General features: G+C 50.4%; 1 protein-coding gene and 2 long non-coding RNA genes across 6 annotated transcripts; 2 read left to right on the plus strand and 1 right to left on the minus strand.

The window, feature by feature from the left end:
* Nucleotides 1-2,460: 2,460 nt before the first annotated feature.
* On the minus strand, nt 2,461-44,911 carry LOC107966816 (uncharacterized). The gene is made up of 3 exons (XR_001706795.3): nt 44,503-44,911; nt 40,709-40,847; nt 2,461-3,865 (listed from the first exon to the last, which is right to left on the minus strand). It is a non-coding gene; the product is annotated as an uncharacterized LOC107966816 (long non-coding RNA).
* Nucleotides 44,912-44,992: 81 nt separating this feature from the next.
* TLX1 (T cell leukemia homeobox 1) lies at nt 44,993-51,514 on the plus strand. Its single transcript, XM_001169592.7, has 3 exons — nt 44,993-45,855; nt 47,918-48,119; nt 50,416-51,514. Exons 1-3 carry the CDS (start codon nt 45,288-45,290, stop codon nt 50,636-50,638), a joined length of 993 nt encoding a protein of 330 aa, XP_001169592.3. The 5' UTR covers nt 44,993-45,287; the 3' UTR covers nt 50,639-51,514.
* Nucleotides 51,515-90,115: 38,601 nt separating this feature from the next.
* LOC107966817 (uncharacterized) lies at nt 90,116-110,365 on the plus strand. 4 transcript variants are annotated; one of them, XR_008537605.2, is made up of 6 exons: nt 90,440-90,519; nt 93,055-93,129; nt 95,515-95,570; nt 107,281-107,422; nt 107,520-107,720; nt 109,916-110,365. It is a non-coding gene; the product is annotated as an uncharacterized LOC107966817 (long non-coding RNA). The 4 variants fall into 4 exon arrangements; XR_001706796.3 differs by lacking the exon at nt 93,055-93,129 and having other exon boundaries at nt 90,116-90,519; nt 107,631-107,720; XR_008537604.2 differs by lacking the exon at nt 93,055-93,129 and having other exon boundaries at nt 90,128-90,519; nt 109,634-110,365.
* The last annotated feature ends 31,568 nt before the right edge of the window (nt 110,366-141,933 follow it).

Here is a 141,933-nt window from a genome sequence, read left to right on the forward strand (position 1 = left end):
CAGGGTCCCAGAAGGAGGCATGAAGGGATGGGGTGTGTCTGGGTTAGCTTGCCCAGTGTCAGGACCTCCAGTCCCGAAGGAGAAAGCCCAGAGCTGGGTGGTGTCTGCCAGGTCCGCTCTCCCCGAAGTCTACTCCTCGCCTTCCTTGGCGTTGCTTCCCATTGGCTGCCTGGGGGCAGTGGTCGGAGGTAACTGAGGCAATGTGGTTTTCACCTCTATCTACTTAGAGAGTATGGGAAGTCCCTGGCCCTGGAGCTGGGGATTCTAGTGTTAGAGGCAGCCTTGCTGCTTGGTGGGTTGCCCATTCCTCTGGGCTGGTGGGCCCAGGTCTTTGTGCACTGCTCCCAATAAGGAAGGGCAGAAGAATGGGGCCCGCTTCCCTTGTTCTCCACTCCCTTCATCCTGAAGGTGTCTCAGGCAGGTCAAGTGGGCACTGGTTATTCTGTGGTTATCTTCCTTCCTCCTTTTCCCCAGGTGACTATGGAACCCCTCGCATGTGCAGGTCCAGAGCCAGGCCACCACACAGCCCCACTGCCCCATCCCAACTGATGTCAGCTCCCAGCCCCTGACCCCTTGGAATTTCCCTCCAAAGCCTAGAGCTGAGTCCCTGCCGCCACCCTTCCAGCTTGGCCTTGGACCCTTCCCAGGTGGGATCCTGTAGATGCTTCTAATGAAGTTCTCTCTGACTCTGTTTGGGGCACCCACCACCCGTGGAAAGGAGCGGCGGCCGCCCCGGCCCAGGCTGCTGACAGCAGCAATCCATCTCCATCACAGTAATGGCGTCCCCATTAATCGGCCATAAACTAATAAAGCAAGCACTTTCCACCCCTCACCCCCCCGCCCCAACTTCATTAAGTCTTTAGTACATTAATATGTCTTACTTAGTGTCAGCCAAGCCTCTTTCTCTGTTTGGGGTGGAGCATGCTGGGGTGGGCACCTCGCCCGGTGGGTGGGGGCACATGACCCCTCTCCTGGCCTGGGTAGGGGGCTACTGACTCAGGGCAACCCGCTCCCCCTCTCCCTCCTTCCTCTCCACCCACTGTCCCCTTGAGGGCCTTGAAAGGCTGCAGAGAAGAGGAAGAGCGAGAGGAACAGGAAACTGTGGAGCAGGAGAGAGGAGGAAACGGGAAAGGAAAAGGAAGGAGGAAGACGGGATGAGCTGGGGAGGAAGGGGGGAAGCTGGGAGGAAGGGGGAGACGGAATGGGGGAGGAGCTGTGCACCTCCAAATTAAATTTGTGATTCAGGCATCAGATGGGCCGACAGCCAGAGATTAATTCAACTGATCGAGTTATAAAGAGCGGGAGGCCTGGGTAATCAATCTTGCAGCTGTCAGGCCGACAGGCAGGAGTATTAACCTGGCGAGACGGCACGTACCCAGGACTTTTTCATTTCATTCACCCCAACCATGTCCCTGACCACCTCTGGTCTGTCTCTCCAAGTAATAATAATTACGGCTGTTAACGATGACAGAGACAGGATGAGGGGACGGGCTCCTGCGGCAGGGCTTCCTCTCCCGGAGCTCCCACCCACTGCTCCGTCTGACCACTCCCAGAAGGTAGAGCAAGGACCAGCTCATGGCACTCTTTGAGAGGTGGGGAAATCAAGGCAGGAATTCCAAAAAGACCTTCAGACAGGCCAGAGGTGGGGCTGGAAAGGTACTTTGGGATAAAGGATAGTGTCCTAGATCCCTCTCAACTCTCGGGAAAAGAATTGTCCTTAAGTCAGCCAGCTTGGCCCCAACACGTTCAGCTGTGGCCAGGGAAGCTGGAATCAGGAAGGTGAGACAGATCCCCTCCTCCGGGCTATTTTGCCTCAGCCACAAACCTGAGCTCTGTGTGGCTTGGGTGGAGGTCCCATCCTGGGCACAGACTCCTGGGCTGGGGCTGCTGTTCTTCCTGGGCAGCCTTCTCTCCTCCTTCTCTCTCCTCCCACCTGACAGTGTCAGTCCACACCTAGGGGGTGGGGGTCTCCCTGCAGAGACTTGTGGAAACACCACCCTTTGAGTAGAGAAGGGGTGGGGATGGGGGTGCCGCCTTGAAGTTGACACCTCTCTCAGCTCTGGCTAATTTTCACATCCTTCAAATTCTGATATCTCTTTTTCCCTCCTTGCTCCAGGGAAAGGAAGGGAGAAGACAAGAGAGGGAGAGAGAAGTAAATAGGTAAGAAGATGTGCTGGGCACCTTTAGGGACTGCTGGGAGTGAGCCAGGGCCTTGTCAGTCCTCTGAAATTGTTATGCCAGGGTGAGCTGCTAGTAGTGGGGGCCTTGGAGGGCTGATGTGAACTGTGAGTTCTTTCTTCCATGCTCAGTGAGAACCAGGCACAGGGTTCGTGGAAGGGGCTATGGCCCCTGTGATGCCCTCACAGTATTCCCTATTATCATTGTCATTATTACCAATCAGGGACCACCCCGTCGCTACAGACAGCAATGCTGTAACAGTGACTAGTGCCAGAAACTGGCTAAAGGTTTTCTATACATTACTACTTTAATGTTCGCAAAGAGCCCTATGAAGCAAGTTCTGTGATCAGCCCCATTTTACAGATGAAAACCTGAGGTTCAAAGAGGTTGGAAGACTCACTCAAGCTCTCACAGCCAGGAAATAGCAAAGCCAATACTGGGCCCCTAGCCAGAGCCTCAGCTCAGCATAGGCTAACTTTCCCCCAAGGCCCTCAAATCTCACTGTCCCCTCTGACCCCTGCCTCCACCAAGGTTCCTCAGTGTTCTCCGTAGGCGGATTCTGGATTTCTCCAGCTGAGGTGACCTGGGCACCAGATCCTTCTGGGTTTGAGAAGGGTGGGGAGGGTGATGCTTCTGTTTGTTTGGAGGGTGGGGCGGGGGACCTGGTGTCAGAGAACACTCATCCAGGGCAAAGGGAAGAGTGGGGGCCCCACTCGGGGAGGCTCCCCAGTGCTCTGCCCTCAAGTAACCCCAGGGAGTAGGCTCTGCCCCCTCCCCAGGCCCCATGGCCTCTTGGGAAAGGAGAGAGTGCTGACTTGCCTATGCCCCCCGCCTTCCCCAAGGATGGAGCAATTGGAGGGGTGCCATGCTGGGTGTGTGTTGGGGTGGGAGTGGATCCTGACTTAGAAGGGCCTAGAGGAAAACTCTCCCTGTCACCTCCTGACCCTAGCTGGGGCTAGGCTGGAGGGGGACTGGGGACATGGGCCTGTCTGAGGCGCCAGGCGCTGGAGGCTGGAACTAGGCCAGCCCCTCTCCCAGGCTCCCTAGGACCCATTTCAAGTGGTTGCTTCCAGGATGACGCAGCCCTGGGGAGGGGGAGCAGGAACAAGGAGCCTGTTTCCAAGCAAAGGTTCAAGGGTTTCCTTTCCTGGGCTCCCGCCCCCTTGCTCAGGGCAGCCACCCATTCTGCCCTGTCAGTCATAATGTTTCTTCCTTATCTGAGACCAAAGCCGATGGAGGGACCCAAGTCCCTGGAGGTTTGGTGTGTGCCCCTCCTGTCCCATCTTGAGGTGGTTCTTGTGCTTGAGTGGGGATAGATGGAGACCCCTAGCACAAGGAACCAGAATCCTCAAGTCTTAAGGTTTTGATCAGTGGGGTGACTGGGAGAGTTAACTATCATGGCTCCTCTCTGCTCCTGCCTCGTCCCGTTCCATGGAGCCTTCTTATTCCTGCAAGATCCTGCATCAGGGGCCTCTTGCGGCATTAGAGATGGGGGTGTTCTCTGGTTTCTAGTCCTCTCAACCCATCAAGGTGGATGTGGATTCAGATCCCGAGGGCTGTCTTGTCATGATCACCACAATTGTCCCTCGCACCTTCTCTGTGCTTTAATTCTCCATCTGTAGGTAATGGAGAGAATGCTGTCTGTGATCTCTGCCTCCTCTGCCTTAGGATGGGGCAAGGTGGGTTGCTGGGGAAAAAGAGAGGAGAGATCTTTTCAGGTAAATCACATAGAACACCTGTTTCTAAACCTGTTGATCCTTCCGTGCCACAGTTTCTGTGTCTGTAAATTGGGAGAAATCACACCTACTTCCTTGGGTTGTTGTGATGCCCAAGTGAGATGGCAGAGGGGGCCTAGCTCTGTGTCTGGCACATTGTGGTGCTGAATAAATATTTGAAACAATCAGCCAGAGCGGGGAAATGCCTGGGGTGTGGTGAGGGTGTGGGCTTCAGGGAAGAGGCTCTCCTTCCTCGCCCTCAGTCTTCTTACCCTCAGTCTTCTCGCCTCCCAGCTCTCTGATCTCTCACTGTGACAAGTCCAGGCAGAGGCCCTCAACATGAGCACCCCAGCTCTGAAGATTGTTTGGACGAGGCTGGAGAACGCTGGCGCGCTAGATAGGGTTGCGTTTGAGGGATGTGTATCTCCACATCCTTGATTTGAGACAGGGGCTATTTGGACATCAGCCAGGCTTTGTGTATATGTGAGTGTGTGTGTCTGTGTGTGCACATGTGTGCATGTGTGTGGATGTGTGTGTGGGTGAGTGGGCTCAATGGCTGGCACCAAAATACTTGCTGATTAATCTTTGTCTTCCGAGCACCCAGCCCTAGTCCCCGGGAAGCTCCAGGGCCTGAGCTGGTGTCCAGTGGGCCTGAGGGGGCAGAATCAGGCCCAGGAAGATGGATTTCCCTGTCCCCTCAGGCCCCACCCAGCAGGGAAGCAGGGAAGACTGCTTCATTTTGTTTAATGGGATACTGGGGGGGACAGTAGTCATGGGGCATTAACTGCTAATTGGGTCCATAATAAAGTTAATAAAGCTCTTATGGTCTTTGCCATTAAGTGTAATTAAGGGGGTGCTCTGTGGCGAGGAGGGGGTTGTTCGCGGGGAACGGGTAGTGGGCTCTCACTGGCAGGAGCAGGTGATGGGGAAGCTGGCAACCATGCCAAGGCCAGGAGCTGCACTGGCTTCTGGAACCACCCACCCCTGGCTGGGCTCCCGCGCAGCTCCTCTTGGGATTGGAGGTGGTGAGGTGGACAGGAAGGGAAAGGGTTTACTCTGTGCTGTTCATAGAAGTCCAGGGGGAAAATCATTAACTTCAGCCCCAATGCCCACACCCTTGAAGAGGCTCAGAACATGGAAGAAATGTCATCTTCAAGGAGAGATGGCACGGACAATCTCTGAGCTTTAGGGCATGGCTTGACTTGTGTGTGCTGAATGACTGGGGATGTTGCATAACCACTCTCAGCCTCGGTTTCACCTTCTGTAACATGAGGATAAAAACAGCATGGTTAGGAGGGTTCCAGAGCTATGTAGTGGGAGACAGCTAGATGAGTGACTGTCGTGCTGTTATTCTTTTTGTGAGCTCTTGTTTGTTTTGTAATAACACAAGAATGTTTGATGAAGCCTTCTTGTATATACAGAAGCACAGAGTGACCCTCTCATCCCTCTGTCATCGATGTGGTTGTTATTTTTCCAGAGTTTTGGGGATATATTTATATAATATATGTGTACATGCAGAAACACATAGTTTTCTTTCTTTTTTTTTCTTTTTTCTTTTTCTTTCTTTCTTTCTTTTTTCTTTCTTTCTTTCTTTCTTTTTTTTTTTTTTTTTTTGAGACAGGGTATCACTCCATCACCTAGGGTGGAGTGCGGTGGCGTGATTATGGCTTACAGCAGTCTCAAATTCCAGGGCTCAGGCAATCCTCCCACCTTAGCCTCCCGAGTAGATGGGACCACACGTGTGTACCACCAAAACCAGCTAACTTTTACATTTTTTGTAGAGATGGGGGTCTCCCTATGTTGCCCAGGATGGTGTCAAACTCCCAGGCTCAAGCAAGCCTTCTGCCTCGGGCTCCCAAAGTGCTGGGATTACAGGTGTGAGCCACTGCGCCCAGCCTACATTGTTTTCTTGGATGGCTGTATGATATTCCATCATATGGCTAAGTTTTAATCATGTTGCTTGTGCCCCAGATGGAAACCTAGACTGTTTCTAGTCTTTAGCTCTTACAGTACTGCAAAAATACCTTGATGTATTTCTCTGAGCACAAGTGCAGGACATATATAGACAAATTCCTCGAAGCGGAATTGTTGGGTCAACTGACATGTTCATTGAACATTTTTGATAGATATTGCCAGACTGCACATGAAGATGATTGCACTGTCTACCCCCAGTGTCAAACCGGCAGAGGGGGTGCCTCCCAGGTGCTCAGCTCAGCCACCTCAGTTGCACTCAGACACACTCCTGGACAGCTCCCGGGATGGGGGAGTCCCAAGGAGAGCACGCAGGACAGGGAGCGCAGCTTCCCCGGGGAGGGGTGGGACAGGAGGGACAGGAGCCAGCCCTCCCCTCTAAGCCTGAGAAAGCCACTAGGTAAACTCGGTTGTCAGAAGGGAGGGAGAGTTTCAGTCAGGGTCAGGGGTTAATGCGATGGAGCTACTGGGACACGCTGTGCAAACAAAACAAGTTAGGGGAGGGGAGGGGCCGGCCCTCTGGCCACAGGGAGGGAGATGGGCCAGTCAGCCTGCACTTGGCTCTTCCCTGGGTAGCTGCCATCGTGGGCACAGGTTCTGGGCTGTTGAGGACCTTGTGGCCAGGCTGCTGGGCTCTAAGGCCGAGGGCAGCATTCTCCTTCTGAAGGCCGCCCCCCAGAGCTGGCACGGTAGGCCTGCTGAGCTGCCCTGCCCACCTTCAGGGCCCCTCCACAGGTAATCCCCCTGGAGCCCTGTCTGGGAGGCTTTGGGCGGTATTAGAGGTGAGCCGGGTGGCGGGCCCTGGAGCCAGGCCCAGCTTTTAGAGCATTCCTGAGCATTAGGCTCCCTGTCCCAGCCCAGCCTTGCCCTCACCCCATGGAGCCCCTGGGGCTTCTCTGCTTCAGCTGCTGCTGGCCTAATTACAGGTGTCCATGTCAGGGTCAGCAGTGGAGTTAATTCGGGGCTTGTCTTGGGGTGGCCGGGGCTCATTAATGGAGTCCCAAAGAGCCTAGGGATGAGCCAGGCAAACAGGGGATTAGGGGCTGAGGAAGACTGCTGTGGGGGAAGGCTGGCTAGGCAGGGCTGTGAGCTGGGCCCCGGGGAGGGGGTCAGCTTCAAGCCTGTGTGTTCACCCACCCACCCACACAGGCGCTCATGAGACCCAGCAGTGCTCAGACACGCAGACACACACAGCCACGGGCCAGACACTCTTCAGAGACACATATGGACTCTCATACACAGGCTCACACACACAGACACACACCATTGGACTTAGAACTGCTCCCTGAGAAGCCTTGAGGTGTGCAGGAGGGGTGGGGGAGATGAACCAGAGATTTCCCTCTTCAGCCAGAAACTCTGGCCTGCCCCTGCCAGCCCCCTCCTGTGCCCTCTCCCACCCTGGCCAGGGCATTGAGCTTCCCTTCTCCCTTTCCTTCAGCATCTCCTCCCACCATGGACTGGAATTCCGAAGCACTGCTCTGTGGGTAGAATGACAGAGCCGGCTCCCAGCCAGGATGCAGGGAGGCGGGGGTGGTTTCTCCACACCCCTCAATCCAGCCTGGCCTAGAGGGTCCCTGAGCCCAGCTGTCAGTCCACCTCCCCCACGCCAATTCTGTGCCTCATGACAGCCCTCGGGTTCTGTGGGGAGGCAGAGCCACACTGCACAGAGGTCACCAAAGAGAAGGAGGAGGAGGAAGACAAGAAAGGAGCTGACAGGAGCCAGGGTTGGGGCGGGGGCTGGGCAGGGGGAAATCGCTTAACCCCGAAGCCGCCACTAGTCTTTGGAGCCCCTGCACTGATGGGGGCCAGCTGGAGCTGGCTGAGGACAAGGGGCCCAAGTGTGGGAATCCAGGGAGGAGGCCTCCCTGGGCTTCCTGGGTCAGCTGGGAGGAGAGACCCCGGAGCCTTCTTCTCCAGCCCGCCCTCCTGCCGCCATCCCTCCCTAGAGTGTGGAGACAGGCCCCGGCTCCCTGGCTCTGTTGCCAGTGGGGGAATTTTTCCAGCATTGACCTCACCCCCACCCCACCCCAGGCTGGCTGGCTGATGTTCCTGCACTCCTAACAGCGTGGCCATGGCAGCACAGGGCAGGCAGGGGATTCAGAAACCCAACCCTTGACTCTGGAAGAGTCAGGTTTTCCCAAGGATACCTCCTTCCACCTGTGCCCACTTACCAAGGCACCTCCTTGACTAGTATTTAGAAGTGACCCCAGGGATAAAGTGACTCCCATTACAGAAACAGCCACTGCTCCATCCCACTAACTTCACCTGCTCATCAGTAAAGGTGCCCAGGGGTCAGACTGCCACCTGTCATCACCTCACTCTTGGTCCTAGGCATCAAGCCTCCCCTTCTGGGCCCCCAGTGTCCCCCATGCCATCCCAGGACCCCACACACACTCCAGGCCCATAATTGAATATAAAGGCCCAGAAGCTAGTGCAAACAGTGGCATTAATCACCAGCAACCTGGCAGCCTCCTGCCATAGATCTTTTCCACACGTAGAATAGCTCATGTTAATCACTGCCGCTGATTTATTGTCTTCTCCGCCTTGTACATAAATTATTCACTGTGGCTGGGCTGCGAAGGAATCCTGTAATGAGGCCTTCCATCCTCCCATCTCCAAGGTGAATCCTCAGACCTCCGGGTCCACCTAGTTGTGTTCACTGGTGGGTCAAGGCATGGAGCCACAGGCATGGGATTGAGGGGATGATAGGGAGTGGGGACCCCCATGCAAGAATATCTGTCCCCCCAGGAGCACATATAGGAGCTCTTCAGCTCCAGGAAACAGGGCTGCGGCCTCGCCTCTCCAGCTCTGGACAGGAGAGACAGGGCAGAATGGGGCGGAGGAGGCTGTTGGGTGGCCCCAGGGCTTCCTAACGCTCCGGGAGAGTAAAGCCTTCCAGCCTTTACCTGGAAGTTCCTGCTCACCACCTGAGAGACTCTCCCGCCAATCAAGGCCAACTCTTGGGAGTTCCCCATCACCGGAAGCAGGATGTGGGCGTGTCCACGGGGGCAGAAGACCTGCCTCTCCCAGCTCCCTGTCCTACCCTGGGGTCTGTGCTGCTCTCTGGCCACACCTCTGAAATGGCCTCAGCCTCAGGAAAAGGTGGTGGCAGTAGTTACGGCAATGGCCACCAGATGGCAGCCCTGATACCCAGGACAGTAGCTCAGGGAGGTGGGAGGCTGCATTTGGGTAAGGAAATGCCTTTGGGAAGGTGGGAATCCGCCAGTGGAGGGTGATGGGGAGTGGGTGGAGAGGGGGTCTTGCTGACAGGGAGAGCTCTTAGCCTCAGGGGACCAAAGTACAGGACCCACTTCACACATCAAACCACTCATGGTGACATCCTCAAATGGGATGGTCTCAGGAGAGGAAATTGGGGCCCAGGTGTATGTGGGCAAGTGGGACCCCAGAGGGTGTGGGTGCCACCAGATGGACTTCCCTGGCCCTGGCCCAACACCCCTGCAGCCTGACTTTCAGGCTGTCCTTCCCAGGCTCTGATCCATCGCATCCCAACCCCTCTCTCTTGGCTGGGGCACTCTCGGAAGCAGCCAAGACAGGAGCTACTGTGTACTGTGGTCAGCTGGGGGCCAGCAAGCCCCGCCCTCAGGATCTGTTTCACTGCACACATGCAGCACTGTGAGTTGCTTAGACCCAGTCCATCAAGAACACCTGTCCCCGCACAGGCCCACTATCTCCTCCCACTCCTGTATGTAGAGTGGAGAGCTGCTCAGAGATACAAATGGGTCCTAAGATTCAGGAGGCTTGTGGCTGCAACACTGGGCTTGCCAGAGGGCCCCTCCAGCCCTTCACCCCTCCACAACCCCCTCCCCACACACCTTACATCACCTACTGAGGCAGGGCAGAGCCTGCACTGGGATGGTGTAGAGGATGCAGAGTACTGCCTTGTTACCCAGCCAGTGAGCTGCTTTCCAGCAAAGATGCGGGCTCCGGTCCTTTAAATACCTTGAGCCTAGAGGGCAAAGCTGGCAGAACAAGGCTCTGAAGGCCTCCTTTTGCCCCAGCTGCCTAGATGGGAGTCCTAGGAAAACATCTGGAACTCTGTGTCTCCTTGGCAGTTCTTGCCTAGGTGTCCTTGCTGTACATCCCACCGCTAAGCTCTCTGGAGATATCCGCTGGGATTCTGGAGTGCCCCTCCCGGACCCCAACAGGCCCTCTGGGTTCTGATGGGAACTCCCAACCCCAGGCAGGGCCCTATCTCCTGAAGGCAAGGTCAAGACATTCCCATCAATGAAGACCAGTGTTCCCCCAAGTGCAAGTCCTGTGCCTACTTCAGACCTACTGAGCTGGAATCTGTGGGGAAGAGGTCCAGATAACTGAATTGTTACCAAGCTTCCTAAAGCCTGAGAACCTCTGTACGAGACACTTCCTTAGAGCCAGGCTCATGCCCTCGTTAGATCAGCTTCCTGAGGGCAGCCCCAGACCAGGATGGGTGAGTTGTGAGGTTTTTCTAGTTGGCCTCCGAGTACTGACTTCCCTGCCACCACCGCCCTGGAAGTGGGCACACCTTTGGCCTCCTCACTGTCCTCCTGCCTGGTCCCCTTCCCTTCCCGCCAGCCCTCTGGCCCTTCCCAGCCAGCTTGCCTGGCTTCCTGGACCTGCTGTCTTCATGTCTGTCTTCACATCTGTTCCAAGGCTGCCCCAGCCCCGCTTGTTTATCCTTCAGGGGGTCCAAGTGGGTGTTTCAACTTCAATTATGCTCTGACCACAGCCACCACAGATACCAAAACAAACGTCCTGGGCGTCAGAGGTGGTGGAGGCTCAGACAGGCTGGTGCCAGGGGGCCTGATAAAGGGGGGCCTGCTTGGGCTTGGAGGTGATGAGAGCTGCTCCTAGTGATAGGGCCCTGGGGAGCAGGGGCTCGTGGGTAACTGGCCTCCTCAGGTAGGCCCAGGCCACAGAGGGGACAGTGTCTTGGTCTTAGTACCTCTCTCTCCGTCTCCCAGCTTCTCTCCAGTCTCATGTAACAGAAGCCTTTTTTTTTTTTTTTTTCAGTGGGGACGTGACTTGTAAAAGCCTTGCTTCTTCCCAGCTGCTGGCTAAGTCTGGCCTCACCTCCAGAGGACAAAGATCTTGACTCCTCAACCCAGGCCGGCCTATTGAGATCTTTTTAAATCCCCTCTCAGACCTTGTGGTCAGTGTCTGAGGATGGTAGCAGAAGTCAGGGATCCTGGACCCAGCTCTGTTGGATTGTCCCTGTGACTTGGAGTGTGGTCTTTGCACAAGCTGTGCTTTGGTTTCCCCTCTCTAGGTCAATTAGCAGAACACATTTCCCAGTCTGATTGCCCACAAGGGAGAAAAATTCAAACCTTCCAGGCTCCCTGGAGTCCCTGGAGAATACAACGAGGTGTCTCAGGGAGCAATGGGAAGCAGGACGTGGTGCCTGCTAATGAGTGGGCCCTGATTTCCGTCTGGAGCATCAGAGGATGGAATGCCAGGCATCCATGACTAGAGAGAGGCCCCAGCTCCCATTGATCTCTGTGGCAGGAACCAGGAGACCCAGCAGAGGCCATGCTCAGCAGCCCCTCCAGCTGCGCTTCTCCTTAGTGGGAAGGAGCCCTCTTACTCACTGCACCCTCTCTGAATTCTCCCCCAGTACCTGCTTTTGCCCCTACCCTTGCCTTCTGCTTTTCCCAAATGGCCACCTCAGCTTATCTGCCGATTGGCTGATCTCTGCAATGATCACATCCGGGAACACCTTTAATAACAATGATAACAGGGCCAGGCACGATGGCTCACACCTATAACCCCAGCACTTTGGGAAGCCGAGGCGGGTGGATCACTTGAGTCCAGGAGTTCGAGACCAGCTTGGTCAACATGGTGAAACCCCATCTCTATTAAAAATACAAACATTAGCCAGGCATGGTGGCAGGCACCTGTAATCCCAGCTACTCGGGAGGCTGAAGCGGGAGAATCGCTTGAAACTGAGAGGCAGAGGTTGCAGTGAGCTGAGATGGTGCCACTGCATTCTAGCCTGAGTGACAGAGCAAGACTCCATCTCAAAAAATAAAATAAAATAAAAATAATGACAATAGGGCCAGGGGCGGTGACTCACACCTGTAATCCCAGCACTTCAGGAGGCTGAGTGGGGAGGATCACTTGAGCCCAGGCGGTTGAAGCTACAGTGAGCTATGACTGTGCCATGGCACTCCAGCCTGGAAATCAGAATGAGAACTTGTCTCTAATTATATATATATATATATATATATATATATATATATATATATATATATATATATATATAATGATAATGCAAGGAAAACAAAAAACAGCTCCTATTTATCGAACACTTCCCATGTGATGTGCCAGATGCTTTTGTGATTTGATCTTTCTGTCCTACAAGGCAGATGGATATAACAGCCCCACTTTATAGATGAGGGAGCTGAGAGGTTAAGTAAATGTTCCAAGGCTGCACTAGCTCCACTAGCAAGTGGCAGAACTGGATTCAAACCCAATTAGTTCTGACTTCTGAGCCCAAGGTTTTTGCTCCAGGCTTCGGATGTGCTGTAGAGAGCGGGGTTTACTTTGTGTTGGCTCCATCAGCCCCTTGAAAGCTCAGGGTCATGGCTTCTGTAGGGGGCTCCTCTCTCTCTTTAGTACTCAGGGTTGAAGAGACCCTTGGGCCACTCAGGGGGCCCCAGAGTCCTGCTGGAGACCCAGGGAAGCCGTCTCAGTCCCAAATGAACCTGGTCATGTGTCAGCTCCCTGTCCACACGGCTGAGGGCAAACTTTCTCAGAGCTCAGCTCTGGCTCTGCTGCAGGATGTGAGTTTGGGGGTTCTGTTTCTCTGAGCTCTCGAGGAGGGTCTGGATGAGGGTGGGGTTTCTATTCTGATCTCTGTTCTGGTTCCTCTTACTCATTCAACCCTGGCTGCTGCCCAAACACAGGCAGCCTCTGCCCTGGGGCTGGAGCCACAATGTGGCAGGTGGAGGGATGGGAGGTGGACTATTGGAGCCAGACAGCTGCTTCCTATCCCTGCCATGCACATGCACACACACAGTGAGGAAGGGGCAGGGCATGTGAGCTCTGGAAGGAGGGAGGGCCACCAGGGGCTCATTAGGGTGAGTATGGGCACATTTGTGTCTTTGTGAGTGTGCACGCTGGAGATTGGGAGTGTGCTCGTCTGTGGCTGTGTGTGGGTGTGTGCCTGTGAGGTGGGGTCCAGGCTGAGTATGAGAGTGTGAACATGTGGGTCTTTGAAAGAATGAGTATGACAGAGCAGTGCACTAGTGTGACCATGTGGGGTGTGACTGCTTACAAGTGTATGATTGTGTGAGCGCACAAACATGCATGGGAAAGACAGTTGCTGTCTCTTAGAGGAAAAATCCCAGAACTCCAACAGCCAACGTCTGCTCTGCTGTTGACCAGCTCTGTGGCTTTGAGCACATGACTTCTCTGAGTCTACATGTCGCTACCTGCAAATGGGGAGGAAACTGTCTCACAGGGTAATCATGAGGACGAGGTGCAGGTGTGGGTGGAGCACTTTGTCATCTGTCAAATGTAGGTCCCTGGGAAGGTCAATAAGCAATCTCCATCCTCTGCCTCTCTCCCCCACTTGCACCCCCACAACATGCTCAGGCCCCAGCCAAGTGCCAAGCTGGGGTGGGTGGTGTCCCAGAGCTGCAGGCTACATGGCCAGAGGTCCAGGCTCAGGAGGACTGGTTAGGGATGGTGAGAGTGAGCAGGTGTGGTCCCATACCTGTCTACTCCAGCTTCACATGTTTGACCCAAGGCTGCCCTGCCCCACCGGCACCAGCCCATCAGCACTCATTATTCTCCTCTGGATCTGAGGGGATTCTCCTCTATCTCACCCCAGCCCAGCATGCTGTGGCTTCTGCTGCCTCCTCCCTCTGGGGAGGTGAAGGCCCCCCCAGTAGGAGGCTCTCACTTCAGGTTCCCCTTCTGACCTTCTGAAGGCCATTCCCCACTAAGATCCCAGGGTCTTCAGCCCTGTTTCACTTCCATTCCCAGCCTCCCCTGAGCTTCTCAAATGATTCTGGGGCACCTAGTCCATGCACCTACATTTGGAAATCATCTACTTAGCACAGTGGTTCTCAACCATGGCTGCACATCAGACAGGAATCACCCAGGGAAGACTTGAAAGATCCTGATGCTGAGGCTGCCCCCAGACCAGAATTTCTGGGTTGGTACTCAGGCATTATTATAGGTTTAGGCACGGAATGGTGGGTCATGCCTGTAATCCCAACACTTTGGGAGGCCAAAGCAGGAGGACTACTTGAGGCCAGGAGTTCAAGACCAGCCTGGGCAACATGGCGAGACCGCCTCTCTACCTAAAAAAGAAAAAAAGGAAAAAAAAATTGTTGGGCATGGTGGTGCACACAAGCAGTCCTAGCTACTTGGGAGGCTGAGGCAGGAGATTACTTGAGCCCAAGAGTTTGAGGCTACCGTTAGCTGTAATCACACCACTGCACTCCAGATAGTCTCTAAAAAAGCAAATAAAATGACAAAATAAAATAAATATAGGTTTAAAGCTCTCCCAGGTGATTCTAATGTGCAGCCAAGCTTGAGAACCACTGCTGATGTTTCCCAAGCCTCCTTGCTGAGAAGAATCACTTGGGACGCTTCAAGTATTGAAGTGTATTCAGGTATTGAAATGTATTGTGTTAAATACACAGCTTCCCAGGCTCCCTCCCCTGGAAATTGTCATTGGGTGAGTCTAAGATAGGGCCCTGTAATTTGCATTTTTAATAAATACCACAGATGATTCTAATTATTAGGGAATTTTGGAGCTACTAGCCTAGAGCTGTGTTTCTCAAACTTTAATGCGCATCCAAATCACGAGGGGATCTTGTTAAAATGCAGATTCCGGTTGACTAGTTCTGGGGTGAGAGCCTGAGGAGTTATAGAAGTTCTGGCCAATCGGAGCATAAATTAAGAGATGGTGAATAATAAGACAAGACCAGAGAAGAAGGCAGGGACCTTATAAACTGTGACAAGGAGCTCAAACTTGATCCCATGGCAATGAGGAGCCACCAGAGGGTTTTAAACAGAGGGAAAGCTTGTTCAGATACATATTTTAGAAAGATGTATTATTGTGGCCATGTGGGAGATGATGGATCATGCATCAGAGGATCAGACATCAGCCAGGAGGCTGTTGCCACATTCCAGGTGAAAGGTGGTGGCCTGGGCTAATGAGGTGGGTGCAGAGGGAGAGAAGTTAGTAGTCTTGTGGAAGACTCAGTGATCAGTTGGGTGGAGGCTGAGGGGGAAGATGAGGGAGGCTCCAGAGTAACCCCTGAGCTGGCTACTGACTTGGCAACTGGTGAAGAGGCGTGCCCATCTTGGTTGGCTCTGAAGCTTCCTTCCACATCTACTGACTCTATGGTCTGATCATTGTTTGGCTTAGCTTCTTGTGGGACCAGGGTGGGAGAGAGGCTACAGGAAGCTGCCTGAAATGCGTTATGGAACTGGTGCCTTGGAGAGCCCTTCTCCTTGACTTTGAGTGACTCTGGAGGCTCCCTGTCAGCAGTTGCCAAGGCTTAGAGGCTGCTTTGGGGATTCGGTCTTCTGCATACCTTGGCTCTCCATTTTTTTCCTCTCTGGCTCCCTTCCAGAGAAGGAAGCCCAGATGAAGAGAAATCTGCATCCAAATGGCACCCTTGCTCTTGGATCCCATCTGGTGACTCTCCTTGTGAACCCTAAGTGCCCCCTAAAGACCTCCCCCAGGCCATTTCTCCTGACATCTCTGCTTGGCACACCAGTCCCATCCTGACCTTGACCACAGACCCATCCCCACATTGAGCACTGTCTACCCACTCCAAGGACACTTGGCCTGTTCTCCTGTTTGGGGACCTTATTTTTCCCTTTTGGCAGCTAAATGTTGGCTCAGCATCCCCTAACCAAGTAACTGCTTTGCAGTTCCCAGGCTGCTCTGTCACATCTCTCTCTGGTATAGCTCTTTCTATGGTGCAAGTGTGCAGTAAGACTGAGATTCAAGTCACACTCACTAGGCTGGGAGGGCCATTCTGTAATCAGTTGCCATCATCTTGAGCGTCTGGTGAGAGCTAATAGTATGTTGGGCACCAAACTAAGGACTTTATATGTATTATCTCAGTGTATGTTCACATCTCCAAGAGATAGATTGTGCAGTGGTGCGATCTCGGCTCACCCGCAACCTCCGCCTCCCAGGCTCAAGCCATTCTCCTGCTCAGCCTCCTGAGAAGCTGGGATTACAGGCACACTCCACTACTGCCTGGCTAATTTTTGTATTTTTAATAGAGATGGGGTTTCGCTATGTTGGCCAGGATGATCTCAAACTCCTGACCTCAAATGATCCACCTGCCCCAGCCTCCCAAAGTGCTGGGATTACAGGCGTGAGCCACTGTGACTGGCCAGGTTCTCCTATTCTTATTTTACAGATGAAGAAATAGGCAAAGATGTTAAATAACTTGCCCAAGGTCACTCAGCTAGGAATTGGGACTGGAGCCTCGTGCATCTTCACCACCGAACCGCACTGCCTGTCATAGTCCTCATCAGCAACCAAGGCTCAGTTAAGTCCTCTGCCTAGGATCAGCCTCACTGGATTTTTCCCAGAGAAAATGTCAGGCCAGGGCTAAGGCTCATACCCAGAAAGCTGAGGGAGGGAGCAGATGGTAACCCCAAGGGGATTTTGCCACAGTGGAGTTAGGGATAGGAGGTCAAAAGGACTGCAGTTGAGTCTTGCTCTGCCTCTTGTTATCTGAGTGAACGTGGCCAAGTCTGACCTCTCTGAACTTCAGTTTCCTCATCTGTGACACGGGGATGGCAGTAGAAGCTACCTCTCAGAGGTTATGAGGAACAAATGAGGAAATGTGCAAGGCAGGATTGTATCAACTGCAAAGAGCTGCCTGATGTAAGTGGCTGTTAGTGCCAGCAGTCACTCAATATTTATCATGAATTACTAGGACCGAATCCAGGTGCTGTGAGTACAGCCATGAGCCCCTGGGCCTGGACTTGTCCCTAAGATGACAAATTGCAAGTCAAACAAGAATACAGTCACCTTGCCACTCTCCGCCTTCCATGGGCCTTTTGTGATCTTTCTGAAGCTATGACTTGGGCCCTGGCCATCTTTCCTTACCTGTGTAAACTGAAGGTCTCTAGCCCTCTAACAGTCTAGACAGCCCCCAATTTTAACATTCCAGGGGTGGAATGGGAGGCAGGTCCTTGTGACATTTGCTAAAGCAGAATTGCTGCCAAAAAGGGGCCTCTTTCTTCATGCAATGAATAAAAATCTTAGTGCCTCGTGTTTGTGTATGTCAAGACTCACTGCTGAAACTTTTGTTAATTCATTTATTCAAATGAACCACATTTATTTAAATTTACTTTAAATTTCAAAAGTAAACTAAAAATGCATTCTTGTTGTAAGAAATACAGATGAAATAATCCTTCCAATTCCAGAATCATCTGCAGAGGTCACTGCTGTGGTCAATTCACTGTGTATCCTTCTAGATCATTTCCTATGCATTTACCTACATGTATATATTATTCAAAGAGAAACATACGATTTTTTTGTTGGGTTTTTACCTTTGTACCTGAGTATTTTTGTTTTTCTGCAATTTGCTTTTCCAGTGAGCGGTGGCTCACGCTTGTAATCCCAGCACTTTGGGAGGCCGACGCAGGCGGATCATGGGGTCTGGAGTTTGAGACCAGCCTGGCCAACACAGTGAAACACCGTCTCTACTAAAAATACAAAAATTAGCTAGGTATGGTAGTGGGTGCCTGTAATCCTAGCTACTCGGGAGGCTGAGGCAGGAGAATCACTTGAACTTGGGAGGTGGAGTTTGCAGTGAGCTGAGATCGTGCCACTGTGCTCCAGCCTGGGTGACAGAGCTAGACTCCATCTCAAAAAAAATGTATCTATCTATCTATATATATGGCTTGGAATGAAAATATGGCATGCACATTTTCCCATATCAGAACATGGAGGTCTACCTCATTATTTTTAATTGCTTCACCTTAAGTATTCCATAGATGGGGGTGCCACTGTTTATTCACCCATTCCCACTGGTGGACTGTTAGGTTGCTTCTGATTTTTCATTGTTGTAAATTTGCTTAGTGAACTCTCTGGTATGTGGTTCTGTGGGCAGACATGGCTATTTTGTTAGGATAATGGATATCTAGAAATAGAGTTGGTCAAATGAAGATGGGTATTGTTAATTTTAATAGAAACTGCCAAAATACCTATCAAGAAGACTGAACCAATTCAGGGCACTTCCAAGAGAGGATGAGAAGACCAACTTACGTACACACTCTCTCCCATGCTGGATACTGTCAGTACATTGAATTTTTGCTAATCTAATGGATGAAGCTAAAACAAATCTTATGTCTACTTTAATTTGTAGTTCTCAAATTATGATTGCATTTCTCTCATGTTGAGCATATTTTCCTAAGTTCATTGGACATTGTATTTTTATTTCTGTAAGTCACCTCTTCATATACTTTGCCCATTTTATTTTTATTTTTATCTTTGGAGACAAAGTCTCACTCTGTCACGCATGCTAGAATGCAGTGGGCGATCCAGGCTCACTGCAACCCCCGCCTCCCAAGTTCAAGAGCTTCTCCTGCCTCAGCCTCCCGAGTAGCTTGGGTTAAAGGTGCCTGCCACCACGCCTGGCTAATTTTTGTATTTTTAGTAGAGACAGGGTTTCGCCATATTGGCCAGGCTGGTCTTGAACTCCTGACTTTAGGTGATCCACCTGCCTCAGCTTCCCAAAGGGCTGGGATTTCAGGGGTGAGCCACCGTGCCCAGTTGCCTATTTTAAAAACTGGGGTTTCAAAAATATTTTTCTTATTAATGTGTTGGAAATTCTTAATTCTAGTTATTAATATGTGTTGTATTTTGGCTGAGTGCAGTGTCTCATGCTTGTAATCCTAGTACTTTGGCAGGCTGAGGAAGGAGGATTGCTTGAGGCCAGGAGTTTGAGACCAGCCTGGGCAACATGCAAGACTCCCATCTTTACAAAATATAAAATAAACAATTTAGCCAAGCATGGTGGCATGTGTGCCTGTAGTCCCAGCTACTCTGGAGACTGAGGTGGGAGGATCGCTTGAGCCCAGGAGTTCGAGGCTGCAGTGAGCTATGATCTTGCCACTGCCCTCCAGCCTGGGTGACAGACCAAACACACACACACACAATTTTATTTTAATTTAATTTCTTTTTCTTTAGAGATAGTGTCTCCTCCTCTTGCCCATGCTGGAGTACAGTGGCATCATCAGGGTTCACTGCAGCCTTGACCTCCTGGGCTAAAGCAATCCTCCCACGTCACCCTTCGAGTAGCGGGGACTACAGTCACGCCACAATGCCCAGCTTACTTGTTGTATTTTAGTTGCTTGTCTTTCAATGTCCTTTACCATCTTCTATTATACAGCAGTTTCCAATTTAGATGTAAATATTTTGTCAATATTTTCCTTTATGGCTTTTGTAGTTACTCTCTTATTTAAAATTGCTGTCTCTAGCCTGAAATTATTTAATTTTAACCCACATTTTATCTTAACATTTTTAGAGTCAACTCTTAATTTCCTCTCCAATCTACATTGTGAATAGTGTGAGATAGAAATAACCCTTTCGTGAAGTTTGGAGGGCCTCCCCGCCACTGTGGGTATCTGGACTATGAGTCTGATTTACTAATATCAAAGCACACCATTAGTGTTTTCATAATTTAGAAGCAAGAGGATGTGAAGCAACAGTGGGCATCAGGTGAGGTGAAGGAAGTGTGCAGTGGAGTGGGAGTGATGGGAGGGGACCCCTCACAGGGCTCAGCTGACTGGAGATACAAAAATGGCTCCCTGCAAAGAGAATAGCAGGTGGCCCCCAGGGATCCTGGGGGGCCATCTACCCGTGCCCTGGTGTACAAAACATCTTTCCAGTACACCCTGTGTCATCATATAAATGATCCGTTTCCTTAGCAAGCAACCTCTTCCCAACTACAATGTCAGTTGGAGGGCCAGGCACGGTGGCTCACGCCTGTAATCCCAGCACTTTGGGAGGCTGAGGTGGGCAGATCACCTGAGGCCGGGAGTTCGAGACCAGCCTAGCCAATATGGTGAAAGTCCATCTCTACTAAAAACACAAAAAAATTAGATGGGTGTGGTGGCACACACCTGTAGTCCCAGCTACTCAAGAGGCTGAGGCAGGAGAATCACTTGAACCCAGGAAGTGGAGGTTGCAGTGAGCCGAGATCATGCCATTGCACTCCAGCCTGCACAACAAGAGTGAAACTCCATCTCAAAAATAAAACAAAATAAATATAAAATAAAATAAAATAAAATAAAATAAAATAAAATAAAATAAAATGTCAGCTGGGGGACAGGGACTGTGTCCTCCTCATTTTTGTCTCCCTTGCACCAACACAGAGCCAGCACCCCTGGTGAATGCGCATACACCTTCCCGTGCCAGGCACATGCCCACACTTCCCTATGCTCAGGCTGGTGTGTGGGGTGGGTGTCTCTGGGTAAGCACGTGCATGACAAGTGTTGAGACTGCACATCGACATAGCCCACATGCTTGCGTCTCAGTGTGGCCATATGCATGCAGCTAGCACACCTGTGCTTGTGGGCATGGGAATACACATGTGTCTGCCTTTCTTCCCTTGACAGTTTTCTGCCCTCTACTTCCTTGGGTCAGAAAAAGCAGGAACTTTTTCTCTTGGCAGGAGGAATATTTATTAACAGGGATAAAGTGAGGATACTGCAATCCTTGTAGTTTCTCCTGGGGAAGCCTCATTCTTTCTGAGGCCTCTGCCCGCCTTCTTTGCTCTCTTCTCCCCTCCTTTTTCTATTTCACATCTTTTTCCTTCCCCACTTCGGGAGGAAGCTCATCTAAGCTCAGCCTTTGCTGACAAGGCCATTTGGGCCCATTAGTTGCCTCCTAATGAGTGACTGCCTTCTCAGCCCCTTCCCCCACAGCAACTGGGAGGCAGGGATCAATTAGCTGCTGCCGTAAACACACACACACACAAACACACACACACACCCTTACATGTGTATTTATGCTTCCACATGTATATGTACACGTCACATACTATATATGATCATAAATACACTCATAGCAAATACACATACATCTTCTCTTCTTGACCAGTAATATCTCCTAGGGGTCTCTACTCTGCTCCTTGCTCTGTTCACCAAGAAGAACACCCATGGCCAAACCCACACTCCCCAGCTCAAACCCAGATTCCCATGATTCGAAATGAAGTTCAACTCTCATGTTTTACAGGTGGCCAAATTGAAGCTCAGAGTAGGGAGGTGACTTGTCCAAAATCCCTCAGTCAGTTAGAAGCCAAGCTGAGCTTATGCTCAGTCCTATGCCCTCTGATGCCCAGTGCAGTGCTACTGCATCCGAGAGAGAAGCGGGGTGTCCCATGCAGGCCCACCTTGATCACGACAGAGCTGTGGGGCTTCAAAGGTAGCATGTCTAGGTTAGGGTGTGCAGGCATGATCCTTAAGGTGATAGGGACTGGGGAGGCTCTGCCATGAACCAAGGTGGGAGAGGGTGGGCTTTCAGGGAGGCCTGCCTTGTCCCCTGGGTTGGCCTGGCCTGGAAATTGTGGAGAGAGGGGTCCAATCTCAGTCTCCCTCTGGCTTCTGCAAGTCTCACCATGGCTGTCTCTCCCTCCACCGAGTACTGACCTCAGGAATCCCTGATTCCTGGCAAGCTCCCTCTTGGCCAGATAGGAAGGGGGCACCTCACTGAGTACCCTGTTCCAAAGTGTCCTCTGGGGGAAGACAGGTTCCATCCTGGCCTTGGCCCTGGCCTGTTCTCCACATTCCACACTAGGATGGGGGGTGTGAGGACTGGGTCCAGGCCTGAGGCACGCAAGACCCAGCAAAGTCCTGCATGACCAGCCTAGGCCACCTGGGTCAGAATGCCGTGGCACCACTGTGGCCAGCCACTTGGAGACATTCGTAACAAATACACATACATCCTCAGCAGCTGGGTTTATGGCTGAGTCTTAGCAATTTTGTCTCCTAAGGTCCCAGCCCTGCCAGGGACCCAGGCCCTGAATGGAAGAGCTGAAGACGGGTCTGAGCGGCCCTTGGGGAAACTTACCCAGGAGGGGTCACAGCAGGGGCAGGGGCTTCCAGAGCCCCCTTTCACCCCAGAAGCTGGAAATGATACTCTTCTTGCCCCCGCTCAGTCCCTCTCCCAGAGGCGGATGTTGTGGGGGGGCTGCAGTTCTCATCTACAGGCCCCTCTTCTCCCTGGGAGCCCCAGACCCCGCCTCCTCTCCCAATCCTGAGTCCCTGGCTGGAGGTACTGTGCAGACGGAGGCCTGTTACCTGCCACTCTCCATAGCCCTCAAGGCCGCAGTGAAGCCTGCCGGGGGCTCGAGGGGGCATCCTGGTAGCCCATCCCTTGGCTGATCTGGGTCTCAGTCAAGTCCCCAGGCCTGCTCCCTGGCCTCCCCCTCAGCAGGGCTTAGCTCAGCAAGTCCTCCCTTAGATTAAGTTTCCAAAGGGAATGTCCTTTTCCAGCGCGGCCCTCGCCCTACCCTGAAAGGCTCAGAGCAGCAGAGTCTTGGCTCTAGGGGTGTTGAGCCAGCAGGTGCCAACAGGGGATGGAGGAGGCAATGGGCCCTGGGGCAAGGGCAGTGGGGGACACGGGCTCCAGGTCGGGAAGACTTGGGCTGAAATCCTAACTTCCATTTAGTACCTGAGTGGCCTTGGAGAGCTATGCCACTTTTTTCCTAGAGAGCTTGTTAAAATACAGTACCGGGCCGGCGCGGTGGCTCACGCCTGTAATCCCAGCACTTTGGGGGCCGAGGCAGGCGGATCACCTGATGTCAGGAGTTCAAGACCAGCCTGGCCAACATGGCGAAACCCCATCTCTACTAAAAGTACAAAAATTAGCCGGGTGTGGTGGCACATGCCTGTAATCCCAGCTACTCGGGAGGCTGAGGCAGGAGAATGGCTTGAACCCTGGAGGCGGAGGTTGCAGTGAGCCAAGATCACACCACTGCACTCCAGCCTGTGGATGGAGCGAGACTCCATCTCAAAAAAAAAATAAAAATAAAACGCAGTACCCCACTCTTAAGAGTTTTTTTTTTTTTTTTTTTTTTTGAGATGGAGTCTTGCTCTTCGCCCAGGCTGGAATGCAGTGGCACGATCTCGGCTCACTGCAACCTCTGCCTCCTGAGTTCAAGCAAGTCTCTGCCTCAGCCTCCCGAGTGAGTAGCTGGGATTACAGGTGCCTGCCACCATGCCCGGCTGATTTTTGTATTTTTTAGTAGAGATGGGGTTTCACCATCTTGGCCAGGCTGGTCTTGAACTCCTGACCTCGTGATCCACCTGCCTTAGGCTCCCAAAGTGCTGGAATTACAGGCATGAGCCACCGTGCCCGGCCAGAGATTTCTTAATGTGTAAAATGAGGAGAACAAGGGGTTCTCCACAAAGACTTCCTCGCAAGAATGAGAAGCCATGTATAATCTCTATTACTGTTTACTTACGTGTGCACTGACAATTTTTGGAAGGGCATACCTCCAGAAATGGGAATAACAGGAGGAAGGAGGGAGCCTTTTACTTTTCACTTTATTCTCTTTTGTCCTGTTTTAATTTTACTATGAAGCATGCTTTATTTTCATTTAAAGAAAGGAAGGGAAAGAAAAGAAAAGAAAAGATGAACCGCTCCCAGCCAAATAGCTGAGCCCCAGTTGAGTCAGTAAACGTAGTCTTAATTGTTATCTGTTAAATAGTTAACAACCCATCCTTCACTGGGCATTGTTGGGTGTGAAAGTGATTTGTAAATAAATTGCTGTATAAATGTTAGTTATGATAAACAACTAGGTAATGATGTATTTCTATGCACAATTATGTATGTGAGGTGGCCTGTCCTAAATATGAGTGGCTGTGTATATCCTTCAGGGGAATTATGCAAATGTTGTAAAGCGGTGGTGAAGAGCACGCTGCCAGTAGCCATGCTGCCTGGGTTTGAATCCTGAATTCAGTATCTACTGGAGATATGATCTTGGGCAAGTTACTTAGCCTCTTTGTGTCTCAGTCATTCTGTCTTTAATATGGGGACAATTAGGCCAGGTGTCTCACACCTGTAATCCTAGCACTTTGGGAGGCTGAGGCAGGAGGACAGCTTGAGCCCAGGAGTTTGAGACCAGCCTGGACAAGATAGTGAGACCCATCTCCACAGAACAAAAATAAATAAATAAATAAAAACAATGGGGATAATTAGCCAGGCATGGTGGGGCACCACTGCACTCCAGTCTGGGTGACAGAGCAAGCTGCCCGCCTCTCTAAAATAAAAAAATAAAAAATAAAAAAATAAAATGGGGATAATACCTACTCCATAGGATTGCTGTGAAGGTTAAAGTGAACTAAGTCATGTAAAACTCTTAGAACATCCCCCAGCACATGGTAAGTGTTCAACAAATGTTTTTTATTTTGTGTATCTATGTGAGCATGTTAATGTTTCTCATCCCTTTAACAGGAGGAGCAGGTGGCCAGACACAGTGGCTCACGCCTGTAACCCCAGTACTTTGGGAGTCCAAGTGGGGAGGATCACTTGAAGCCAGGAGTTAAAAATAATACTAATACTAATACTAATAATAATAATAATAATAATAAAAAGAGGAACATTGTCTGACCCTTCCCTCATTAGAGGGGCTTTGTGGCTCTGTCCATCCTTTCAGTCTGTTTGTAGACACTTAACTTTGGTAACTGCGAGCATCTGGAGTGCTTGAGGAAGCTGGGCTTGCTCAGAGCTCCCATCCTAACAGGAAGCCCTGGGAGCGGAGGAGAGACACACATCTAGCTTGCATCCCACCATCGATGCTTCCAGGACACTTCTGGGGGTGGCAATATACCCATTGTGCCCCTGGGTCACTCAGATAAAATATCAGCTGAGCCAGGAGGGAACCACTGAGGGTGGGGGTGGAGAAAAGTAGGTCACTCTCAGAGGCCATCCAAGAGCCAGGGGCAGGGAGGGGCAAGGCGGGGGCGGGAGCAGTTTATAAGGGAGGCTCTGCAAGCTCAGGTCAGAGAGAGGTGTCATTCCAGCAGCAGTGGCAAGCTTAATTCCCCATCCTCTTCTGCAGGGTCAGCCTGCCCTCCCACCCACCCCACTCCCAGCTCTTGCTGCTTCTGATGCTGCTGGGAGGGCTGTTCCAGTGCATCCCACCTCTGGAGGCACCTCTGGGAGATGCTGGGCTGCCAGGCAGGTTGAGCAGGTTTGAGAGAAGGTGGGAGGGACCCTGACTTGGAGGAGGCACCTCGGCCTGGAATGGAGCCGGGTTCCTCAGGCGCCCAGACAGGTGGCAGCCTGAGGAGGGGTGCAAATGTGCTCAGAGCCAGAGCCCAGCCTGGAGGGAGATGGGAGAGCTAAGACAGGCTGACCTCCACCCCTGGGCTGCACAGCCCCGTTCCCAGTGTAGGCCCTATGTCCCAGAGACCTGCAGAAGTCAGAGATTCTGAATGCAAAACTGGGACATAGGGTCAGGCAAGGGCTTGTGAGACACATGGGATAACGTAATTTAAAATGGGACCTACCGCTCTACCCCCTCCATGGGGCATGAGCACACGCACTGGGAAATCATCACCTGTAGGCTTGTGTGTATTCATCACACAAGCACACACTGTCAAACACATCACCCACAGGCACGAGTACACAATCATGAACACATAGATACTCGCAGGCACAGACACCACACGGGGATGGTGCTGGAGCCCAGAGTGCTCTCTCTCGCTTTCCAGGTTCAGAAATCAGATCCTGGGAGTTTAAATAGTGTGACCAAGGGCCACCTTTGGAGGGTCCCCAAAGAGAGGCCCTCTTCAGGCTTTTCTCTCCTAAGAAGCCACTCCTTTTTTTTTTTTTTTTTTTTTTTTAAATTTTAGAGCAAACATCAGCCAGAAGCCACTCTTGCCTAATACCCCGCAGCCACGACCTCCCTCCATAAGTCTTTTGTCCCTCTGTGGAGTGGCTGGCCTTCCAATACTGCCACATTTGTGTGCACACCTGAGGTCTGACCCCTTCCAGGACTCCAACTTGGGGGCTCCTGGAGGGCTAACTCCTCCCTGATCAGGGTTTTTCCCTCAGGGACACTGCTTTATTATTATTATTTTTATTTTATTTATTTACTTATTTTGAGACAGAGTCTCGTTCTGTCGCCCAGGCTGGAGTGCAGTGGTGCGATCTCGGCTCACTGCAAGCTCCGCCTCCCGGGTTCACGCCATTCTCCCCCCTCAGCCTCCCGAGTAGCTGGGACTACAGGCGCCCACCACCACACCTGGCTAATTTTTTTGTATTTTTAGTAGAGACAGGGTTTCACCATGTTAGCCATGATGGTCTCGATTTCCTGACCTCGTGATCCGCCCGCCTCGGCCTCCCAAAGTGCTGGGATTACAGGCGTGAGCCACCGCGCCCAGCCGGGACACTGCTTTAGAAGGGGGTCAATGAGTTCCAGTGAGAAGGCCAAGAAAGCCGAGATGGAGGTGGGCAGGAGGGCTGTGGCAGTGAGGAGAGCCTTGGTTTGGACAGGCGTCTCACATTCAGGCTGGCCACCCAGATCCACGTGCCTCCTGCACAGAGGCACCTCACCTGGAGGGGTGAGGAGCAGACAGGAGGAAGAGCACGGGGCAAGTTGGCGAGATGAGCCATATGGGCACATGTAGGGGAAAGTGCAGGCAACAGTATTCCTATTCTATTTTGGGGGTAAATGGATATATGTAATACTTGTCCCCAGATACTCATGCTTATACACACACAGGTTCTCACACACATGAAAACATTCTTAAAGCAGACACACCATATGGACCTGGGATTTCACCCACAGATGCCCACTCTCACCCTTCACCCTCAGCCCCCACGCCGCCCTGCTTCTCACACACGTCCTCACTCTCACATGCCGGCCAGCTCCCAGCTTCTCTGGCTCAGGCTCTGAACAGAATGTGAATGTGATAAAATCGACAGCTGAAAACTGTCCTGAGAGCAAAGCTGTACTTTGTTGAGAAACCTGAGCCCTTATTGGAGGAATACAAGTGTCTGTGTCTGGGGGCTCGGGGAGAGGGGAGGTCGTGGGGTGGTCCCCCAGGGCGCCCGTGGCCACTGGGCTGTTTCCATCACAAAAAAAATGATGAAAGGAGCCGGGCAGTGAGAGCATGGCTGTGAGTAAATAAAGCTGCCACCTTTGACCCTGGGAGGCCAGAGCTCATCCCAGAACGAATGCTCATTAGGGAGGGGGTGCTCAGGCCCAGCCCAAGTTCTCCAGCACCGGAGGCCCAAGGCCAGATTCCCAAGGGGGAGGGGATATGAGAACCCCTGTGTGAGGCTAGGGGACATGTAGAGGGAGTAGGGGGTGGAGAAAGGAACAGGGGATGTGGGAGGGGGTTGGGGACATTAGGGAGAGGATGATGGTCATGGCGGAGGGATGAGGACAGGTAGGAGAGCTCTGACTTCTGGCTCCCCCTCCCTGGACTCTTCTCTCTGCAGCCTCTCCAGGTCTCTTCCGCTCTTGGGCTCTGAAACAAGCATACATCTCCCTTCTCCTGCTGTAGGCTCGGTTTGCTTATTTTTCTGATCACCAGGAACTATAGGCAAACAGGGGTTAGCAAAAAAAACAAACACAGGGCAAACTACAAAGTCACCAGGAATCCCAGAAAGGTTGAGAAGTGGTTGATTCTGGCTTTGATTCAGAAATAAAAGAATTGGCCAGGCATGGTGGCTCATGCCTATAATCCTAGCACTTTGAGAGGCCGAGGCAGTTGGCCTGCTTGAGCTCAGGAGTTCGAGACCAGCCTGGGCAATGTGGCAAATTGAAGAAAGAAAAAGGAAGGAAGGAAAGAAGGAGGGAAGGAAAGAAGGAAGGAAGGAAGGAAGGGAGGGAGGGAGGGAGGGAGGGAAAGAAGGAAGGAAGGAAGGGGAGGGAGGGAAGGAAGGAAAGAAAGAGAGGGAGGGAAGGAAGGAGAGAGAAAGAGAGAAGGAGAAAAAGAAAGAAAGAAGAAAGAAAGAAAAGAAGGAAGAAAGAAAGGAAAGAAAAGAAAAGAAAAGAAAGAATTGCCAAACCCACATCCTATGGGTCTGTCCCAAACTCCTTTCCTACAGATCTGTTCAGCTCAGCACCAGACAGTCCTGGCCTGGAGCAAAGCTCAATAAAGTTGGCTGCATAGATAAATAAGTGGGTACATAGATAAATGCATGGGTGGATGAATGAAAGAAGGGTCTTGGTCATCAACCCTGACTCTGTCTGAGTTCAAACTTCAAGCTCTTATGTGGGGCTGGCCTCTCGGTGGGGCCAGGCAGGATCCTCTTCCCCTTCTCTGCAGCTGACCTCTGGGCCCCCCTCCCCCCAGGGCTGACATTCACTTTATTCTGTAGTCACCTTGGCTCTTACAGGCTCACCTGGTCCAGTCTCAAGAGAAGAAAGCACTTTGCGATGTGGCTCTGAAAGACCCCTGCCCCGCATGTCTCTTCATCCTCTGTGGACCCAGCAGCCACTCCCTTTGTTCCTCCCAGAGGCTACTATGTGGCCACTAAGTAGGTCCTGGAAAGTCCTATTTTGGCTAATTTTAATGAGTGATATAATAATAAAATGTAGCAATAAACTGAGTTTTCACCAAAAAGACAAGACTCCCAGGTTTTTATATCAGGACATAGAGGCAACAGTGACAAGAAACAGATCAGTATACTTCCCACCCCTGCCACCCCATCTGTCCCTGACTTAGAAGGAGGAATAGAAAGAGGAAGTTCAAGAAAAGCATCCCTATTTTTCTGTAAGGGTGAGGTTGCTGGAGGAAGTCCAGCACAAGGACACTCCAGGCAGAACAGAGTTATCAGGAGGCCAGTCCTCGGCTGGGGGGGCTGTCTCTGTCCCGTAAGACATGCCTGCAGCCACATGCCCAGAACTTGGCCTTTCTTTATGCCCCAGACACAATGCTTATTTTCCCTGAATCCCTGAGAGTGACCTGGCTGGGTCTTTGTCCCTGGGGGAAATAGGAAAGCTGAACCCCCAAGTGGGGAGGAGGAATCCAAGGTAGCTGACCCCTGTGTGTTCCCACTGGATGCTTGGTCTGCACCAACGGCCCCCTCCTGGCCAAATTTCTCTTGCTGCATCAGATAAAGGAGAAAACCAGGTGGGTTCAGCTTCAAAAACCAGCCAAAGACCTAGGAGACAGAGGCATCACAGAAGTCAATCACCATTTTCTGCCTCCCCTGTTAGAGTTCCCTCAACTCAACTCCAGCCTGAATCATCGCCAACTTTTCCGAAGTTACTCTGGGACAGACACTATTCTGTGGGCTTTACATGAATTTAACCCTCACAGGAGGTCTATGAAGAGATGCTGTAATTATCCCCAATTCCAGATGAGAAAACTGAGGTCTAGAAAGTCAAGTTACTGGTCCAAGGTCACCCAGTTGTTATTATTATTATTATTATCATTATTATTATTATTATTGAGATGGAGTCTCGCTCTGTCACGAGGCTGGAGTGCAGTGGCGCGATCTCAGCTCCCCGCAACCTCCGCCTCCCGGGTTCAAGCAATTCTCCTGCCTCAGCCTCCCGAGTAGCTAGGACTACAGGCACCTGCCATCATGCCCAGCTAATTTTTTTTATTTTTAGTAGAGATGGGGTTTCATCATGTTGGCCAGGATGGTCTCAATCTCTTGACCTCGTGATCCTCCTGCCTCAGCCTCCCAAAGTGCTAGGATTACAGGTGTCAGCCATGGTGCCCAGCCCAGTTTTTATTTTTTTATTTTTATTTTATTTTATTTTTTGAGACAGAGCCTCGCTCTGTCGCCCAGGCTGGAGTGCAGTGGCGCAATCTCGGCTCACTGCAACCTCTGCCTCCTGGGTTCAAGCAATTCTCCTGCCTTAGCCTCTGGAGTAGCTGGGATTACAGGCACACACCACCACACCTGGCTAATTTTTGTGTTTTTAGTAGAGACTTGTTGGCCAGGCTGGTCTCAAACTCCTGACCTCAGGTGATCTGCCTGCTTCAGCCTCCCAAAGTTCTAGGATTACAGGTGTGAGCTACCGCTCCCGGCCTTGCCCGGTTTTTAAGTGGAGGATTGGAATTGGCACCCCAGCCATCTGGCTTCTAGGTGGCTGGCAGGTATCTGAGTCTGGTTTGGGGACAGGAAAGCACAGGCTCAGGATCAGATTGGAAGATGAGTGAGTATCCCCAGCTAGCTGCCCTGGAGCTCTGCTGCCAGGACCCCCATTGGACCCACAGCAGGTAGAGGCGCAGCCCTTTCACAAGCAGCACCAAGGTCTCCTCTGTGCTGACAGAAAGGTGCAAACACATACCTCTCCCTTCCCCATTTTACTGAACTCTTACCTTCTCAGCAACAAAAAACTTCATCAACATTAAACACCACCATGATGTATGTTTATATCACTCATAATGCTTCATCTCTTGATCTTATTAAGGTTAAAACCAGCGGTGGCTCACACCTGTAATCCCAGTACTTTGGGAGGCTGAGGCAGGAGGATTGCTTGAGCTCAGGAGTTCACGATCAGCCTGTGCAACATGGTGAAACCCTGTCTCTACAAAAAATACAAAAATTAGCCAGGCATGATGGTATGCATCTGTAGTCCCAGTTGCTCGAGAGGCTGAGGTGGGAGAATCGCCTGAGCCTGGAAGTTTGAGGCTGACGTGAGCTGTGATCACACTACTCCACTCCAGCCTGAGCAACAGAGTGAGACACACACACAAAAGCTAACATCTGTGCTTTTTCTGAGTTTAGCCCATAAAAATATATCATCTTCTTCAATTTTTTAAAAATTTAACTTTGCATTGTTTTTTGTTGTTTTGTTGTTGTTTTGAGATAAGTTCTGGCTCTATCGCCCAGGCTGGAGGGCAGTGACGCCACCTCGGCTCATTGCAACCTCCACCTCCCAGGCTCAAGCCATCCTCCCACCTCGGCCTCCTGAGTAACTGAGACTACAGGCATGGCACCACCACACACAGCTAATTTTTGTATTTTTTGTAGAGACGAGGTTTCACCATGTTGCCCAGGCTGGTCTCAAACTCGTGAGCTCAAGCAATCTGCCCAGCTCAGCCTCCCAAAGTGCTGGGATTACAGGTGTGAGCCACTGCACCCAGCATGCATTGTTGGTTTTTAAATTTTTTTTTAAAATTAAGACAGGGTCTCGTTCTGTCACCCAGGCTGGAGTGCAACGGCACAATCACAACTCCTGGGCTCAAGCAATCTTCCCACCTGAGCCTCCTGAGTAGCTGGGACTACAGGCATGCGACACCATGCCTGTTTGCCTATTGTTTTGTTTTTGTTTTTGTTTTTTGTTTTTCTGTACAGAGACAGGGTTTCGCCATGTTGCCCAGGCTGGTCTTGAACTCCTGGGCTCAAGTGATCTGCCCACCTTGGCCTCTCAAAGTGCTGGGATTACAGGTGTGAGAATTCCCCAATTCCCTGCCTAGCCTATTTTTATTTTTATATGATATAAAATAACTTAAATTCATTTTTAAATGGTAAGGCTTTTCTCAACACAATTTATTGGTAATGTTCTTTTCCCCATTTTCTAACACCTATATTAAATTCTTAGGTGTGATTATGTTTATTTCTAGGCTCTATTCTGTCCCATTGATTTAAGTGCCAATTTTGATGCCTACGCTACATTGTTTCCATTTAATTATCCTATAACAAAATGTTTTAACATCTGGTCAAACTTGCTCTTCTTTAGAAAATTATTTGACAGGTTCACCTATTTACTCTTTCATGTGAAATGTAGAATCTTTTTATTTTTCTGAGTTTCAAGAAAATGAGTTTTTGTTTAGTAGGGCATCAAGTCTATGAATTGCCTTGGGGAATACTGATATTTTATAATGCATGGAGTCTTCACCTAGAATGTGGCACATCACACCATTTTCCTGTGTTGTGTTTAGCAGTTTGATGGGCTGTGTGCTATTCCTTTGTGCTGATGTCCCCTAGCTGACTTAACCACTTCCCCAGTGTTGGGTATTTGGATTGTTTCCAAGGTGGAACTATTATGAATAGCGCTGCTATAAACATCTTTGTACAAATTGCTTTTTCATTTCCTTGGGATATGGTCCCAAAAGAGGGATTATCTGATCAAAGAATATGAACAGTACTGTATTTTTTGTTACATAACCCAGGGAGGATGGAACCAATTAGCAGCAACATATGAAGAAATAGCTACTTTTCCCTTACAAACCCTCAAGCAGCATGAAGACTTAAAAGGGTAACTTGTTCCTAAGAGAAAAAAACCACAGCTACCTGAGGACAAAAGGGGGAGTTTGAGAGCACAGGGTTCTTTTTTTTTTTTTTTTTTTTTTTCTGAGACAAGAGTCTCTCTGTTGCCCAGGCTAGAGTGCAGTGGCACGATCTCTGCTCACTGCAACCTCTGCCTCCCAGATTCAAGGGATTCTTGTGCCTCAGCCTCCCATGTAGCTGGGATTACAGGCATGTGCCACCACACCTGGCTAATTTTTGTATTTTTAGCAGAGATGGGATTCGCCTTGTTGGCCAGGCTGGTCTTGAACTCCTGGCCTCAAGTGATCCGCCCGCCTCAGCCTCCCAAAGTGCTGGGATTACAGGCATAAGCCACTGTTTCTTGCCTTCCTTTCTTTTTTCAAAGTCCACACCCCACTGGAGCCTGCCCACTAGGTTCCTACTTCCCATTTTAAGCTCTTCAATTGGCTTACAGAGTGCAGATGATGGGCAGGTTCTGATTCCAATGAATAGGCCACGCCCCTCAGCACAGATTTTTTGCTCTTCGTACTTCTCCAGGTCCTCCGGGATGACTCATAGCCCAGGTACCTTCTGGGGAGTGGTTTTTACCAATACTGTCGTACAATTGCACAAGGCCCAGATAGGTTGAACACATTATAATATGTACACAGAATTCCCATCAAGGATAAGAGAAGCCACTTTTCTCAACCCTGGCAAACTCCGGGATATTCCATGGCAGCATCACCTTTGGAAACAATGCTTGGCATATGGATTGGTTGTGTATTTATGTGTGCGTGTTCTTTTGTGTGGACATGCACACCTGTGTGGTTGTATGCATCTCTGAGTGCATGCTTTTCAGTGGGGGATAGTACAGATGCATGTCTGCATAGCTGGACCCATGACTTCAATGATGGTCAATGTGTTATGCTTACGAGTTTGCATACACATTTTTGAGAGTGAGGAGTCTGTATGTACCTCTGAGTGTGTGTGTGTGTGTGTGTGTGTTTGTCTATACATCATGTACAAGTCATGTGAAAGGCCTGGTTAGGAAGGTTTCCCATACCCAGAGCACTTAGAAAAGACTCGGGAGGGACACTGGCTAGGAGAGGTGGGGTAAAGAGAAGGTCTAATCCTTCATAAATAAGCAGAGGGATGTTGTGGTCAGTCAGAAATGTCTCCAGGCAGATTCAGGCAGGTTTTCAGTATTTAGCAAAGTCACTTGTAGCCCAGAGCAAGGATGGTGGGTGGGAGTTGGGGGTAAGTGTGTGCTGGCCAGATTAGGTCTAGCCCCAGTTTTAAGGGGCAAGGGATAGAAGAATATAGTAAAGCATTCGCTGTCCCCCCATCCAACAGGCTCTGGGCCCCATCCTGTCCCCTATGGCCTTCCAAAGGCTGGACAATTCTACCTTGATGGAGAGGTGGTGGCTGCTGGAAAGGGCCTCCAGGAGGCCTACAAAGAGGCCTTGCTCGTGCCCCTCACTCTTCTGCTTGCTCCAAAATCAGAGAGGCCTCCTTCTTCCAGAAGCTGCTTAAAGGTTTCGCTGACTTCAGAAGCAAGGAGGAGGAGGGAAGAAGGAGAGGAGGCCTCTGAGGTGGGGAAACTTTTGCTGAGATTGCAGGCTCCCCAGCCCCTCCCTGGTTCCTCATTACTGAGTCCTTGGGCATGAAATGTCTTTTTATTTGAAGGCCGAGAAGAACCAGGGGTTGTGTTAATGACCAGCAAGCAGCAGGGCAAGAAGTAGGCAGGGGGCTGGCTCTCTTGACCTTGAAATCCTGTCTGCACTTTTCTGCTGTGCAGATCCCCTATTTTCCCAGATCTCTGTCACCTTAGCCCTGCCCTCTTAATGGGACCCTAAAGAAGACTCAAGAAGAGGGGTTAGGGAGGCAAGAAAGGCACACAGTGTCTGAGGATCTCATCAACTGAGTCTGGAAAATTGAGCAGGGCTGAACCAGAAGGGATGATATACATCTTACATAAATTTCAGTGCAGTCACAAGAAAGAAAGAAAAACAGAGATAGCCCAATAAATTAGGAAACCTTTACACTGTTTCGGCTTGATGAATGAGAAGACAGAATCCACTATACCTCTCATAAGCAAGAAAAGCAAGAGTTAGAGCAGTTAATTGATCTGTTTACAAACATACTATAAAAGCAGTGTGACTACAACTCTGTGTCCTGTGACTAGACCCATGTCTCTGTGACTCTGAATCTATGATCCAAAAAAGGATTGTTTTGTTGTGTTGTGTTTTTTGAGACAGAGTCTCTATCTGTCACCCAGGTTGCAGTGCAGTGGCACAATCATGGCTCACTGCAGCCTAGAGCTCCTGGGCTCAAGGGTCCTCCCACCTCAGCCTCTGGAGTAGCTGGGACTATAGGCATGCGCCATCATGCCTAGCTACTTTTCTATTTTTATAAAGATGGGGTCTTGCTATGTTGCCCAGGCTACTCTTAAATTCCTAAGTTCAAGCGATCCTCCTATCTTGGCCTCCCAAAGTGCTGAGATTACAGATGTGTACCACTGTGCCTGGCCAAACACAGTAGTTCTTAAAAATTGTGTGCTCTTGGCCACTTGAGGAGGGACTCATGAACTGTGCTCTGAGAATGTGCAGGGAGGCAGAACTTTGATTTCGTTTTTGAAGTAGGAGTAGAAATTTTCTTTCCTTTTGGCGGGGCTGGGCATAGGGAAAGGGGTTTTCAGGGCTTTGCACCCAAGGGATGACTGGGGAAGGTGTGAGCGTTTCTATCAGTTGGTACAACAGGGCAAAGGGCAGCCAGCGACTGGGGCAAGGTACTACAGATGAAACGAAAGTAAGTGCAGTGCCTTGAATGGAGGGGGAAGGGATTTGGATCCCCACCGCCAAGGCAATGCGAAGCCTTGAGCAATTTCTGAGTGGGGGAAGAACACGGCCTGTATGCCCTTTAGGGGAGAAAACTTGGGCCCCTCCCAGCAGTGTGGATTAAAAGAGAGGGGCTTAGCACCAGCCGGGACTAAACTGCTGCAGAAATAGACGATAAATGGAGGTGAGGGTGCCGATGAGGCTCCCGGCTTCGGTGAGGCTGCCTCTGGAGAAGGGGCGCAGGGGGAACTCCTGGCCAAGAGGCCTGGAAAGGCTGGGAACCCAGCACCCCTGAGAAAGGGCGCAGGCCGCGGCCCCCAGCGTGAGGCGGCCACGCTTCGCTTCGGCCGTTCTTGGAGAGCGCGCGTCCGGGAAGCGCGGGCTCTGCGTTCTGAGCCTCGCACCTCATTGAGAGGTTATTAATAGGGAGTTTGTCTGGTGTCAGAGCGCAGACATAAACTGCATTAGCATTACCCCATAATCTTATTTTGTAAACGCTCATGCCGTTCCATCTCCTGTAATTGCATTGGGAAGATGCAATATTTATGAAAGGGGAGAGGGGAATGTCACTGTTCATTTCGGTGCTGCAGTAAAAGTCCCAGGCAAGACGGTGCTGGCCGCCCAGGCCTGGCGGTGGGCCTGCGAGAATACCCAGCGTTGGTGCCGCGCGCCCTCTCGGTGTCCCGCTGGCTGCCCCCAGCCCAGAGCTCCCTCCTCAACCTACCTCACTGAGCCTTGGGCAGCAGTGGAGGATGTGCCGGCAGGAGCAGCAACCACGTCTCCCCAGTGGTGTTATCCCTCCCAGGTGGTGGTCCCTGGCGAATGGGGCACAAAGATATGAGATGCACTGAGTCTTTCTGGTGGGTGGGAGGCTCAGGCTTCGCCTAGCTCCCACCCTTAGTCGGGGTTTTCTTTTGCCAGGAGGCAAACCTACTCCAGAGCTGAGTGGAGTGGGGCTAAGGGTGGCAGTGGAGGTGAGGAAGTGGGTGATTTGGTCAAGTAGGGGCAGGGGGGCAGTAGAGGGCAGCAGCAGGTGGGAGGCACCCCACCAGGTGTCCTGGCTGGGGCTGTGTTGGCCACTGAGATGATCCTGAAAACCCAGTGCAGCCAGGGATTCCTAGGATGGTTTCCCTCTTCCACGGCCCTAAGAGCCCCGAACTGGATCCCTAGGGCACCTCATATGTACACTCAGTCCAGAACCAGGTCTCCGGCTTCACAGTGGAGAAGGCAAAGTTGCCCGTGGGACTCAGGGGCATGCCCCGTGCCCACCCCGCCTGAACATTCTGGTCTGCACCAATCTTGGGTGGAGCTCAACAGCCAGGGAAGTCTCACTGGTGTCCAGAACACCTCTGAGTGGGTATCTGCTGGTGACAAGCTGAGACTCTGGTCTGCCCCCAGGCACTTGCAGTTCAGGGACAGACACACAAAGTCTCTGCCCTAGGAGCCGCAGGCGACCTAAGTCAGAGGAGTTATTTCCCAGCCACATATCAGAGGCTTCCTGTGTGTTGTGGAGAGGGTGGGGGGATCTGTGAGCTTAACCTCAAAAGGGCTACAAGTATTGGAACAGTCCGGATATCAAGGATGTCAGGAGTGGAAGAGCTGAACAGAAACTGCTGGTGCTTCATCCCAGGAAGGCAGAGCCCATGGCGGGTAGGGGAGAATGGGAAAAGTGAGGTGCCAGGAGCCCCACTGTAAATTGCCGGTGGTCGGGTCGAGGGGTGAGGTGGCTGCAGAAATCTGGGCCGACAGGAGGGCAGATGCCAGGCAGCGACTTTATGTGGGCCCCAGGGCAGTGCCGGGACTCAGGCCCAGCTCCCTGGTTTTGGGGCTATTGTGGCCCCCAGGGATGGGAGCTTGGTCTCCTTACAAATCCCATTCATGCGTCACTACAAACAGCTCTAATAATTCCTGCCCTGCAGTACCTGTGCACTTTACCATATCCACACCCCCCCAGCATCCCACCCCACTGGCAGGGGCTGACAGCTCTGGTGCTCTTGCACTCTCGGGCACATGGCCGCACACCCAGACCCACTCGCTCATCTCAGGCTCATACCACACTCAGGAAGGCCCCTAACTGGTCTAATTCCCAGCAGTGGCCTTCCCCGCACCCGCCCCTCGCCCCTCCCCGCTCTAGCTTCCCGACTTTGGTGGGGAAGGGGCACCGGAACGCAGGGCAGCTGAGAAGGACCGGGCGGAGGAGAGCGACGGCCCCTCCCGGTGTCAGCTTCCTCGCCGCAGTCCCATTAATCACAGTGCCGCAGTCCAATTGGGGATCCCGGGCGCCCAGGGCCGCCCGCAGCCCCAGGGACAATGGGATTATTTCCGGGGGGAGAGGCCGCCTCGGGCCGGGGCTCAGGCGGAGACGCCTCCTTCCCTCAATCCGTCCCTCGGCACCCAAGGAGCGCCTGCGGCGGCCGGAGACGAGTGGCAGAGCGGACGCGGGTGGCGCGCGGGTGGCAGGGCCTGGCCGACCTAATTCAATTAGCTGGGCCGCCGCCGCCTCCGTGCGACTCTGGGCCCGCCGGGACTCCAGCTCTGGGCAGCTGCTCTTTGTGCACGAAGACCATGCATATGGATGCGGTTCCTCCCCCTTCGGCGCTCACCCCACCCACACCCACTTCTGGCACCTGCGGCTTGCCCCGCCCCCCCACTCCTTCCCCGCGAGGGAAGGCGACCGTGGCCTCCCCAGGAAAGTTGGGAAACGGTGGTTGCTTTTGAGCTCCCTGTGGCCGTCTTCAGAGTATGTGTGAGAGGGGAGGGGGTGGTTTTGTTTTTTTGTTTTGTGTTATCTGAGCAGGAAGGTCTGTGTGGAAGTGAGCGTGCCTGTAAGTCTGTAGGAGTGTGGTTAGGTGTGTCTGTGTGTACCTGTGCACCAGCAACCATAGGGCTGTGTGCACAGAGGGAGAGGGTTTCGTTTGGTTCTGGATCTGTGCTGCAGAGACTGAGTGGGATGGATGTGTTTGTGGGCATCTGCACATGAGTGCATGAAGGAGGCTTTGTGAGCACGTGTGGGGACTGCACACCGAGGAGTGTCTGCGTGTTCGTGTGCAAGGTGAGTGGGCGTCTGTGCATCTGCGTGTGAGAGTGTTGCCTCTGTGCCAAGCCTGTGTCTGGAAGTCTTCGGGAGTTGGGTATTTCTGTGTGTCACCATTGGTGTATATGCTGTGCTTCAGTGTGTAGTCAGGACACCATGGGGAACATGTTAACCTCCCCGCCCCAACTACCACCGGCCAGCAGATGGGTCTCCCCAGCTGAGGCCATTTTCTCCACCGCTCCCCACCCCGCCTTGCTTTTCTGGTGGAGGAGGAGCTTGGCAAGTTAGTATCAAACCTGAACTCCATCCACCAGGCTCGGGTGGAGGCAGAGTCCTGGGTAGCCAGGCTCTCTCATCTTAAGGAGGTGTCCCAGTCAGTTTTCCACTCCCAGCACAGTCCAGCCCCGGCTCAGCAGGAGCCTGCAGCTTCCAATGTGCAAACAGTCCTAAGCACCCCCTGAAATAACTAGACCTGCCTGTGTCAAGGTGACCCTAGCACGTAGGAGGGACTGCATGACCCCCACCTCCACCTCTTCAGCCACAGTTCAGGATTGGGTCCCCTGGGAGGCTGGGTTTCCTGTGCTTGGGCATCTCCACCCACCCTTACTCTGAGGCCAAATCTGCACCCCCAGCAGAGGCGAGGAATTGAGATGAGAAATCTGGGTAGAGCTGGCCACTGCAGGGCCGTCACCCACCCAGCTGGAAAGCTTGCCTCATTCCTCTGTTTTACTGTGCACAGGCAAAGTGAGGGATCCGCACACCTGTAGAGGTCCTTTCTGCAGACCGCAAAGGGAGCTGGCCAACCCCAGGAAGGAATAGGATGGTTCTTAGAAAGCAGCGGGGCCCTCAGAGGCCTGGTCCCACAGCAGGCTGGTGCTCTCTTGGCTTCTTCTCCGTCCCCCACACCTTAGTGCAGGGCTTGGCTTCTGGACCCAGCACAGACCCACCTGGCCAGCAGAGTGGAGCCAAGGGAGACACGAAGGATGAGAGAGGTTGGGGCTGGTCCACAGCCCTGGGTCCTAGGCTCAGCTGCCCTACTGATGGGACCCACTGATGGGACTCTGAACTCCGTGCCCAGGGAGCCCTTTGAGAGCTGTCTGGGGGAGCAGGGCCCTGGGGGTCTGTCCTTCCCTGAGCCTTCTCTTAGCCTACTCCCTACCTGCCCCTTTCCAGGTTTCTGGCATCCTTGGAGGTGACTCAGGATGGGAGATTCCCTAATCAAGGCCACCATGGTCAATACAGTGCTGGATGGATGGTGGAATCTGAGGATCTCTGGGCCTCTCTTGGGAGGGAATTAGTCAGAGAGAGGCCTGAAGCCGTAGCTCAATGCCCAGGGGTAATGAGGCCAACAGCTTCCTTTAGGGTCAGAAGCCGAGCAGGGAGGGGAGACAGTGAAGGGAAGGGATCCCTACAGAAGCACCCTATTTCTGAAGCATCCACCTGCTGGGCTCTGATTGAGAGGAATGGGCAGGGGAGGAGAAGAAAATTCCCTACCCCTACACAAGGTGACAGCTAAGTGTGGCCTACAGCAGGGACATGTCTGTCTCCTGTCTGTCTGTCCTTTATCCATTCAGGGTCTCTCCACTGATGGGAAAATGTGTGCCTGTCCATTGGTGTTGGAGAGGTCCTCCATATCTTATGTAAGAATTGGGTAGGGGGACAGGGGGCTGGCCTTGGAACAACCCCCCCAACCCCAAGGACTCATTGAGCTGAGTCACTTGGCCTACTCACTCCCCCCACCTCCTCAGTCTAGGCTCCTAGAGACCCTCCTCCCCAACCCAGGGCTCCTGGAGTTACAGTGCCCTTTACTGGGTCTCTAAGTCCCTAAGTCACCAGGTGATCCTGCCTCTCCCACAGCAGGGAAAGTTTTCTGCCCCTTTTCTGAGACAAATGGGAAGGTAGAGGGAACACTTTTGGTACTAGGAATGCAGACCCCATTGGCCCCGCCATGGATCGCATCATGTCACACATCCCCTTACATATTTCTCAGCCCCCTTTCCCTACTATATATCCATTGGGTATACCCTGTGTCCCCCTCCCCACGACCACAGGCCCATACACAGCCACTTCTCTGACAATTCCATCGGAATAAAAGACACTCCTCCCATGGTACACGCCATCTGCAGCACGCAGTCGTAGCAGAGGGATGCCCTCATCCCATCACAGGCACTCACTACAGAGGAACAGTTGTAAACACATACTCATCCTGTTGCAGAAAACACATTCACTTGCATTCTCACTGACACATACATCCTCACATGACAAAATCCAGTTGTATAAAATACCCAGACTCCCTTCTTTTCCTCCAACACTCTTACCAACATGCATTTTGCTTGCAGTTGTATCCCAACAGCCTAACACAGTGCCTGATACATACTAGACGCTCTATAATTATTCATTGAATACATTGTTAAAATTATTTCTTAAAGACATGCCCAGGACATCTGCACAGCCCTCTCAATCCTGACTGTCACACAGGCTTTCCCATCCAGCTTTCCCCTCGTGGATGCACGGCCCCACAAACACAAAGTAATTAAGTTTCCACACATACCCGTAAGCTAAAGGACAACCCCTGGCCCGGGGGTCTCTTTCAGAGCGGGGAAGAGGAGGAGATTGTGTGGGATCCAAAGGGGCCTCCCCCTGGGCTGAGCCCGTCCTTTCCTCCTCCCCCAGCCCGGGCCCTGGCCCCAGCTGCTCTTCTTTTAATTGGAGGCACTTTTGTTATTCTGCAGGCCAGGGGGAGCCGGTGCTTGGGGGGAGGGGTGTTACCAGGTGGCCTCAGAACCAGAGAGAAGGATCTGCAACTCACCTAGGTTCCTGCAAGATAGTCCTGTGAGGCAAGAGCCAAGTTTAGGCTTAAGGAAGCAGCTTGTAGTGAGTGGAGTCAAGAAAGCAGTGTTTGCGTCTGGTCTGCCCCTTTCCAGCTTTCAGTGCCTTGGTTTTCTCATCTGTAAAATGGGGATAACAAAAACCACATCACAGGATTAAAGATGAGTGGAGAGATCATTCTGGTGGCTCACACATGGCAGTTGCTCTGTGAGTCCTGCTTTCTTCCCCTCCCTCCTCATTCCTATCAGGCCTGTTTTGCAAGGCATGCAAAAGCACGGTGGAAACACAGAAGCTGCAGCGAATATAAACTTGTGTGAGTCTCCTCTCCTGTTTCAGAAAACTTCCCAACCTTGCAACACCGTGCTCAGGTAACACTGCTCTCAGGAGAAGGGGTGGGCGCCAGAGCCCAGCAAATCCTGACCCTCCGGTCTCATCTTTCTAGGTAAGGAAGGGACAGAGAGGGTAGTCTTGGCCCTCAGTAAATACCCTATTGGAAGACAAAGGCTGGGATTAAGCTGACTCACAGAATCCCAGCACCTCATTGAGGGTAAAAGTTGGGAGTATCCCCAGTTGGGATAAAAGTTGACTCTGATAAACAAAAAAGGTAGGAGGGGAAAAAGGAAGAAATCCGTCAAGGAAGCGGCTGTGATAGCAGGGGAAAGTCAGTATATCCCTGGGCTGCTGGATTTTAATGAGAAGAACTTGACAGTCTTAGTGGGCCATGTACAAGGGAGTGGTGACTCTGCCAACCTTAAGCTGGGCCAGGAATGGTAAAGTCTCCTCCCAGGTACCCTGGACAACTGGTACCAGATCTGAGGAGTTCAAGAGGTAGATCAGGCAAATGCCAAAAGGGTTGGAAGGCCATCTGAGCTGGAGATGTGCACCTGGAAAGATAGGTGGTTTATTTTATTTTATTTTATTTAGTTTTGTAAATTTTACCTTCAACCAACCCACACCAAAAGATGGGGTTTTAACTGCAGCAAGTAAAACTGTGGTGAGACTAAAAGGAGTGAGGCCACTAGGACCCAGCCTCAAAAAAAGCTGCAGTACCCTTCCCCATAGTTTTCAGCCTCAAAGAAGGAAAATAGCTCAGATTTTGAGATTCCAGATCAATCTTCTCTGTCTATGGAACTTGGAGCAAGTTTGTTCTCTTTACTGAGTCTCAGTTTTCATTTTCTTTTTAGAGATGGGGCATTGCTATGTTGCCCAGGCTAGAGGTGCAATTATAGCACATCTCAGGCTCAAATTCCTGGCCCCAAGTGATCCTCTAGCCTCACCCTGCAGAGCTGCTAGAACTACAGGCACGGGCCACTGCACCCAGCCATTTTTTTCTTTTTAAAAATGAGATATAATTCATATGCTATAATATTCAGCCCCTTTAAAATGTATAATTCGGTGGGTTTTAATATTTTTAAAAGTTATGTAACCATCACCACTATCTCATTCCAGAATGTTTTCATCATTCCAAAAGGAATTCTGTATCCATTAGCAGTCAATTTCCATTCCCTGCTGCCCCCAGTCCCTGGAAACCACTAATCTACTCTCTGCCTCTGTGGATTTGCCTATTTTGGACATTTCATAAAAGTGGAATCATACAATATGTGGCCTTTGTGCTTGGCTTCTTTCACTTAGCAGAATAGTCTCCTAGGTTCATCCATGTTATAGCATGAACCAGCATTTCCCTTCTTTTCCTTTTTATGGCTAAATAATATTCCATGTGTGGATATACCAAATTTTGTTTATCTATTCATCAGTTGGTGGACATCTGAGTTGTTTCCCCTTTTGGGCTATCATGAATAATACTGCCATGAACATTCATTCAATTCTCTCAATTATAAAAAATTGGGACATTTCTATTAACTTACCTGGGTTGTTATAAGTCTTAAATGAGATAAGCATGATGTGGTACCTGGCACAAAACTGTCTTTCAATAAATAATTTATTTCTGCTTTAGTTCCCTCAAGATAAGAGGCAGGAAGAGATTCATTCGGGGTCAGACAACTTCCAAAGTAAGTTATGGAACTCCCTGGGAAGGGGTAGAGTACCTGGATTGGGTAAGTGGGAAGAAGAGAACTGGCGAGGGAGTGGAGCCCTCTCATGTTTCTGCTTAGTGTTTTTTTGTTTGTTTGTTTGTTTTTTGAGATGGAGTCTTGCACTGTTGCCCAGGCTGGAGTGCAGTGGCGCGATCTTAGCTCACTGCAAGCTCTGCCTCCTGGGTTCACGCCATTCTCCTGCCTCAGCTTCCTGAGTAGCTGGGACTACAGGTGCCCACCACCACGCCTGGCTAATTTTTTGTACTTTTGGTAGAGACGGGGTTTCACCGTGTTAGCCAGGATGGTCTCGATCTCCTGACCTCGTGATCTGCCCGCCTCAGCCTCCCAAAGTGCTGGGATTACAGGTGTGAGCCACCATGCCCAGCCTTCTGCTTAGTGTTTACAAACAACTACCAATTTCACATTTGGCTTTGTCTTGAGTGGGCCTTTGTCCACCTGGCTAGAGCTCAGACAAGGTTTTCCCCACAGATACAAACTTCCAACCAGCACGTAGGTTTCCAGGCTAACCCACAAAAGCAAGTTGAGTCTAGCTCCTCCATATTGATCCACACCAATCATAGCTATTCTGAAATGTACTTTCCTCACATCTGTAAAATAGGGAGAATACTCATCTCGAAGGATTGGTGTAGAGTTTATATTGTTCTCCATAATACTTACTAACATCTGTCTTGTTGTATTTGCTTCTTTGCTTATTGTCTGACCTCCTCTATAGAATGTAAGCTTCATGAGGTCAGGACCTTTGTTTTGTTCACTGCTATGTCCCCCATGCCTAGAACAGTGCCTGACACATAGTGAGTACAGTACTCAATAAATATTATTGAATAAAGAGATACATTCATTTGTTATTCACCCAAGATGACCATATTTTGTTGTTTGGGGCTGTATTCTTCAGGAGAGAACAGAAATGAATAAGCCACTCTCTGCCTCCATGAAGATCTCTTCAAGTGGAGGTGACAGACATGCCCAAAGCAAATAGATTGCAATAAGACTTGATGGGAGAGAATGTGAGTCTTCACATCCTAGCATCTTTCCAGATAGAGACAGGGCCTACCCAAAAGTCTAATCTGAAACTGAACTGAAATAGAACAGAAATAGATCCCAAGTGATGGAACCTGTGCCTTTCCCAAAGCTTGGCTTCTAAAAGGTAGCAAACATTTTCTACTGGAGAGGGGAAAGACAGGAAGAAGAAAAAGGGAGTTTCCTCCTTTTCTCTTGGGCTCTCAGCCAGACAGCCACTGGCAAAACGTTGGAAAGGCCTAAATTTGTCCTGGATGCACTTCCCTGATCCTAGTCCCACCAATCCCAGCCCCCACGGCCTTAAGCCCCTATGGCTCCCTCCCAAGATTCCAAAAGTAAGAAAAGAACACACACCACAGTCCAAAGGCTTCTTGTCTGGAATAGCCAACCCTGGGGTAATTGTTAGGTGGAATGCAATCTGGTTGAATTCATTCAAACACTGTAGGAATTGCCTCTTTCGAACCCTGTAGGATTTTACTTCTTGACACATCTGTTTATTTAAAACCAAAGGGGTATGTTGAGGCATGGGCACCCTGGCAGCAGACCCCAAACCAACCCTCTTGACTTGTGCCTGCCTTTCAGGAAATGTTCCCTTCCTGAATTTGTCTAAGAAGGCTGAGTTGGGGGGTGGTTGCTGATTTTTATAACATATAGCCAGTTGTTCATAGGCCTGTGTTTTAAAGAAGGGCAAGCCTGAACTCACCGTCCTGCCTCAGGGCCTGGGCTCCATACCTGGGGAGTAGACAGTCTTCTACTTTCTAAAAAGCTGGACTTGAAATTTGGAGTAAATCTCCTGGTTGAGTGACAGGTGTTTCCCAGCTGAGCCCTTGGGGAGATTCTCCAGTTGGGCAGAGACATCCCTTCCTCAGACGCCTTGTGGGCTGGACTCCTTTGGCCCAGTTCAAAGTGAGGGGAGGGCTCCCAACAGGCCGGGAAGACAGTTGACTTCACCCTCCTTGGGTTTGTCTGTCTGTCCGTCTCTGGGAATGGTCGCTTCCTGTTTTCCCTTTTCCTTTTAAGCCTCTCCTTGTTCCCCTCTTCTCTCTCTTCATGAACTGCTCCGAGTCTTGGTCTCCGTCCCTCTATCTCTGGCTCCTGCATCTGTCTCGGCTTCTGGCCTTCCTCTCCCCCTCCCCTCCCCTCCCTCGCGCTGTCATTCACCCCGCTCCTCTCCGCGCACAGCCAATGGAGAGACCCGGTCGAAACCGCGAAGCTCTCTTGCACCGGGCTTTTTCGCCTGGTGATTGATGTCCCAGAGTCAACAGCGAGCGAGCAGCCGGAGCGGGGAAGCAGAAGCCAGAGAAGGGAAGAATACGGCGCCCCCTCTCTCCCTCCCCTCCCCCTTCTACTTTAGCCTTTCTGCGCACTTCGCTTCCAAGTCTCCGCGCAGCCAGGAGCCGCTGTTGCCTCCCAGCCCCTGCTAGCTGCCCCCCGAGCCGAGCGCAGCGAGCGCCGCCGCCCGGGCCCCCCCGTGGGGCCAGGGCCAGCATGGAGCACCTGGGTCCGCACCACCTCCACCCGGGCCACGCAGAGCCCATTAGCTTCGGCATCGACCAGATCCTCAACAGCCCGGACCAGGGTGGCTGCATGGGGCCCGCCTCGCGCCTCCAGGACGGAGAATACGGCCTTGGCTGCTTGGTCGGAGGCGCCTACACTTACGGCGGCGGGGGCTCCGCGGCCGGGGCGGGGGCTGGAGGCGCGGGGGCCTATGGTACTGGAGGTCCCGGCGGCCCCGGAGGCCCGGCAGGCGGCGGCGGCGCCTGCAGCATGGGTCCTCTGACCGGCTCCTACAACGTGAACATGGCCTTGGCGGGCGGCCCCGGTCCTGGCGGCGGCGGCGGCAGCAGCGGCGGTGCCGGGGCACTCAGCGCTGCGGGGGTGATCCGGGTGCCGGCACACAGGCCGCTCGCCGGAGCCGTGGCCCACCCCCAGCCCCTGGCCACCGGCTTGCCCACCGTGCCCTCTGTGCCTGCCATGCCGGGCGTCAACAACCTCACTGGCCTCACCTTCCCCTGGATGGAGAGTAACCGCAGATACACAAAGGACAGGTTCACAGGTGAGTCCGGCCCGCGCGCTCCCCGCCTGGCCGCGGCCCGGGCTCCGTGCTACCCCTGCCCCGCCGGGTGGCTCCCCAAAGCCCGTTCTGCGAGCCAGGTCGCCCAGCTCTTCTTGGTGCTTCCCCCAAGTTGAGCCGCCCGCCCGATTCTATAACGCAGACTCGCCATGCTTGAAGAGTTCTCTCAGCCTGGACCCTTCTCTGTCTCCCGAAGGACCCCTGCTCGGAGGAGCTCTCCCTGGTCCCCTCTCGGGATCCACTAGCCGGGTCAGGCAGAGAGAAGGAGGCCATAGATTCAGGACCACCTTCTGCAGCTACTCTGGGCCTGGGAATCTTAGAGAAAGGGGTGCAACGTGAACAGTTTCTTCCGTCCTGGCTGCTGTTCTAGGACCCAGGAAGCGAGCCCCAGGATCAGACACAAAAAAAGAACAGGTTCCCCCACCTCCAGTCCCCTACACACATGCACTTCGCGCTCCTAGCTCCGGTGCCCGTGGTGCTGCGGGGCCAGTGGGGGCTCTGAGCCCCGGTAAATCAGCAGAACCAGTGGCCTTTTTTTTTTCCGGAGAGCAGGCTTCATCTGGGAGGATGGCAGCGGGGCATAGCCGCCCAGGACAGCTAGCTTTTCATTTTCGTTCTCTCCCGGCTGGGTGTCCTACCCCGGGCCCAGCCCTGTTATCTTGGGCACGAACAATGCACCGGTAGGCTGGTGATCGGTGGCGGGAAGACTACTCCCGGGACATTGGGTACTAAGTGGTGGCCGCTGCCGCCTTCTCTGCTGCTCGCTCCCGCCTTCCTCTGCTGGCCCTGGCTCCCTCTGCTCCCGTTTCCACTCCGGGCACTCAACTCTCCCTCTGGCGTGGATCCCTTCCCCCGTTCTCACTTTCTGCTCCCCTTAGGGTTCCCTGGATCCTAGACCACGATCCTTCCGTCCGGGCTGGGAAGCAGCCACAAATTGAGCCCAGGTTAGCCAGCCGATCTTAGAGAGAGGAGGCAGGAGGTACTGGCTGCTGCTGGCAGAGATGGGGCCTCCTGGGGGTCCCCCGGTTCAAGGGCCCAACAGTGAAAGGGGGGTTTACATAACTACTTGGGAGAAGCTGCAGAGAGCTAGATACTGGGCCAGGAGATTCCAAAGCACCCCTGGCTTCCTGCTTCTGTTCCAGGCAGCAGCACAGCCAGGGAAACTGCTTCTGCAGCTTCTTACCAGACTCTGGGGCCAGGGCAGAAGTGGTGTGGAGGCTGGTGTCCAGAGGAAGAACAGTTGCTTGGGTCTAGGCCTCAGGAAGGGCCCTCCCTAGAGGGGTCCCAGTGCCCCCAACCTAAGTTTTCTCTGGCCTGGGGCAGCAGGGCCTGGTACCCATCCCATTCCCCACCCAGGCCAGGCCAGTCTTGAAGGGCCCTGCTGGAAACCCAGCCGGGAGTCCACTAATCCTGGGCCTCTGGTGAAAGGTACTCGGTTTAGGGCCTACCGCGGGGCCCTAATACTGTGTCAGGCATGAAGGCGGTTTCAGCGAGTGTATGGCTGTGGCCTTGTGTTGCTCTGTGTCCTGTGTGCTTGTCCCGTGCCTGTGCTTGTCTGGTCCTGTTTGGGTGTATAGATCTGTGAGTTTGCCCCCGTTGTACGTTGTGTTGGTGTGTGCTGCTGTGGATGGAGGCTCAGGTCGGCTTCCAGAGTCAGGCTCGGCCTCTTACTCTGAGCCTGAAGGCCTGGGGCTGACTGAGGGGACGGGAGCGTGACCATTAGCTCGCCTTAGACTGCCCCTGGAGGAGAGGCGGCAGGGAGGTGGTTGGGCTCGCGGGAGCCCGGGGCTAGGGAGGCCTCCGTGGTAGCCGCGACGGCGGCGTCGGACTGGCGGGCAGGAGGAGGCCGTTTCCCGCCGTGGGCTTGTCGCTGAGGGCTAACGGGAGGATCTCGGCCCTGCTCGTGGGGGTTCAGCTGCTGCGCTCGCTGACTCGCGGGGTGTTGGGCCTGGGACGCTTCCTGACGCTCTGCTGCTTGCCTCTGCCGTCTGTCTGTCTCCCGCTCCAGTGGCCCTCTCACCCTTCACTGTAACACGCCGTATAGGTCACCCCTATCAGAACCGGACGCCCCCCAAGAAGAAGAAGCCGCGCACGTCCTTCACACGCCTGCAGATCTGCGAGCTGGAGAAGCGCTTCCACCGCCAGAAGTACCTGGCCTCGGCCGAGCGCGCCGCCCTGGCCAAGGCGCTCAAAATGACCGATGCGCAGGTCAAAACCTGGTTCCAGAACCGGCGGACAAAGTGGAGGTGAGCAAGCGGGGCGGGCCGGCCGCCCGCGAGCGGCGTGGTCTCAGGCAGCTCTCGGTTCATTGGCCTCTCGTGGGGCGCACACACTTTTTCCGCTCGCGGTTTCTGATCCTTTCAGAGGAGCGAGCTCCCGCTAGGCTTGCGGGGAGCTGGGAGCAACCGAGGCCGATAGCTGGGATGGGGCTGAAGAGCCCTGGCTCTGTTTTACCGGAGGCTTCAGGGCTTTCTGGTTGGCACGCTCTCTGCCGGTGTAGACGCGGCAGGTCTATTCCGCCGCTTGGGCAAACAGGCGGGTTAGTGCACTCCACGCAGTCCAGGCTCCAGGGATCTGTGAGTCCTGGGGAGCTTTTTGTTTGCGCAAACTCTTGCTTATGGAATCCTGCTCTGTCCTGGAGACTGGATGCAGAACAGCCCGCACCTTGTTGCAGCGCTCCAGCCGGGCTCCCGGCAGACGGTCTGTGGCCCCAGACCGCGGCCCTCCTGACGGTCTCTTCCCCCAGACACCCGGCCTTTGCGCAGCGGGTCCCTACCCTGGAAGGAGAAAATCAATCCGCGCCGGCTGCGGCGGGGTTTCGCGGGTCCCACTGAAAGGGGAATCAATTAGGAGCAGATGGGTGTGTGTGAGAAAGAGAATTTTCCTTCTCCCATAGCCACAACTCTAGTTACTACGCAATGGGCTTTTTGTTTTGTTTTGTTTTTTCACATTTACGCTCACGGACGTGAAGCGTCCCCAACACTCTCGAGCAGCCTCCCTCTCCGCGCGCACTGACGCTTTCTCCGGCTGCACCCTCTGGCACGCTGCACCCTCCCGCACATCTGGCCCTTGCCCGCCGGAGTTTCTCCCCTAGCTCAGGCCCTGTGGGGTAGCGCGGGAGAGTCTGGGCGAAGTCGGCGGCGCCGAGACGGGCGGGCCTTGGGGCAGGAGGAAGGAATTGGAGTTTCCTCTTTTTCTGAACGAAGGCGAGGAATCTGCCTGGGATTCCGCCTACGGGGCCACAAAGGAAGCCATGGCCCCACGATTCTACCACAACATTTCTGACGCTGGGAAAGGAGTGGGGGATGCGGCCTTAGACCTTGGAACGCTAAAGAGGGAGCCAGGGCTAGCTCGGGGGTTGGGGGGACTCCGGTTTCCAAGGCCTACTGAGGGCTGCTGGCCTAGGGGAGGAGAGGCAGCCTGGCAGGCCTCCCAGAGAGAGGGGCACAGAGAAAGAAAGAGGCAGGCAAAGAGAGAAACTGAAACACAACCAGTTTCAGAGGTGGAGAGGGATAGGGACCCCGCTCAAGGAAAAAAAAGGAGAAAAACAGGCAGCCTGCAGAAGTCTTATTTATGTATAATAAAGAAAAAGCAATGGATGACTGAAACCACCATTTTCTTTTCAAACAAATTCCTTTAATTCAGAGAGAACCAAGTGGGTGGGGAGGAGAGAAAACGAGAGATAAGACACAAAGCATAAAAGAGAAATATTCAGGCCGTTTGAAATGCAGGGGATAAGGGAAAGACGAAGACGGAAAGATACACAGAGTCAAGAAAAGGCGGCCCAGAGCAGGTCAGCAGCCGCTGCTGGAAGAGGCCCTTGCAGGCTTCGCATGGCTTCATCGATCGCCTACAAATTGCTTCTGAAGGCCCCAGGGACTCCCATTAGGTCTGTCCACCTTAGAGACAGACGTTTGATCTCGGTTGACAGGGTGGAGGGGCAGCAGTAAATGGAATAAGTGAGTCATCGCCTCCCTGAACTGCCTCAGAGGAAGCCAGTGGGTCCAGCAGGAGCCCCCGTAGGGCACAGGGCTCCACACAGAAGGCCCAAGGCCTAGAAGACATTCGCAGAGAGAGGGAGGAAAGAGACGTCCCGCAGAGCAGATCGTAGCCGCTGGTCCTTGCCTCTCTGCCCTGGACTTGTGGGTAGGGTGAGGGCCCTCTGGCTTGGAATGGCACCTGGTCTCCCTCAGGGCCGGGGAGGGGGAGGCGAGATGCCATCCTACCCCGGCTGCCCCTCGTGAGGCCTCCGGGGTGTGGGCGCTGCGCGTGGATGCGAGTCCCAGCTGTTTGGGCCTCGCAGACTTTCCCACTGCTCCTCCTCTGGGATACCTTGGCTCCATCCGCTTTGGGGTTTCCAGTCTTTGTTGGAGTCAGGACTCTCAAAAGAAGGGAATGCGTTATAGGGGCCCAAACTGGATTTGGGGACTGCAAAGGCGAGCAGCGCTCGTTCAGTTTATCTCCTGGGAACTCACCAGGAGTTGGGCACACGCGGGAGCTGGGTTGGTGCTCCTGGCAGGTAACGGCTTGTTCCCGGTGCAGACGGCAGACTGCGGAGGAACGGGAGGCCGAGAGGCAGCAAGCGAACCGCATCCTCCTGCAGTTGCAGCAGGAGGCCTTCCAGAAGAGCCTGGCACAGCCGCTGCCCGCTGACCCTCTGTGCGTGCACAACTCGTCGCTCTTCGCCCTGCAGAATCTGCAGCCGTGGTCTGACGACTCGACCAAAATCACTAGCGTCACGTCGGTGGCGTCGGCCTGCGAGTGAGCCTGCCCATTCTGCCCTGTGGGACCCCAGGCCCACTCAGGGGTCACTGAGGCCTGAGACCCAGGACTCCTCCCCACCCTCCTGGCCTCAGACTGCACCCAAGAGGGGAACACTGCCCTCACACGGCCCCGAAGGGCCCCCACATTTGTGCCGACACTGTTCTCCCTTCGGTGGAAGAGCTCAAGGGACAAGGACACGCGCCCCCCTCCCAGAGGCGTCCCGCACCTGTCTGAACTGTTAAGAAATCTGTTTTTGTTTATTTCATTTTATTTTAATTTTTAACGTGGGATTCAGAGAGAGGCAAGGGAGGTAAGGGAGGAGGAGCTTCTGGGGTCCCCAGGGCTGTCATCTGAATTTGCCCTGGGAAACCCCTTCTCTGTGACCCACTTCTCATCACACACATGGAAACCCATAGGCCCACACACAGGTGGTGTCACTGTCCCTCCTGGTGTCACCCCAGAGCCACACATGGGCATCTATGGGAGAGTGTCATCCAGACACAGGGTCACAGTGTTTACACTTTGGACCTTACGATCAGGCACAGGTCAGGGGTGACACAGACTCATCCTGAACAGCATGGCACTCCCTCCAGCACAAACACAAGGTCATGGCCACACTGTGACACACTACACCATACACAACAGCCAACAGCTACAACAGCCTCACTTGGTCTGCCAGGCCCCCACCACACATCCCAGCCCAATCCAGGTACGCACAGACAGGTTTTCACATAAATGCAGCCCATTTCTCCAGAACCCATTTGAGGGGTGGGGGGGTGTTAATTTATGCACTTATAAGGTGTTTTCTGTGTAACCATTTTATAAAGTGCTTGTGTAATTTATGTGAAAAAAATAAATAAAAGCCTCCGGATCCGGAGTCAGGGCTGCCTGCTCCTTGCGGACCCTAGCGTCCTTCAGCTACTTGGGTTTGGTGTGTGAGCTGATGCTTCGGGGGCAGCCCTTGGTACCTGAACTTGAGAGACATGTTGCAGGGCAGGACCCTAAGGCTCTGGAGAGAGGAAAGGAGGAGGACAGATGGAGAGAAGGCAGAGTTGAGGAGAGCAGGGAGAGCCAGGCTCTCCTGGGATTACCAGTGCCTGAGAGGATGTGGATTTCTTTGGATGTGAGAGTCGTGTGTGTGTGTGTGTGTGTGTGTGTGTGTGGTGTGAGTTTGTGATAATGTGAGCAATCAGCAATGCGAGCAAATAGTGAATATTTATAATGGTATTTAAGTGTATAATTGTGTTTGCAATTCTTGCGTGTAAATGCTTATTTCTGCTTAAGTTGCAAATCGAAACTATCATTGTATGCACAGGCTTGTAGTGGTGTGTGTGTAACCGTATGTGAATGTGACTGTTTCTTTTTGGGTAATTGTGTAATCAACCATTGTTTGTGATTATGTATGAATCGTGTTGATGTTTGGGAGAATATGTATTAGTTTCTCTTTGTAAATCTATTTTTCTGTGAAATGTGTGACTGCTTCTGAAGTGGATCATCTTGAATTTTATGGGTGTAATTGTGTGTGAGATGTAATCATGTGTGAGCTGTGCATTTTCCCTGTATTTACTTGTGTGTGACAGAATGTAATTGGGGGAGTAAAGGTAGTGGGGAGTGTGGATCACTGTGGGAGACCATCACTGCAAGTGGGTGGGTATGGTTCTGTATGAGTGTGTGTAATTGTGTGCTGATGGTGTATGTGTTGGTAGGAGTCTGTTGTGTGATACGCAGACACATTGTGGCGGGACCAACATCTGCTGAAGTTCTGGGGCTCTAGACGCTTACCCAGCAAGCTGCAGAGACTGAGGCACATTGAATCAGAAATTAGGGCCAGAATCCTCTCAGGTGCTGTAAGTGGGACCTACCAGTTCCCAGCACTAGCCTGGCCTAGGAGAGATCTAAAGAATTGACTTTCTGGGAACTTCCAGGAGCCCTCCAGACCACCCTTGCCAGACCTGCAGCCACAGTACACATGCACACAGGCATAACAGCCAGTCCCCAGCCTATTCGAATTATCCTAGACAAGACTGACTTGGGTCTGCTTTTCTGGAAGAAGCTGTGTGGTGGAGGATCTACAGAACTCATCACCCTAGGGGTGAGTTGAAATGGAGGGTAAGAGGCTTTTTCTCTGGGATGGGAGAGTGAGAGAACTTTCCAGCTGGAAAGTGGAAGTTCGTGGTGTGGGGGTCACTGGAAGCTCTGCAGAAGTGTTTGCGGGATACTGAGGGTGGGGAGCCACCCTAACTGTCAGAACCACTGTCCCCCAACCCTGCCCCTGCCCGGCAGCCATGGGGGCTGTGACACAGGTCGTGAGCACAGCAACTTCCCACCCCAGCAAGCCCATGGGGGAAGTTCGGCTGAGTGGAGGGTGGGCTTGGTCATCCACCCCCTCATCTGGGGTCCCCTGGGATATCCGCATGAGAGGGGGCTTCTGTCACTCACTTTGTGTAGACATGAAGAAAAGAGAAAAAGAGGGGAGGGTTCAGGGTCCGAAGACAGCAGCCAGCCTTTCCGCCCCATCCCCACAGGCCCGCGGAGTGCTCAGGTTGGGCCCTGAGGAGCTGTGTGGAGCGTAGTGAGCAGGTTCTGGCGGCAGCGCCGGGTCTGCTGCAGGTCTCCCGCATTCACCGGCTGTGGCACCCAGCGCCAGGCCGCGCAAAATCCAGAAATAGCCTCCAGCACCTCAGAAGTCGTCTCCCTCTACCTGGGCAGGTCTGCTGTCCCCTCTGCTCCCGCAGGACTGGAGCCACCGAGCTCGCGCCTTCTTCTCGGGGTGCGATTTCTCTCCTCTTTTGGACTCAAGATCAATGCTTCCCGGCCGGCGCAGATCACACAGCAGGACCCCAGGGGAGACTGTGGCCTTCTTCCCGCCTCCCAATTCCCCAAGACCGCCTCTAGAGGCTGCTGTGTCCGGAGAACTCCGAGCATTTTCTGGACACAGATTGCCTAACAGAGGAACAGGGGTTAGGTGGGGGAGCGGCTGGCCGGCCCAAACACAGCAGCCCCAAGCTGGCTCCCAAGCCTGGGCTCTCCACCCCCGCTCCCATCCTCTCTTGAGCAAAGTTAGGCCCAACACCCCTGTCCCCCAAAACACCTCCTACCCTCCCTCCCCCCCAGCCCCCATCTTCAGGAACATCACAGGGCTCACACTCACTAACCGCGGAGAGCACATGCAGGCCGGAGCCCTCAGCCCGGCAGCTCTCGGACCCTGCCCAGCTCGACGCGGACTCATGCAGAAGAGGACATTCCGCAGGTCGGTACAATCCCAGCGCTGGGGCCTGGGACGTCCGGGGGGCGGCCTTTGAGCTTCCCGGATACCGCTCGCCTGCTCCCGGAGCTGTTCGGCCGCCGGCTGCCCGGGTCGTGCACTTTCAGTAGGGCCCCGCTGACGCTCCTGCCCTTGGGCTAGGCCTCCCGGGGGTGCCAGACTCCTGGGGACGCTGGGACCCGCGGCGCGGCGGGACACGCAGGACTCCCGCCTCTCCGCCCGGAATTCGTTGAGACGGAATTTCAGCGGATCCCGCGTCCGCCGAGCGCCGCGGCCAGGGAGAAAGGCCGGTGTGGCGGCTGGACCCGCAAACTCCGTCCCAAGTGGGGCGGAGGCTGGAGGGGAGGGGGGCTGCGAGGGTCACAGTCAAGGCCAACTACTCACAACAGAAAGCTCGAAACTCTCCCTCTACCTCCCCTGCCGGAAATGACCCGTCTCTGTTCAAAAATAGAAAAAGAACGATCGGAATAATTGTGTGCAGAGGTGCCGGGAGAGAAGGGGAATTAACAAACCTGCCTGCGCAGAAAGGTCTGCTTCCTTCTTTGGCTTGAGAACCGACAGCAGTCACCAAATTCCTGCGGCCAGCGAGGCCTGCCCCTCAGATCTGGCCCTCTGGCTGAGTGGGTGGCGGCCTGAGGGGCCCCAGGAACCCAGGCAGGGATGGGGTCCTAGAGGCCCTGTGCAGTGCGGTGGGTGGCACACAGAGAATCTGGCTCAACCTGTTAACTATAATAGCGGCTTTGTGTGGCCGCATCTGTGCTTGGGGGCTGTGTGGCACCTCCTGAGCACTGACTGCCCTGTCGTGGCTCCACTACCAGGCAGTTGTGGGGTTTGCCCTGGGCACAGGACTCAGATGGGTGCCCTGCTTGTGGGGCGAGTGACTCGCAGGTGGGCAAGGTAGGTTTCAGGTGCTTGAGACAACTAAGTAAGGACCTCTAGCCAGCTGAAGCAGCTGGGACTCAGCAGCCAGGCTGCAGGGCAACCGGGAGGCTGCGGCCTTGGGGCTGCCCTGAGGGCCCTTCAGCTCAGGTGCCAGAGGAGACCTCCTCCCTCATGCTTTACTCCTTCTGCTGCCCTCATGCCCACTTTCACACGTATGTGTCACTCCCACACAGCCCCCCAGTCCTGCTCCCTACCAGGGCCCCCAGACCCTCCAGATCAGCTCAGAGTTTGAAGTCCCACAGCCAGGGTGTTGCCAAGCAACTGGCAGGAGCTGCCACCACGTTCCCTGCGTGGCTCAAAAGGGCCCATCCAATGCCTTCTGCCCCCATTCAGCTCTGGCCTGGTTGGCCCAGGGAGGCCCCTCCCACCCCGGAACCCTCACCTGGATTTCTTATCCTGGAGAATCTGATAGGAACAGGCTGAGCAGAGGCTGGAGTCAGGTCAGGTTTTCCAAGGAGCTCAGAGCAGACTCCAAAGACTGTGCATGATAGGGGTGAGGGGTGGCAGGTTGGGGTGTGAGGAAGGGCTGGGTGAGTTCCAGGGAGTGATGGGGTACCTACATTTTGTTGAGGGGTGGGTACAATTCACATGCCCCCACCCACAGCCTGCATTGCTGGGTACAACCTCACATACCTCCTTCAACTATGCAACAATCAGGGTGTGCAGTGTTACACGAGGGGAGCTACAGGTGTGCTGTGCCAGGCACGCACAGAGCCTGCACTGCTGGTGCAAGCTCACACCCGACCAGGCCACCTCCTGTAAGTGGTTACCCCTGGACACCCCTCCTCTCCTTCCCTCCTCCCCCAGCCCCTACAGAGGAGGATCTAACTCCATTCCCAGCTGGCCTGGGGATGGGGGTTGTCTTAGGAGCTGGCTTCAGGTTCCAGCCCTGCAGCTCGGGTGGTAAGGGAACCCCATGTGCCTAAGGCTGAGCTTGGGGATAGCAGCGGCCACCTTAGATACTGGCTGAGGACCCTAGCAAGGCCCAGAAGGTCCAGCGGCCGCCACTGCCTGCCCAAAGCCTGGGGAAATCTGGCCTTCTTGTGTGCGAGAAGATTGTGAGGGGTGCGGGGGGGCCCCCTGCCACTGTGTGCCTCCTTGGGGAAAGGCTTTGGTGGGAGCTGCTCCTGCCCCTCCTGTTTTATGCCCTACGGACCCAGAACCCACATTTCTTTGGTTGCTGCGAGAAGAGCCAAAAGACCCAAAAGCTGGAGGCCGCGGCCGTGATTCAGCAGCCACCCAGAAGTGGGAGCTGGACCTGGGACTTGGTCACAGAAACCCAGAACGAGTGAGTTCCGGGCGCCCTCTAGGGGCCGCGCGTGGCAAGGCACTTCGAGCCGAGGCTCTGGGAGCTTGTATTCTCCGTGGCACCCTCGGAAATGCAGGGGTGGCTGTTACTGACTACGTTGGAATGATAATCACACTAGCGAGCAATGTTATGGAGCATATGCTGGTGCCAGGCACTGTACTATGCTTTAAGAGTACTAATTCATGCCTAACGACTACCTTATGAGGTAGTGGTATTTTTATCCCTGCTTTATACATAACGAAAATTGAAGTTTAAAGAGACTAAGCAGGGGCCAGGCGCGGTGGCTCACGCCTGTAATCTCAGCAGTTTGGGAGGCCGAGGCGGGCGGATCACTTGAGGTCAGGAGTTCGTGATCAGCCTGGCCAACATGGTGAAACCCCGTTTCTACTAAAAATACAAAAATTAGCCGGACGTGGCGGCGGGCGCCTGTAATCCCAGGTACTCCAGAGGCTGAGGCAGGAGAATCGCCTGAACCAGGGAGGCGGAGGTTGAGCAGCTTGCCTGAGAGCCCGCGGCTGGTAAACAGTGAGGCCAGCATTCCAACCATGAGGTCTAACTCTAGAGCCACGGTCTTTGAGAGGGATGGCCGAGTCCTGGAGTATCATGGAATTAGTGAGAATTGGAGATGAGACCCTACCAGACTCCTGTCAGATTTGGCTTTATGGAGGGAGCTCTTAGTCTAGAGGGGGGCTGGGTGTTTGTCCTCTAGAGCTCTGGGAAAATCGCCTTCAGTCCCATCCAGTCTACTGGAACCTTCCTCCCCGTGAGGCGCCTGGCTTCCAGGCCCCACTCTGCCAGGCCTCTGTGGCCGCCCCCTCTTCCCCCGCACTGACTGCAAGCGCACACTCTACGTCTTCCCAGCAGGGCTTGAAGCCTTGTGGGATTGGAAGGGGGTTCCGTGCACTTTCACCTCTTCCCCTCCCTTCTCTGGGTCAAGAAAATGGAAGGACTCAAACTGACAGAAAGTTAAAAATAGAAGCCAATGAATCACACTTTATTAGACAAAGGAACAGAGAACCAGAAAGGAAAATCCTTCCTCTCCTTGTCCATCTGCTCTGTGGATTGGAGGATCGGGGAGTGAGCTGAGGTGGGTAGGAGAGTGAGACTTGAAGGTCAGGGAGTTACCAGAGGTTTTCTTGGTGACCTCTTAGTAAGATTCAATCAAACTATAAAAAGAAAGAGCATGGCAGGCCAGGCGTGGTGGCTCACACTTAGAGTCCCAGCACTTTGGGAGGCCAAGGTGGGAGGATCGCTTGAGCCCAGGAGTTCGAGACCAGCCTGGGCAACATGATGAGACCCCCCCAGCTATATATTTAGGCCGGGCATGGTGGCACACGGCTGTAGTCCTAGCTACTCCGAAGGCTGAGGTGGGAGGATTGCCTGAGCCTGGGAGGTCAAGGCTGCAATGAACTGTGATAGTGACAGTACACTCCAGCCTGGGTGACAGAGTGAGACCTTGTCAGAAAGAAAGAAGAAAGAAAGAAAGAAAGAAAGAAAGAAAGAAAGAAAGAAAGAAAGAAAAAAGAAAGAAAGAAAGAAAAAAGAAAGAAAGAAAGAAAGAACCGAGCGGGCGAGCTTGGCCTTGCCTCCTTCCCTCACCTTCTACACGATATGGGAGGTGGGGGTAGGGGAACATCCCTGGAAGGCTCTTTTGTATACTATATAAGGTGTATTCATTTATATACAAATAGCCCCTGCCAGTGTCTTAAACTTTTGTGTGTACAAAAATCATCCAAGGATCTTGTTAAAATGTGGATTCTCATTCATTAGATCTTGATGGGGCCTGATGAGATGAATCTTGATGAGATTGCACATTTAGAATAATCTTTTGGTAATGTTGACACTGCTTCAGGCATCAAGGTCTTAAACTACTTCCCCACATCTAAGATCTAATCCTAGGGTTTTAAAGTTGCCTGCCAAACATGACTTGTAATCTTGTTTTATTTGCTTAAGAGCATTTTTCCATTTTATTTAAAGAAATGAAAAATAGGGACACAAATAATATCCCCTTCTGATAGGCTGTTTTGGCTTTTCTTTTTCCCAGAGCATTGATAAGACATTTTAGAATGCACTGTCCACATGCCACAGGCCTCACCAATCCCAGTGTTTTATGTCCTGCTATTTTCCGTGTTCCTGGCATTGCTCCTCTGATGCCAGGTCCCCTCTCCTTCTGCACCTGCCCTCTTCCAAAAACCCTCTTTCAGTCCCAAGCAGCTGTTGAAGTGTCTTTGAAGATCAGCCTAAATGTTAAGCCTGGCTTCTCTGCTGTCCAGCCTCGAGTAAGTTCATTAAGTTTTAGGATCTTGCAATTTCCTTGCCCATATTACAGGACCAACCTGTAATTAACCTGGATTAAGGGGATTAAGGAGATAACTCAGGTAAAAGCACTTGGCTCTTCACAGATGCTCCAGGAATGGCATAGAGCACCCCAAGGTGTTGTGGCCTGGGTTTTCCACACTCAGGACTTCCTGGGGCCCTCAGGGTGAGTCCTACAAATCTCAGGGGCTCTACCCTCCGCACCTCATTCCCAGACCCTCAATTTCTGGAGGGAAGTTGAGGGGCAGCTTTCCCTTACCTTTGGCCTAGGGAATCTCAGGATCACATGCAATCACCTTGTTCCGAGGTGGCCACACCTGATTGCACAGACTGGGGAGGCCTGTCCAACAGGTTCATAGGAAAATGCATAGGGGTTTCATGGTCCCTCACCATTCACTTGCTGTCAGAGAAAATCAGCCCCCGCACATTGGCACACCTGTTCGCAAGCCCAGCCATGAAAGCTCACAGACACACAGTTGTATTCTTGTACCCATTTTGGGAATCAGAGGCTTCACATCTGCAGGCTTTGACTTCTCTCCCTTTCCCATCTCAGGCCAGAAATTGGGTGCAGCGCAGCGGTGGTATGGTTATTGTGATTATTGCCCTGGGGCGAATTCTGCAGAGGAGTGGGCAAAAGAATATGGAGGAACCAATTTATTAACCCCATAGAAGCCCCAAGGTTTTCAGTGCCTGTGGGACTCCATTCAGCCTGGACTCTGCAAGACTGGCTTCTCTCCCTCCATGTAAAGTCGAGCAGGGGGATGGGAATGTCTGGGTGGGGGATGGGCTGAAGAAACAGATCTTTGGAAGGCCTGGAGTCTTTGCTTGCACTAAATGAGCAGAACCTTCAGTTCCAGGGAGGCGCCCCTAGCCATCCCTGAGCCTTCCGCCCTGGGGTGGGTTGTACTGTCCCCTCCACACAGCAGCCTGATGTCCTGGCTTGTCTTGGGGTGTCACCTCCAGAAGAAGCCAAGCACAAACGTTCACAGAGATCCACTGAGCTCCTGAGCTGCCAAGGGACACCTGCATGGAGGTGCCAGGCCATGCGCTGGAGACAGCCCGTAAGTGAGAAAAACTTGCTTCCCTCCAGCCTCACTGTGCCCAGGCCGCTCTGTGCCCTGCGGCAAGCTGGTGGGGGGTGGGGGGAGGGCTTGTTAGTAAATGACCCAGAAGCGCCCCACCCCACACCCCACCACAAGGACTTGTCCGGGCCGGGCTAGATGCCGAGATGTAATTCACCAATTTGTGAAAAGACGAGAAATCTGCTCTCATTTTGAAGCGCAGCCCCACCGGCATCCAGGAGGCCGAATATAAACCTCTTCCGGAGGGCAGGGACATCTTGCACCGTCGCCCTCCAAATGTGGCCCTCTAGGGTGTGGAAGAGCGCGGCAGGGGTGCAGGGAAAAACACACAGCCTGTAGCCATCTGTTTGGCTCTGACGAGTCCCCAGACTCGAGCCTCCAGTCAGCTCGGACTCCAGACCAGGGCTCCGCGAGGGGTGGTGCGACTCTAACCCCACGGTCGCCACAGCAGCTGGAGAATTCGGCCAAACCTGACTCTTTCTCCAGGGGCGAGGGCTCCGCCAGACGGCGTGGACAAGGAACCTGCCCCGCCGCGCTTTCCTGGACTGCGGAGGCGGCCTGAGAGGTGGTGTCCCCATCCCTGGCAGAGAGGGGCTGTCTCTTGATTCCTGAGCTTCAGGGCCACATGTCTCAGGCGGGTTGAGCCTCGATGATGTCTGCTGTTGGGTTCGCTTGTGGACGATCCCTTCCTGGGACCCCAGACCCGGGCCACGGCCTCCAGGACGCCTGGGTCTTGCACCCCTTGCTTTTCCCGACGGGCTCCCGGAGTCTCATTTCTAGAATGAGGTGGGAGACCTCGTGACTGCGCGGAGGCCGCCCCAGGGCTCCGAGGGCACCGCACAGGGCACCAGGCCCTTCCCAGCTCAACCCGGGCCCGTCGCGGTAGTGAATTGGCGCCTGACGATTGCGCGGCAGAGGCTGGCGAGCAGCGCTGGGCTGAAGCCGACCCGGCACCGCGCGGCGCCCGGATCCGGACCTGCCAGCAGCAGAAGGGCAGGCGCTAGCAAAAGCGTGAAAAGGGCTGGGTCCTTTGGGTCAGGATTTGCCCTGCGACCGGAGGATGGGGCGCACGATTCCAAGGCGCGGACTTCGAAGGCGAGAACCTGGAAGGAGAAACACACACTCCCCCTGCCATCCCCCTGGAGTTCTCTTGCCCAGCTCGCAGCCTCCCTGAAGGATCGGGGCAAGGGCAAGGCCACGAGAGCTCAGGTGCTGTTAATTTCCGTTGAGGAGAAGCACCCTGGGGTCCCTGTCACTTGGAAATTCCCTGTGGCAGTGCTGTAAGCTTCATCACAGTCGGCCCTGCAACTCCCTCTGCACATCTTTGGAATCTCCAGGAGTTAGGGGGCGGGGCGAGGAGCTAACCCAGCCCTGGCTCCTCCTCCCCAGGGAGCCGAAACTTCTATACTTCTCTGACTTTATGGTCCTTGGAGGCAGGGTAGGGGTTCAGGGGACTGATTCCTTTGGATTTCTGGGCGACTGGTCTGGCAAGTCAATAACCACCCCAGTTGTCCTGACAAACGGGTCTTCTTTGTGATCAGAGTCCATAAAATGGGCCTGTAGGAAACAGTGTCCCCTCCAACCAATACGGAGCCAGAAGCCCTCTCCTCTGTATAAGGTTTAGAGAGTGCTTCTCCACCCTGGACTGCAGAGAATACTCTCCTCCCTTGAGTCTTTGATTTTCTGCAGTCCCTTGGTGTGTGGAGTCTGAGTCCAGCTAACCCGAGAAGAAAAATGCACTGATTCCAGGGATATTCGGTAGTTTACAGGATCAATAGGAAGGCTGAGGAATTAAGGAACATCAGTTTCAGGAAACACAGGAATGCTTGGTTAAGGCACTGCTGCTAGCACCACAGTGGCTAGACTCCGGCATGAACATCACTGAGAGTAATTTCCCAACTTTTCCTCCATCTTCACTTCACTCCCTCAAGATTCAAAACTCATGGAGTATCATTTAACGATACAAAGAGTAGGACATGTGTCCAGGCACTAGTTGTCAGAGATGGGAGGGAAGAGCATAGTCCCTTAGACTTCCATATTAAAAGCTAAAACTGTTCCACCAATATTTACCCTGTTTGAGGACAGTCTCCCTATCAGGAAGTGTTCAGATGCTAGGTTAAAAAAGGGTGGGGGGACCCACTCAAGGGGACCCACCCCTTTGGCTGCCCAATATCCACATATGCCTTTCTTCCTAAATTTACAGGCTTTTCCTCCACAAAATGCTCCCACCTAACATGTTACTGTCACTCATGACAGAAAATATATTCAACTTTCCTGACAATCCAAAGCCTCATAGCTCTAAGTTCAATACCTTTGTTCTCTTCCTTCTCTAGTTCTGTTGGAATCTGGTCTCAATATTGTGCAACTTGTGGATTAGACTAAATTGTAAAGCTAATAATCATCACACATAATAATATAGTAGTGGCCAGGCATGGTGGCTCATGCTTGTAATCCCAGCACTTTGGGAGGCTGAGGCGGGCGGATCATTTGAGGACAGGAGTTCGAGACCAGCCTGGTGAACATGGTGAAATCCTGTCTCTACTTAAAATACAAAAAAAAAAATTAACCGAATGTGGTGGCAGTTGCCTGTAATCCCAGCTACTCGGGAGGCTGAGGCAGGAGAATTGCTTGAACCCAGGAGGCGGAGGTTGCAGTGAGCTGGGATCATGCCATTGCAATCCAGCCTGGGCAACAAGAGTGAAACTCCATCTCAAAAAAAAAAATAGTAATAATAATAATAATAATAATAATAACACAATTACAAGGGAATAAGAACGGAAGAAAATGCATGAAGTTAAAATATAGACTGTCTAATATGACAACAGGTCAGGACGTAAAAACCATTGTCTTTTTTTTTGCATATTTCGTATTCATGACGTAAAAACCATTGTCTTTTTTTTTTGCGTATTTCGTATTCATGACATCCCTCCTCCCTTTTCCATTCTGTTTCTTTTGCCTTCAGGCAGCACCTGGGCTGGTTTGGGTTCTTTGTCCTGGAGAGAGCCAAGCCTTTGTTCCTGAGGGATCTGAGCCCTTGATGGTCCTGCCTAGAAAGGGCTGTCGTGGTCTTCCATTAACTTTTACCCCTGGACATAACAGCACTACAAGGGACCCCAAGGGAGCCCTGTGATTCCATGAATACTCCTTTTTGCCCCATTGTATAGGAAAAAATTCTACTTGAACTTGCTACCGCTCTAGCCAATTCCATAGTCTCCTTTAACCTTGCTCATCCATTGACAGGAGCAACCAGAAGTGACCAGGTAAGAATTTATGCTCCCATTTCAGTGAAAACATTGTTTCTCTTGGTGGGAACTTTCTTCTCTTGGGGACTCTAACTCTAATATAGTAGAAACAAGAGTCACAGAAAGTGAGGGTGTCACTGGGGACTTGTAGAAGGTATTGCCCTCTCTTTTTGGGGTCATACAATCAGGCTATGGGGGAAATAGCAGCAAATATTAAGTACCAGCTCATAGCATATGTTTCATCCTGAAGTACTGCACCACACTACCGTAAAGGACAAACCAGGCTGTTCTAATAACACAGAATACAGTGGCTCAAACAAGATATAAATTATTTTTTCTCTTGCATCCAGGAAAGACAGATAGCTCTGCTCTGTGAAGGCATCGGGAGGCCCAGGCTAGTGAGGAAGCTTTGCCATTCTCCGCAGCCACCTTCCAAACTTGTGTCAATCCTTGACAGAGGAAGGAAAGGGGGCAGCAACTCCAAGGCAAGCTCTTTAAGAAGATGACTGCAAAGTTGTGCATATTTCACTTACATTCCTTTGAGAAGAGCTAGCTGCAAGGGAGGCTGGGAAATGTAGGCTCTAGGTGAATCTAGTGGATATTAGCCCATTGTTAAAACTGCAAAATGTATTCTTGTCAACAGCAATGTTGTGTGGAAAACTAGACAATTATAAGGCCTTGAATGAATGTATTAGCTGAAGCTTGACGCTCAGAAAAGGCATATACAAGCCTACCACCAGATACCTCATTAGTGCCGCTGGCGTTATGGTATAGAGGCACCAGTGAGGTATCTTGTGGTAAGTTTCTACACAGTAGGGGCCTTGAAGCTGATCCCAGTTGCTGGCAAATTGGTTAATTTTGCAGTAAGCTTAGACTTGGGAGATGTTGAGGTTATTCACAGCTTTCTTTCTTCTTGATCTTGGGCCCATTTATTTAACAGCACATTGAGCAGGACTTGCAGTGCCTGGGAATGAGACTGACTGAGATCCAGAGTAGGTTATCTTGTCCACTTGATTTTGAAAAACCATTTATTTATTTATTTTTTGAGATGAGGTCTCACTCTTCACCTAGGCTGGAGTGCAGTGGCAGGATCATGGCTCACTGCAGCCTCAACCTCCTGGGCTTAAGCAATCCTCCCACCTCAGCCTCCCAAGTAGCTGGGACTACAGTTGCACACCACCAAACCCGCCTTTTTTTTTTGGTAGAGATAAAGTTTGCCATGTTGCCCCAACTCCTGGGCTCAAGTGATCTGCCCACCTTGGCCTCCCAAAGTGCTAGGATTACAAGCCTGAGCCACTGTGCCTGGCTGAAAAACCTTTTAAATCAGGTATTTTTGGTGATCATTTTCATAAAACAGAAATATTTTTACACTCTATGTCCATCCCAAAAGATTATTCTTTATACTTTTTCCCACCATGTCCTTTACCCAGACCTGTGGCCTGCAGTGAACAGTCTACTAAAGCACTTTTTAGGGGTTTTGTTATTGCCTTGACCAAAGTATTTTTCAAGTTTTTTGAGAAGGAGACATCTTCTGGGATCCTTTCCAGAGACATTGTGGCTGGGTGAAGTGGCCCATGATAAATCCTCTCCAGTGTTCCTGTCTTCAGAAATTTTCAGCCAGGCATGGTGGCTCATGCCTGTAATCCCAGCACTTTGGGAAGTCGAGGTAGGTGGATCACAAGGTCAGGAGTTCAAGACCAGCCTGGCCAACATGGTGAAACCCCATCTCTACTAAAAATACAAAAATCTGCCTGGCATGGTGGTGCATATCTCTAATCCAATCTACTCAGGAGGCTGAGGCAGGAGAATTGCTTGAACCCAGGAGGCGGAGGTTGCAGTGAGCTGAGATCGCGCCACTGCACTCCAGCCTGGGGGACAAGACTCCGTTTCTGAAAAAAATAAAAAACAACAAACAAACAAACAAACAAAAACTTTTCAGGTTCCTTTCAGGGTATACTGTTTCTGACATTGTAACTTTAGATCAGGCTGATTTTAATGATGTAAGGGCACTTATCAAAGACTCTGAAGTTGGTGTTTCAGTTTGAGCACCTGGGAGTCCAGGTTTCTTTCATTTATCTGCTCCTTCAAACAGAACCACCTCCAGATGCTAGAACCAACCTTAGACTCTTTGGCAGGTGCTCCTACATATGAAATTCAGTGAAAATTAAAATTTGTCGCCTTCCCCGTTCCTGTTTTAAAGACCTGAATTGTTTTGATATGGGGGACTTTTCTTCTCAGGCTTGCTTTTCCAGTTGGCATGCTGGGATTTGGTAAGTTTGAAGAACATGTTGGGTTGGAGGGTGGGGCATGAGGATAAATGATGTCCCCTTGCAAGGGCACTCCAGAAAAAGTCACAGCCTTATCAGACAAGCGAAGAGCATTGTCCAACATGGGGAGAAGTTGCATAAGCTTGTAAGGGAAGCTCAGTGACAGGGGGGCCTGAGTTAGTCTGAATCTTCTGGACATCCCTTATATATCCCCAGCCCAATTCTCGAGGTCCTGCTTTTTTCTAATCCATGTTCTAATTTGATAGGACTGTGATTTGTCTAACATTTAGTCCAAGAGCCATTAGGGTCAGATTTCAAGATTGGTTTTCATTTACGTCAGCCCTGATGCTACAAGAGATAAGGTCTAGTTTCAGCCATGATTGAAAGTCCATGGGTTTAATTCATTACTTTGAGCTAATGTAGAGTTTGAGCTTGTTATCCAATTTCTATAAGCTGTCCTATAGCATTAGAAGCAGCACTCTAATCCAAGATGGTCTCCCAAAGCGTGGTCCTCAGTGGACATGTCGTTTTATTTTACCTATTTATTTATTTAGAGACAAAGTCTAGCTCTCTCAACCAGGCTGGGGTGCAGTGGAGTGCAGTAGCATGATTACAGCTCAGTAAATCCTTGAACTCCTGGGCTCAAGGGATCCTCCTGCCTCAGCCTCGTGTCTGTAGCCTGGGACTACAGGCATGCGCCACTACACCCAGCTAATTTTTTAGAAAATTTTATTTGTAGAAACAGAGTCTCACCATCTTGCCCAGGCTGGTCTCAGACTCCTGGGCTCAGACTCCTGCCTCAGCCTCCCGGGATGCTGGGATTAAAGGCACCCAGCCAGGTTTTCATCCTATGGAATAAGCTACCAAATTCCCATTCTTGAATCCCAGTAGACCTACAGCCCTAACTAAGCCAAATAACCAATTCCAATTTCCCCCATTTCTCTGATAATCTTTCACCTGGTATCGTTTTTCTGGTATAATTTTTATGCTAGTTAGAATTCTTGGCAGTAAGCACAAAAAGTATTAATCTTGGCTTACCTAAAGATAAAAGAGAAAGGGAGTTTTGGGGAAAGATTTTAAGTAGCTCATAGAATCTAAATGCCAAAGAATCGCTGTGCAGAACTGGGAAGGCAGCAACTACAGCCAAGGTCAAATCACAAGAACATCCTGGCTAGGAGTCTCCACTGGTGTCTCTGCCACTGAGCACTCAGTGTTGCTGGCACTGTGATCCCAACCCCATTGCCCCCATGTTGAATAATATTTTTGGCTGTCCCAGTGTTTTTGAGTCATCCTGGGCAGGATCACGCATTGGCTCAACTTGGGTCATGTGTCCATAAGCTGCTGCTGATGGGGTGGAGAGAGGAAACCCTGGGCCTTTTCCTTCTGTGGTGGCCGATAAGATTCTGCCTCCCTCCAAGACACACACGCGGGAGATTCTTCCTGGATGGTAAGGGTGTTTAGATGTGGAGCGGCCACAGACACACACACACACACACACAGCTGTTCACTACAGTTGGGGACTTCCTAGCTTTCCTTTCTTTCTCCATACAGCCTAGAACCCCTCACTTGTCCTTTCATCCAACTCATGCCCCAATAGACCCCGGTGGAGCCACATCACCACCTCACGTTTTCTCTTGGTCAAGTCACAGAGCACTGCTGGAGAAATTCACACAGGGGCAGGACAGGTAAACCCATGGGGTCCAGCTTTTGTTGAACCTCACCAGGGCTTAGAAACCCTTTTAAGTCAAATATCATAATATTAACTCTAAAAACCAAGAACCTTTTTGTACATGGCTAAAATTCAGAATAGTAACTTAATAGCATCTAGTATCCAGCCCACATTCAAACCTGTTCCCCAAATCTTGTGAAAGAGATCTTTCTGTAAGGCAAATATAATTATATCACTTCATTCATTAAAGTATTATAATATATAAATATTGCCGGACTCAGTGGCTCACACCTATAATTCCATCTCTTTGGGAGGCCAAGGCAGGCGGATCACTTGAGGTCAAGGGTTCAAGATCAGCCTGGCCAACATGGTGAAACCCTGTATCTACTAAAAAAAAAAAAAAAAAAAAAAAGAAAAACACAAAAATATAGCTGGGCCTGGTGGTGGGTGCCTGTAATTCCAGCTACTTGGGAGGCTGAGGCAGGAGAATCACTTGGGAGGCTGAGGCAGGAGAATCGCTTTACCAGGAGATGAAGTTTGCAGTGAACGGAGATTGTGCCACTGCACTCCAGCATGGGCAACAGAGCAAGACTCCATCTCAAAAAAATTATTATAATATATAAATACTGTAAAATATGCAAATGCAAACAGTACAAAGTGGTTTGGAGTCAAAACAGGGATCACCCTTTTTCCGCTCTCCCTTTTATTCTCCCCTCTTCTTTCTGGTTCAGGCTGCCTCCCAAGAAGTGCCAATTGTTTTTTTGTTTGTTTGTTTGTGGTTTTTTTGACATGGGGTCTGGCTCTGTCGCCCAGGCTGGAGTGCAGTGGTGCGATCTTGGCTCACTGCCGCCTCTGCCTCCTGGATTCTAAGCGATTCTCCTGCCTTAGCCTCCTGCACAGCTGGGGTTACAGATGCCCACTACCATGCCCAGCTAATTTTGTATTTTTAGTAGAGACGGGGTTTCACCATGTTGACCAGGCTGGTCTCAAACTCCTGACCTCAGGTGAGCCACCCTCCTCAGCCTCCCAAATTGTTGGGATTACAGGTGTGAGCCACCGTACCCGTCCCCAGTTGTTAATTTCATGCATTTTTCTCCCAGTCATCTCCCAGACATTCACATGCATGTACATATGCAGGTATAACCTTAACACAGAGTACAAAGGGATCACCCTATACACAGTCTCATGTGACTTGTGCCTTTCATTTGATGACCTATCTTGCATGTCTTTCCATGTGAGTAAAGATAAAAATCCTTTGGTGGCCCCTGTCTTCCTCTCTCACCTCGAGTTCTGTGTCTACCCAAGTGCACTGTACCCTCTCATAACTCCTTGGCCATGTACATGTCATTTCCTCTGTCTGGAATAGCTTCTCTTTTATGGGACCCATGAATTCTTACTCATCTGCTGTAAAAGCTTTCCTGTGCTTGGGGCCAAATTAGGCTTTCTTCCCAGCTCCCAAAATGCCCATTCCTCTCATCATACTTATCATGGAGTTGTTAGTTAGTTTCAAGAGACAGGGTCTCATTTTATTGCCCAGGCTGAAGTGCAGTGATGCGATCATAGCTTACTGTAGCCTTGAACTCCTGGGCTCAAGCGATCCTCCCGCCTCAGCCTCCTGAGTAGCTGGGCCTACAGGCACACACCACCACACCCAGCTAATTAAAAAAAAATTTTTTTGTAGAGACAGGATCTTGCAATGTTGCCCAGGCTGGTTTTGAATTCCTGGCCTCAAGTGATCCTTCTGCCTCAGCCTCTCAAAGTGGGAAGGATTACAGGTGTGAGCCATCACACCTGGCCTCTTCATGGAGGTTTTTTTGTTTTGTTTTTTTTGTTTTTTTTTTGTTGAGGTGGAGTCTCACTCTGTCCCCCAGGCTGGAGTGTAGTGGTGCGATCATGGCTCACTGCAAGTTCCGCCTCCCGGGTTCACGCCATTCTCCTGCCTCAGCCTCCCGAGTAGCTGGGGCTACAGGCACCCGCCACCACGCCCGGCTAATTCGTCATGGAGTTTTATGAGTGCTTTTTTTTTTTTTTCCTGTTTGCCATTGAAATATGAATGCTTATTTACTTGTCTTCTTCTCCCACTAAACTTCAAGCTTCTGGAGGCCACCCACCGAGTTATAACCAGCTTTGTCCCAGCGTCTACCTCAGGGCAAAGTCAGAGTGGTTCTTAATCAACGATTTTTGTGGTGGCTCACGCCTGTAATCTCATCACTTCAGGAGGCTGAGGTGGGAGGATCACTTGAGCTCAGGAGTTCGAGACCAGCCTGGGCCATGTAGCGAGATCCCATCTCTACAAAAAAAATTTTTTTAAATAGCCAAGCATGGTGGCACATGCCTGTAGTCCCAACTACTTGGGAGGCTGAGGTGGGAGGATCACTTGAGCTCAGGAGGTCAAGGCTGCAATGAGCTGTGACTACACCACTGCACTCCAGCCTGGGTGACAGAGTAAGATCCTGTCTCTCAAATAATAATAAATAAATAAATAAATAAATAGTTGTTACTGGGCTCCTTCTATCATCCACAGAGATCAAGGCCATCTTGGGGGGTTAGAAATGTAGGGACATAGCCCTCCTCACATTATTCGGTCATCAGGACACCAGGAGACAAGACTTGCTAAAAACCTGAAGTCTGAGATTCTCCAAAGCTGATTGACATTAAGGGAGATCCTCTGAGCTAAAATGAGCCAAGACTCTCTCCACTGGGACCTGTTGGATGAGGAAAGGAATGTTGACAAGTACAGTGAGGGACAAGGATAATAATGACCCCAAGCCCACCAGCCTGGCCTTGGCATTTCAGGGGCAGACAGTGAGAATTACTGAACACTAGTTTTACCTGGAAAACAAGGTCACATTAAAAAAATTATAGAGAGAGAAATTTTTTGTTTTCCAACTGCTCCCTGCAGAGCAAGGCTACCCTATAGGCAGCGTGCCCAGAGTTGCCACACGGTCATATTTGGGCCAAAACAGGTAAGACACCTCTATAGTAGATGGGGTAGGGAAGCTCCTTCCTCTTGAGACAGTCAGGCTGGGGCTGGGGAAGATGGGGGTGGTGGTGGGTGTGGCTAGCTGGGCTGAGTTGATGGAATTCTGGAAAGGAGGATAGATAGAATCTCCACTATTGCTTGAAATGTGCAGGAAATACCGTGAATTGGTCCACTCAGCATTCATCCAACCTTCTTCTAGTATGCATTCCTGTACTGCACGGGCTAGAAAGCTAAAAATTACATTCCCCAGTCTTCCTTGCAGCTAGAGTGCCAGATGTGACTTTTAGGTTGCACTCATAAGACATATTTGTGCAAGGCTTAGATTCAGGGCTCAGTTAACTGGAGAGAGGAGTACAGCACGAAACATCATTTAATACATGGTAACATACCCCTTCCTGTCTAGCTACATGGTCTCTGCTGCCTTCACTGAAACCCTCACTGATACATGGGGTAGCTCCTTAGCCACCTCCTCCTCCTTTCATGGGGTATTTTCCAGGTTTGTCTGCAGTGGCTTCTTTTTGCTGCTCTTGAGTGTGGAAGTTCCCTCCTCTATGGGGAGAGCTCTGGGAAGCCTCAATTTGGTTTTTGTCTGGCTCAGCCACCCTCACGACTCCCACATCTGTGTTCACCTTCATTCCTGCCATGTTCCATCCAAGCTGTGGACATATGGTCACAGAGACTTCCTTGACTGAGGGATGCCCTGTCCTTGCAAGTCTGGGTCCACGTGGGGAGTTGTGACGGAAGTACTGTATTTTTGCTAAGTTCTTTATTTTGGTACAGATGGGGTCTTGCTACATTGCCCAGGCTGCTCTTCAACACCTGGCCTCAAGGGATCCTCTTACCTTGGCCTCCCAAAGTGATGGGATTACAGGCATGAGCCACCACACTCAGTCCTATTTTTGCTAAGTTCTGAGAGTCAGTAAGGTGGGTGGAAGTCAGGCCGACTTCACTCAGCTGGCCTGGGTCCACTCCTAACTCTTCTGCCTAGTGACTGTCTGGCCTTGGACAAGTGACTTGTCTTTCTGTGCCTCAGTTTCCTCATCAGTAAAATAGTGACCATAAATAAGAATAACATAACGATAGAATTATATAAATATGTAATAATAATAATAAAACGGTGCAGATTGTTGTAAAAGTTGGTATTGCATGTAGGTTCTTGCTATTAGGGTAGCCACAGACTTCGATGGGTCTGGTGAGGGAATGTCTCAGGATTTTCCCCCGTTTCTGTTCCTGGGGTCTGACCGGAGGATCCCCAGGCCTCCCAAGTAGTGAATTATCCTCCTTACCCCCTCATTTCTACACTCTCAGATTTTCCTTGTCTGGAACATTTTAAGCAAACTGATGCTTTGACAAATACTTCCTGAATGCCTACTATGTGCCAGGCATTGTACTGAGTACCAAGGATGCAATTCAAATTAATAAAATCAAGCTTTTGTCCACCTGCCAGCCACCATATTACACGAAGATGCTGGAAGGGTTTCATGGATTTGGACGGTATGATGGTGTAACCGAAAACAGTTATATGACATGAATAAAACTCATTTTGGGGGATCCCTGGGGAGATACCTTAAAGAGATGGGAAGTCATCCTCCAGAGTGACCCAAACTGACATACGACAGGTCTATATGTCCACCCATGGGGCATGTTATGTCTCACCTACAGAGGGGCAGTAGATAGAGAAAGCAACAGTGGCTTAAAATGCAAACCCCAAACCAAAAGTTGTAAGCAAAGCTGCTCTGCTTTGCAAGTGCTGATTTGCTATCTAGCAGCTTTTCAAGGGTACTTCTATGTGTGGAGCTCCGGGGTGACTGACACCAGGATTAGGGTTCTGGTGAAGGCCACTAGTGATGAATAAGATTTGGTTTTCCAAGAATTCGGGAAAGGAACACCCTTCCATTATCTCCTGCTGCATAGCAAATCACTCTGAAAGTTAGCAGCTTAAAACAACAAACATTTATTTTCTCACAGTGTCTGTGAGTCAGGAATCTTGGGGCCGCCTAGCTGGGTGTCTCTGCCTCCAGATCTCTCAAGGATATGATCAAGGTTTCAACTGGGACTGCAGTTTCATCTAAGGCTTGACTAAGGAAGCATCTACTTCCAAGTTCATTTACATGGTTGCTAGCAGGATTCAGTTTCTCAGTTTCTCACTGGCCATGAGCTGGTGGCCTCACCCAGTTCCTTGCCATGTGAATCTCCCCATAGGGCAGCTCACAACATGGCAAATGCTTCAGAGCATGTACTCAAGAGAGGCTGAGAAAACAAGCAAGATAGAAGTCCTGTCTTTAAGTCACCTAATCTCCAAAGTCACATCTTATCACTTCTGCCATTCATTCTCAGCAAGTCTGTGGGTACAGCCCACGCTCGAGTGGAGGAGATTTCACAAGGGCTTGGGAATTCCACAGCAACTAGGGGTCACGGGGGGTCATCTCAGAGACTGCCTACCACACCCCTCACCTATGGGAGCCCCAGCAGCAGGGGTAACTCCTTCCTTTCCCCATCTCCACCCCAACTTTCTCCCCTAGGACTCTGCCCAGGCAAGCCACAGCTTGGCTGCCTTTCCCGAGTGAGGATCCAGGACAGCCTCAGAAGCACATTAGTCTCAGAAGACAGAGACCCAGAACTCAGGAGCCCCGCCTCATGGAATGCATAGATGTACTGGGTCTGGCCATTGTCCTTGGCTAACAGACATGCTAGGTATGGAGGAGAACCTGGGGCCAGACTAGAGCTTGGGGACATTGTCTGTCTTAGTGAGGAAGGAGACAGGACTCAACTCTGGAGGCAGGGCTTGGACACTGGACCAAATTGAGGACTAGCTAAAACAGGATCAGGGCAGAAGCACCTTTCCATAAGACACACCCACCAGTGTTGCCATGGCAACACCCAGAAGTTACCACCTCTTTCTGTAGCAACCACCCAGTGACCCAGAAGTTAACATTCTTTTTCTAGAAATTTCTGCAGAACTCACCACTTAATTTGCATATAGTTAAAAGCGGGGACAAATATGACTGCAGAGCTGCCTCTGAGCTGCCACTCTGGGCACACTGCCTATGGGGTAGCCATGGTCTGCAAGCGGCAGTACCTCTCCTGCTGCTGTACATTGCCATCTCAATAACAGTTGCTGTCTAATGCTATCTAACACTACTGGCTCACCCTTGAATTCTTTGCTCTGCAAAGCCAAGAACCCTCCTAGGCTAAGCCCCAAGTTTGGGGTTCACATGCCTTGCATCACTAGGGCTGGTCAGTGGAACAAGGCCACACCAGACCATAAATCCAACTCATGGTCTTTCCCAAATGGGCAGAGGCTGCAGGGTTGGCCCTCCTGAAGGGCTGGCCCTGCCCCACTTGGCTGGGTTTAAGACCCCCTTGCCTTGGTGCTGGTAAGAGCATCACTGTCTTAGTTGCAAAGAGGAGGGTGTCTGGGAACTTCCAGAGGCCTGTGGAGCTGGAAAATACTAACAGAATGGTCTTGGTAATTTTCTCTGGAGGTAGCCTTGTCACATTTTGGTGGACCCATTTCTCCATCTGTATTCCTCCCTTCATTTTTGTTTTTGTTTTTCAGATTCTCATTTCTCTGACTCCTCTTGATTTTACACTCTAAATCTGAGGGCACAGGGTACCCCCCAAATTGGGCCTCCACTCTCTAGTCAGGGATGGTGGGATTTGGGTGGACTTTTCACCTCTGCTTTTAGGATCTTAGGTAAAGGGGGGGTCTTGAGGCCAGCAGAGGCAGGCAACCTGGGCCTTCCCACACTGCACCCACAGAGATCCACAGAATGCACCCCCCCATGCTGCACCTGTTGCTAGCATCTCTGAACGGGCCTTCCAGAAGCTACCCAAGAGGACGCTGACAGGACAGAAGATGGCTGCACAGAGCAAGAGACGGGGAGGGCACAGGGCAGTATGAAGAAGAGCGTGGTCTATGTGAGTCCCAGCACCCAAGGTCAGAGCCCTTCCCTGGGCCCACTCTCCATCTCTGCCAAGTGCACACTCCTGCAGGGAGGGGCTGTGCTATTCATCTCTGTGTCCTCAGAGCCTGCATCTACGAATGGGCAAAAAAATGAGCAAACCAACAAGGTTTAGCACATACGAGGCTTTGGTCCAGATATACATGCATGTGTGTCAAAGGACCTGTGTAAAAACATATTCATTTGGAGCATTAGTTGTAAAGATTAGAAACAAGTTAATATTTATAAAGATATTTGCCAAGATTGGAAACAATTTAAATGTCTATGAGTAGAGGACTGGGAAAATTCATGAAGATAAATCCATCAGTGTGATCGTGTGCAGCCATGAAAAGGATGAGTCCACACTGATGTGAACAAACTCTGAGATACTGTTGATGTGCTGGCAATGTGGCTCATACCTGTGTTGATGCTCCCAACACTTTGGGAGGCTGAGGCGGGAGGATAGCTTGAGCCCAGGGGTTCAAGACCAGCCTGGGCAACTTGGTAAACCACTGTCTCTACAAAAAATACAAAAACTAGATGGGCATGGTGGTACACACCTGTAATCCCAGCTACTCGGGAGGTTGAGGTGGGAGGATCACCTGAGCCCGGGAGTTGTCGAGGCTGAAGTGAGCTGTGATTGTGCCTCTGCACTCCTGCCTGGGCAACAGAGTGAGGCTCTGTCTCGAAAAAAAAAAAAAAAAAAAAAAAAAAGAATGAGATGCAGAACAGGGTGTGTTGGTATGTTGGTGGGGGGAGAATATGTATGTCTGTTTGTATAGAATATCTCTGCAGGGACACCCAAGAAAATGACGGCATTTTCTGGGAGGAAAATAGGGTGCCTAAGAGAGGGGGTGGAAGGAAGGCTTACTCATTACTGTTTTGAATGGCTTGAATTTTGAATTGCATGAATATATTATTTATTCAAAAAAGCTTAAGAGCACACATTTGGAACTGCAGACTTGGACTGCCATCCCAGCCCTGCCACATCCATCTTCCTCTGTAACGATGACTGCTGGACGTCTTCCCAGCGCCCTGAGAGGATGCAGAAGGTGCTTCTGTAGCACTTGGGGAGCTGGAGTTTTGCTGGTACTGCTGCCATCTCCACCAGATGATGAATGGGGAGAAACCTCTGGCTGGGAGAGGCCAAGGTCACTCATTAAAACCTCACAGAAGGTAACACACTGAGAGACAGACAGTGTGACCCCTGACCCCACTGATGTTGGCCCCAAGTCAGCCAGCAGGTTCACACACCCTCTCAGGGTTCACTTGCTGGGTGATGTTATCCAATGGACCCTCTTTCCTGACTTCAGTGACCACACCCAAGACCTGCAGGGACTCCAGACAGTTATGTCATAAAATTCACCACACAGGGCACAGAATTTCCCCGTGTTTCCACTCTCTCTATATCTTACCAGTAAGGGAAGGGCAGAAATATGAAGGAATATAACCTGTAGTCATTTGGTATTTTCCAAGGGAAACTGCTTGTGATTGTGAGGTTAATGGTCTTTGCAGACATTCTCTCTAAAGTGAGTGTAGCCTTGGGCAATGCATGCTCTGGGCTATTCATTTAGGTGCCCCTGTAACCAAGCTCTGCATGCAGGAATGCTCTCTCATTCATCATTTATTCATTTGACAAACATTCATTCAGCCCCTTCTCTCTGCTAGGTATGTAAAGGAGAGCCAAGCTGCCTGAAGAAACGAGGGTCCATAGGTGAAGACAATTAAATAAACTCATCAGACTAAAGTGCAACACGTGCTGGAGAGACAGCCAACCTTTGTAGAAGTGCAAAGCACTTGACCCAGGGGCTGGGGTCAGCGGGACGTCTGGGAGGAAGTAAGCTAGCTTCAGCTAGCACCTGACGGTGGAGAGTGGAAGGCAAGCGCCGGTGAAAAGGAGCTGTTGTGAAGGTGGGATGTAAATGGCTTAGCCAGGGCCCAACACATTGTATGTGCTCCATCGGTTCCCAGTGTTCAGAGGAAGGAATTCCCCCAGATGCCTGAGTTCAGGGCTGCTATCACCCTGAATGGCCACAAGGAGGAGCTCGTGCCCTGTAATTGTGTGTTTCAGCGCCTGTGCCGTGTGCCGCAAGGTACCAGTTGTTTCCACTAAAGATCGGTTACTTGCATCTTACAAAGTTGTTAGGAAGCGTCTCCCGGACATTTGCAGCCCCTGCTAAGCGTAGTGTGTTCCAGAGCCTAAGTGGCTCTGATAGCCTTGTCCTAGTGTTTTCTCGTAAAGCCGAGGATTCTTTCCTCTAAATTCTCGGGAATAGAGCCAATTACCCAAGTAGCCACCGATCATGTCCTTTTGATCCTTCCTGGTTCTTCCCATTCCTTCTGGGCATCCACAGGGCCCATCCCCTAGAGCAGCACCAATGGGGATGGAGCACTGGCTACTGACACGTCTGGACCCTCCAGGCCAGAAAGGCTTCATTTCTCTGCACTTGCTAACCCCCAGCCAAGCCCCTAGTCCTTTCCAAGATGGGATAAAGGGGCATTCTCCCTCAAATGTCTTTCCCGAGTTAGGAATGTGCTCTTGTCATTTTGAACCCCATGATCTCTGCCCCAGTGGCTTCCAGAAAGGATTTGATGGCCACATGCTTTGGAGTGAGACAGACCTTTTGTCCCGTCCTCACTCTGTTGTTGACCTTGGGTAAGCCACATAACCTCCATGGCTGTCATCCATGAAATATAAAGATTAAAAGATCTACAATCTTACTTGATGGGATGGTTGAAAGGACCAGTGTCCCAGGGGAAAAAAAAAAAAAAAAAAACTCACAAACGACCTTATTCCTTTCCTCCCCTCACCCATGGAAGATCTTAAGTGCATACTGAGGCTGACATACAGGTAACTCCGAAAAGGAGAGGGATCTGTTTCCTGACAGATGGCTTCAAGCCAAAGAGATAAACCTGGGTTCAGGCAGGGCTGGCAGGAAGTCAGGCACTCCCTTTCTAACTCTCTCCCTAGAGGAGTCTGGCTGAGGTTGAGAACTGACAAGGTCAGAAAAGGGACAGGGGAGGGATTTCCAGTGGGGAAGCACAGACATTGGAGGGCTTCTCCAGTCATTTACTGGGTCACCATCTGCCCCCTCAAGGAAGCAGGATCAAGACCTCCCGTGTGCCCAGCTCCGTACATGGCAGATAGAGGGCAGCCTCCTGGGCCAAGAGTGACCAGGGCCTTCATCGTCTTGGCATGGGTTCCATCAGGAACATGTTACAACCAACTGATGATTTATCCACCTTTAGAAGGGGACTGAGGCCATCCCAAAGGTGCCCTATATGAACTGCAGTTTGCCCCTCAGTAAAAATTATTTCACTGAGTTGCAAGCAGTGCATGGTGGCACACACCTGTAGTCTCGGCTACTAGGGAGGCTGAGGCGGGACGGTCTCTTGAGCCCAGAAGATCAAGTCCAGCATGGGCAACATGGTAAGATCCCTTCTCAAAAATAAAAAATAAATTAAAATTTTTAAAAAATGAATATTTTCATTATCAGACAGATCAAGAAACAGAACATCAAAGTTGTAGTGAGCTATGATAATGCTACTGCACCGCAGCCTGGGTGACAGAGTGAGACCCTGTTTAGAAAGAGAGCGAGAGGAAGGAAGGAAGGGAGGGAGGAAGGGAGGGAGGAAGGAAGGGAGGGAGGGAGAGAGGAAGGAAGGAAGGGAGGGAGGAAGGGAGGGAGGAAGGAAGGGAGGGAGGGAGGGAGGAAGGAAGGGAGGGAGGGAGTGAGGGAAGGAAAACATTATCTGCACCCCAGGATCTCTCTGTATATCCCTTCCCCATCAGCCCCTCCTTTCTCCCTACATACAATTATGATCTTCACTTATGGTGAAGTTTTCCTTGTTTTTCTTTATAGTTTTACTCTTTGCGGAAGCATTCTTTTTGAATATAGTGTGTTTGTATGTTTTCAAAATTCCTATAAGAGGAATTATACTACATATATTCTTTTATGACTTCCTCCTTTCCTTTGACATTGTGGGATGATTTTATTTTTTTTATTGTGGAAAATTAGACACCACATAAGCTTACCATATGAACCTTTTTTCTCCCAGCTTTACTGAGGAATAATTGACAAATAAAAATTGTATATATTTAAGGTGTACAACTTGAAGTTTTGATATATGTATATGTCAACTGAAGAATGAAGAGGTTCAGACATTTGGAAAGGAGTGCTTTATTTCTCATAGAGCATTGCAGCCTGCCAGCCGTTCTGACAGGCTGGGAAGTGTAGCCTCTGGCCAGAAGCCAGAAACAGGCACTTCAAGGGTCAAGGATGGGAAGAATAAGACAAGAATTTATGCTGAGTAGGGTGGCCAAATATACATATTCAATAAGCTCTGGGAGGAGTCATGAATATTTACGAAAAGAGAAACATGTGCATGTGCAATTGAGCTTCATGGATCCCATGTTCAAAAAAACCGGCATGATCCCAGGGTGGAGTTTCAGCTCTCTGATGTCAAAAGATGAAGCAGAGGACATGAAAACCCTCACTGTGTTTCCTCCGCAGACTGGCCAGAACCACTCTGTGGTCAGTGGTCTCTGATCAGGGAGGGATATTGGTTGGTTATTGTGTCAGACCACAGAAAGTGAGGGGCAGCGTCAGGCAGTTAGTTGATATCAGCTGGCGGAGTCTTCCAAACAGGCTGGTTTCTGTTTAACCCTTAAGGAAGAAAACCTAATGCTGATTAGTGAGGGAAGGGGTGTAACAAAATGTATCTGACCTCCCCTCCTTTCATGAAAAGGAACTCAGTTTTTAAGCTTTCTCTGGGGTCCCCTTGGCCAACAGGGGGTTGGCCAAGAGGAAGTCTGCAGGATTTCATTTCTATTTCTCATATACATTGTAAAATAATCACCACAATCAAGTTTACTAACATATCTATCACCTGGCATAGTTACCATGTGTGAGTGATGAGGATACTTAAGATCTAGCCTCTTAGCACATTTCAAGTATACAATACAGTATTGTTAAGAATAGTCATGTTGCTGTCATTAGATCTCCAGAACTTATTCATCTTGCAAAACTCAAAGTTTGTATCCCTTGACCAACATTTTCCCATTTCCCCCACCCCCAGCCCCTTGTAACCACCCTTCTACTCTACTGCCATGAATTTGACTATTTTAAATTCCACATGTAGGTGAGATCATAGCATATTTTTATTTCTGTGCTTGAATTATTTCATTAGTATAATGTCCCCCAGGTTCATCCATGTTGTCACAAATGATAGGCTCTCCTTCTGGTTTAAAGTTAAATAACATTCATATATATATGTATATTATATTATATATGTATATATAACATTTTTTAAAATCCCATTTGAACCATTTTTAGTTGTACAATTTGGTAGCATTAAGTATATTCACAATGTTGTACAATTTAGTGGCATTAAGTATATTCACAATGTTGTACAATCATCACTATCCATTTCCAGAACTTTTCCATTATCCCAAACAGAAACTCTGTACCCATTAAACAATAATTCCCCATTCTCCCCTCCCCCACCTCCTAGTAAGTTCCATTCTACTTTCTGTCATTATGAATTTTCCTATTCTAGGTACCTCATAAAAGTGGAACCATGCAATGTTTGTCTTTTTGTGTCTTTGGGAAGTGTTTATTTCACTTAATACAATGTTGTCAAGGTTCATCCATGGTGTAGCATGTGTCAGAATTTCCTTCCTTTTTTTGGGGGGGGGACGGAGTCTCACTTTGTCACCAAGGTTGGAGTGCAGTGGCACTATCTTGGCTCACTGCAACCTCCACCTCCGGAGTTCAAGCTATTCTCCTGCCTCAGCCTCCTGAGTAGCTGGAATTACAGGTGCCCATCACCACGCTCGGCTAATTTTTGTATTTTTAGTAGAGATGGGGTTTCACCATGTTAGCCAGGCTGGTCTTGAACTCCTGACCCCAAGTGATCTGCCTGCCTTGGCATCCAAAAGTGCTGGGATTACAGGCATGAGCCGCCATGCCCAGTCATAATTTCCTTCCTTTTTCAGGCTGAATATATTCCATTGTATGTGTATAACATTTTGTTTGTCCATTCATCTGTTGATGGACATTTGAGCTGTTTCCACCCTTCGGCTATTGTGAATAATGCTGCTATGAACATTGGAGTACACACATCTATTCGAGTCACTGCTTTCAGTTCTTTTGGATATTTATCTAGAAGTGAAATTGCTGGATCTAATGGTAATTCTATGTTTAACTTTTTGAGGAACTGCCTAACTTTTCAAAGTAGCTGCACCATTTTACATTCCCACCAGCAATGCTTTCTCTACATCCTTGCCAATACTTATTTTCTGTTTTGTTTTGTTTTGTTTTAAATATAGTAGCCATCTTAGTTGGTCCAAGGGTTATGGGTTATTATTAAGCTGATTAACATTGTTTCCCCCAATAACCAAGCTTGTCTAGCTTTAAAAAAAAAGTAAATATAGTAGTCATCCTAATAGGTGTAAAGTTGTCAACATTGTGTTTTAATATTCTCCTATGTTGTGTGTAGTTGCCATTCATTTCTTTTCATTAATTGTATAATATTCCATTGAATATACTACGTTTATTCATTTTATTGTTGATGAACATTTCCAGTTTGGGGTTCAGAGTCCTAATACACACAAGCACATGCTTCTCTACGATACGTAATGAGGGGAAGAATCACAGGTCATGGAGTGAATATCTTCAGATCCTTTAGCTGATGCCAAATTATTTTCCTAAGCAATAAATGAGAGTTCCCATTGCTTCATATCCTTGCCAACACTTGATGTTGTCATACTTTTTATTGCATGAGTATAATATTAATCATGTTGGGTTTTCTTAGTACTAGCCTAATTGGTGGGTGTGTCATGACATCTCATTATAGCTTTATTTTGCACTTTCCAGGTTATTTTTTGAGATCGAGTAGCTTTTCATTGCTTAATTGGACCTGGAATTCCTGAGGCTAGCTCTATGTCTGGCCTTTGAAATCACATGAGCCAATCAGTTCTCACTTTCATTTAAGCCAGTTTGAGTTGGATTTCTGTCTCTTGCAACAGAAAGAATTCTGAATATACAAAGATTCTGGATTGGGTGCACCGGAAGATGAAGCCAGAAGTTGTTTCAGCCTTGAAGCTGGTAATCCTCTCTGGGAAGAACGGGGATGTTTTCAATGGACCGGAAGGTTGAGTGCTGCTAGGTCAGGCTCAGGCTCTAAGAGTGGCCTCTACCCAAGAACGTGCTGCTGTTGGGGATGCTGCCCTCACACTGCAGAAGGTGACACCCAGATACCCCCTTGCCAGGATCCCTGCAGCCAGATCCTTCTCCTGATGCCACCAGGACTGGATGGGTCCTCAGTCCTGAACTGAACTGTGGGTGAGTGGGTAGAGATGGGGAAGATGTGAGACACCTCGTCTTCCTCTTGCTACACACATCTTATTGGCTGCAAGTGTGAAATGGCTTTTGATACATTTATTTGTTCGTTTGTTTGCTTTTTGGAGACAGGGTCTTTCAGTGTTGCCCAGGCTTGGAGTGCAATGGCAATTATAGCTCATTGCAACCTTGAACTCCTGGGCTCAAACGATCCTCCAGCCTCAGTCTCCCAAGTAGCGGGAACTAAATGTGCATGCCAACGCACTGGGCTAATTGTTTTATTTTTTTTGTAGAGATGGGGTCTTGCTTTGTTGACCAGGCTGGTCTCGAACTCCTGAGCTCAAATGATCCTCCTGCCTCAGCCTCCCAAGGGGAGATTACAGACATGAGCCACCACACCCAGCCAGGTGTGAGTCTTTTCCTGCTAGCTGCCTTGGAACCCAATAGGTCTGGTAGAAGATGCAGCTTTTGTGTGTGGTGTCTGTTTTGGCTGGGCTCATATAAAACCTTCCTTACTATGTGACCCAGCAATCCCATTACTGGGTATATAACCAAAGGAATATAAATCATTCTATTATAAAGATACATGCACACGTATGCTTATTGCAGCACTATTCACAATAGCAAAGACATGGAATCAACCCAAATAGCCACCAATGATAGACTGGATAAAGAAAATGTGGTACATATACACCATGGAATACTATGCAGCCATAAAGAGGAATGAGATCATGTCTCTTCAAGGGTCATGGATGAAGCTGGAAGCCATCATCCTCAGCAAACTAACACAGGATCAGAAAACCAAATGCTGCATGTTCTCACTCATAAGTGGGAGCTGAACAATGAAAACACATGGACGGGGGAGAGGAACAACACATACTGGGGCTTGTTGGGGGTGGGAGGAGGGAGAGCATAAGGATAAATAGCTAATGCATGCAGGGCTTAATACCTAGGTGATGGGTTGACAGGTGCAGCAAACCATCATGGAACACGTTTACCTATGTAACAAACCTGCACGTTCTGCACATGTATCCCAGTACTTAAAATAAAATAAAACTTAAAAAAACCCTTCCCTTGCTTTCTGGCATGTGTATTATCCTTCCCTGTACCTCCATCATCGCTCATATTCCCCCTTTCCTCCATAGACACCTACTATCTTGTATTCGGCATATGTCCTTGGGTGTGCAGTTGTGTTCCACATCATGATGGTTCAGTCAACAACAGATCACATATACAGTGGAAGTCTCATAAGATTATTATGTTTAGATATAATTAGATACATAAATAGTAACCACTGTGTTACCATTGCCTACAGTATTTGGCACAGTCACACACTGTACATGTTCGTAGCCTAGTTGCCATAGGATATACCATATAGTCTAGGTGTGTAGGAGGCTATGCCCTCTGGGTTTCTGTGGGTATACTCTATGATGCTTGCACAATGACAAAATCACCTAATGATGCATTTCTCAAAATGTATCCCTGTCACTAAGTGATGCAGGATTGTATATGAATCTTTGAAAAATATAATGTGTATTGTATATGGAGGCATTTCAGATCTCTTTCTATTCCTTACTTTTTCAATACTTTTTAAGATTTACCCATATTAATATGGATACCTCAAATCCATTGTTTCTAAACTGCTGCCTATTTACTCCACAGAATAAATCTATCAAGTTTTGCTTACCTATTCTGATGATGAATACTTATGATGCCTCTAATTCTCTGCTGTGGCTAACAGCACTGCAGTGAAGGAACATCATACATGTCCCCTCATGGACCTCAGTTTGTGTTGCTCTGAGCTTTATAACTAGGAGGAGCCATGGGTATCCACGTATTTAATGTCACACTTGGGATACTCCGCAATCTACACTCCTACCAGCATGTATGAAGTCTCCCATTTCCCACACCCTTGCCAACACTTATTATTACCCAACCTTAGAACCTGTGCCAATCTTATGAATTCAGAATGCTATTGTACAGCTTAAATTTGACATTTTTTCTTTCTTTACTTTTCTTTTTTTTTTTGAGATGGAGCTTCACTCTTGTTGCCCAGGCTGGAGTGCAGTGGCACAATCTCGGCTCATTGCAACCTCCGCCTCCCAGCTCCAAGCAATTCTCCTGCCTCAGCCTCCTGAATAGCTGGGATTATAGGTGCCTGCCACCACACCCAGTCAAATTCAACACTTTCTGATTATAAGTGAGCTTGAGCATCACTTCATGTGTTAGTCTTTTGTTCTCTTCAGTAAATTGTTGGTTCATTTCCTTTCCACATTTTTCTCTTAAGTTCTCTGTCTTTTTGTTGTTGATTTGCAGGAGTGTCCTGTATATTCTAGCTATCAGTCCCTTGTCAGTTTTGGACACTGCAAAAATCTTCTCCCTGTCTGTATCTATTATCTGTTAAATATATATAGTTTCCTTCAGGAACAAAATCCTGAAATTTGATGCAGTCAAATCCATCAATTTTTAAAAATCTTATATTCGTACTTTTTTTTTTTTTTTTTTTTTTTTGAGACAGAGTCGTGCTCTGCCACCCAGGCTGGAGTGTAGTGGCAAGATCATAGCTCACTGCAACCTCCACCTCCTGGGTTCAAGTGATTCTAGTGCCTCAGCCTCCAGAATAGCTGGGATTACAGGTATGCGTCACCACGCCCAGCTGAGTTTTTTTGGGTTTTTTTTCTGTATTTTTTGTAGAGACGGGACCTCGCTATATTGCCCAGGTTGATCTTGAATTCCTGGGCTCAAGCAATCCTCCTGCCTCAGCCTCCCGAGTCACTGGGAGTACAGACGTGAGTCACTGCACCAGGTCCTATCACTATGGTAACTTTACATTTATCTGGATTCCTCTTTTTTTTTTTTTTTTAGACGGAGTCTCGCTCTGTCATCCAGCCTGGAGTGCAGTGGCAAGATCGTGGCTTGCTGCAACCTCCACCTCCTGGGTTCAAATGATTCTCCTGCCTCAGCCTCCCAAGTAGCTGGGATTACAGGCGTGCACCACCACTCCCAGCTAATTTTTTTGTATCTTTAGTAGAGACAGGGTTTCACCATGTTGACCAGGCTGGTCTCGAACTCCTGACCTCAGGTGATCCACCCGCCTTGGCCTCCCAAAGTGCTGGGATTACAGGCGTGAGCCACTGAGCCTGGACTATATTATTTTTTATTACTTTTTTTAGTATATCCTTATCTCTGGAAGGGTATGTCCTCTCTCTTATACTTCCTTATCTTTTTAAAACTTATTTATTTATGAACACTTTTTCTTCAATTTACATTTTAGAATAAGTTTGCTGAATTCCTAAAAAAAATCTTCTGCAATTTGGTTGAAATTGAATCAAATTTACTTATTTAGGAAGAACTGTTAACTTTACAATGTTAAGTTATCCCATCCGTGTCTGTTTGTTGAAGTCTTCCTTGAAGTCATTAAGAGATTACAATTTTTTTCTGCATAAAGGATCTATGCATTCTTTTCTAAATCAGCCCCTAGATACTTTACATTTTCTGTTGTTTTCATGGAAGTATACTTTTTAAAAAATTAATTTATTTTTATTATTATTATTATTACTTTTTTTTTTTTTGAGGCAGGGTCCAGACTGGAGTGCAGTGGCGGGATCACGGCTCACCACAACCTCCTCCTCCCAGCGCAGGCTCAAGTGATCCTCCCGCCTCAACCTCCTGAGTAGCTAGGACTACAGGCATACACCACCACGCAGGCTAATTTTTTGTATTTTTGGTAGAGGTCGGGTTTTGCCATGTTGGTCAGGCTGGTCTCGAACTCCTGAGCCCAAGTGATCCTCCTTCCTTGGCCTCCCAAAGTGCTGAGATTACATGTGTGATCCCCCAGGCCCGCCTCATGGAGGTATATTATTTATAGCTGATGAACACTGTGGTAAGAATTGTCAAATTTGTAAGTTGACAACCTCGCTGAATTTGCTTCTTAGTTTTAATTTTCCCCCAGATATTTATTTTGAAAACCTTCAGAAAAATTGAAAGAATAATACAATAAACACCTGTTTCGCTTCCACCTATATTCAACACTTTAACATTTTGCCACATTCTCCCTCCTGTCTATATACCCACATTCATATATAAAGTAAGTTTAGGTCGTGCACAGTGGCTCATGCCTGTAATCCCAGCACTTTGGGAGGCGGAGGCGGATGGATCACTTGAGCTCAGGAGTTCAAGACCAGCTTTGGCAATACAGCAAAACCCCATCTGTACTGAAAAACAAAACAAAACAAACAAACAAAAAAAACGAAAATTAGCCGGGCGTGGTGGCACGCGCCTGTAGTCCCAGCTACTTGGAGGGCTGAGGCAGGAGGATTGCTCGAACCTGGGAGGTCGAGGCTGCAGTGAGTCAAGATGGAGCCACGACTCTCCAGCCTGGGCAACAGAGCAAGACCCTGTCTCAAAAATAAATAGTTTATACTCATGACACTTTACCCCTAAATATGTCACTATGCACCTCTTAGAAATAAGGAACTTATACATAGCCACAATGCCGTTATTACTTCTAAGAAAATTCACCATAATTCCATAATATTATCTAGTCTGTTTTCTGTTTTCTCTGGTTCTACCAAAAATTCTTTTACAGCTTTTTTTTTTTTTTTTTTTTTTTTTGAGACAGAGTCTCTGTCTCTAGGCTGGAGTGCAGTGACTCAATCTCAGCTCACTGCAATCTCTGCCTCCCCGGTTCAAGCAATTCTCCTGCCTCAGCCTCCCAAGTAGCTGAGACTACAGGCTCATGCCACCACGCCCAGCTATTTTTTGTATTTTTAGTAGAGATGGGCTTTCACCATATTGGCCAGGATGGTCTCAATCTCTTGACCTCGTGATCCACCCGCCTCAGCCCCCCAAAGTGCTGGGATTACAGGCATGAACCACTATGCCCGGCTCCCCTTTATTTTTTTAAGAGACTCAGTGTCACTCTGTCACCCAGGCTGGAGTGCAGTGGTGTAACCATAGCTCACTGCAGCCTTAAAACCTCAAACTCCCATCCTCCGGCCCATCTTGATCAAAAAAAAAAAAAATTCTGAGGCTGGGTGTGGTGGCTCATGCCTATAATCCCAGCATTTTGGGAGGCCAAGGCAGGTGGATCACCTTTTTGAGTCCCCAGTGTCTATTGTTCCATCTTTTTGTCCATATGTATCCAGGGTTTAGCTCCCACTTATAAGTGAGAACATGCAGTATTTGGTTTTCTGTGTCTGCATTAATTCACTTAGGATAATGGCCTCTAGCTGCATCCATCTTGCTGCAAAGAACATCATTTGATTCTTTTATATGATCATGATATATTTTTAAATGCGATATTGGATTTGGTTTGCACTTACATATAGTTTTTGTATCTTTTATAAGTAAAATGAGTCTGTCTTTTCTTTATCTTATACTACCCTTATCAGTTTTAGAATCAAGGTTATACTCGTGTTGTAAAATTAGTTGAGTAATGTTTTTCCTTTTTTGTTGTTGTTGTCACCTCTGTTATTTAGTGTGTATCCACTTACACATGGGTCTTTTTCCAGGCTCTTTATTCTGTCCCACTCGATTATTTACATCTCTAATCTATACCACAGTGTATTAACTGGTTTTACTATTTTTGTAATCTTTACTGTGATTGTACTTGTTTCCCCTACTTTGTTTTTTATTTAGTTTACTTGCTTTTTTCTTAGTTATTGGCATGTTCTTTTTTCTTGTTCAGTCTTTCAGACCTTCCATATCTTGTCAATCTATTCAAAGAACCAGGTATTAGTTTTATTAACCTTTTACATTTTTTGTTGTAATTTTCAATTTGATTGATTTTCTCTTATCTTTATTATTTTCTTCATTTGTGTATGTTTCTGCTACTTTTTTGGCTTCTTGCGTTAAATACTCAGCTCGTTTGTTACTATTCTTTATATTTTCTGATAAATATACTTGAAGCTTAAATTTTCCTCTAAGTCCTGTTTGATTTTGTTTGTTTGTTTTTTGAGACAGCATCTCGCTGTGTCACACAAGCTGGAGTGCAGTGGCGTCATCTCAGTTCACTGAAACCTCTGCCTCCCAGGTTCAAGCGATTCTCCTGCCTCGGCCTCCCAAGTGGCTGGAATTACAGGTGCCCACGACCACATCCAGCCAATTTTTAGTAAAGACAGGGTTTCACCGTATTGGCCAGGCTGGTCTTGAACTCCTGGCCTCAAGTGATCCACCCACCTTGGCCTCACAAAGTGTTGGGAATACAGGCATGAGCCACCATGCCCAACCCTTAAAATCTTTTTGATCTGACATGAAAGCTGCAACAATGGCTTTTTTTGGTTAATATTTTGGTTTATCTTTTTTTTTTTTTTTGTCTATTTGCAACCTTTCTGTATCCCCTTTTAAAATAATACTATATTTTAATTCAATACATTTTTTAATGTAAGAGATTATTTTTTCTTTTTATTTATAAATTTAACCCATTTACACTTATTTCATTTGCTGTTATAGTCAGTCTCCTATCAACCATCTTATTTCCTATTTTCAATATCTAATTTTTCCCTTTATTCTTCTTTCATACTTTTATTGCATAAATAGAATTTTCTTTTGTTGGTTTGAAAATTATACATTTTATTTTTATTCTTCTGGGTGTCACTCCTAGCTTATTATAACCATGTTTATGTATATTTATCCTCATCAATTTTGAGCTTATTGATAGCTATATCTTTCTAACCAAAAAAGCAAGTGCTCACCTCCCACTGGACTTCAGTCCACTCACTTCCACACGCACAGTTCTATCATGTTGTTTCATCTAGAATTTCAATGCTAATGATGAATACAGGGTTTTTTTAGACTTACTTATACTACCATATATGTTTCTAAGTACTTTAGTCACCCTTCATTCCCATATCTTGTAGTGTCCTCTGAGATTTAATTCTCTTCTTGCTAATGAACTTCCTCCAAAAGTGTTTTCCTTTCTTATTAGTTTCTCTTTCTTTCTTTTTTTTTTTTTTGAGATGGAGTCTCGCTCTGTTACCCAGGCTGGAGTGCACTGGCTTACTGCAGACTCCGCCTCCCAGGTTCAAGTGATTCTTGTGCTTCAGCCTCCTGAGTAGCTGGGATTACAGGTGCACACCACCACACCCGTATTTTTAGTAGAGACAGGGTTTCACTATGTTGGCCAGGCTGCTCTTGAACTCCTGGCCTCAAGAGATCCACCCACTTCAGCCTCCCAAGGTGCTGGGATTATAGGCGTGAGCCACCATGCCCAGCCCGAAAGTGTTTTTCAAAGAGGGTCTTTAGGTAGTAAATCTTCTGAGAACTTGAAAGCTTGAGAACATCTTTCTTTCTAATTTTGTATCAGAATTATAGTTTAGCTGGATATAAAAATTCTAGTTCTAAAGTTCTTTTTCTTGTATCAGGCATTGCTATTGAAGAAACTAATATCAGTATGATACTTGTTCCTAATGAATGGCGTATGGGGATTTCTTTTTATGTTTGTTTTCTTGCTTGTATGTCTTAATTCTTGAGAAGCTTTTAGAATTTTTATCTCTCTTAAATTTTTCTTTAATGTGTTAAGTATTTTTCCAAATCTATCTTGTTGATATTCTGTCTGAAATCTTACACTTTTCTCTAATTCTGGGAAATTTTAGGATTCTTCGGAATTCTTTTTTTCATTATTTTTTAAAGCATTTCCTTCCAGGTTTTTCATCCCTCTTCTCTTCTGGAACTCCCATTTTAACTATATATCTTCCATATTTAATAACTTTAGCCTTATATCTTTCATCTTCTTATCTCTTCCTGATAATTTCTGGGAGAGTTCACCATCCTTATCTTCTAGTTTATGAATTCATTCTTAGTCTGAATCTATTTCACTATTCAACTTGTATATTGCCTTCTTTCTTTCAGCTATTATATTTTTTACACTTGTTAACTTTTTTATACAGTCTCATCCTATTTCAAATTTACAATATACTTTAGCCAGGCATGGTGGCACCTGCCTGTAGTCCCAGGTACTTGAGGCTGATGCAAGAGGATCCTTGAAGCCCAGGAGTTTGAGGCTTCAGTGAGCTATGATTGTGCCACTGCATTCCTGCCTGTATGACAGAGAGAAACCCTTTCTGTATAAAAAAAAATTAGATAATAATTTTTTTAAAATGTGTAACATTCTCCATTATTTCCTAGAAGACTTTTATTTTGATTATTTTATTTTATTTACTTATTTATTTTTCAGAGATGGGGGCTTGGTCTGTCACTCAGGCTGGAGTGCAGTGGTGCAATCTCAGCTTACTGCAGCCTCAACTTCCCAGGCTCAAGTGATCCTCCCACCTCAGCCCCAGGTGGCTAGGACTACAGGGGTGTGCCACCACAACCAGCTAATTTTTTTAAAATTTTTTTGTAGTGACAGGTTTTCACCATGTTGCCCAGGCAGGTCTCAAACTCCTTAGCTCAGGCAATCTGCCCGCCTTGGCATCCCAAAGTGCTGGGATTACAGGCGTGAGCCACCGTGCTCAGCCTATAAGGATTATTTTAAATTCTTGTTCTCACTGGTCCATTAATTCCGCTTCCTCTCATATAGGTTCTTCATTTTCGGGGTCCTCTTTTAAAAGGATTACATTATTTGGATGTATTATTTTTCTTTCTGAGCTCATATTACTCTGGATGTGTCATTCTCATGGCTGGTGATACGTATCTGGGGAGAGAGTTACTATCTGGGTCTAATTCTGCCACACCCTCAACATCCTCTCCGATCCCTTCCCTCCCAGTTTACTTAAGCAGAAGAGGATGTGCCTTTGGATGAACCTGTTGGGTCTCACTCCAGGTTCTGCTGCTCCTGAAATACCACTTCCCAAGGCTGACTCCTCCCTCTGTAGGCCCAAAGTGGAGGAATTAGCAGGAGGAGGGGATGTCAAGTGGTGAACTACAGGGTCTGGGTCCTCGTGGTGGTTTTGTATTGTGTCACCTTGGTTAAGCTGAGACTACTTTTCCCAGAATACCCTTCCCTGTATGGTTCTGGGTTGGAGTTGGCCTAAGGAAATTTGCTCAAGATTTGGAAGTTAGAAGTAAAGCAAGTCTGAAGGTTTTATGCTTCTGAAGGTTGTCATGGCTACAGGCAGTGAGAGAGCAATGCAAAGGTTCCAGAGTTCCAACTGTTTTGGTTTGTTTGTTTGTTTGTTTGTTTGTTTGTTTGTTTTGAGACAGGGTTTTACTCTGTTGCCCAGGCTGGGGTGCAGGGGCATGAACATGGCTCACTGCACCCTTGACCTTCTGGGCTCAAGCGATCCTCTTGCCTCAGGCTTCTGTTTAGCTGGGGCCACAGGCGGGCACCAAAATGCCTGGCTAATATTTTTGTTTTTATTTTGGTAGAGACGAGGTCTCACTTTGTTGCCCATGCTGTTCTCAAACTTCTCGGCTCAAGTGATCCTCCCACCTCGGCCTCCCAAAGTGCTGTGTTACAGGCATAAGCCACCGCACCTGGTCTCTACTTTGTTCTTACTCTTCTTCCTGACTCTGTGATCAGCTCTTTTTCCTCATTGACATCTCTTATCACCAGCAGAGGCCTACCACTAGACACCAGGTGAGAACTCACAGAAGTAGAATCTATGAAGAAGCAACAATCTTCTGTTGACTTTTTACAGTGGCTCCCTTTCTCTCTTCCACTGCAGGAAGCAAGATAAACTTATCTTCCTCATTTTCCAGCAAGCTCCAGCTTGTCTCCCCTCCACCCCCAACCAGTGCTTTCCAAGGGCCGATAAGTGATTTTCCCACCATCCTACAACTCCCTTTGTGACCTCTACTTCTCCGTCTCCTCCAACAATTGTGTAAAATCTCATTCCTATAATAATCATTCATTCCATGATATTTGCAGTGGTTCTACTTCCCTGGTTGAGCCCTGGTAGATACAGTTCCTGAGAACTTCATGGAGCAGTTTCTGCACCAAACCTGCCCTCTCTACCTCTGGACCTTTACGTGGAAAAGAGAAGTACATCTCTGTCTTGGGTTATCCACTGTTATTTTGGTCTGCCTTCCTGGAGCCAGGCCGCCACTGGTCTTGAACCCCTATCCTCCTCTAGACCATTATGGGAGACAGAAAGAACTTCTACCTTATCTGACACATTGCATTTTTTAGTTTCTAACAGGAACTTGCCTTATAGCTTAAGTAAATCCCACTTCCTCTACCTCACTTTTTACTTGGCTGTATTTTACTCACTCTTTGGTTTTTCTTGACGTCTAGATAAGTCTGATCCTTTTATTGTGCCAGCAGTCTCCCAATACCCTGGGCAGAACACCCATCACTTAGGAAATATTTGCTCCATGACTGTCTCCCCTACTAGACTAGACCCTGACTCTTTTTTCCTTGTTTTTGTTTTTGCTTTTTTGAGATATAGTTTCACTCTGTCACCCAAGCTGGAGTGCAGTGGCACAATCTTGGCTCACTGCAACCTCCAACTCTCAGGTTCAAGCAATTCTTGTGCCTCAGCCTCCTGAGTAGCTGGGATTACAGGCAAGTGCCACCACACCCAGCTATTTTTTGTATTTTTAGTACAGATGGGGTTTTGCTATGTGGGCCAGGCTGGTCTTGAACTCCTGACCTCAGGTGATCCTCCTGCCTCAGCTCCCAAAGTGCTGGGATTACAGGTGTGAACCACTGCGCCCAGCAACCCTGACTCGCTTGTTGTTGTTGTGTTTTGTTTTGTTTTGTTTTGTTTTTGAGACGGAATCTCACTCTTTCTCCCAGGCTTGTGTGCAGTGGCACAATCTTGGCTCACTGCAACCTCTGCCTCCCGGGTTCAAGCGATTCTCCTGCCTCGGCCTCCCGAGTAGCTGGGATTGCAGGTATGTGCTACCACACCCGGCTAATTTTTGTATTTTTAGTAGAGACGGCATTTTACCATGTTGACCAGGCTGGTCTTGAACACCTGACCTCAGTGGATCTGCCCGCCTTGGCCTCCCAAAGTGCTGGGATTACAGGCATAAGCCACCGCACCTGGCCCCAACCCTGACTCTTATTCCTGTTCTCCTCCCAGCCCATAACACAGAACTGACACACAGCAATTCATTGAATGAATGAACCTTTTTTAAGGTAGCTACAGAGAAGATAAACCTTTTGGTGGGTTTGGCTGAGATTGGTCTGTACAGCAGCTCTAAATTCCTTGAGCAGGGCCTGGCTTGTCCATGTCTTATGCTCTTTCATTTTAAAGCCTTGAGCTACTTTCTAAACATTGGGTGCCTCATAGCCAGTTACTGCACGTTAAGAGGATATGGTATGTGTGCTCCAGACATCAAGGCCACCAGACCCACCCCGCTATGTGTGACATGTGGAACACAGCATTGGGACATACCCAACCTTTGCTATCTTCTCTAAGAACTGCCTACCAAACACCTTTCCTGCCCAGGCTGGAGTGCAGTGGCATGATCTCGGCTCACCGCAACCTCCGCCTTCCGGTTTCAAGTGATTCTCCTGCCTCAGCCTCCTGAGGAGTGGGCCCAGCCTGGGGTCACCGCTATCCTGTGGAATACTTATATGAGTATTAGGAAAAAGTGTACTTTCTCAGCATACTTTATTGCCATCTGCTAAAGTGGTTTCATTATGAATACAGGTATTTACAGTGTCTCTCATGTGAATGGGACCCTTGGAGTTATCCACTGCACAGCCTGCATAACCAAATGTGGATACTGCCCTGCCAGCCTCCCATTAGCCTTATTAGCATCATGTGACCCTGCCTTCCTTGGAAGCCAGGCTGATTGGACCAGCAGTGGAGATCCCACTCAAGCTGGCCAATCAGATTGGTTCTCCCAGGAATTTGAAGTTGGGATAAGCAACTCCAGCTTGTCATCATTGCACTGGAAAAAACGTTGAATAGTGGCGGGCATGTTTCAGTTAGGTTTCCTGATTGCAAGCAACAGAAACCAATATTAATGTAAATGGATAACTTAAGCAAAATGGAATGTATTGGAAGTAGTCTCTGAAAGCCGGAGAACCAGGGGGCCAGAAAGGAGGAGGAGAAATGGAATAGCCTCACACCAGAATAGTCAGAATAGTCTGGTCAGGCCCCCACTGCTGGGTGAATGACCTCCATCCATTTCTCCCTCTTCTGTGTCTTTCCTGTAGGACTCATAGTCTTGGGCAAGAGCATCTGACCAGTCAAACTTCACTCAGGTGCCCAAACCTGGATATATGGCGATGGTGAGAGGAGTCCACCTGTATTTTTCTCCCTTAACTCAAAAAACTTTTTTTCCATTTATAAAAATATTTAGAACACATAAAACTAGACAACTTTAGCTAGGCATGGTGGCTTATGCCTGTAATCCCAGCACTTTGGGAGGCCGAGGCTGGTGATCACCTGAGGTCAGGAGTTCAAGACCAGCCTGGCCAACATGGTGAAACCCCATCTCTACTAAAAATACAAAAATTAGCCAGGCATGGTGGCACGTGCCTGTAATCCCAGCTACTCAGGATGCTGAGGCAGGAGAATCACTTGAACCTGGGAGGCGGAGGTTGCAGCGAGCCAATGTCATGCTCCCCATGCTGAGATCATGCCGCTGCACCCCAGCCTGGGCATTAGAGCAAGATCTTGTCTCTCTTTTTTTTTTTTTAGACGGAGTTTCGCTCTTTTGCTTAGGCTGGAGTGCAGTGGCATGATCTTGGCTCACTGCAATCTCCGCCTTCCGGTTTCAAGTGATTCTCCTGCCTCAGCCTCCTGAGGAGGCTGCAAGGCAGTTTGAAAGTTTCTTGCAAAATTAGACGTACTCTTACCACATAATTCAGCAATTGTACTCCTTGGGTTTTTGTTTTGTTTTGTTTTGTTTTGTTTTGTTTGTAGAGCTCTCAGCCTGCTGAAGATCTAGATGTTTATGATGATGGCTTATTTATTTATTTAACAGGTTTTTTTTTTTTTTGAGACAGAGTCTCACTCTGTCACCCGTGCTGGAGTACAGTGGCACAATCTCAGCTCACTGCAACCTCTGCCTCCTGGGTTCAAGCAATTCTCCTGCCTCAGCCTCCCAAGTAGCTGGGATTACAGGCACATGCCATCATATCTGGCTAATTTTTGTCTTTTTAGTAGAGATGGGGTTTTGCCATGTTGGCCAGGCTGGTCTTGAACTCCTGACCTCAGGTGATCCACCCGCCTTGGCCTTCCAAAGTGCTGGGATTACAGGCATGAGCCGCCACACCCGGCCTGTTTAACAGACTTTTAAAGAGTAATTTTAGGTTCTCAGCAAAACTGAGCAGAAAGTACAGAGTTCCCTCACATTCCTGTCCCCTCCAGCATTCCCACTATCAACATTCAGTACCATGGTGGTACATTTGTTACAGTGAATGAATCTACATTAGCACACCATTATCACTGAAAGTCAAGAATTTTCATCAAGGTCACTCTTGGCATTGCACATTCTATGGATTTGGACAAATGTGTAATGACAGGTATACATCATTATAGTATCATGCGGAGTATTTTCACTGCCTTAAACATCCTCTGTGCTCTATTCATCCCTTCAACCCTCCTAATCCCTGGTGATCCCAGGTGACCACTGATCTTTTTACTGTCTTCGTGGTCTTGCCTTTTCTAAAATGTCATATGGTCGGAATCATATAGGATGCAGTCCTTTTCAGATCAGCTTCTCTCATTTGGTGATATGAATATGTTTCCTTCATGTCTTTTCATGTCTTGATGGTGTGTTTCTTTTTACTGCCAAATAATAGTCCATTGTCTGGATGTTTATTTATCTATTCACCTACTGAAAAATATCTTCATTACTTCTAAGTTTTGGCAATTATGAATAAAGCTGTTATAAACATCCATGTGTAGATTTTTTGTATGGACATAAATTTTCAACTCATTCGGGTAAATACCAAGGAGTACAACTGCTGCATTGAATGGTAAGAGTATGTTTAGTTTCGCAAGAAACTGCCAAACTGTCTTCCAAAGTAGCCAAACCATTTTGCATTCCCACTAGCAATGAATGAGAGTTCCTGTTGCTCCATATCCTCGCCAGCATTTGGTATTATCAAAAGGAGAACCTTTCTCCTTTCTCCATGTGAGACGGCCTCTGTCAAATTCTTTCCTCTAAAGCAGCTTCTATGGCTAGATGTGCTGGCTCATATCTGTTATCCCAGCGCTTTGGGAGGCCGAGGCGGGTGGATCACTTGAGGCCAGGAGTTCAAGACCAGCCTGGCCAACATGGCAAAACCCCATCTCTACTAAAAATACAAAAGATTAGCTGGGCATGCAGGTGCATGCCTGTAATCCCAGCTACTCAGGAGGCTGAGGCAGGAGAATAGCTTGAAGCCAGGAGGTGGAGGTCGCAGTGAGCCCTAACCCTGCCACTGCACTCCAGCCTGAATGACAGAGTGAGACTGCCTCAAAAAATAAAATAAAATAAAATATCTTCGGCATAAATTTTTTGCATTTATGTAAGCAAAATGTGTGTGGGAATTATGATAGACCTTCATAGAGTCATTGTACTCTATCTTTGTTACCTCATATTCATTTAAATATTCTTGTTTTTCTTCATCAGTGACAACTCCCCACATTCCACCAATAATCTTGCCAATTTCCATCAATTTCAGGTCCGTATTGGAAGCCTTGACTCTGGCCCAGACATTTCTGCTGTACCTCATGTAGGGTAAGAGTGGCTTATCTTTGAGGGTTTTGGAATAGTAATACTAGAGGATGCCATGACCCGGGCTGTTGGTGCAGGGGTTCCCTCCCAGCCTGTAGCTGTAGGTGAGATGCCTGTGTGGAGTGCATCCCACAAACAGTGGTGTGCTGGGCACTTGTGCTGCAGGAGCTGGGGGGGTGGGGGGTAGGGCACAAGATGGTCTTTTTCACATTTTGAAAAATTAAGTTTTCATTTCCTTAAGAACAAATCTGATTAGGGAGGTTGGTGGATCACTTGAGCCCAGGAGTTCGAGACGAGCTTGAGCAACATGGTGAAACTCCATCTCTACAAAAAATACAAAAATTAGCTGAGCATGGTAGTGAGACAGGATTCTTTCCCTTGACCTTGACCCCCTTCATGGGCAGGAACTGGAGTGGCTCGTTTCACTTAGCCTGCAGTCCATGGATGGCTAAGTGTTAACAGCTCAGTGAAGGGTCAGGGTGACAGCCTCCTGCACCTGCCCTTTTTGACAGCCAAGTTCTGGCTCGGTGTCCGGGAAGAATCAGGTCACACGAATTGTTTGAAAGATGATGAATGCAGAAGGCTTTATTGAGCAGTGGAAGTGGCTCCTGATGGAAGGGGAGCTGGAAAAGAAGAAGGTGATCTTTTCCTGAAGCCACACTGTCTGAAGTTAGCTGTGTCTATCTGTAGTCTCCGATGCTCAGTTGCTTGCTCCTCTGCTTGCCACTCAGCCACTTATATCCCCAAGGCTCAGCAGCTTGCATCCCCAACAACGTGCATCAGCCACTTGTGTTGCTCTTTTCTTCTGCCAGCTGGTCTGGTTTTTATGGGCACAGGATAGGGGCATGGCAGGCCAAAAAGGCAATCACTTGGGTGGAAAAGCGGGGTCAGCTGTTTTCACTTAGGGCCGAGGTTTGAGGCTTGAGGGTGCAGTTTAGGTGGGAGCCCAGCTGTTCTGTATCAGTAGCACACTTGTAGTCCCAGTTATTCAGGAGGCTAAGGTGGGAGGATCACCTGAGCCCAGGAGGTCAAGGCTACAGTGAGCCATGATCACACCTCTGCACTCCAGCCTGGGTGACAGAGCAAGACTGTCAAAAAAAGCAAAAAAAGATAAAATCTTAAACATCATGGAAAGGAAGAGCATTCACAGCTCCAGCTTTGCTCCCATCCCTCTGGTTCTGTGGAGGGAGGAAAATGTCTGGATTTACCATCCCACACAGGTCACATCCAGTGTGAGAGGGTCAGGTCTCCCCGTATTAATATATTGTCTTATTTTCTGTGTTCTTGATACTCTGGCATCTGAGGCCTAGCTGAATGGAGATGGAGTGCCCCTACTCAGCCTAGCTGATTCTTAGAGAGAGCCAGGGACTCACCTAGCTGGGGAGTATGCCTTTCATAAGCAAATGAACCAATCCAGAGCCCATACTGTTCACCACCTCTTCTGTCTGACTCTTACAATCTGTCAGGCAATATTCCTCTCCCTTAGTCATTCCAGGGCCAGGTAGCAGGCAACTGTCAGAGGCATTTGAACCAGAGAAACTCCATCTTGAATGGGGGCTGAGTAAAATAAGGCTGAGGCCTCCTGGACTACATTCTCAGTAGGATTTTTAGTCACAGGATGAGAGAGGAGGTTGGCACAAGATACAGGTCACAAAGACCTTGCTGATAAAACAGCATGTGGTAAAGAAGCCAGCCACATCCCACCAAAACCAAGATGGCCATGAAAGTGACCTCTGGACATCCTCACTGCCCATTATATGCTAATTATAATGCATTAGCTTGCTAGAAGACACTCCCACCAGCACCATGACAATTTACAAATGCCATAGCAACGTCAGGAAGTTCCCCTATATGGTCTAAAAAGGGGAAGAAACCTCAGTTCTGGGAGTTGTCCACCCCTTTCCTGGAAAATTCATGAATAATCCACCCCTTGTTTAGCGTATAATGAAGAAATAACCATAAAAATAGCCAGTGAGCAGCCCATGCTGCTGTTCTGCCTATGCAGTGGCTTTCATGCACGTCCGTGTAGAGAGACCACCAAGAGGCTCTGTGTGAGCAACAAGACTGTTTATTTCACTTGGGTGCAAGTGGGCTGAGTCCAAAAAGAGAGTCAGCAAAGGGTGGTGGGATTATCATTAGTTCTTATAGGTTTGGGATAGGCAGTGAAGTTAGGAGCAATTTTTTGCGGGCAGGGGTTGGATCTTACAAAGTACATTCTCAAGGGCGGGGAGAATATTACAAAGTACCTTCTTAAGGGTGGGGAGGGTGTATCCTACAAAGTACATTCACAAGGGCAGGGGAATATCACAAAGTACATTATCGCAAGGGTGGGGAAGGTGTATTGTCACAAAGTTAATTGATCAGTTAGGGTGGGGCAGGAACAAATCACAATGGTGGAATGTCATCAGTTAAGGCAGGAACTGGCTATTTTCACTTCTTTTGTGGATCTTCAGTTGCTTCAGGCCATCTGGATGTATATGTGCAGGTCACAGGGGATATGATGGCTTAGCTTGGGCTCAGAGGCCTGACATTCCTGTCTTCTTATATTAATATGAAAAACAAAACAAAATAGTGGTGAAGTGTTAGGGCAGCAAAAATTTTGGGGGTGGTATGGAGAGATAATGGGCGATGTTTCTCAGGGCTGCTTTGAGGGGATTAGGGGCGGCGTGGCAACCTACAGTGGGAAAGATTAAACTGAAGAAAGATTTTGGGGATAAGGGGTGATATTGTGTGGTTGTCAGGAGCATTTGTTGTATAGAATGATTGGTGATGGCCTGGATGCAGTTTTGTATGAATTGAGAAACTAAACAGAAAACACAAGGTCTGAATAAAAGAAGGAGAAAAATAGGTATTAAAGGACTAAGAATTGGGAGTACCCAGGACATCCAATTAGAGAGTGTCCAAGAGAGTTTAGCATAATTATTTGCTTGGTTGGTGAGTTTTTGGGCTCTGTCCTTGAGTTTTTTTATGTTGTCATATACCAGGCCAGATTGATTTAGGTAAAAACAACACTCTTCATTTAAAAACATAGAGTCCTCCTTTTTTTTTTTTTTAGCAGTGAGTAAGTCGAGGCCTTGGTGGTTTTGGAGGAAAGAGAAATGCAAAGCCAGCAACTGTTTGTTAAAGAAGGATTAGAAACGGCTTGCAGAGAGTGAGTGAGACTGATAGTGTTGTGGAGATAGCTGGGGAGAGGTAGAGAGTGGCATAAGAACAGGAAAGAGAATAAGAGTGAGTATAAAAGTAAAGAATAGTACTTCATCAGGGTGAAAGTATTGGAGGGTGCCCTGCCAGCAAAGATCATCTACCCACTCCAAGAGGGAGTTAAAGTGGCAGTTTGGGGATAGTACCAGAAGATGTCCATTATGATGGTTTGGAGGAAAAGTGTAAACCGGCAGTGTAAACAGGGGCAAGGCATTTATGAGTAGTTGAGAATGGTGAATAAGAGTATGACTAGACAGAAGATAGTAGAGATGACAAGTTTTTGGGGCACAGTCCAAGTATTGGGGGTGACTGTGTAAAGCCCTGTTGCAAAAAGTAGGGTAAGGACGAATAGACCTAATAGAAAGAAGGGATGTATTAGGCTCGTAGGGTTATTATGTGAGTGAGCTTAAGGGAAGTAGGGGAGAGAACTTGTGACTTCCAGGAGGAAGAGGAGAGATCAGGCTGTCTGTCTGATGGACACAGCTTTATTCTGGATCAGTGAACCTAATGGGGAGGGTCCTGCAGGCAGACAGCAGTTGGGGTACTATAGATGACTAAGTAGGGTCCAGTCCATCAAGCTTGTAGAGTTTGAGGGGTCAAATTCTTAACAAGAACTGATCATCCAGCTAGGGTGTCTTTATATGGCTGGGAATCCAGAGTAGGCAAGAGAAGATTAGCAGCCTGGTGAATTTCCTGTCTAGCCTGCTGAAGGACAGGAAAATAGTCGCCTAGAGGGCTGGTGTCTGGGATGAGGTTGGGGCCGAGCAAGAAGGTGCATCCATATAAAAGTTCAAATGGACTGTACCCTGTAGCATCTGGAGGACAGGCTCTAATTCTGAGAAGGGCAAGAGGTAAAAGTACTGTCCAGTCCTTTTTAAGTTGGAGGCTGAGTTTGGTGAGGTGTGTCTTTGAAAGACCATTAGTCCATTCTACCTTTCCTGAAGATTGAGGATGGTAAAGGGTATTAAGGTTCCACTGAATACCAAGAGCCTGAGAAACTGCTTGGGTGATTTGACTATAAAGGCTGGTCTGTTATCAGACTGTACAGAGGTGGGAAGGCCAAACCAAGGAATTATGTCTGACAGAAGGGAAGAAATGTCAGAGGTGGCCTTCTCAGACCCTGTGAAGTGAAAGTGTCTATCCATCCAATGAAAGCGTCTACTCAGACCAAGAGGTATTTTAGTTTCCTGACTCGAAGCAGGTGAGTAAAGTCAATTTGCCAGTCCTGGGCGGGGGCAAATCCCCGAGCTTGATGTGTAGGGAAGGGAGGGGGCCTGAACAATCCCTGAGGAGTAGTAGAATAGCAGATGGAACACTGAGAAGTGATTTCCTTGAGGATAGATTTCCATGATGGAAAGAAAATGAGAGGTTCTAAGAGATAGGCTAGCGGTTTGTAACCTACATGGAAGAGGTTATGAAATGACGACAGAATAGAATGGGCCTGTGAGGCTGGAAGGAGATATTTTCCTTGGTCCAAGAACCATTTGCCTTGTGTGGGAAGATATTGATAGGTGGAAGTTTCAGTGGGAGAGTAGGTGGGAGTGACCAATGAGAAGGAGAAAAACTGGCCATGAGGGACAGAAGTTGGAATGCCAGCAGCTTCTTTAGCTACCTTGTCAGCATAAGCATTGCCCTGAGAGATGGGATCTGACGCCTTTTGATGGCCCTTGCAGTGAATGACTCCAGCTTCCTTTGGAAGTAAAGCGGCCTAGAGAAGAGTTTTTATTAAAGAGGCATTAATGATGGAGGACCCTTGCATAGTGAGGAAACCTCTTTCAACACATATGACAGCATGGTGGTGCAAGATATGGGAGGCATATTTAGAGTCAATATAAATATTGATGCATAGTCCCTTTGCAAGAGTGAAGGCCCAAGTTAAGGAAATGAGTTCAGCTTGCTGAGAGGTAGTGGAGGGGGGCAGAGAAGTAGCCTCAATGATAGATATGGAATATACTATAGCATAGCCTGCCTTTGCTGGTGAGTGGCAATCAGGCCTGGTGGAACTGCCATCAATAAACCAAATGTGATTAGGGTGAGGAACAGGAAAGAATGAAATATGCAGAAATGGAGTGAATGTCAGGGGGATCAGAGAGATACAGTCATGGGGGTAAGGTGTGGTATCTCGAATAATGTGGGGGCCAGCCTAAAACAGTAAGGTCAAGTTGTTTGGACAGAAAGGCTACAGGGTGTGGTCCTGGCTCTTGTGTAAGAATTCCAACTGCACAGCCCTGCACTTCAGCTGTGTGTAATGAAAAAGGGTTGGGATGAGTTAGGGAGAGCTAGTATGGGAGCAGCTGCTAGGGCTGTTTTTAAGGAATGTAAAGAAGAGTGGGGAAAGAATTTAGGATCTATGGGGTCAACTAGGTTTCCTTTTGTGAGTTTATATAATGGTTTAATCAGATGGCAAAACAAGGTATCCAAAGGCGAAAGTATCCGACCATGACCAGGAAGGAAAGGAGTTGTTGTTTTGCAGAAGGGGTTGGGGTTTGAGAGACCAGCCAGACATGATTGGCAGGGAGAGCATGCGTGTTTTCATGAAGAATTATGCTGAGGTAGGTAATGGATGGGGAAGAAATTTGAGCTTTGGAGGGGGATAACTGATGTCCTTTGGAGAATAAATGTTGAAGGAGCAGGAGGGTATCTTGTTGAGAAGACTCAAAGCAGGGACTACAGAGTAGAAGGTCATCAATGTATTGAATAAGGTGGGAAGCAGAGAGGTGGAAAGAAAGTAAATCATGAGAAAGGGCTTGGCTGAAGTAATGAGGGCTGTCCCAGAAGCCTTGTGGCAGTACAGCCCAGGTAAGTTGCTGGGACTGATGGGTGTCAGGGTCAGTCCAGGTAAAAGCAAAGAGGGGCTGGGACAAGGGGTGCACGGGAATCGTGAAAAAAGAGTCTTTAAGATCAAGAATGGAATAGTGAGTTGTGGAGGGAGGTATTGAGGACAAAAGAGTGTACGGGTTGGGCACCACAGGGTGGATAGGCAAAACAATTTGGTTAATAAGGCGCAGATCCTGAACCAACCTGTAAGACTTGTCCGGTTTTTGGACAGGTAAGATGGGGGAATTGTAAGGAGAGTTTGTAGGCTTTAGTAGCCCATGCTGTAGCAGGTGAGTGATAACAGGCTTCAATCCCCTTAAAGCCTGTTGTGGGATGGGATACTGGTGTTGAGCAGGGTAAGGGTGATTAGGTTTTTTTTTCTTTTTTATTGATCATTCTTGGGTGTTTCTCGCAGAGGGGGATTTGGCAGGGTCACAGGACAATAGTGGAGGGAAGGTCAGCAGATAAACAAGTGAACAAAGTTCTCTGGTTTTCCTAGGCAGAGGACCCTGCGGCCTTCCGCAGTGTTTGTGTCCCTGGGTACTTGAGATTAGGGAGTGGTGATGACTCTTAACGAACATGCTGCCTTCAAGCATCTGTTTAACAAAGCACATCTTGCACCGCCCTTAATCCATTCAACCCTGAGTGGATACAGCACATGTTTCAGAGAGCACAGGGTTGGGGGTAAGGTCACAGATCAACAGGATCCCAAGGCAGAAGAATTTTTCTTAGTACAGAACAAAATGAAAAGTCTCCCATGTCTACCTCTTTCTACACAGACACGGCAACCATCCGATTTCTCAATCTTTTCCCCACCTTTCCCCCCTTTCTATTCCACAAAACCGCCATTGTCTTCATGGCCGGTTCTCAATGAGCTGTTGAGTACACCTCCCAGATGGGGTGGTGGCCGGGCAGAGGAGCTCCTCACTTCCCAGTAGGGGCGGCCGGGCAGAAGCGCCCCTCACCTCCCGGACGGGGCGGCTGGCCGGGCGGGGGGCTGACCCCCCACCTCCCTCCCGGACAGGGCGGCTGGCCGGGCAGAGGGGCTCCTCACTTCCCAGTAGGGGCGGCCGGGCAGAGGCGCCCCTCACTTCCCCGACGGGGCGGCCGGCCCGGCGGGGGGCTGACCCCCCCACCTCCCTCCCGGATGGGGCGGCTGGCCGGGCAGAGGGGCTCCTCACTTCCTGGTAGGGGCGGCCGGGCAGAGGCGCCCCTCACCTCCCGGACAGGGCGGCTGGCCGGGCGGGGGGCTGATCCCCCCACCTCCCTCCCGGACGGGGCGGCTGGCAAGGCGGGGGGCTGACCCCCCCACCTCCCTCCCGGACGGGGTGGCTGGCCGGGCGGGGGGCTGACCCCCCCACCTCCCTCCCGGACGGGGCGGCTGGCCGGGCAGAGGGGCTCCTCACTTCCCAGTAGGGGCGGCCGGGCAGAGGCGCCCCCCACCTCCTGGACAGGGCGGCTGGCCGGGCGGGGGGCTGATCCCCCCACCTCCCTCCCGGACGGGGCGGCTGGCCGGGCGGGGGGCTGACCCCCCCACCTCCCTCCCGGACGGGGCGGCTGGCCGGGCGGGGGGCTGACCCCCCCACCTCCCTCCCGGACGGGGCGGCTGGCCGGGCAGAGGGGCTCCTCACTTCCCAGTAGGGGCGGCCGGGCAGAGGCGCCCCCCACCTCCTGGACAGGGTGGCTGGCCGGGCGGGGGGCTGATCCCCCCACCTCCCTCCCGGACGGGGCGGCTGGCCGGGCGGGGGGCTGACCCCCCCACCTCCCTCCCGGACGAGGCGGCTGGCCGGGCAGAGGTGCTCCTCACTTCCCGGTAGGGGCGGCCGGGCAGAGGCGCCCCTCACCTCCCGGACGGGGCGGCTGGCCGGGCGGGGGGCTGACCCCCCCACCTCCCTCCCGGACGAGGAGGGAGGACGCTCCTCACTTCTCAGACGGGGTGGCTGCTGGGCGGAGGGGCTCCTCACTTCTCAGACGGGGCGGTTGCCAGGCAGAGGGTCTCCTCACTTCTCAGACAGGGCAGCCGGGCAGAGACGCTCCTCACATCCCGGACGGGGCGGCAGGGCAGAGGTGCTCCCCACATCTCAGACGATGGGCGGCCGGGCAGAGACGCTCCTCACTTCCCAGATGTGATGGCGGCCGGGAAGAGGCGCTCCTCACTTCCTAGATGGGATGGCGGCCGGGCAGAGACGCTCCTCACTTTCCAGACTGGGCAGCCAGGCAGAGGGGCTCCTCACATCCCAGACGATGGGCGGTCAGGCGGAGACGCTCCTCACTTCCCAGACGGGGTGGCTGCCAGGCAGAGGCTGCAATCTCGGCACTTAGGGAGGCCAAGGCAGGCGGCTGGGAGGTGGTTGTAGCGAGCCGAGATCACGCCACTGCACTCCAGCCTGGGCGCCATTGAGCACTGAGTTAACGAGACTCCGTCTGCAATCCCGGCACCTCGGGAGGCCGAGGCTGGCGGATCACTCGCGGTTAGGAGCTGGAGACCAGCCCAGCCGACACATCGAAACCCCGTCTCCACCAAAAAAATACGAAAACCAGTCAGGCGTGGCGGCGCGCGCCTGCAATCGCAGGCACTCGGCAGGCTGAGGCAGGAGAATCGGGCAGGGAGGTTGCAGTGAGCTGAGATGGCAGCAGTACCGTCCAGCTTCGGCTCGGCATCAGAGGGAGACCGTGGAAAGAGGGGAGAGGGGAGAGGGGAGAGGGGGGAGGGGAGAGGGGAGAGGGGAGAGGGAGGTCTATCTACCACACAGTCTTGGGTGCAAAGTCGGGTGATTAGGTTTTAATGGGATAGTAATGGGCATGTGATCAGTTGCCAGGACGGGAGTAGAGGTGTCCCCATACCTGTGGGTTAAGGTGGCAGGATACAAGAGAAAGACATGAAGGAGGCTTTGGGTTGTGAAGAAGGGCAGCAATGAGATGTGGCTGTAGTCCAGGAATAGTCAGGGAAGCAGATAATTTGGTTAAGATGTCTCGGCCTAATAAGGGAACTGGGCAGGTGGGGATAACTAAAAAGGAGTGTTTAAAAGAATGTTGTCTGGCCGGCTGCGGTGGCTCACGCCTGTAATCCCAACACTTTGGGAGGCCGAGGCAGTTGGATCACGAGGTCAGGAGATGGAGACCATCCTGGCTAACACGGTGAAACCCCGTCTCTACTAAAAATACAAAAAAATAAATAAATAAATAGGCATGGTGGTGGGCGCCTGTAGTCCCAGCTACTCGGGAGGCTGAGGCAGGAGAATGGCATGAACCTAGGAGGCGGAGCTTGCAGTGAGCCAAGACCCCGCCACTGCACTCCAACCTGGGCAACAGAGCGAGACTCCATCTCAAAAAAAAAAAAAAAAGAATGTTGTCCAAGTTGGCACTAGAGTTGGAGAGTTTTAAGAGGTTTAGCAGCCTGGCCGTCAATACCCACAACAGTTATGGAGGCAAGGAAATAGGCCCTTGAAAAGAAGATAAAGTAGAGTGGGTAGCCTCCATATTGATTAAGAAGGGGATGGACTTACCTTCCACTGTAAGAGTTATCCAAAGCATCTGTGATGGTTCAGGAGGCTCCTGGCCTCATGATCTGCCCACCCCGGCCTCCCAAAGTGCTGGGATTACAGGCATGAGTCACTGTGCCCCGCACAAATTATCTTTTCAACAGCAATCATCTCCTGATCTGTTAGCCTCACTATACCTGAATAAAAACAGAATCCCAGGTACAGTAACAATAGTCTTCCATCGGAAATTGGGTGCTGTTAGGAAGGGGTATAGATGCTGAGTCACTTCAAAATGACAACTATCTACTGCACAATGCAGACAGAAGCAAATTAAGCCAGTCAGGAGTATGGGGGTAGGGTAGACAGGAGAATGGCAGGCAACTGGGAAAGCTTGAAAGAGAGTTGAGGAGAGCAACTCCAGTTTATCACTGTCAAGCTCCTAGATCTAGGCCCTTAGAAGGTCCACTTCTAACTCTGCAACTTCGAGACTGTGACAAGACCGTGTTTCCTTCCAGGAAGCACCCCGCTTTTTGTTAAGCAAGTCTAAGTTTTTGCTCCTTGCAGCCCATGATTCCTCCTTATAACAGGGAATTTTGCAACCCACATAGATGCACCTCAAACTATACAAACGCCTTTATCCAGCCTATGGCCCAGTGGTTATCTGTCCAGGCACCTCCTGCCTTTCCCCTTCCCTCTCCTTCCCCAGCCTGACCACCTCTGGGCTTAGGATCCCAGGCCAGTGCCTTCCTAGCCCGGATGCTCCCTTCTTTTCTGGTCCAGCTACCTCCCACCTCGCCTTCCTTGACCTCAGGTGGGGTTTCCCTTCTGCAGAGCAGGGATGGAGGCAGGGGTCCTCCCAGCAGAGAAGCCCTGTGTTCCTCCTCTCTTGCCTGAGCAGCCCCACCCCCAAGGCTGGCAGAGGCTGGCCCTGCAGCTCCTGATCGTCTCCCTCTGGTCTGACTGCCTTACCTTTTTAGCCTAAATCCCAGCCCCTCCTTTTAGGAACTGTCATCATGTTTAATCCTGCCTGGGGGAGACCCCCTCCACCTTCCTAAATGGAAGTATTCCATTACATGCTAAAGTGCAGTTTAAGTAGCTGTAAGGAAGTGTGACAGAAAGTCTGTCAGAGTGGGGCTGGACTTGCCAAAACTTGGTGTGATGTGGGGACTCTGTCAACGTGCTCCTAGGGAAACCTGAGCCGAGCTGAGGCTGGGGCTGGCAGGATGTTCAAGGTAAGAGGCAGGAAGTGGTGTGGGGGAGGGGCAGCCAAAGCGCTGGACCCCCAGGTGGCCTGAGAAGGACTCCCAGTGGGTGGGGGCCGGGGACTTCTTCCTCGTCATTGTGCTGCCAGACAAAGGCAGATGGGTCACCAGGACACCCAGACTGCATTAGGGTGGCCAGGTTGGGCCCAACTCTTGTTGGAACAGGAGTGGGGGTAGAAGGTGGGTAGGGAGGAGGAGGTTGGACAGGATTTCCTCCAAGTGTTTCAGCCTGAGGCCAGAGGCATCCGGACCTGGAGAGGAAAGGCTCTCCCTCCAGAGGAGAGAAGTTGGTGGTTCCTGGAGGAGAAAACCGGTGCCTTGGCAGCTGGAGGGCCCAGGCCTGGACACCAACAATATTGAACAGCATGAACGGTGCCCAAAGACGGCCAATGGAGCAAATACTGGCAATGGCCCAGCCAGAGTCCATAGACCTTTCCTGGCCACTTCTTGGTGCCCCTCTCTCCCACATGCCCTGGTTTAATCTACACATGCCCAATCTTTATTCTTTTTCTTTCTTTCTTTTTTTTTGAGACGGAGTCTTGCCTTGTCGCCAAGGTTGGAGTGCAGTGGCATGATCTCGGCTCACTGCAACCTCCGCCTCCAGGATTCAAGTGATTCTCTTGCCTCAGCCTCCCGAGTAGCTGGGATTACAGGCATCCGCCACCACACCCAGCTAATTTTTGTATTTTTAATAGAGATTGGGTTTCACCAGGTTGGCCACGCTGGTCTCGAACTCCTGACCTCAGGTGATCCACCCGCCTCGGCCTCCCAAAGTGCTGGGATTACAGGCGTGAGCCACCGCACCCGGTGATGCCCAATCTTTAGATGAAACCTCCTCTCTGTCTGGCCCAGGGCTGGGTGGTCACAGAGTCAAGGCTCAGTCTGCATTATTTCCTTGGCCTCTCCCCCGGCATCTTCTGCACCTCACTCTGCACTCCCCGATCCCTCCAGGTGAGCCCAGGACCTGCCACACTGTGCCAGCCTCGCCCAAGCCACCCTCCAGCCAGGACGCAGTCTTTCCTGACTCAGCAGGCTGAGGCACCTGAGGCTTTCATTTTAATTATGAACCACTTCAAAGCCTTTCTGGAAGCAGGTGAGAGACAAAAGTGTAAACAAGTGAATGAGTGAGTCATCCGGCCCTCCCTGCCTGGATATTCCTGTCATCCATCCTGCCTCTCTCTCACCCACAGTCTCTGCAATAACCAACCTGGGTTCTCTCCTAATGTGGGGATTGTCCTGGAGCCCAGGCCTTCCAAGGCTCCTCCGCCCGCCAACATCACCTACCTTATCTTCCTCTTCAGCACATCCCCAACATTGTCTAAGCGGTAACTCACCTGAGCAAAGCACTTGACACGGATTCATTCATTTACTCCTCACAACAACCTGATGAGGTAGGTACTATTATGTCCATTTTACAAGTGGCAAAAACAAGGCCTAGAGAGGTGAAGTAACTTATCTGTCTAAGGTTACACAGGTTGGTAGTGGGCCCAAGGTTCAAATTCCAGCAGTTAGGCTGGGCGCGGTGGCTCATCCCTGTAATCCTAGCACTTTGGAAAGCTGGGGCGGGTGGATTGCCTGAGGCCAGGATTTCAAGACCAGCCTGACCAATATGGCAAAACCCCATCTCTGCTAAAAATACAAAAATTAGTCAGGCATGGTGGCAGGTGCTGCGGTCCCAGCTACTTGGGAGGCTGAGACAGAAGAACTGCTTGAACCCAGGAGGCAGAGGTTGCAGTGAGCTGAGATTGTGCCACTGCACTCTACCCTGGACGACAGAGCAAGACTCCATCTCAAAAAAAAAAAAAAAAAAAAAAAAATTCTAGCAGTCTGTTTCCAGAATCACTCCCCAGCCCCCACTTCCCCTCCCCTCCCCTTCTCTTCCCATTTCTTTTCTTTTCTTGAGACAGGGTCTTGCTCTGTTGCCCAGGCTGGAGTACAGTGGCCCAATCACAGCTCACTGCAGCCTTGACCTCTTGGGCTCAAGCAAGCCTCCCACCTCAGCCTCCCACCCCAAGTAGCTAGAATGAAAAGCATGCACCACCATGCCCAGCTAATTTTTAAATTTTTTTTTTTTTGTAGAATGAGGTCTCACCATGTTGCCCAGGCTGGTTCAAACTCCTGGGCTTAAGCAATCCTCCCACCTTGGCTTCCCAAAGTGGTGGGATTACAAGGCAGGAGCCACTGCTTCCAGCCTGGGTCAGTAGTTTTAAAAACATTTGTATTTATTTCTATCATTACAGAGATGGGGTCTCACTATGTTACCCAGGCAGGTCTTAAGCTCCTGGGCTCAAGTGATCCACCTGCTTTGACCTCCCAAAGTACTGGGATTACAGGTGTGAGCCACCACGCCTGGCCAAGAGTCCATACTTTTGTGTGTGTGTGTGTGACAGAGTCTCACTCTGTCACCCAGGCTGGAGTACAGTGGCGCGATCTTGGCTGACTGAAACCTCCGCCACCCGGGTTCAAGTGATTCTCCTGCCTCAGCCTTCCGAGTAGCTGGGAGTACAGGCATGTGCAACAATGCCCAACAATGCCCAACTAATTTTTGTATTTTCTGTAGAGATGGGGTTTCACCATGTTGGCCAGGCTGGTCTCAAACTCCTGACCTCAGGTGATCCGCCCGCCTTGGCCTCCCAAAGTGCTGGGATTACAGGCATGAGCCACCATGCCCGGCCTCAATTCCACCTTTCTAACTGGCTCCCAGGTGCTGTTGATACTGCTGGTCCCAGCAAAAGTCCATACTTTCAAGCACTACCTATATACCCTCCCTCTCTCCTCTTTTTCCCTTACAGAATTCTCAACTACACACACACATACACTCACACACCTGTGCAAACTGCATTCTCAGGATCTCTTCCAAGTGCAGTTGCCCTGTAGCTCTGAGTTCTGGCTCCGCTCCAATTATGCACACTTATTTGCTTGACAAAGCTCAACCCATAACAAGCACATACTCTCCCTATACTCCCTCTTCTCCAAGGTCAGGAGAAGAGAGAGCCTCTCAGCTCTGGGTGTGTGTGTGTGTGTGTGTGTGTGTGTGTGTGTGTGTGTGTGTGTTGGGGGAGAGGGCAGGATAATCGAGGTGACTTCTTGGTGAGACCTCTGCTCTGGATATCAGTTTTTGGAAGATTCATGGCGGGGACTAGAGGGAAGGCTGGAGGATGGGGAGTTGCAAAGCTGACCCTGCAGCCCATTTCTCTCCATCCAACTGTGACCAGAGCCTCAGCCTCACATTTAGGGAGGGGAGCAAGGGGTGGAGTGTGCAGTGGGGGAGATGTTGGTGGGTGAACATCTCATCACATCCCAGGTCCCATAGCTGGAGAGTCATCGCTGCAGCAAGCTCTTGAGTCAGACAAGCCTGAGTCTGAATCTCACTGCTTTGTGGCCTTGGGCAAGTTCTTGACCTTTCTGAGCCTTAATTACTTAAAGTGGAAAGTGAGATAATGGCAGCTAATTCTAGATGTTGAGTCAACTCCATTTTGCAACCACTATAGTAGTGATTGATTCTGAAAAGAATCATCAATGGAAGCTAAAACTATTGGGCAAAAATTTGCTGGGGAAAGGACAGTCTCAAAGTATTTTTCCACAGAGCACTGAATAACTTCAAAGGGGAAAAACAATAACCTTTACAATGGATAGATCTGGCAGGAACCATGTTAACCAAGTGATCAAAGGTAGCATCACCAATAATGGGGCAAACCGACATCCTGTGCTTCCCCATTGATGCGCCGAGAAGGACACAGCATTGCTCATGCAGCAACCTTGTCAAAAATGCGTAAACGGAATCTAATCATGAGAAAACTGCCAGACAGCCAAACTCTTCAGAAATGTCAATATAATGAAAGGCAACAAAGATTGAGAATAACTTTACCAGGTTAAAGAAAACTAAAAAGATATGACAACTGACTGCAACGCAGAATCCTGGACCAGACCCTGGATCTGGTCAAAAGAAAAATGCTTTAAACGACAGTATTGGGACAAAGGGTAAAATTTGAATGTGGATCATGTAATAGATGAATAATATATTGTATCAATGATATGTCTGTGACTTGGTAATTGTTCTGAGGAAATGTAAGAGAATATATTTATTATTTATTATTATTTTTTTTGAGACCAAGTCTTGCTCTATCACCCAGGCTGGAATGCAATGGCGCAATCTCAGCTCACTGCAACCTCCGCCTCCCAGGTTCAAGCGATTCTCTTGCCTCAGCCTCCTGAGTAGCTGGGATTACAGGCGCTCACCATCACATGCCCAGATAATCTTTGTATTTTTAGTAGAGATGGGGTTTTACCATGTTGGCCAGGCTGGTCTTGAACTCCTGACCTTAGGTGATCCACTCACCTTGGCCTCCCAAAGTGTTGGGATTACAGGCTTGAGCCACCAAGCCCGGCCTGAGAATGTATTTATTCTTAAGAGATATGCGCCGGCCAGGTGTGGTGGCTTATGCCTTGAAATCCCAACACTTAGGGAGGTTGAGGCGGGAGGAGGTTGAGCCCAGGAAGTCAAGAATCAGGAGTTGGAGACCAGCCTGGACAACAAAGTAAGACCTCGTATCCACAAAATAAAAAATTAAAAAATTAGCTGGGTGTGATAGCATGTGCCTGTGGTCTCAGCTACACAGCAGGCTAAGGCAGGAGGATCACTTGAGCCCAGCAAGTCAAGGCTGCAGTGAGCCGTGATTGCACCACTGCACTCCAGCCTGGATGACAGAGCAAGACCCTCAAAAACAAACAAACAAACAAACAAAACTTAAATATATGGTAAAAAGTATTCACAGATAAAGGGTTATGATGTCTGAAACTTAAACTTATATTCAAATGATGGCTCATACACAAAAACTAAAATAATTACATCTATGCATGAAATGCATGTGTTTTTATAAAGAAGAGAGAATAAAATGTAGTAAAATATTCATTATCAGTGAAAAGGTATTTGAGAGTTTATTACACTATTCTTTTAGCTTTTCAGTGCGTTAAATTTTTTTCAAAATAAGAAGGTTGTTAAAAGGGAGTTCCTGAATTCACACAAGTGGTACGTCCATCCTGGCACTTACTAGACCTTAACTGAGGCCAGTTCCCACCTCTGCAGGACTGTAGGTCCCGGGAGCAGTACACCCCAGGCTGCCCAGTGAGACAGGGGTCAAGTTCCTTCCCCATCCTAGGCCTCTACTGAAATCTCCAAGCTTCAGCCTCCTTTATAGCCACTCTCGGAATCTCCCGGCCAGAGCTGAGAGATGGGGAATAGGAAGGGATGGTGGGGGAAAGGAAAACAGTCCTTCCTCTTTCCTCACTCCCAAGAATGGGATCTTTGAAGAGTCCAGACAGATTTGTCCAATGTATCAGGTGATTTGTGCTGAGGGATTCTGTGGACAGAAGAGGTACTGATTGAGAAGCAGGAATGCCCCGCTTTACTCTCCTGCCTCTTGGCGATGGCTGCGCCTCCGAGCCCAGGAGGGTGTTCTACCCAGAGCCACGGAGGCATCACTCAGCCCTGGGAAAGCAAGCCTGAGTGTCAACATTCTGGCAGAGAGAAGTGCTAGATGCTTATTTGAAGATGTCTGAACAGACTTGTTTGAGAGACAGCTGGAGTTGTGAAGTAATCCTGGCGTCTCCCCATGTCTTGGTTTTGAAGGCAGGTTTTGCCTGCAGGCCTCTGACCTCTAACGTCCTTCTATTCTTGTTAGCAATTAACCAAACTTTGCTTAAGACTTGGGGATGACAGAAGTCAACACAGAGAGGGGCTCATCATTGCTACTAGAAGGGCTAGTAAGACCCTCCCTCCGTGGGGCAGAAGCCAGCTCAGTTTGGGATCCTCCAGGCCAAATGCCTGGGCTGGTAATGCCGTAGCGGGTGCACACCATTTCAACTCCATACAGTGACCTCTTCTGGCTCCAGTGGCCCCTGGGAGCCAAGGCCTCCAGCCCCAGTGGGCAGTGCCAACCCATGACGGGGGAGTGGTAGGCTCCGGCTCAGAGTCCTGCTTTGGGAATCCTCCCCCAGAGTGGAGCAGGCTCCGGAGCCCATCGGCTGAGGCCAGGCAGAATGAGTCCTAGCAGGACACTAAAGTTGCAGGGAGAACAAGAACATAAAGGAGGCCAAAGGGCTGTCAGCAGAATGATTCAGGTCTGCAAAGCCAGGCCTGGGAGTAACAGCTGATCAGGACCACAGAAGAGGAGCCTCCAGAGCCATTAACTGCCACCTTCCTCACCTGGCTTCCCTGCTAGTTTCTCTGCCACAGCCCCAGCCCCTGACAGGGGTGTCACACTACAGACCAAGCACAGCGGCCAGGACCCTCCCGACCAGCTCTGTTCTTTGAGAAATTCCCCCCACCACAACGTGGGCACGGAGGGGCTGCTGATCACCGTATCCTTGCACCCCTGGCTCAGGGAAGATCAGCCCAGGGAGGGGCGCCCAACTCAGACCGGTTGATCAGCTCCTTAACGGGGATTTTACATACAGGTCATAGGAGGCGGAGGGTCTTTCTTGACCCTAAAGTCACTAGTTGAGGTGACAGAATCCTCGAGTTGTTAGTCTTCCCATGTCCCACACGAAGGTCCGACATGAGGAAATGAGGCCGGCACGGCGAAAGGAGCCGAGCCCCAGTGACATGGTTGGTGTTCTGGACCCAGTTGTTCCAGAAGGCCTCCCTGCTCTGTTCGTATCACTTAAGGGAGCTAAGCCATTTCTGCCTTTCTCCTTGGGCTACTTTGAGTTTAACTTCTGTCTCTTCTTTAAAGGCCGGGGAGAGGGCACTGATTAATGTGCTGTGTGAGCCTCCTTCTCCTCCAGTCACGGTCGGTGTGAGCAGGAGTGGATACTTGACCCAAAGGGGAACCAAGACATAGGGCAGAATCAACCTCTCTCTCTCGCCCTCTTCCCCTCTTTATTATTATTATTATTTAGATGGATTCTTGTTCTGTCATTCAGGCTGGAGTGCAGTGGCATGATCTCAGCTCACTGCAACCTCCATGTCCTGGGTTCAAGCGATTTTCTTCCCTCAGCCTCCCGAGTAGCTGGGATTACAGGTGCCTGCCACCACGCCTGGCTAGTTTTTGTATTTTTAGTAGAGATGGGGTTTCACCGTGTTGGACAGGCTGGTCTCGAACTCCTGACCTCAGGTTATCTGCCCATCTCGGCCTCCCAAAGTGCTAGGATTACAGGCATGAGCCACCACACCCGGCCTCCCCCTCATATTTAAACTGGGAGGGAGGGATTACAGTCTGATGGCTGGAACTGAAGGTTGTATAGATTCAGGACTAGGACAACAATTTGGTTGGGGACTCACTAATGAAAAAAAAGAAGAAAGCTAGCCTGCTGAGATAGATAGGAGAGACGAGAACCATATAAGCAAATTGAGAGAGAGAGAGAGAGACAGAATTTTCCTAATTCCTGAGCCCCAGTGTGCTTCCTGCCCTTCTTTCTGTGACATTCTCTGAACCCGTATAATATACCCTGTCTTAGGCTTTTCTGGAGGTATAACTGATAGAAACCCACCCAGGCTAACTTACGCAAAAAGGGTAGTCTATTTTTTTTTTTTTTTTTTTTTTGAGATTGAGTTTAGCTCTTGTCAGCCAGAGTGGGGTGCAGTGGCACAATCTCAGCTCACTGCAACCTCCGCTTCCCAGGTTCAGAGATTCTCCTGCCTCAGCCTCCCGAGTAGCTGGGATTACAGGCACCTGTTGCCACATCTGGCTAATTTTTATATTTTTAGTAGAGACGGGGTTTCACCATGTTGTCCAGGCTGGTCTTGAACTCCTGATCTTAGGTGATCCGCCCGCCTCAGCCTCTCAAAGTGCTGGGATTACAGGCATGAGCCACCACACCCGGCTTTAAAAGGGTAGTCCTTATAAGGATGGCAGGTGTCTCCTGGAACCCTGGGACAGGTGGCACCCCTGGGTCTCAGGATGACCTGAAAGCCAGGCAGACCTTCTCTAAATGGGCCTATGGTCTCAAGTATCTTATTTGAGACCAATTTCCTTCAATTCTCCATGTGCATGAGGCTAAACATGGCTGTCAATAGCCCCAGATTATGCAAGTTCAAGTGGCCACAGAGATGTCCTGCTCACTCTCTAGCCCTTGTCTGAATGCCCTGGAGAAAGACTCTGGCAGGCCCAGTCTGGGTCAGTAGCTACCTGCTCCAACCAGCCAGGTCTGGTGGAGTGGGGGTCCCATTGTCTGCTACAGCCCACCTCCAGGGAAGGGCCAAAGAGGAGTCCTCAAGGAAGACATATAAACGGCAAACAGGCGTATGCAAAGGTATTCAGTCACTGATCATCAGAGAAATGCAAATCAAAACTATAACATGATATCATCTCACCCCAGTGAAAATGGCTTTTATCCAAAAGACAGGCAATAACAAATGCTGACGAGGATGTGGAGAAAAGGGAACCCTTGTATGCTGTTGGTTGGAATGTAAAGTAATACAACCACTATGGAGAACAGTTTGGAAGTTCCTCAAAAAAACTAAAAATAGAGCTACCATATGATACAGCAATCCCACTGCTGGGTATATACCCAAAAGAAAGAAAATCAGCTTATCAAAGAGATATCTGCACTGCCATGTTTATTGCAGCACTATTCACAATAGCCAGGATTTGGAAAAAACCTAAGTGTCCATCAACAGACAAATAGATAAAGAAAATGTGGTACTTATACACAGCGGAGTACTATTCAGACATAAAAAAGAATGAGATCCTGTCGGCTGGGCGCAGTGGCTCACGCCTGTAATCCTAGCATTTTGGGAGGCTGAGGCGGGTGGATCACTTGAGGTCAGGAGTTTGAGACCAGCCTGGTCAATACAGTGAAACCCTGTCTCTACTGAAAATACAAAAAATTAGCCAGACATGGTCGCATGCACTTGTAATCCCAGCTATTTGGGAGGCTGAGGCAGGAGTATCACTTGAACCTGGGAGGTGGAGGTTGCAGTGAGCTGAGATCATGACACTGCAGTTCAGCCTGAATGACAGAGCAACACTCCATCTCAAAAAAAAAAAAAAAAAAGATCCTGTCATTTGCAACAACATGGATGGAACTGGTGATCATTATGTTAGGTGAAATAAGCCAGGCACAGAAAGACAAACTTCTGGCCAGACGTGGTGGCTCACACCTGTATTCCTAGAACTTCAGGAGGCCGAGGCGGGCAGATCACTTGAGGACAGAAGTTCAAGACCAGCCTGGCCAACATGGTGAAACCCTGTCTCTATTAAAAATACAAAAAATTAACCGGGCGTGGTGGTGCATGCCTATAGTCCCAGCTACTTGGGAGGCTGAGGCAGGAAAATCACTTGAACCTGAGAGGCAGAGGTTACAGTGAGCCGAGATCGTGCCACTGCACTCCAGCCTAGGCAACAGAGCGAGACTCCATCTCACAAAAAAAAAAAAAAAAAAAGAAGACAAACTTCTCATCTTCTCACTTATTTGTGGGAGCTAAAAATTAAAACAACTGAACTCATGGAGACAGACAGTGGAGCAATAGTCACCAGAGGCTGGGAAGAGCAGTGGTTGAGGGGGGCAGGAAATGATTAATGGGTACAAAAACATATTAGTTATAATAGACAGAATGAATAAGACCTAGTATTTGATAGCACAACAGAGTGACTACAGTCAACAATAATTTATTATACACTTAAAAAACTAAAAGAATATAAGTGGATTATTTATAAGACAAAGAAAAGATAAATGCTTGAGGTGATGGATACCCCATTTACCCTAATGTAATTATTACCCATTGTATGCCTGTGTCAAAATACCTCATGTACCCTGTAAATATATACACCTACTAGGTACCCACAAAAATTGAAAATAAAAATCTTTTTCTAAAAAGAGGAATCCTCTGCAGCTGTTATACCAAGCTACTTTGGGTAGGATCCCATTCCCTGCCACTGAACAGAGCTGACTAAAGCAATTGCCGGTAGCTTTGGGGTACCTGTTGCCCCTCTTTCTGTTGGAATTGTGTGCCTCAAGAGTATCTCCAGCTGGATAGAAGGGCCAATTCTTCTCAGAGGCCGAGAATATTCTTCCACGCTGTATCCCCTGCAAACAACTAGAATTCACGGTGATGCCAACCGACTGTCCCTCTCTTCACCCACCTCCTGCCACCATTCCTGAGAGAGAATTGGCCAGTGTCACAGTATCTGACCCACCATGCATTCTGTGGAGGGTGGCAAAGAATCCTACGGAAAGTTCCAAGGGCCGACTCCTATCTGACATATGTATGACGTTGATCGCAACTTATCCTTTCAGGGAAGACAAATATCAATATTTCACCAGGTGTGGACAATCCTGGAACCCTGCATGCTTGACACTGAAGGCAGAATTCTGGAAGTTGAACATAGTGCTACAGATTTCACTGGGGCTGGAAGGTCGTGCTGCAGAGGTGGGCGGGTCAGTGAGAGTCTTAGGCACCTCTTCACCTTCTGCACTTAGGACTCAAAAGACATGGAGTCCACCCAGAGGCCAGAGTTTTCTTCCTTGAGCATCACGTCTGCTTGGCAGAGCCCCTGTGGAATCTCTCTAAGTTCTCATTCCTCCTCATTTGGCAACAGGCATCCCTAGATCTGGGGTGGGGACAGGGGCTGCCTCACAGAGCACAGGCAGCTTGAAGGCTCAAAGTGGGAAGACGGGATGTTTCCCATTCAATGTTGCTATGCTAAAATGAAAGGATGTCTGGCTTGTGTTAAAGCAGAGGCACATATATATACTACCTGTATTGAACAGGTGTTTGGGTGTTTGTCCCTTTCAAACCTCATGTTCAAATGTAATCCCCAGGCCAGGCATGGTGGCTCATGCCTGTAATCCCAGCACTTTGGGAGGCCGAGGCGGGCAGATCACTTGAGCTCAGGAGTTCAAGACCAGCCTGGCCAACATGGTGAAATCCCATCTACTAAAAATGTAAAAATTAGCCAGGCATGGTGGCTTTCATGCGCGCCCATGTGAAGAGACCACCAAACAGGCTTTGTGTGAGCAATAAAACTTTTAATCACCTGGGTGCAGGCGGGCTGAGTCTGAAAAGGGAGTCAGCGAAGGGAGACAGGGGTGGGGCCGTTTTATAAGATTTGGGTAGGTAAAGGAAAATTACAGTCAAAGGGGGTTTGTTCTCTGGCGGGCAGGAGTGGGGGTCGCAAAGTGCTCAGTGGGGGAGTTTTTGAGCCAGGATGAGCCAGGAGAAGGACTTTCACAAGGTAATGTCATCACCTAAGGCAAGGACCGGCCATTTTCACTTCTTTTTGTGGTGGAATGTCATCAGTTAAGGCAAGGACCGGCCATTTACACTTCTTTTGTGGTGGAATGTCATCAGTTAAGGCAGGGCAGGGCCTTTTCACTTCTTTTGTGATTCTTCAGTTACTTCAGGCCATCTGGGTGTATACATGCAAGTCACGGGGGATGCCATGGCTTGGCTTGGGCTCAGAGGCCTAACAGTGGCACATGCCTGTAGTCTCAGCTACTTGGGAGGCTGAGGCAGGAGAATTGCTTGAGCCCGGGAGGCAGAGGTTGCAGTGAGCCAAGATTGTGCCACTGCACTTTAGCCTGTGCAACAGAGCTAGACTCCATCTCAAAAAGTAAATGAATAAAAGTAAGTAAGTAAATGTAATCCCCAGTGTTGGAGGTGGGGCCTGGTGAGAGGTGTCTGGGTCATGGGGGCGGATCCTTCATGAATAGCTTGGTGCTGTCCTCACAATAATGAGTGAGTTCTCACTCTGAGTTCACGTGAGATCTGGTTGTTGAAAAGGGTATGGTGGCCAGGCACAGTGGCTCACATTTTTAATCCCAGCACTTTGGGAGGCCAAGGCAGGAGGATGACTTGAGCCTAGGAGTTTGAGACCAGCCTGGGCAACATGGCAAGACTCCGTCTCTGTAAAAAATGAAAAAATTACTGGTCATGGTGGTGTTAGCCTGTGGTCCCAGCTACTCAGGAGGCTGATAGGGGAGGATCACTTGAGTCTGGAAGGTGGAGGCTGCAGTGAGGTATGACTGTGCCACTGTACTCCAGCCTGGGGACAGCCCTGTCTCAGAAAAAAAAAGGGGGGTGTGTGGCACCCACTCCGTCCCCCACTGACTTTCTCACCATGTGATAGGCCAGCCTCCTGTTCTCCTTCTGCCGTGATTAGAAGCTTCCTGAGGCCTCACCAGAAGCTGAGCAGATATTGGTGCCATGCTTCTTGCACAGCCTGCAGAACCATGAACAATTAAATGTCTTTTCTTCATAAGTTACCCAGCCTCAGATATTTCTTTATATCAATACAAGAACAGACTAACACAAAGGGATAATTCAGAATTTAAAATGAATACAAAAAAAATACAAACAGTAAGCCTTCTTCATACCTGAGTAGTGTCTCCTCACACATTCAGCACAGCCCTGTTCCCTTCCCCAGCACTTTTTTTTTTTTTTTTTTTTTTTTTGAGACAGAATGTCACTTTGTTGCCCAGGCTGGAGTGCAGTGGCACCATCACAGCTCACTGCAGCCTTGACTTCCTGGGCTCTAATCATCCTCCCACCTCAGCCTCCCAGGTAGCTGGGACTACAGGTGTGTGTGTGCCATCATGCCAAGCTAATTTTTTATTTTTTGTAGAGAAGAGGTCTCACCATGTTGCCCAGTCTGGTCTCCAGCTCTTGGGCTCAAGTCATCCTCCCACCTCTGCCTCACAAAGTGCTGGGATTGCAGGTGTGAGCTGCCACACCTGGTTCCCCATCACTCTAATCTAACACTAATGTTCTCCTTCAACTCGAGTAAAATACAATTTCCTGAATCATCCTGAGTGACCTCCAGTTGTCCTCACTGCTCATTACATGCTAATTATAATGCATTAGCATCCTAAAAGACACTCCCACCAGCACCATGACAGTTTACAAATGCCATGGCAATGTCTGGAAGTTACCCTATATGGTCTAAAAAGGAGAGGAACACTCAGGTCCAGGAATTGCCCATCCCTTTCCAGGAACACTCATGAATAATCCACCACTTGTTTAGCATATAATCAAGAAATAACCATAAAAAACAGAAGCCCCCATCCTGGCTAACACGGTGAAACACCATCTCTACTAAAAAAATACAAAAAAAATAGCCAGGCATGGTGGCAGGCGCCTGTAGTCCCAGCTACTCGGGAGGCTGAGGCAGGAGAATGGCTGAACCCAAGAGGTGGAGTTTGCAGTGAGCCAAGATCGCACCACTGCACTCCAGCCTGGGTGATAGAGCGAGACTCGTCTCAAAAATAAAACAAAAAAACCAGAAGCCCTCAGGGCTGCTCTGCCTATGGAGTAACCATTCTCTTATTCTTTTACTTTCCTAATAAACTTGCTTTCACTTTCTGGATTCACCTCAAATTCTTTCTTGTGCAAGATCCAAAATCCCTCTCTTGGGGTCTGGGTAGGGACCCCTTTCGGGTAACATAACCATGAGAAAACCACAGAAAAATCCAGATTGAGGGACGTTCTACAGAATTCCTGACCTGTACTCCTCTAAACTGTTAAGGGAATAAAAAACAGGGAAAGCCTGAGAAACTGTCACAGACACAGACTAAGACGATGTGATGACCAAATGTAATGTGGCATCCTGGATAGAATCCTGAAACAGAAAAGGGATGTTAGTGGAAAAACATCCTTTAGAGAAAGGATGTTAGTGAAATCTGATTAAATAAAGTGGCAAGTTTAGTTAGTAGCAATGTACTGATGTTGTTTGCTTGTTGTGACAAATGTACCATGGTGACGTCGATGTTAACAACAGAGGCTCCTGAGTGAGGGTACATGACAGCTCTCTGTACTATCTGCAACTTTGCTATAAGCTTTAAACTATTCTAAAAGAAAAGGGTTACTTAAAATAAAAAGGGAGGTCAGGTGCAGTGGCTCACACCTGTAATCCCAACACTTTGGGAGGCAAGGCGGGTGGATCACTTGAGCTCAGGAGTTTGAGACCAGCCTGGCCAACATGGCAAAACCCCATCTCTACTAAAAATACAACAATTAGCTGGGTGTGGTGGTCTCAGCTACTTGGGAGGCTGAGGCAGGAGAATCACTTGAACCCAGGAGGAGGAGGTTGCAGTGAGATGGTGCCACTGCATTCCAGCCTGGGCGACAGAGCAAGACCCTGTCTCAAAAAAAAAATTAAATAAAAAGGTAAAAAAATAAAAGAAAATGAAAAGGTAAGGCAGGGGCATGGGGGAGGGCAGGAGGATCTGGCTTTGGTTTGGAAGGGGAAGGAAAGTTGGGAAGGCAAAAGCCCCAGCGGAGCTTTTCCTTTTTCTTTTCTTTTTCTTTCTTTCTTTCTTTTTTTTTTTTTTTTGAGATGGAGTTTCACTCTTGTTGCCCAGGCTGGAGCACAATGGTGCGATCTCGGCTCCCTGCAACCTCTGCCTCCCAGTTTCAAGCGATTCTCCTGCCTCAGCCTCCTGAGTAGCTGGGATTACAGATGCCTGCCACCATGCCCAGCTAATTTTTTGTATTTTGGATTTTCACCATGTTGGCCAGGCTGGTCTTGAACTCTTGACCTCAGGTGATCCACCCACCTCAGCCTCCCAAAGTGTTGGGATTACAGGTGTGAGCCACCGCGCCTGGCCGCCTTTTTCTTTTTTTAGAGATAGGGTCTTGCTGTGTTGCTCAGGCTGGTTTCCAACTCCTGGCTGAAGCCATCCTCCTGCCTCAGCCTCCCAGGTAGCTGTGATTACAGGCCTGGGGAATCACTGAGCCCTGCTCAAGGCTGCAGGTCTTGAACAAAACAGGCATCCCTGCCCCCCGCATCCCTGAGGAAGTGTCTTCCTATGAATGAGACTCATACCTGTGGATAGAGGAGAGGTCTAGCGCCGAACTTCTCCAACTTCAATGCAGACAAGAAGCTCTCAGGAAAATCTCATTAACATGTGGATACTGACTCAACAGGCCTAAGTGGGCCCAGCAATTCCACTTTTCTTTTCTTTTTTTATTTTTTGAGACAGAGTGTCGCTCTGTCTGTCGCCCAGGTTGGAGTGAAGTAGCGCAATCTAGGCTCACTGCAACTTTCGTCTCCCGGGTTTAAGTGATTCTCCTGCCTCGTCCTTATGAGTAGCTGGGATTACAGGTGTGCGCCACCACGCCCGGCTAATTTTTGTATTTTTAGTAGAGATAGGGTTTCACCATGTTGGTCAGGCTGGTCTCAAACTCCTGACCTCATGATCTGCCTGCCTTGGCCTCCCAAAGTCCTGGGATTACAGGCATGAGCCACCGCGCCAGGCCGCAATTCCACTTTTTCTAACTGGCTCCCAGGGGCTGCTGATACTGCCGGTCCCAGGACCACACTCTGAGTTGCAAGAAACTGGGGAGTTGGATGTCACCACTCCCCTGGGGGTAGGGGAAGAGATGCTGAAAGGAAAGGCTGCCACACTGAAGTCGCACATGCCCTACCTTGCCCAGCTCCCGGCGAGTGGCCCGTAGGAGAGCAGAGCACAGGCTCCACAGCCTCAGAGAACAGGCTCAATTCTGGTCTCCCACTGCCAACTGTCATCTGCGATCAGCCTCAGGTAAACCTAGGTCCACGCCGAGCCTTGGTCTGCTCTCGCCGCCTGGGACTCCCTGCAGGCCCTACAGTGTTACTCTCCATCTTCATCCTCTTGGGCTCAGACCAGGACAAAAAAAATAATGCACATTTTGTCTCCACACAGAAGTCCACAGACCTGCACTCAGGCAGGTGCCTCACCCCGCACCCCAGTCTCTTGCCTCCGTCTGTACAATGGGCATCGGAACTCCCAGTACCTACATCTCCAGGTTGTTCTGGGGACTGAAGAAGGGAATCAGAGGAAAGGGGCTCTGCACTCTGTGCAACTGCTTGTTGAAATGTCTGAGGCACCTGCCAAAATAGTTTCAAATGCTTTACGAGGATTGTATTTTGCTTTTTAAATTATTTATTTATTATTATTTATTTTTAAGAAGCAGGGTCTCACTCTGTCACCCAGGCTGGAGTGCAGTGGCACAACCATAGCTCACTGCAGCCCCAAACTCCTGGGCTCAAGTGATCCTCCTGCCTCAGCCTCCCAAGTAGCTGGAACCACAGACCATGCACCATCATGCCTGGCTATTTTTTTATTTTTGTAAAGATAAGGTCTCACGATGTTGTCCAGGCTGGTATCAAACTTTAAGCCTCAAGAGATCCTCCCACCTTGACCTCCCAAAATGTTGGGATTACAGGCATGAGCCACCACGCCTGGCTATAAGCACAGTTGTAGGAGCTTAAAAATCAAATTAAGGTGGTTTCTTCACAGCAGATGTGAGGAAAAGAGAAGGAAGTCTATGCTGTTGACCTCTGTTGGGTCATAGATACATTAGGAGTCTGATAAAAGCTACGCCACCACCACGCAAAAAAACACACTTAAGCCCAGGTGCAGTGGCTCACGCCTGTAATCCCTGCACTTTGGGAGGCTGAGGCAGGCAGATCACCCGAGGTCAGGAGTTCAAGACCAGCCTGGCCAACATGGAGAAACCCTGTCTCTACTAAAAATATAAAAATTAGCCAGGCATGGTGGCACACATCTGTAATCCCAGTTCCCTGGAGGCTGAGGCAGGAGAATTGCTTGAACCCGGGAGGTGGAATTTGCAATGATCCCAAGATCGTGCCACTGCACTCCAACCTGAGCAACAGAGCAAGACTCTGTTTCAAAAAAAAAAAAAAAAGTTTGGGCGCAGTGGCTCACGCCTGTAATCCCAGCACTTTGGGAGGCCAAGGCAGGTGGATCACGAGGTCAGGAGACCGAGACCATCCTGACTAACACGGTGAAACCCCGTCTCTACTAAAAATACAAAAAATTAGCCAGGCATGGTGGTGGGCACCTGTAGTCCCAGCTACTCGGGAGGCTGAGGCAAGAGAATGGCGTGAACCCAGAAGGCGGAGCTTGCAGTGAGCCGAGATCGCGCCACTGCACCCCAGCCTGGGTGACAGAGCGAGACTCCGTCTCAAGAAAAAAAAAAGAAAAAAAAAAAAACACACTTAAGCATATAGTCACACAACTCTGCTCCCAATTGCGGAGGACTCTGGACACTGGCTTGAGCATGCCAGGTCTAGAGGCTCCTGTAAGCTTAAAGATACAAGGAAAACACAAGCAGACAGCAGGGGAAGATGGTGGGTGGGGCTGATGTTCCCAGTTCTCAGTGTCAGCAACGCTGCCCCTGTGCCCACAGTCCTGAGCTCCATCAGAGGCCACTCGGAATGCACTCTGTGCACCACCCTCCATCTGCCTGCGTGCAGGCTCCCCCAGCCAGGGCATCCTTTTCAGCTGCTTCTCTGGGAGCCTCAGGAATCTCAGCTATTGCAGCCGAGGCAGAGCAGCCTTGGTCCACTGTCACTGCCTGGGACTTCCTGAGCGCCCTACAGGGTTATTCTGAGCCTTCATCCTATTGAGCTCAGGCCAGGACAAAAAAATAATGCACATTTTGTCTCAGCACAGAAGTCCACCTACCTTCACTGGGATCTCAGAAGAAGCAGAAGGAAATAAGAAGATCCTGGCCGGGTGCTGTGGTTCCCACCTGTGGTCTCAGCACTGTGGGAGTGCTATAGTCCTAGCTACTTGGAGGCTGAGGCAGGAGGATCACTTGAGGCCAGAAGTTCAAGACCAGCCTGGGCAACATAGTGAGACCCCATCTTTATTTATAAAAAAAACAAAAACCCAAGAAGATCCAAAGGCATAAAAATGGTCCATTGCACCCAGGACCTCTCCCTGACCCCAGATCCTTGGCACAAGCTGGCAGCCCTGGTCTTGGTTTTTCCTCTCCCAGCTCCTTGTCCCTGTCTCAGGCCCCTCCTTCTTAAATGAGACCTTTATTGCTTTTTTCCTCATAGTCTCTGCCACTCCTCCCTCTGTCCCTGTCCTCAGGAGCTGTAAAACCATGCCCCAAAGAGTTAAGGAAGCCAATGACAGAAATTCTTTTTTTTTTTTTTTTTGAGACGGAGTCTCTCTCTGTCGCCCAGGCTGGAGTGCAGTGGTGCAATCTTGGCTCACCGCAACCTCCTCCTCCTGGGTTCAAGCAGTTCTCCTGTCTCAGCCTCCCAAGTAGCTAGGGCTACAGGTGTGTGCCACCAAGCCCGGCTAATTTTTTTTGTATTTTTAGTAGACACAGGGTTTTCCTTTGTTGGTCAGGCTGGTCTCGAACTCCTGACCTCAGGTGATCCACCCGCCTCGGCCTCCCAAAGTGCTGGGATTATAGGCATGAGCCACCGCGCCTGGCTAACAGAAATTCTTGAGTTTGCAGAATGGAGGTTAAAAAAAGAAACAACTACCGGCCGGGCGTGGTGGCTCACGCCATGCCTGTAATCCTAGCACCTTAGGAGGCTGAGGTGGGTGGATCACCTGAGGTCAGGAGTTCAAGACCAGCCTGGCCAACATGGTGAAACCCCGTCTCTACTAAAAATACAAAAATTAGTCAGGCATGGTGGCACATGCCTGTAATCCCAGCTACTCAGGAGGCTGAGGCAGGAGAATCACTTGAACCCGGCAGAGACTGCAGTGAGCTGAGATCACACCATTGCACTCCAGCCTGGGCAACAAGAGAGAAACTCCATCTCAAAAAAAAAAAAAAAAAAAAAAAGGAAAAGAAACAACTGAAACTCCCTCTGCTTATGAGATCAAAAGAACTGGCTAACACTGGTTGGAACCAACATGGACAACTGGAGTCTGCGCAGGATGAACTTGCTGATGGCACCGACTGAATTTCCACTGCATGTTTCACACTAACTCCCCTTGAATTTGCACATGCGACCCATGAGATCACAGGAAGAGATAACTGCGCATGCCCAGGGACTTTCCAGATCTCCCCTTTCCTTTCACCAATCATCTGCTCATCTCAGAATCCACCCCCTGAACCTTTTCTAATAAAAATACTGCTTTGAAGCCAGGACGAGGAGACAGATTTGAGCTTCACACTCATGTCTGCTTGTGAGTCAACTTGCAATAAAAGCCTTTCTTTTCTCAAAACCTGGCACATTGGGCAGACAGCCCCCTTTGGCTCATAACAATTGTATATGAGAATGATGCAGCTGCCCCGGGGAAGAGAGAAGAAACTGCTAATTTCCCACCAGTATCCATTCCTTCCTTGTTTTGTTAGTATGCCTGAGTTTTGGTTGGGCACATGATCACATGACTAAAGATTATACTCCCCAGCCTCCCTTGCAGCTTATTGAGTCAATACAACCAAATTCTGATTGATGGTTAGGACGAGGTCAGATGTATGCCACTTCTGGGTTATGACCTTAAAGGAATGGGTGTGTGCTCCCTTTGCCCTTTCCTTCTTTCCACTGAGTGGGAGGCAGACATGATGGCAGAAGCTAGAGCAGCCACTTTGAGCCCACCAGTGGGAGTTACCATGAGCCCCAAACAATGACTGACTATGACTGGCTGTAGTAGGTGCTCAATAAATAATTTTGGAGGGTCCTAACTCACTTAATCCTCACAATAATCCTATGAAGTCCAACCAAGTTTACAGGTAAGGAGCCTGAGACACAGGTTGAGTAATTGCTATAAGGTCACCAAGGGCAAGATTTGATTCCAGACAACCAGGTTCCAGAGTCCATGCTTTTAGTGATGACAACATATAGAACAGAGATCTATACACTGAACTGTTATGTGAAAAAGAATAGACACCTATCCCTGTTAGTCTATGTATTGGGGGACCTCTTTGTCATAGCAGCTTAAATATACCTTAACATACCCTCTGTGTCACCCCAGAGGCAAACATAGGTCTCCCCCTCTCCACACTCCCCCTAGGGCCAGTAACCAAGCAGGCAGGCTCCTGGGAGGCTTCTGAGAGGGTTCCCTAGGGGATGAAGTTTCCTAATTGGTTCAATTTGTTTTCACTCCAGACTCTATATTCCTAAAAATCAGGAAAGTCTTCATCCCACTTGGGTCTCCAGCTGCTGAAGTACCATGCACACTCACAAGTCCTCCCTTTCCTCCAACCTAGCAACACAAAGACATGGGTACACACACACTACACCCCAATGAGAAAACAGCCCTTCGTCTCCAAAGGGTAGTGTTTTCTCTGAGTTCTTTAAATTAACTAACATTTCAATAGTTTTGCGGTTTACAAGCTATCGCCATGGAAAAAGGGCCTGGTAAAGTAACCAAGAAATGTTATTAAGTGAAAAAAGTGAATTTCAGAATAGGACACATGCTCTGTTCTTATTTCTACACATATATGCACACATCTATATGTTTGCAAAAATGCAGCTCTGTCTGTGGAAGTAGTGGCTGCTCATAACCACTGTGGGAGATGGAACCGGTCTTAGTATCACCCGCCTTTACAGATGAGGAAACTGGCTTAGCGAGGCTGAGGAACAGCTAGAAGGAGTGAGACCCGTGCTTTGCTCCCTTGCCCCACAGTTCAAAGCCCTGCTCTTTCTATTAGACCTATCTCCTGTCATTCTAAGTCCACGTCACTCTAGCTTATTGTCCCCATAGTCTGCCCAGCTCACTGCTCCCTGCCCCATCTTTGGAAGAAAACCAGGGATGTGGAGGGGGCATCTCTGGGAGGGCTATTCTGGGAGGCCTCACTGGCTGCTTATGATCAGTAACGCTAGGTATTCCAAGGCAGTAGGTCTCACCCCCAGGGACAAAGAAATCCCAGTAGCTGGAGACCATGACAGAAATGTACTACAGCTCAGCCTGTGTATTTTTAACACGTTCCCCAGAACTTGATGTGAGTTTCTCAGTGACTGAAACTGATATTAAGTAAGCCCAATTTTTTTTTTTTTTTGAGACAGAGTTTCCCTCTTGTCACCCAGGCTGGAGTGCAGTAGCACAATCTCAGCTCACTGCAACCTCCGTCTCCCAAGTTCAAGCAATTCTCCTGCTTCAGCCTCCCGAGTAGCTGGGATTACAGGTGCCCACGACCATGCCCGGCTAATTTTTGTATTTTTAGTTGAGACGGGGTTTCACCATGTTGGCCAGGCTGGTCTCGAACGCCTGACCTCAGGTGATCCACCCGCCTCAGCCTCCCAAAGTGCTGGGATTACAGGCATAAGCTACTGTGCCTGGCCCCAATTTCTTTTTGAAGAAGGTAATTGGCATGGATATTTTCCTTCTTTCTTCCCCCCACAGAGATCAGTTACATATCTTTGGTGGGAAAGGTGAGCTGGGAAGAAAAACCCACTCAGTGTGGAGCCCTGGGGAGCTGCAAATAAGAGACCCTCACATGCCCACAAGGATGAGCTCTCTGAGGGAGGGGACTGCCCTGCCTGAACTCCAATCTTGGGATCATTCCCCCTTCTGTCTCCAGAGCTCACTGCTCAGGCCAGGAGAAGGTTTTCCTGGGCTTACCAACACCTCTACTTCTGGCACTGAAATTCCTGAATAGTCACCAGCATTTGGACTAAAATGTGCCTTTTGCAAAGCACCCTGTGAAGACATTAGCTCATCTGACCCTGAGTGCACCCCCCTGAGACAGGGAATATTATGGTCAACTCACAGATGATGAAACTGAGGCTTCGAGAGATGAAGTGACTTGCCAAAGTCCCACAGCTAGGAAGTTACAGACTTAAGCCCAGGATATCTGATCCCACATGTCAGGTGGATTTCCTCATTTGGAAGTCATGCTGGGGAGGAGTAGATGGGAAGGAGTAGATTCTGCAGTTCTCCCAGAAGAGTCTGGGAAAGGGAAAGAAGGAGAAAGAAGGAGCAGGCTGCTTCATAAAGGGAAGATTCTCAGGCCCCACTGATTCTATTTCAGTGGCTATGAAGTGAGGACCTGAAATCTGTGTTTTCAAGCTCAGACTAGCACAGCCAGGCCCATCAACAGCTCTCCCTTGCTGCCCTCCCATCCTGGGGGAAGGGAAGAGGGACACGAGGTATCCTGGCTCTAGTGCAGTGACTCCAGGGACCCCAAGATGTCCACTTTGGGAGGACACTCTGCCAGGGAAAACTACTTAAGACCCCAAGAGAAAAAGGATGGAAACAGATGGAAGGGGGACAGAGGATCTCCTTCACCTCTTTCCCCACCTAAGGCTTGGGGCTCAGGATTCTCATTTTCCTGCTACTTACAGTAAGTGGAAATTCCCAATACTTGTGGCTAATCTGTGTCTAGGGGGGAGTCCCGCTCTCTGGACATGGCAGGTGGGCAAGAGGGGATTGGGGACAGAGTTCTGGGAGACTTATAAACAATCACAGAGCATTGCCTCGAATGAAAGGCTGTCACCAGATCTCAGGTCGCAAGGGACTTTTGAAGCCCAGTACCCCTCCTGTCACACAGTAAGACACAGTACTCCCCTTTCTCTAAGGACAGTCCCAAAATCAAGGACAAAGACCTAAAGCGACCTTAACAGACTGCCTCCTCCCACACCTGCCCAGGGGTTCTTCCCACTCTGATCCTTGCTTCTCCTAAACGTTCAGGGCTGGAGAAGGTCCTGCAGTTGGGTGGGAGCAGGTCTCAGGAGTGGGTCTTGGGTGAGTGTGGCTCTGCAGGATCAGGAGTTCAGTGTCAAGACATGGTGGCAGCCTGAGCCTGTGTAAGGGAGCATCTGGTGCACCACAGAGTCAGTACGTGTGTATGTCAGGCATGTGAGGGCCCTCATGGGGCATAGAACTTCCTGCTGCACTCACTACCTATTAGGTTTTCTGCCAGGATGTCACCAGAAGCTCAGGGATCTCTGGCCCTTCTAGAAGTGCCAGGCAGGGCTGTCGCCACCTCTCACCACTTTTTATCTACTCTGAACAATTCGCGCAAGACCCATGGACTGAGCCTGGGTTGGCACTCACTCTTCCCCTGACCTTTCCATCTGCAGTGTGCTAGCTGGGGAACGTGGCCCGTCCGTCAGGCCTGATGATCACACTGTAGAGAAAGAAATTTATTTTTATTTATGCATTGTTACATTTATTTATTTATTTATTTATTTTGAGACAGCATCTTACGCTGTCACCCAGGCTGGAGTGCAGTGGCGTGATCTCGGCTCACTGCAACCTTTGCCTCCCAGATTCGAGTGATCTTCCTGCCTCAGCCTCCGGAGGAGCTGGGACTACAGGCATGCGCCACCACACCCAGCTAATTTTCGTATTTTTAGTAGAGGCAATTTCTCCTTGTTAGCCAGGCTGGTCTCAAACTCCTGACCTCAGGTGATCTGCCGGTCTCAGCCTCTCAAAGTGCTGGGATTACAAGCATAAGCCACTGTGCCTGGCCTATGTATTTATTTTTTTGAGACGGAGTTTTGCTCTTGTCACGCAGGCTGGAGTGCAATGGCACGATCTCAGCTCACTGCAACCTCTGCCTTCCTGGTTCAAGTGATTCTCCTGCCTCAGCCTCCCGAGGAGCTGGAATTACAGGCGCCCACCACCACGTCCGGCTAATTTTTGTATTTTTAGTAGAGACAGGGTTTCACCATTTTGGCCAGGCTGGTCTCGAACTCCTGACCTCAGGTGATCCACTCTCCTCGGCCTCCCAAAGTGCTAGGATTACAAGCATAAGCCACCGCGACCGGCAATTTCTGCATTGTTACTTTTAAGTGACAAGTAAACATTGTATATATTTATGCTGTGAAATATGATGTATATACTGTGGTGCAGGGGAAGAAATTTCTAACCTCCCAGGTATCCTATCAGCTGGGAGGAAGCTGACCCCACAGCAGGAGGGAAAGAGGTAAGATTAGCACAGAACTCGCAGTGCGGGTGGAACTCAGCAACACTGAGTCTCCCTTCCCTGTGCAATCCCATGAAGATCGGAGGAACCCTTGTGCGCCTTTGGGAAAGGGACTTCCTCCCTATAGGCAGGAGGGTAGCTGAGATGACCGCGAGCCAGTTAGAGGAATTTCGCTGCCTCCAGCCCCGCAGCCCGCCGCAGTGCCAAATAACAGACGGCAGAGGGCGCTCCTACCTAACCTTTCCCATGCCGCGGAGGGTGCGAGGACCGGAACTTTGCGAGTTCCCGCAGTGTTCTGATCTTTGCCCGCAGTGTACCGGGGATTGAGCTGGGGGCCGGGCTCGGGTAGGAATAGGGATGAGAGGGGCTCATAAGTAGAACCCCCCCCTCTTTTTTTTTTTTTGAGACGGAGTGTCACTCTGCCGCCAGGCTGGAATGCAGTGTGGCGCGATCTCGGCTCACTGCAACCTCTGCCTCCTGGGATTACAGGCGTGAGCCACCGCACGCGGCCAGAGAACCCCCCCCCCTTTTTTTTTTTTTTTTTTTTTTTTTGCTCCCCGCCAGCAGAGACATGGGGTGGTCCCTTCCTCAACCCCACGCCAAACCCAAACCCTGAAACAGTGTCCCGCACATCTGCCGGGTCCAAGTGAGAGTCCCCTAGCCACACCCCTGCAATTCCTTGCGGCCCTCTACTAAAGGCTCCGTTCCAAGAAGTGAGGGTGAGAGGTCGGGCGGTAGCTCACACCTGTAATGCGGAAGCTTTGGGAGGCCGTGAGTTATGATCATGTCACTGGACTCCAGCCTGAGTCAGAGTGACAGACAGAGACCCCTGTCTCTATTTTTAAAAAGAAGTCCGGGCACGGTGGCTCACGCCCGTAATCCCAGCATTTTGGGAGGCCGAGGTGGGAGGATCGCTTGAGCCCAGGAGTTCAAGACCAGCCTGAGCTATATAGTGAGACCTCGTCTATACTAAAAGTTAAAAAAAATAGCCAAGCGTAGTGGTGCGCGTCTGAGTAGTACCAGCTACTCAGGAGGCTGAGATGGGAGGATCGCTTGAGCCTGGGAGGTGGAGACTGCAGTGAGCCGAAATAGCGCCACTGCACTCCAGTCTGGGCGATACAGTCTCAATAATAGTAATAATAATAATAATAATAAAGTGGGGGTGAAGCGTGTTCACGCAGGAGCTTGTAGTTTGGGAGTGGGACCGCGTCAGTGTGGCTATCCGGGCTCCGGATGGGTGGGGAAAGGGGTGGCTTAAGGGCGGGCACTGCTGCTGAGCGTCAAGTACCGCTAGGTGGCGCTCGAAGCCCGCGTCACAGAGAAGCGCGGCCTTTCGAACACCTGTGCTCAAGAGGGGGCGGGCTTGGAGACCCGAGAGGGCTGCAGGAAGAAAGAGCCTGGACCCTAAGATCCTCCCTGAAACAGCGGGATGGCCTGGGTACACGGGGCCATTGGGCAGCCATCATTCTCTGGAGGCTTAAAAGGGGCGAGGTGAAGAGGGGGGCGAAAGCGTGGCAGGCGCTGCGAGGGAGAAAGGAGGCATCCCCCGGCCTTCCCCAGGACCTGGAGGGGTGGGAGACTGTCGTCGGCACACCTGCCTCTCTGAATTTATGGATTCCGTTCTGAGGCTGCTAGGAGAAGAATTCGGGGTCTTAGAGGCCACATTTGGCCCGGGAGTCAAACATACAAGGGCACGCTCATCTGTTTTTCTCCCAGGATACGCGGGTCTGTGTATGAGCAGCTGCTCTGAGCTTGCGACTGGGAGGGCAGAGGGTGTAGACTCCCGCGTCCCGGGGCTCCCTTCCTCGCTCTTCCTTCGGACACCCACAGCAGCTGCTCCTGGGGAATCTGCCCCCAAGTTTCGAAGAACTGCCCCCCAGCGCCCAGGAGGAAAGGGGAATGGGGCTGTAAACGTGTCTAATTCAGACCCGTTCCCCAGATCGGAATTAGTTTCTCGCGGACACCTCCGCGCCGCGGGCCATTCTCTGCCTGGGGCCTTTCTTGGACCGATCCGTAGGGCCTCGACTGGCTTCCACGGCGCTTGCAAATTAGAGACTCTGATGCCTCAAATTTGTGGTGTCCTGCCTCCAGCTCATCCCCCTCTCCCGAGGCTTGGCCTAAAGGCACCATCCCTGCCACTCCTCACCCCCTGAATTCAGTCGGGGGCCTGTGTGGAGGGAAAGGAAAACCTGGAGAGACCAAGTGGCTGCACTGCCACCGCGCAGGCATGGATCCTGCCTGGCCGCCGTCTGGGAACTCGAGATCCGAGGAGGGGCAAAAGCCGCCGGCGCCGGGGTCAGGCCTGGTGGACCCGAGCTCCTTGGTGAGACCTGGACCCACCGTCTTCTCCTTCAAAAGCACAGGGTGGCAGCGGGGAAAGGATACGTTCCCATTGAAGGGGCGATGGAAAACTGGAATCAGAGACTGAAGGAGGCGGGGCATGGGACCCCGGAAGATGCCTCCCAGACGTTTCAGGCCTGCTTGCCCGGCTCCGGAGGTCTTAGCAGCATCCTCGGAGGTTGCCAAACACCTGGGAAGGGGGTAGGTGGAGCTTGAAAGGACTCTGGGTCTCTCTTTGGGAATGCAAAGTCACCTCAACTCTCCTGGCCCTCCCATCCGCCCCCCACTCGCGCCAGCGTGTGGTAGCCCCGAGCCTAGCACGCTGAGATGTGGGAAGGTGTGGGTCTGCCCAGTGGGTGGCCCCGACAGAACGAATCCGAGGTCCTGGGAGGAATTGGGAGACGTGAAGAGTTGGGTATCTGCCGCCCCAAGGTGGGGCCGTCCGCTTCGCAGTTTCGGCTCTGCGGGCGGCGCGGCCTCGCGCGGAATCTAGCCAGCCCCTGAGAGTCCCCGCCCCCTCCCCGAGGCCCAAGGTATTAGTGCTGCTTGATCAGACCTCATTTCCTGCGAAAATGGAAACATATCCAGGGTCCTTAATAAAGTGAATGACGAGGCTTCGGTGTAATTGGGCTTCCGTTTGGTGGCTATTTCCTTAAACTGAGAGTGGAAAAAAATGTAAACTCACAGCGCTCAGATGTAATTATATGATTATCAAAAGGAGTGCAGGATGGATTAGCCGAGCAACGACCTAGAGTCTGAGAAATGGGCAGGCACAAACGCTTACTCAGACCAAGGGACCCAGAAGTCCCGGACTTCCACACCAGCCCCGCATCCAAGCGCGCGCCTTTGAAACCTTCGGCCTCTCCTGCCAGCCAGAGACCCGCCCTGCCGTTGCCATCGGGACACGCGGGATCTTTATTTATACGCTGGGGTGGGTCTTTTCCTTCCTCGCAGAGGAGGAGCGTCCTCTAAGGCAAGGGGGCGGGGGCTGGCTACGAGTCCCCAGACCCCCTGCCCGGCCCGCGTGCGCTGGCTGCATATTTCTATGCATAATCCAATTTTCTCCGTGACTATCTAGTTAAACTCTTTAACAACAGCTACATAATTAGAATTTGGATTCCCATTAATTTTCCTTGGGCCTCGAACCATTTGCAGCTCACACTGGTAATTAATGCGATACATCACTAACTTTACCCAGCGCAGGCCGGCCCGGCTCAGGTCGCTCGGCCAGCGCCTGGCGCCCTCGAGCGGGACCCTGACTCCTGACCCTGCTTCCCAGGTGGGAGCCGTTTTCCTCCTTCCAAAGCCAGATGCCTCGGGCCCGCGAACCAAAAGCCTTCTTTCCGGGAAATTTCACAATTAAAAATATTTATCGGGAGCAGATTTACGTTTCTGGGTTTCCAGTCTCGGGGCGTCTGGGTAGGCTATTAAGAGTAATTAGCATCTTTTGCGCATGCAGATTTACTTCGCTCATTGCCACATAACTCATCCCTAAAAGCCGGCGCAGGCGAAAGCAGGCGCCGCCGGCGGAGCCGCTGCCACAGCTACCGCCGCTGCCCGCCCGAGCCCCCCTCCCCTCCTGCGCTGCCCGCTCCCAGTCTCTCCGGCCCGAGTTGTCCGCTCCAGGCCCCAGACGCTGAACACGGAACGAAAAGGCTTCCATCCATCCTGGAGACCTGGAGACGAGTGACGCCAGAGCGACCTCGTGCGGTTGGGGAAGGCCCAGACTAGGCTCTCCAGGCTGGGGCCGCGCCGTCTGGACCCCAGGCATTGCGACCACGCATGTGTGTGCACCACCGAGTGGGCGCTTCTGTGTGTGCACGCTCACGTGCGCGCGAGTGCACAGGAGTATGGTTGCTAGTGCGCGTTCCTGAGAGCGCGAAGGGGCGCGTGGAAAACGAGCTGATCACCATCCTCCCCTTCCCTGCAGCCCACCGATTCCCAGGACGACGCTCAAACGTCAGTCCTAGGCCACCCACCTAGGGCACTGAGTTTCAGAGGGAGACTCGGGCCCCTACCTTGCCTCGAATTCCCTTCTACAGAGCCAGTTCCATCCAGCCAAACGGCCTGGAGCACTCAGCGCCCAGCCGGGGGAACTGGGAGGCCCAACACCCGGCTGCAGCCGAGCGCATGGCTGGCCTGGTACCGGTGAGAGGCCGCCAGAGAAAGCGCAGGCGGAGCCGGGGGTCACTGAACAGAGACTTTCAGGGCCGCTGGGGGGCGGCTGGAGACGATGAGGCCACGCGACTGAAGGGATTGGGGGGTGAGGAGTGGTGGTGGGGGCGGACAAAGGGACAACGTGGCGGTGGACGAACCAGGGCCAGAGAGGGCCGCTGTGGCTCCCGCTCTTCGGGCCGAGGCACCCACCACGGGTTCGTTATTAACGCGCTGGGAAGTCCGCAATCCGCCCAACTTTCTTCTCTTTAATGAGCCTAGAAGAAGAGGCTGCCCTGAAGGGGTTTGTTCATTAAAGATGTAGCTGGAGGAATATTGTCTCATTAATTATCTGGTTTTAATTACACTCCTACCCTTTGAATCCGGAGATGGGAAAAGTTGATTTGGTGGCGCCGCCCCCTTTAGCTTAAAGGGTCGGCCTGGCTAGGGGACCAGGAGGGGCTGCATGGGGACTGCTTGCTCCCGGGAGGGTGTGGGCAGGAGTCTGGTGTATATCCGGCCAAGAATCCCTTTGCGACGTGTCTCCATGCCTGGGTGTGTGTGTATGGACCTCCGTGTGTCTGCGTGTGTGTGACCACGTGCGGCTGAGAGGCCATGTAGACGTGACTTGGGTGTCTATGTGTGCTCCCTGCCTGTGTGTAGTTCTGTGTCTGGGTGTACATATGGGTAGCTGAGTGTGTCTATAGACAGGCCCGAGCAGGGGTCTAAGTGAACAGCAATGTGACTGGGTAACTGTGTCTGTGGTGTCTAAGACGGTGGCTTCCTGCCCGTCAGCTCAAGTGACAGTGACCTCATCTCTGGGTCTCTGCATATATCCCCATGTAGATGAATGTTGTGGGGCGGGGTGGGGGTCCATGGCTGGGGCATCCCAGGAGCTGGACTACTCCAAGGACATGGCTCGGTTTCCAGGGTCCCCAGAGCTGGGACGCCGCCGGGAAACCATGGTCCTGGAGGGGAAGGAGTTATTTGAGGGGGTGCTTGTCCCTGCCTCGTCCCTTGTCAGGCCCCGCGCGGCGCTAAAGCGGGGGCCGTTTTCCCTTTAAATCGCGGACACTTTGACAGGGGACATTAAGGACCCGGCTGCTCAGGCTGAGCAGATCATAAAACCGGACAGGCAATTTCTGCTCCCGCCAAATAGCCGGGCAAACTCGTTCTGCATCTTTGGTTTTAATGCACTAAACTGGCAGCTAAGCAGGGAGCGAGCAAAAGGGGGGTGGGAAGCCCCCCCCCCCACATACACGGGCGCACACACCGGCACAGGCGCAAACACTCCTTCACACCCTTGGACCCCACGCCCCGCCCCGGCCCCCCCAACACCGGAGGAATTATCAACTAGAATTTGATTAATATGCAAATCGCAGGCAAACAGCTCCATATAATTCTTTCAGTGGAGAGTAATTAATCACCAGTTAAAGCAAATTAATACATATATCAATTTTGTCAGAAACATGCTTAGTTCAATCGCCCGTAAAATTGAAGTTTGAAGTATTAAGAGGCTCTGCAGAAACGCCAGGACTAAAACTTTCAAATTGATCCTATTTAGTAATCAATCAGGCTCTCCCCTCAGGTTAATCTGCCTAATTTTTCATCTCAAATCATACACTTTACTGACACGCCATCTAGCAAACAGTCGATAAAAAGTTAACAAAAATGATAACGACTCCAGCCAGAGCCATTGTGCAGGGCGGGTGGGCGGCCGCGGCTTTGATTGCATTTCGGGGTGGTTGGGGACTTGGTTTTTCACTGGGGCACCGGTTTGGAGGTTCCCCAGACAGTGGAAGCCTCCCTTTCCCACCAACTCTTGTCTGCTAGTGGCTGCCCTCTCTGCAAATGGACTGTTCTCAGAACATCAGAACACGAGCAGCATTTCCACTGAAGTCACCTAAACCAGCTAGCCCCTGCCCTACTCCCATGTTTGCATAAACTGTCAGGAAGCCGGTGCCCTGTGTGCTTGTGGCAACTGTGAGCTGTGACTCTGTCACTTGCCTGTATTGTATGTATAAAGTGGGGATGGTGTATATGTTTAACAGCCAAGGTTTATCTGCTTAATTCTTATGTATGCTACTAGCTGCCCATATTTGGGCAGGTTTGCTGTGTCTTATGTGATTGCACTGTGTTTTCCAGGCATCCTGTGTGTCTGTGGGTCACTGTGGGTGTGTATCGGGTTTCTGCAGTGTTGGTCTGTGTAACTGGGTGCCTGCCTTGTGTGTGTTTGGATTGTTTCTGAGGTGTGCTTGTGTTGGGTGTGGGCCTGTGGGCCTGTCTGGGCTTACCCTTCATTTCCATGCGGACATGCAGTCCCAGGGAGACCTCAGGCAGATGGATCAATAGGCCCCATTATAGACATCAGGAGAGAGGAGACAGTCCCTATAGAGACCCAGACACTTCACCTTGAACAGCCTCTGGGAGATGGAAGGGGTCACCTCTTCCCTACCTTGGTCCCTATCCCAGCTCTGGGTTGGCAGAGGTGTGTGAGAAAGGGGAGAAGAAGGCTCTCATTTCTTGTTGGAGGAGGCTCCCAACTTGGACCTCCCTTTCTGAAGAGCCTTGGGCCCCTGAATTTGGGAAGTGTTGGGGTACAGACACTCAGGGATGCCTCCATCCCATGTGCTCAGATGTCACGTCCACACTCAGATCCATTGGTTACATGGATACCCTCAGGTAACTAAGCTCCCTTCCCCACTTCATCCACCCCCATTCACAGACAAATAGCCACATCCAGCTCTCCATGGGGAAGTGTGCACATGCCCACATGCACACACCAATGCACAGCAATCCTTGCACACACTTGCACACATACAAACCAGATTCCAAAGTGGGCAGGACTCATTCACTCCCAACTCTGCTTGCAGCCATGCGCATATTGCCATTTGTACCCTCCCCACTTTGGGCAGGGCTGAGCCCCCACGGGGAGGAGGAACTTCCTTTGACTGAGCTGGGGGAAGCTAGGCCTTCAAGCGCTACCTGGAACTGGAGCAGCCAAGGGCAGGTCTACAGGTCACTCCAAAGACAAAGGTTCAGCCCGGTGACCAGCTTGAATGGGAGAAGGCAGGCAGGGCAGCCTGGCCATCACCCAACTGCACAACAGAGGATGCCCCTACCCCCGCAACCTGTTTTCAAAGAAGCAGAGTCCATGCCTATATAGTGCCTATTCAACGGCCTCAGCTGCCCTCAGAATAAACTTCAACCCAGGCTGAAAGTTCTCCATCCCATCTTCTACTTAGTCCTCTCCTGAGTCCTCTTCCTGTCAGGCCATGTGGTCCCTGCCCCCAGCATTGTAAATGTAAATTTCAGTAGCCAGCTTGGCTAAAATGTTTGGAGCTAGGATTCTGGTTGTCTGCCTGTAGCTTCAATTCCACATCAATATTCATTCTCCCAGCTATCTGCTCACACCAGCTCCCTGCACACCTCACACACCCTGGGCATCGTTTACCTGCTGGTTACACCCACTCAGTGACAGCTTTACTCTGTTCCTCTCCATTGAGCAAATTTAGTTACACCTAGCTGCACACACACTAGTTTGCAACAATCAGTTGCAGGAACGCAGCATCACACACCCAGTCCCACGCTCCGTTTCCATCAATCAGCCGCACATGCTCAGTTTCTCAGTTGTACATACTTGATGACACACTCAGGAACATGCCCTTGCTAGTCCCCATGCAGCCTGCCACACACACACCCACAGCCCCAAATCTCTCCCAGAACTGGCAGCTATTAGGAGAAGACGGGGTGATTTGCAGATGGCAGTCCTGGACTTGGAAGTGCAGATGTGGGGCCCCAGGAACACTCAAGGTGGGAACGCTCCTCCCTCCAGGGTGCTGGTCCCCAGGAACCCCCACCTTCCTTTGCCCCAGTCCCAGGAGCCTGTTCTCTAGGAGATGTGGCCTGTGGACACACCCGGGGGTCAGATTCTAGGCTCTCCAAGACCTGTCAGTGTCTGCCAGGGACCTCCACTCCGCACATGTACAGTCCAGGGATGCAGCCAGTTCCCACACACCCCTTTGCACACCTACAGCCTAACCACCACTACCCAGCACAACCAGTTCTACTCCCCTCCATTCCCACCCACTTCAAAGCCACATGTACTTCACTTTACAACAGCAGCCTCCTACTCGCTGACCCCTGTGACTCCAGCCCATTCAGATTCTCTGTCCCTTCTTCCACATGCTTTGTAGCCCCTGACCTTACTAACCTGCCCCCTTATCTGGCTGCCCTCTCTATATCCCCGGGCTTTCTGTGGTGCCCTCTCAGATGCATGTGTTTGGGGAGCATATGTATTGTCCCCACAAATCACTTTCTGGGCTCCAAGAGGGGCTAGTTGTTGCCGGTGGGAAGCCAAGCCCAGGTGCCTCCGGGTTCAGGTGACTGGAAAAGCCAGGGCAGGGTGAGTGGACTTCCCCGGACCTGGCGGCTCAGAGGGATGGAGAGGTGGGGGGGGGGTCCCCGCGGCGACGGGAAGGGGCGGAGGGTAGGCGCGCGGCCCCAGCTCGTCCCTTTCAGGGGGGACTCATGCATCAAACTTCAATTTTCCGGACGATTGAATTAGTGATTTTTTTTTCTCCTGAACTAAAATACACTTAAGTCTTTGGGATTAATTACCACGTTCTGGTCCCTCAGACTGGAGTATTACTTATCGGAGCTGCGTCTGACACCGGCCCGACACCTCGTAAAATAAGGAACTGCGCCTCTCTGCCTCACCCCGCGCCGCTCGCCAGGCCACCAAGCCGGGAAAGGCGGAGAGAGGGGAAGCCGAACAAGCGAGATCGGCCGTCCGCGCGCCGAGGGGTTCCCAGACTGGAGAGCAGAAACTACCCGCGTCCCGGGACTTGGCAAGCCCCGCCGAGCCCCGGGACACAACGGGGAAGGGAGAGACAAAGCCGAGCCGCCTCTCCTGGCCAGCCCGGAACCGAAAGTGGGTCCGTAGAGAGCCCAGAGTCCTGGGGGAACAGATGGGCAAAGGGCTCTAGGAGGTGATGGAACTCAGGCCCGAAGGGCAGGCAGCCCACAGGATACCAAGCCTTAACGAACTACGCCAGAAGAATGGGCGTAGGGCCCACAGCCCCTCACACAACCCAGGCCAAGCTCACTCGTACACTCAGACCAGGAGAAGAAACAGACACGCAATACACAAGCCCCGCTCCCTTGGAGCCTACACTTGGGCGAACACACCACTGCTGTTTGCAGTATCCCGAGACAGGCCCGGCAGGCATGAGCTAAGAGGCCTCGGGCCCGAACTTGGGATTTGAGGCTCTCTCACATCGCCGGTCCCAGCGGCAGCGCCTGAGGCACAGCCAAGACCATCCGAGGTCCCCGGGCCGCGCGCAGGTAGCAGACTTCTTCAGAACTGGGGGAGCTAAAGAGAGAGTGGGCTTAGAGCCCAGGCCTCCCTGGATCCCAGATCCTCGCCTCCGCCTACAGCCAAGCCCCTCAGCTTTTGCCCAGAGCTGCTGACTTCCTCGCCGCCTCCCTGCGCAATGGGACCTAGAGATAAGCCCCAAGCCCGGGTGCTAGTCCAGGCAGAGTCGGGTGCTAGTCCAGGCAGAGTCGGGTGCTAGTCCAGGCAGAGTCCAGTGCTAGTCCGCGGCCTCAACAGAGCTGTCGGCTGGGCTCCGGAAGCCCACCCGGAACCTGATGGAGGCAGCGAATTCCTCAGAGCAGAGGACACTGCGGAGTGGCTCGAATCCACTTCCCACATTGTGCGGGACCGAGCGCGCAGGGCGCTCTCGCGTGGCCTCCTTAGCTCGGGTTCAGCCGAGGCTCCCACGTACACTTCGTTACCCCTTCCCCCCGCCGCAGCTCTGGTCCTTCCTTCCACTGGCTCTCTTCTCTGGCCTATGGAAACAACGAATTACTTTTCGCCTTTCAAGGCCCGGGTCCCAGGCCACCTCCTCTGTGAAGCCGCCAACACCCTGGTAGCTGCCTCTCAGTGTTTTGCAACTGGCACGGCCCTGTCCCTCGGTCCGCGCTCTACTATCGCTGGGGGTGCTGCGAGTCTTGCCCACTAGACTAGGAGCTCCTTGAGGGCAGGAACCGAATCTGATTCGTTTCAATTTTCCCAGCCCCCCTGCGCGGCCTGGCGCAGAAAAGACGCGCAATAAACATTTGCTGAATTGAATTGCGTTTTCTCCTTATTTTATTAATCCTTCCCCTTCCTTCTTTCATTCTTTCTTTTCCTCCTTCCTTCCTTCCTCGTTATTTTTTATTTCTTGGTTATATTCAATTGTCATGTTTTTCAGGCTCATTAAATCCATTTAGAGACAAAAGAATAAAAGGCAGAAGGGGAAGGGCGGGGGAGGAGAGAGGGGGAAGGGAGGGGAGGGGGCAGGCCGGAGAAGCAAACAAATAACCCGCTTTAACTAGACGGGCGGATAAATGGCCCCGTTTCTCCTCAGCCCCGACGCGCCTGCTTAGCTGCGCGCCCCGCGGGCGCCGCAGCTCCGGTGGGCTCAGCCCTGGGGCCGCCGCCCCCAGCCCAAAGGGACCCAGCGGGGCCAGGCCCAGGGCGGCGAAGCAGAGAGCGGCCGGAGGTGCCAGGGCCGCTTCATTGGGATTCATGAGCGTGTTGGGCGGGCGGCCTGGGGCTTCGGGCGCGGGGCGGGGGCCGAGTGGGGGGGTGCGCACGGCGGGCGCAGATGCCCGGGTGACCGCCCCGCCGCGGTCCCTGCGCCGCCTTTGTGCCGAGGAGGCGCGCGCGGGGACCTAATCCATCAAATTGTCTACAAATTGTGAAGAAAATTCAAAAACCATATGGTCGCCAGCGCCGGCGCGCTCTGGGCTGCGGAGGGCCGCGGCCGTGCCCGCACCGGGAGCCGCGGGGGGCTGGGCCCGGCTATTGTCGCCTGTCAGCGGCCGCCCAGGCCCATTCGTCCCGGCCTTCATGGTCCGCGCTCCGAATTACAGACCCATCCATCCTAAGAGAGGGCAATTTTTGTCGCCCGGGAGGAACCAGCCGCACGCCTGCCCCGCTGCCCTGCCGTCTCCTTCCTTCTCTGCTCCTTCTCTCTCTTCTCTCTTCCCATTCTTTTTTTCTCCCTGTGTCTCTGTCTCCCTTTCTCCGTTTCTCTGTTTCTCTCTCTTTTCCTCTTTTTCTCCGTCCTGTCTCTGTGGCTCTCCGCTTTCTCTCTCTGCTTTTGGAGTGTCTTTCTGTGCTCCTATTTTTTTTTTTTCCTGTTTCTCTCTGTCTCTTCGTTTCCTCCCGGACACGCACGTTCCTGGCTCGGGCCCGGGGGCCCCATCGCCGCCCGAGACCAGATGCGCATTTCTCACATCAATTTTGCGGAGAAAGAGAGCCCAGCGGCCCGGAGGCGGGACCCCACTCCGGTGACAGCGGCTACTCGCCAGCCCAGCGACAACAAAAGCCCGGAGAGAAACCCGCTCTGTCCAGGAAAGTGAAAGCGGCCTCAGCCCCCGCCCCAGCCGGCCTTGGGGCGCCGCAGACCCGAGAGAGTCCTTGCAAGATCCATACCTCTGCCCCCAGCGGTGTGCCGGGGTGTGGAGGCAGAATTGGTTAATGTTGC

The sequence above is a fragment of the Pan troglodytes genome, chromosome 8 (genome assembly GCF_028858775.2).
Source record: "Pan troglodytes isolate AG18354 chromosome 8, NHGRI_mPanTro3-v2.0_pri, whole genome shotgun sequence".
Classification (NCBI taxonomy): domain Eukaryota; kingdom Metazoa; phylum Chordata; class Mammalia; order Primates; family Hominidae; genus Pan; species Pan troglodytes.

Coding starts and splice junctions, on each gene's coding strand:
- TLX1 (XM_001169592.7), top strand. CDS start 45,288: ATGGAGCACCTGGGTCCGCACCACCTCCACCCGGGCCACGCAGAGCCC. Junction 45,856..47,917: donor CACAAAGGACAGGTTCACAG/GTGAGTCCGGCC, acceptor CACGCCGTATAG/GTCACCCCTATCAGAACCGG. Junction 48,120..50,415: donor AACCGGCGGACAAAGTGGAG/GTGAGCAAGCGG, acceptor TTCCCGGTGCAG/ACGGCAGACTGCGGAGGAAC.